We start from the raw sequence: 112,072 nt of genomic DNA on the forward strand, positions 1-112,072 counted from the left end.
AGTTTATAATACTTTTGCCGCGTCCGCGTTTGATACCACAACTTTTGTGAATACACTATCGAGTTTTTTTTCAGAACGCAGATGTCGATGCGCCTCTTCCAAGGAATTCTTGCGATTTCCTCCGTCCTTCTTATCGGGGAACCAATATTTAGCTTGCAGCCACGTATTTGTTTGCCCCGATCTAATTAACTTATGTTCTCAGGCCGTTCATGCGTCGAAACCGTTTGGTGATTTCTCGATAGGAACGACGACGAACGTCGTGGCTTTCCAATGTGGTCATTTCTTTAAGCATAGTACTAAGTTCGCTTTTTCGCGTGAAATCTCATATAAAAACTGTCAAAAATTTCGCATTTGTGAAATAATTTCGCACCGTGGTACTAAGTTTTTCGCACGAAAAAATTTCGACCAAATTAGCTAAGACACAATTATCCACAGAAATCTACACACAGTTGTCAAATTTCCGTGCGAAAACAATGCACCTACACATTATTTTCGCGCGAAAATATGACAGATAGGATCCGCTGAAAAGTTATCACGTCCATGTGAAAATTTTCACAGAATCTTATTGGATCTTTAATTAAATCCTGAAACTATATTAGACAAATTAAAAAATACTAATTGAACGAATTTGCAGAATACAACTCACATCTCTTGCAAACCTGCCACTTTTTTGTCGCTTCTTCAAATAAATGCTTTTATTTTGCCTTTTCTTTTTTTTTTTGATAGATTCGGCAAGCACTGCACTATATAACAAAATAGCATCTTCCAAATCAGAATCAGAGTCTGAATCGATAAACATTTTTTGTATTTTGTGGAACACTGCTATTTTCTTTAAAATTGAAAATCTCCACTGTCACTGTCACAAATCTCCACTGTCAATTTTCCACAGCGAAAAAATTTCGTTCGAAAATATTTTTTCGTGCGAAAAACTTAGTACTACGCTTTAATGACATTGGATACATTTTTTTCATCAGCCTATAGTGGAAATAGCCATCAAAAGGGATCAGGTAGGATCTAGAATAGAGAAACAACTCCTACTTACTTTATTCATCTTTTTCCGTGATCACAGCATTTTATTTTTTTTACCGAAGATGGTACAAACTACGCTTGCTCCAAACCCTTCCCTTTTGTCTAGATTTGGGACCAGCGTGCTAGATATTTATGTGAATAGCATGGCGTGTTAATGAGGTCAGTGTAGAAGAATGCAGAGTAGATACCAACCTGCTATTTCGAGAAATTTCTTGATGCATTCCAGAATGCTTTTAATTGCCACAATCAAGACGGGTTCTCTTCCTCGGAATATTAATAATCATCCTTTTCTTTTACTCTTATTGTCATGGGGAGATTTCAAATATGATTAAAATTCGTCGTCGTTTGCGCAACGCATCAAACACGCCCCTAAATTGGCAAATTATTGCGCAACAGCCTGCGTTGTGCGATTTGTTTGATAGTGCATGGGCCCTATAACATGCTTGCCACCGCGGAAAGCCCTGTGAGTCCCTCTTGGGTTCAAAGGTTTAGGATTCACCTGTAATAGATCTTTGTCTTTTAGATATGAGGGCAATTACCCTTCAACTTTCCGAAGAAGAAATAAATTTTGTAGTTTTCTAGATAAGAAATTTTAGTTGCGCAATTGTTCATGGGCTATACTGGCGACCTTTGCCTCGATATGAGGGCTCAGGCCTTAGATTAATGTGAACATATGTTGCTCTCAATAGGCCGATGTCTGCTTATGCATCCTAGTATGGTGACTTAAAGTGAAACAAAAGGGGTTTCCTTGCAAGCTGGTCTCACTGAAAACAACTGAATACCTGGGTAATACCTGTGCCGTGAGCATGATATCCCGCGCATAAATGCATCACTGAATTTGCACCACTTGGATATATATGTTTATTCAATGTACTGAAATAAGAGCAGCTTGTAGACTAATTCGTTTAGATGTACATATTTGGAAACAACTGACGTGAGAGCCACAGGGCATTAGAAGATTTATCAGGAGAACTGAATACAGCTGTTGTAATGCTTTCGGCTTTTCGTATTTCCAGACATCTATTTGGTAGAAAATACGAAAATATTTTTTGAGAACAAACCGTAAAACCGTCATCGTCTAATATTCAGAAAATACGAAGTTATCTTTAAACGTGAAGAAAGTTGAGGCGATCCAGAAAAATGCCCAGTAGAATATACTGAAGTCATTTATACAGATGGCTTAGAAACATAAAAGGGTTCTGAAGCTATCAGATAAAAACGAGAAATGGCCGTTTTCCATTGGACAATATACAATGATCATTCAGGCTATCCTAAGAACTGCAACCTGGATAATTAACGACGATTTGAAGGATAGGTGTATCGTAATCTGCAGCGTTAGTTAGGCTACACTGACGGCATTGGGTAGTTCATTGATCATCTCAAAAATCTTTTAAAAGAGTGTGAAATCGTTTCAACTCTATTTCTAGATCCGATACGGTGCTGGATATTTTGCCATGGTAGTGTAGAGGGAAATCTGGAATGCCTTAGCAAAAGAGGGTTCAATTTTCCCTTTCCGGGACCGGAGCTAACAATTGAAATGTCAGCACTATGATTCAATTCTTTTCACTGAATATAGACATGTGGAGTATCAAATAAAAGGTTTCGGTTAGCACTTTCTGAAACCGCAGTTCTGACATTTAATGTAAAACGAGGCAATGTGGGCTGGCACTATATTGTGTTCAATCTCCGAAATACCCTCCATACCGAAATCTGCTCTAATAAGGTTGATAATAGTATATTACTATATTTTTTTAGAAAATGAATGAAGTTTTTCAGTCGCTCTAATATGCAGCAAGATATCTGTTGTTGTTGAAATCAAATCAAGTTTTGTTGAAATCAGATTATTACTAACAAAGTTGGAATAGGTCAAAGTTGTGACTTTTGTGCAAATTTACTGCAATCCCACGAGAATAGTCTGACATAATATATGCATGTACATTATGAGCTAGGAGGAGATGGGACATATATGCTTATTCAGAAAATATACAAAACCTTTCATACCTGAAGCGTCTGGATTCTGGTTGCCCGACTTGTATCAATTTTGTTACACTTTACGATCAAAAAGTACCGCGTATTTTAAATTTAATCAAAGCGCGCATTGCAGAACTGATTATTTTTTGTTTTTTTAAGGTTTTGTGTAATTTTTAATTTAATAACACCTTATCGCCAATGCATCATCAGCTTGGCGTCTGTTTACATCAGACAATTTTTCACCTTTTATCGCATTTTCATATTGATAGTTTTGTTAGGCGTTAGAGTTTCTTTCAAATTTTGTGTTGCTAATGAAATTTCAGGTCCTCGTCTATGAAAATGTTGTAAAAGGCCTTTGGGAAGTCTACTCTGTCGAAAGCTTGGGCATATAAGTAGTATAAACATTTTAAAAATGGCCGCACAGTGGTAGAGAATTTAACTCGTTCCAGACACCCAGCCACGTTGAACACCGATTAAAAGATAAAACGGAATACTTATGTGAGAAACTTTCTATGCATATTTTTCCATTCGCATCTGGCTAAAAACCCAAAATATTCCCTCATTTTTTTTTCAAGCTACTAGAAATAAATAATATAAATATGACAGACGTAGATGTTATGCTCACGATAAATACACAAACATTGTCTACTACCGAATACTGTATTCGGCATGTACATAAACTGTACACCTATTTTCGACTTACTTCGTGCATAAAAGTATAGATATGTCCATATGAGGTACGTACACTTGTTCAATGTACAAATATATCTATCTGAATTAGGCACTACCCCAAAGCTTCATTAACATATACATACATATAAATGCACACATATGTCTGCCTGGAGTAATTGATTTTGATAAGTAAATGATTAAAAAACTAAAACGTAATGTTTCCCTGCGACCTCCCGGTCATGTGAGTTCACTTTCTTGTGATATTGACGAATTGATATGTTATGATGACGTCATACACGTTTTAGAATGCACGAAATTCACACAAATCGTAATAGTTTCACCTTCTATAACTTTGTTAATAATAGTTGGATTTCCTCCAAACTATTATGCCTTATGGTATCCTTTATCCAAGTGCCAGTGTAATTCTAGCATGTGTTTCCAGCTAAATTTCTAAAATCTGCTAATATGCTATTATTAACTTTATTTCTGCAGATATCGGAACGGGATGTATTTTGAGGCCTAGATTTCATTTGGATACACCACTGTGCTTTTTTCAGATTTTTCGGTTGGATAAGTTCTGAGAACGAGACCCGTTACATTTCTTGAGGGTCTATTTTGAACCCTCCCTCCCCTACGTTTCAAATATGGGACTAGTTTCGGAAAATATCGAATAATTGAGCCCCACATGGCCACATTCTGTGAAAAAAAAATGTACAACAATCATCCCCCCCCATGCTAAAACTTGACACAAAATGGCGCCACTTGCTCTATATAAAGGGAGCAACAGACCATAATTTTCATGACAATCGATCCAGCCGTTTCCGAATAAATCGGATTTGACAGACAAACGGACAGGCTCGGTTCTACTAAGGTTTTGTTTCACACAAAACCTTAAAAAGGTGAAACTAGGGTATTCACATGCTTCCAGCTGTTCAGCTGAGCCCACTTTACATGAGGATGGCGTCACATACTTTTAGAGTGCAATCAATTCATATAGAATACAAAACCTTCGCACTCTGTAGCTTTATTAATAGTAGTTAAATTTAAACGTCCAACAATCAAGGAACTAAAAAGGGCAAACATCAACGTTTAACCATTGTGATCTAACGAAATCCACCCACAATCCATTATCCACCAAAATAACCCTCAATCTCTTGAGCATTTGCTAATCCTTGGTAGTGTGTAATTGATAATTATCATCATCTTCCCCTCCTTTAGGCGTTGTCCGGTTCAGAAACAGGATTAGTTCCTAATTGGTAATTAATACATTTAGTAAATGGTTTTCAGATGGCAGCGTTTTAAAGAAATTTTCCAATAGTTTACAAATAGAAATAACAGGTTCGGTTTATGTACGTTTAGGGTCCTGGTATAGTGTACTTCAGACTATTGACTACAATGTGGCGCCGATATTTCCTGATGTTTTTAGAATGCAATAAATTCAAACGAAAAAGAAAAATACGGAATATCAATATGTATGTACGCTTTCTTAGGAAATAAAGTAAAAAGCAAAAAAAAACAAATAAAAATGTCATATGGCTCCCAAAAAAATCCCACATGGCCCCCATCAAAATACTACAAATCGCCGACTGCCCGTCTTATATACGAAGCCAATTCGCATATGGAACCGATTTCAGCAGTTGCTAATAATTTGTGGTGAAGGTTTTTAGTATGTGTACCTAAAAATGGGAATGAGTGTATAGTGATTGGTAATTCTCTTATGAAAAGTACTTGGTTGATTCCAATATGATTATCGTGAAACCTGCTTGCATCATGCAATATATAATCAGCTATGTTACTGCAAAATTGTGTGCATCTGCAAAAATCTTCAGGTTGCAGGTAAATTTCTAATAATATAGTAATATACTACTGTTAACTTTATTTAACCAGATATTCCAACGGGATTTTGTATAGGTGCATCACTGTGTTTTTTTCCAGATATTTCGGTTGGATATCGAGACGTGTTTCAGTTTTTGGGGTACACATTTTGTGCCCTCACTCCCCAGTGCTTTGCCTCATGTCGGAAATAAGATCATTTCCGAAAAGTACTAATAAAGCCCTTTCATTTGATAACCCACATGACCATATTTTGTGAAAAAAGTTTTGCTCCACTCTTTCGCATGTATGGCCAGACTCCATTGAAGCCAACAGGAAATGATGCGACTCTTTGCACGTGTAACGGTTCATAGACCACATATTTCCACCAAATTTCCTGGCGTTAGCTCCAGCCTTTTTGCATAAATCCTGCGCGACAGGCAAACTGGCAGACAGACAGACATTGAATCGATTTTAGTAAGGTTTTGTTTTACGCAAAAGGGCGGGGAAAAATAAATTCTTTATAAATGGAATTTTAATATTTCACTTGAATGTCAATTATTCTCCTTAATTATGACGTCACCACCTTATTTGCATGGCTTAAGAAGCAGTTAATTTTCGGAAAATTTATAAGTTTGAAATGGTATAACTTTGATAGTAATTGCCGGATTTCCACGAAACGTGATAGTGTGTTCTAATATGTGGCCAAGTTTAGTATTCCTATGATGAACTTTAAAAAAGACTGCTATACTATTAATAAGTTTATATGGCCAGAAATGGGAATGAAACATATCTTGAGGCCTAAATTTCATTCAAGGCCAGGTGGGACTACTATATTACAAGTTTTGAGCCTAAATGAAAACTTAATTCTTTTATGAAATAAGTCAAACCCTTCAACCTTCTCCACCTAGTTCTCAATAATCTTACAACTTGCATCTAAACGTATCTTTTATTATGTGTAAAACTTCTAGTCGTGTCTTATGAAAATGTGTATAGGCTGAGGTTAATATAAAAGATATGCGGCATTAGATACCACTTCGAGCAAATCCGAATGTAGCAATCATAAATGTGTATCAATTCAATGTTTATATATAATTATATATAAATCATAGGCCGTTACGCTCAGAATTGAACTATTATAAATGAAAACTGTAAATATCCATGAAAGTCTCCCAACCTGCTATCATTAAAATAACAAAACCGTCATCACCTACGCACCAGCACAGTATCTTTCATGAGGTCATCTGATCAAAACACCCAAAAATACTAAACGAGGTGAACTCTGTCGACCCGTATACCGTTCGACCTAGTAATGGCTCGCTAACAAAGTAGACAAAACAATACCGAATGAACGCTAGGAGAAATGCTGTCTCTTACACTAAACAAACTCAGCTGAATCTATTGTTCAGAGCGAAGATACTATCAGTCTCAATGGTTCTTGGGAGACAGCCGAGTATTGGTTAGTGTGGAAGCAGACGGAAAGCAGGCACTCCGTTGCAGCCTATAAGTTGAGCATTGTTTTTAAAGTATGTTCATAAGACACCTCCACACTAGCACTACTTTTTCAGCTTCACAGACAAGCGGGTTTAGTGAAGCGAATGATGGCTAGTCGTTGGTGCCTAGCACACCAAATGTGTGTCTCAGCTACTGATACTTCTGCTACCTCTCCCCAAGAAGAAGCTAGTCAAAGATGCTTGAGCCTAGCGAATCTAGTTAGTCAGTCGGACTGAACACTGAACGACCATTGAGACGAGACATATGTGCGGTCAGACCATACACTTACTATAAGAAATTCTCCGCGGCTTTTGGCTTACTACCGTACGTTGTCTGACTGACACACTTTTAGATCTTGAATCCGTGAATCTATGGAAGTAGGTCTCCCGCCGCCGCCGTCGATCTTTTTCTTTTATGTACGAGTATACTCATAACTTCTTGCTTATTCATTCGATCTCAAGATATTTTTCTTATTTCTTTTCTTTTTCCTCAACTCGATTTGGTAGATTTTTTACTTTAGTTTCATATAAAGTCAATTTCTACCTCTTCTTCTTTTAGAGAGGTTTTTCAATTGATATTATTTTCTTCTCACTTCTCACGGCTCCGTTCCGATCTGGGCTCATTGCGTCCACTGCCATTTGCTTATTTTCTCTATAGAAAATAGTTCGGAATCGATTTGACACTACTTGCTTGCACTGTATTAAGTGCTCAGATGCATTACGTAGTATTAGGCAGTTTTAACAATTTTCGGATCGGGACGAATCGAATCGGATCGTTGACATTGTTAATGTTTATCTGTAAAAGTTTGGCGAGCTTTATAAATATTTTGGAAACAAGTGAATGACCCTACCCTCGTTTCGATGCAACGCTTCCTCATCTCATCTCGGTGTGACTATTTTCTCCCCATTTTCGATGCTATTTATTTTTTTTCTGCCTTCCCAGTACTTTTTATACACCTAGGAGAACTTTTGGCGGAATTATAAAGTGATTTCCAACATTCCCTAATGTTTATTGAATTGTGAGCATGTTTTCCGGGTAGAGTCGGAGTAATTCAACGAGCCAGTGCAGTCGATAGGTCTACCTGCTCGGTCAACCCAGTGCACGTAACTCATTACGAAAGCTGACCAACAACTATTAACATTTCTTTCAATTTTTCCTGATTTGTGGTTTATTGTTAGAAGATCGCTTTTTAAATACAGTTCCGAAACCCCCACCGAAAGTATCTACTATCTAACGCGTGTCGTTGGAGATATCCACGACTCTCACTGGTTTGTTAATCCGGTCAGTGTGCCAATATTGGATTTACCCTAATACCGGGACTGGTCGTAACTCAAAAGAAAAAAACCTGCATCTCAGGTGTCTAATTTCTCCAAACCTTGTGTTTACGCGAATCTTGAAGATGTCGAATCAGTGCAGAAGCTGCGGTCGCGACCTTAACAACAATTACACCCCGTACACAAGTGGCTTTCCGGGTTCAAATGCAAGTAGGAGTAGTGGCGGTTCAGATCGACAACAAATTTCAACTACGTCCGCGACATCGTCAAGTGCATATCAGACAAGGTCGTCGACTTCTTCGACGGCTTCAAACGTGACGTCAGCATCCACTACGTCACCAACGGGTCACCCTGCTAATACGCATATTACGGCAAAGGTGATGTTCGGTTCAGTTGGCGCCATCAAGGAATTGCGGGAAAGCGAAAAGGCCAAAAACGCTGTGACTAGAGCCGGCAGGCGAAACTAATGAAGAAACTATTCTAACAAGATCAAATAACTATCGAATCGAGCTATTAGATAAGTTTTAATCATAAGGTAAGTAAAGTTGAAGCTCTTTCATCAGCACTAAGCTTACTTGTCAAATATAACACAATTGAGTATCAGAATGTTCCCGTCCAACGTTGTGAATTTCGTTTTCAATTTTACTTATTCTTCTGCTCAAGGTAGACATTCGCTATTAAAAGTCCATCAACCTCCATTTCCAAATAGTAACGATCAATGGCCATATGCACCACTGCCATCTTCTTATTGTGGTTGCGATTTTGAAACCATAGTCTACTTTTTGCTGGTCATATGGTTGAAACCTAAAATGAAGCACATTTCCATGCTCACTTGCCATTAATTTACCATCCACGAATATAAACTTGCGCGTAGCTAGGAATGCATGACTGGATTTACATTCTTTTACCTGATTTTCGAAATAGAGGAAAACCTTAACCCCCTAATATTAATATTACCTACCAAGACCCCGATTTCCCCCCTATATTGGTGAAATCGAGATGAATGAAATTAACAACTGAAGTCCCTACTGACAACCATGAGGCTAGAAGTACCTAACAAACTGAACAAGTTGTCGCTTTTTGACCGTTCTCCTGCGCCAGCGTCTAGGTTTCTATAATTATAACAAGGCACTTGCCGCATGCTTTTCTATCTTTTGACACACGCTAGTTCAGAAAGGTTTTTTGTTCGCCCTTCCTTACACGTTGTTGCTCAATTTCATGTGTCTGGATTATTTGAGTTTTGCACCAAAGTAGACCCTGAAAGGCAAATATGTATTCATATTGTGAAATAATATGATGTAGATGGGTATACACAAAATAATGAAAAGGAAACACCGCGATGGAAACAGCATCATTTGATATTTTTTTCAGCCTCTAATGTGATTGAAGCTAATAGCAAACCAACATTTTCACCAGAAATGTCACGCTCCTTTACCAAGTCTCCTTCAAGAAGACTATGCACAGGAGATTAACTCCCAGCACATTTTTCGAAATTTTGTTGAGACGGGAAAATCTTGCACACTTTCGACCGCGACGGGAGTTAATAATAATAATAATAATCGTTGACGCAACAATCCATATTGGATCAGGGCCTTAAAGTGTGTTAGAGCACTTCATTCAAGACCGTAACGGTACACTACAGTACACTGTAGGAGGCAATGTGGTCAGCATTGCGTTTTCCGGAGATTCTTACCCTGATTTGACTTAGGTACTCATTCACAGCTGAGTCGATTGGTATCCGACGTCAAATCACGATACAAATCCCTCTGCCACCAGTGAGATTTGAACCGTGACCTTCCGTACGATAGCCTTGTGCTCTAACCACTCAGCTATCCGGGAGTTGCGTACCCAAAATTCCGCCCATAAGGGCTGCTGCTTGTGCCGTTGTTATGATGCAATGCATTGATATGTGCTCACACGGTTGCGAGCAAATGGCTGCGAGTGGCAACATCCGTCATAACAACAGAAATTGCACAGCTGTTTATGGCTTTCTAGATCCTAGCGGGAACAAAGGCAGAGCTTCCTTGAAGATTTATTTCGGATTAATGGTAATGGATCTTAATAGAATCAGTTAGCGAATGATGCTTCAAAAGTTCTCTATAGGAAGATTAGTGGAAGAATAGGCGACATCGATACCCCGATACACCAACAACATTTACCTATCTAGTCCTTACCCGAAAGGTGCACAATGAGATTCCATATCCCTTTGCCGATGAAGTTGCTCCTCCTGTGTGTAGTTTTCTTGGTTTTCTCTCTTTGTCTGATTCTTAACCATTTTTACCACCTCTTCCGTGCTGCAGATAGACCACCTCGAATGAAATCGACCTTAGAAGACAGCGCAGTTGTCCTCTAGCTTCACATCACAGGTGTTGCCCGGTGTGTATCTGAAAATGGGGTAGGGGCTCAAATATCACCTCGGCTTAAGTCCTCTTTATGGTTATCAAATAGCCAACTTTGTATTGGGCAAATAACCGACATTGCATAGAATACATCCACGTTTCTCGCCCATCTAAAAATTTCAAAAGTGTTCCTAAATAATGAAATTTTTATACTGCTTTTGAAGTAATTAGACAGTTTTTGCTTTTTCGCTGGTATATGTATTTTTATTCGACTCCCTTATCTCAGTACAGCACTCGTCGAATCTGGGCAACTAGTCCTCCTTCTGCGACGTGAAGGATATAAAAGTAACGGCTGAGAGCGTCTGCGTTTGCGATTTTCGTTACAACGCTGGGCAATTATTTATAGTTCTCAACAGGAATACTGGAAAGTGCTTGATAGCGGGTATAATGAAGAGTACTTTGAGTTCATAGTGTCCGGATGGTTCAAGTGGTTAGAGCGCGGGGTATCGTAGCGGAAGGTGGCGGTACGAATCATTTGTGGCGGAGGGATTTCTTATCGTGACTAGATGTTGGATAACAGTAGACTCAACTCTGAATGAGTACCTGAGTCAAATCAGTATAATAATCGCGGGCGAGCGCAATGCTCACCACATTGCCTCCTACAGTGTGCTATAGTGTACCGTTACGGTCTTGAATGAAGTGCTCTAACACACTTCAAGGCCCTGATCCAATATTGATTGTTGCGCCAACGATTATTATTATTATTACTACTTAGAGTTCGCAGCTACTCAATTTTTCTTCCAGTAGAAAAGTTGTCTATTGGCTGCCGTTGTTATCTTTGCTGACATACAATTGGAGGGTTTTTGGGGATCAACCCAGGTGAAAAATAAACTGGTAGAAGAATGCAGATTTGTTCACATGAGCCTGGCACGATACCGCGTTCATTCCTGTTGGCATCGGTGTGTATTTCTATATTGAAAGTTTGGTTGTACTCATTCAATTTTTATTTAGAAGAACTACAAGCATCGGAACGATAACTATTTTAAAGCCTTTTACTCTTGAACAGTCTAAACTTCTCGGAAACGAACTTGATGTCAGTCCATTCCATCTGGCCTCATCAATTCCTTCGTTAAAGGATAGCGCTCTGTATTCTTGAAGATTCTTGTAAAGTTCGTCGATTCCCCATTTGTGCATGCAGGACATAAAAGTGCTCAATTAGTACTTTTCGAAACTAGCATTGCTCTTCATATCAACTGGACGATAAGAGAGTTCAGATCCAAAATGTAGGGACTTATCTATCTATTTAACCAAAAAACACGAAAAAATGCACAGATCTAAAATCTAGATCTAGGTATCAGTTCTTTCCGATAGTTACTCCAATAAAGTTGATAAGGGCATATTACTATATTTTAGAAATACCTAAAAAGTTATCCTAGGAAGGATAGAAACGTTAATATAAGGAGGCATAACACTGGAGAGCCTACTATTATTAGCAAAGTTGCAGTAGATCAGAGTTTTATATTTTCCATGAATTTACTGCATCCAAGCATCATACATAGAACATGATCAATATGTATGTATAGTGCTATAACTATATCTGTGCGACAATAAAGTAAACCGTCTAAGAATATAAGAGATCATAACTCTAACGGCCTTATCAGTTTCGTCCATTCCATTCCCTCTAGGCGTTGCTTCTCCCCTTGAGAGTCGGTGATCTTCGTCGTAACATGATTTGCATGATTCTCGTCGTGATGAGTTCCGTTATAATTATAGTAATCCTCAACGCGACAATCCAATTGAACCAGAGTCTTGAAGTGTGTTAGGGCACTTCATTCAAGATGAAGATGAAGAGTCACCTCATTGAAGATCGCAACAGGATTGCAGTGCACCAATGTTGCCAAAATTGTGAGTTTCGTTACAGGGAATCTTAATATATCTTATTATGACAAATGTTTATAACTTTCTTTACGATGAAACTCAAGAATTCTGACGCTTTTTTTCTACACCGCCAATTAACTAGACCCTCTCCTTTTATGTGGAAACCAGCTAATAATATAAAAGTGTGCCAATCTATGTTATCTACGTCTTAAAATACCCTTCATACCGATATCTGTTTAAACAGTAAATAATGGTAGATGACTGTATTTATTATTACCACATTTTTTAGAAATTGACTGAAAACCCCTTAAGTTGATCCTAGAATCATCCAGAAGTATGATACTACCAAGTTTGGTGGAAATCGCGCTATCACTAACAAAGTTATAATAGGTTATAAAATTGTCTCGTTTGTGTCAATTTACTGAAATTAAAGACTGAATCACACTAAAATTAATTGTTTGACCAAACAAATACATAAGTATTACGATCGAGGCGCAAATGGGAAAAATGTATGTACATTCAAATATTCTCACATAGGAAACACACAAGTCCTCTCATAATTAACCCATCAAGATTCTGGCTTTCGACTTTCCTTTTTGTTTCTATCTCATTTTCAGTTTAACCAGCAATATCTGTTTCCAACCAAAATCCGTTAAATATCAGTTGTTTGTAAAGCCAGCTGGACAATTTACTAACCAGTTACTAACGGATAGTAAATCGACAGTTTTTCAAAATCAATTTCAAAATTAAATGTTGAAAAGGAAATCAATTTTGAAAAATATGGATTCGGGTACGAGGTACAGCAAACGAACATTTTTGACAAAAGAAACCATCGTCGTGTCGGAAATAAGTTTTCAAGATAAAGTCGGCATAAGCCAAAGGAGATGCGGGAATCCTGCTGAGCCGTCAGGTCAGCGGACGGTAAAGTGCAATTAAACCAACACATATCAGGCTCCGTTTTCAAGAAATCAAGCAAGAAGAGAAATGGGGCACCCTCGGTCGCTGACCTAATTAAAACTTGGTATTCAATATCTATTTTTTTTCCACCCCATTATAGTAGTCTGACTAGTAAACATTAATTGAAAAGTAATAGAACAATATACAATAGAATAATAATAATCGTTGGCGCACCAATCCATATTGGATCAGAGACTTTTATTATTTATTTATTAGAACACTTCATTCCAGACTGCTACACTAGAGTACACTCACTATAGAAGGCAATGTGATCAGCATTGCGCTCGCCTGAGATTATATTACTCTGATTTGACTCAAGTACTCATTCACAGCTGAGTCGACTGGTATGCTACATCCAGTCACGATAACAAATCAATCCGCTACCAGTGAGATTTGAACCGCAACCTTCTGCTACGACAGCCCAGCGCTCTAACTACTTGAGCCACCCGGACACAGAACTAAGACATGGTATCTAAAAATGTGACTTTGTGGCTAATCAATATTCTACCAAAAGGAGAAGAGAAGTCACTTATCAGCATAAAGTTTCCTCGATTTTATCCTAGATTAAAAACGGGATCTATCATTTCTTAATATTTAACGTCATCTATAATTGCATGAATTAGAATCAAGATAATCCCATGATTCGAATTAATTAATTTGTAGAGCATGTCATGCTCGCACTGCTATGGGTCCATCAACTGCTGTCGGTCGGTGACCTTGAGCCATACCAATTATGTGTACGAATAGTTAGACCGGATCTGATGGAGGAAAAGGCAACAGACATATTCCTTATTGCCAACGACCAGGAAGAATTACTGTCAATATCATAGTTTGATTGCCATGAACCGAAGGATAGGGACTGATGCCAGGCTTGATTTGAAGAACCACTCGAACCCGAACAGAGGAAGGGTTATATCATCTCAGCCAAGAATACCGCGTAACATTGGGAGTACAAAGTGCAACTACTAAGTACGTGGATGAAGTGATGCGATCCATACTGCTATGAGCAGCCCCTTTCTGGACAGATGTGTTGTGAACCAGAAAACATCAGTCTGATATGCTGTCGTAGCAGGGCGGGGGATTTTCATTACTTTGAAATTTGGCAAAATAATGCACCATTGTGTAAAAAAGTTGGAATTTTTTTAACCCTTTAGAAGCTGCAAACGAACAAATTATAATTTTCATAAACCGGTTCAGGAAGTCCTAGCGAGATATTTACCGAACAACTGAATAAAAGTTGGTTGAATTTGAAGTATTTTTGGTACAAGTGCTGCCAAAATGTTTAATAAAGTCAATTTTGCCGAAAACGCGTTTAAAGATAAAATATGGTATAAAACATGACTGCACAACTTGCAATTCCACGGCCGTAAAATTCTTCTTCCTGATTAACAAAATGTTCTCGATTAGCCGAATTTTTCCCGGCCTTTTTCGCAGTGTTCCCGACACTATGCTCGGAGCAGTCAATACGTTTCTCGTCTACCAAAGTAACCCCCAACACGTCCATGACTTGCAAAATGGACAAAAATTCTTCGTTCAAGATCATTACTACTAAGTGGTTAGCAATTTCAACCAGCTGTTTGCCCGAGTGCAACAAAGTTTTGAAGCCAAAATCCAAATACAGCTTTTGAAGGATTCGTTGCTGTTTTGAGTGCGCACACAAGCATTCTAACAAATTAGCAGAAGATAGATCTTCATATGTCAATTTCATCAACTGTATAATCTGTCATACTGAAAACTTGTGAAAGTCCTTTCAGCATGACGTCATTGTTCCTACTCCCCTATCGAAACAATTATGAAAGAACGTGCTTATCACGAAGTCCTTTTTATGACGTATTCTCAACATTATCTACTTTCAAAATATACGAAAAAATCGATTTTTTGAAACCCCGATGGCAGAAGGATGATTACATTCAACGAAACAAATTTATCCACAACTTGAAATCACGTTGATTTCCCTAATCAAAACCAGACATACTGAAATTCCTTTTTATAAGGGAATCATACCATCCCAAGCTGTAAAACAGTAAAGAATGTAAAATACCACATTACTCTTACATTCTCCCTGGTACCTCATCTGAACGTAAAATTAAAGGTTACACCTGTTGCTCTTGCCAGATTACACGTCCACCCCAATTGAATGCTTCATTCTAACGTCACTACACTATATTTCATAGAGTTTCCTCCCAAACGCAATTCAGTTGCCCATTCATAATAATAGTGTAACTTATCCGCCTACACTCGTCGAGTATATACGATACATTTGCATAGATGTAAATGCATATTTATATATAAAACACCTGGTGGACGTGGTGGAGTCCGTTATTATTCACATGATACAGGTAGCGCATATTCATCAGCACATACAGCTTTTGCGCATGGTGTGTGAGGGCCTCTAATTCCACTGGAGTGAACGTCACAACCAAATTGTGGCAAAAGTTGTCTGCTAGCATCGTGTATGTAATAACAATAATTCATTTTTTGTGTTCCGGAAATATCTATACATGCTCGTATATATCTAAGTATAAATGAATTATTCACATGTTTTTCTCTGAACGAACTTTAAAATGCTTGAAACTAAATTGTTCCGAATTTTCAGCAAGCTGATCCCGTCTGCGACTACAGGCAGTTAACATCCATCTATTTTGAGGAAAAGCGCCAGACGATGCTTTTATCTTTTGTTTTCATCCAGTCTAGTCACATGCACATATAATTGCTTAAAAAATGGACGAACTATATGTAATAAATTTATAGGTGAAATATTGGGAGGATATCAGTAGATCATTAACATAAAACAAGTCGGAATGTCAGAAGCTGGACGCTTCGGGTAAAAAGGTTTTGTCTTCATCTTGTGTGAGAAATTTCCTATGCAAGTTTTTTCATTCATACAGTTAAAAATTCAAAACATTTCTTCTTATATCCAACTCCATCGTTCTTAAGAGTTCACTTTATATAATGATGACGTCATACACTGGATTGCTATAAATCCAGATCAAATATAAAATTTCTATCTTCTATAACTTTGTCAGTAATAGTTCAATTCCTTTCAAACTTTCCAAAGGTATGCTCTATGTTATTACTTATAACCGTACTTCTAGGATGAACTCAAGGGCGCTTCCGGGTAAATTTCTAAAATATGGTAATATACCATTGATCATTTTATTTGGGCAGGCATCCTGAATTCTTTGTGCTTTTTCGGTTGGATAAGTTTTGAGAACGAAACCTGCTACACTTCTCAGGACATACATTTCGAGTCATTACCCCCCTGTGCTTCGCCCTATATAAGGAATAAGAACAATCATCATCCTCAACGGCGCAACAACCGGTATCCGGTCTAGGCCTGCCTTAATAGGGAACTCCAGACATCCCGGTTTTGCGCCGAGGTCCACCAATTCGATATCCCTAAAAGCTGTCTAACGTCCTGACCTACGCCATCGCTCCATGTTAGGAAGGGTCTGCCTCGTCTTTCTAACATAGATTCGTTTCTCTAACATAGATATTGTCCTTATACACTTTTCGCCCAATGTAACCTATTGAACCGGATTTTATCCACAACCTGACAGTCATGGTATCGCTCATAGATTTCGTCGTTATATAGACTACGGAATCGTCGATTCTCATGTAGGGGGCCAAAAATTCTTCAGAGTATTCTTCTCTCAAACGCGGCCAAGAGTTCGCAATTTTTCTTGCTAAGAACCCAAGTCTCCGAGGAATACATGAGGACTGGCAAGATCATTGTCTTGTGCAGTAAGAGCTTCGACCCTATGGTGAGACGTTTCGAGCGGAACAATTTTTGTAAGCTGAAATAGGGCCTGTCTGGTTTTGGTGCTGACATTGCCACCCGCTTGCCTTCATTGATGTGCAGCCCAAGACCTCGCGCCGATTGCCGCCTGCTCGATCTACATGAAGGCAGTTTATACGTCTCGGGTGGTTCTTCCCATGATGTCGATATCGTTCGCGTAGGCCAGTAGTTGGGTAGACTTAAAGAGAATCGTACCTCTTGTATTTACCTCAACATCAAGAATCACTTTCACGAGGGCCAGGTTAAAGAGTACGCATAATAGGGCACCCCTTTGTCGTAGACCGTTGTTGATGTCGAATGGTCTTGAGAGTGATCCTCCTGCTTCTATCCGGCCCAGGAAGATAACGGCGAATATCTTATAGATGGTACTCAGCAACATGCTACCTCTATAATTGCTGCACTGTGTGACATCTCCCTTTTTATGTATGAATCAGATGATGCCTCTTTGCCAGTCGTCAGGCATTGATTCGGTGTCCCACACCTTGAGCCCAAGTTAATGAATCGCTTGATGTAATTGGTCGCCTCCATATTTAACCAATTCGGCTGTAATTCCATCGGCTCCTGACGACTTATGATTTTTAAGCCGATGAATTGCATGGACTGTTTCTTCTATACTGGGTGGTGGCAGTTTACTTCAGTATGTGTCCGTCGTCTTCAGTTGGCGGAACCTCCAACTCACCGATATTTTGGCTGTTGAGCAGTTCATCAAAATACTCAACCCATGGCCCCAATATGCCCATTCTGTCGGAAATCAGATTTCCCTCTTTATCTCAGGAGGATGAATATCGAGATGTGTAAGGCTCCATCCTACTGACTTGTTGGTAAAACTTACGCGCCTGGTGCGGTTGCTCCCTGTACTTTCCGAGTTCACAGACCTGTTGGTTCTCCCAGGCTTGCTTTTTCCATATGTGAAGTCGCTTCTCCGCTCGCCGGTGTTTGTGATTAGTGTCTGCGCGTGCCCGCGTCCTCTGAGAATGCAGCATTACTAGGTATGCAGCATTCTTCCGTTCAGTGGCTAATTTACATTCATCGTCAAACCAGCCGTTCCGACTCTTTTTGCGGCTGGTGCCAAGTATGTTTGGGGCCGTATTTATGATAACGTTCTTTAGGCGATTATGAAGATCACTTGTTGATGCTTCATCTCCAGGATCTCTGTTAACTGCGGTAATTTCCATTTCCATTTCCCTCTTATAGGTTTTGAGAATGAAGGGGGTCCTAAAGTCCGCATCAACTTAATGCAGGACCGGACCAAATGGGGAGCAACTTACTCCCTCTTTCCTGGTCCACGACCCCTCGCTTAGGGCTTGCACCCAAACTTTTAAAAAAAAGTCAAGCGACGACGGCTTTACGGTTTCTTACCAGGACAGAGGCAAATCGTCAGATGCTGCCTCACCTCTGCCCTGGGAGCAGCGTGACCGTAGCGGCTCGCAGATGTTGAATGCTCCTTTATATAATTCGTAGAACACGACATGCCTACGAATTATATTGAGCGCAAATCCGCCTTATTGACCAGAGCTTGGCCAGAGCTGAAATATTCGTTTTGAGAATGAAGGGGGTCCTAAGTCCGCATCAACTTAATGCAGGACCGGACCAAATGGGGAGCAACTTACTCCCCCTTTCCTGGTCCACGGACCCCTCGCTTAGGGCTTGCACACAAACTTTTAAAAAAAAGTCAAGCGACGACGGCTTTACGGTTTCTTACCAGGACAGAGGCAAATCGTCAGACGCTGCCTCACCTCTGCCCTGGGAGCAGCGTGACCATTCCCAAAACGAATATTTCAGCTCTGGCCAAGCTCTGGTCAATAAGGCGGATTTGCGCTTAATATAATTCGTAGGCATGTCGTGTTCTACGAATTATATAAAGGAGCATTCAACATCTGCGAGCCGCTACGGTCACGCTGCTCCCAGGGCAGAGGTGAGGCAGCGTCTGACGATTTGCCTCTGTCCTGGTAAGAAACCGTAAAGCCGTCGTCGCTTGACTTTCTCTTATAGGTATTACGGCTGTGTTGTGAGTGGCGTCAGTCTTAACTGTCACCTGATTGTCAGAGGGGATTCTGGATGGAGTTGTTATTGGAGTTCGGAGCACTATGCCGATGCACTATGAGATAGTGATCCGAGTCTATATTGGCCCCCTATATGTCCTAACATTCATCGAGGCTGAGAGGTGGCGCCGTTCGATCAACACGTGGCCAATTTGGGGGAAAGTACTCCCGGCTGGAGAGGCATATGTTTGTGGGCCGCTTTCCGCGCAAACCAAGTACTTCCAACAACCATTTCGTGTGACACTGCTAATTGAAGAATGCGTAGTCCGATATCATTTATATTTTAATGTAAGCTATGGGAGCCAACGTATCGTCTGAATACGGGCTCCATCCCTACGCGGCTGTTAAAATCCCCAAGTATGATGAATAAGATCAATTTCGAAAAGCAATAATGAAGCCGTCCGGATGGCTCAAGTGGTTAGAAAGCTGTCGTACCGGAAGGTCGCGGTTTAAATATCACTCGTAGCAGCGAGATTTGCTATCGTGACTGGATGTCGAATACCAGTCGGCTCAGCTGCGAATAAGTATCTGAGTCAAACCCGGGTAATATTCTCGGGCGAGCGCAATGTTGATCACATTGCCTCCTACAGTGTACTGTAGTCTACCGTTATGGTCTGGAATGAAATGCTCTAACATACTTCAAGGGTCTGATCCAATAATGGATGGTTGCGCCAATGATTATTATTATTACTAATGAAGCCCTTTCATTTGATATCCCACATAACCATATTCTGTGAAAAAAAAGAAACACCCCCCCTTTCGCATGTATTGGGGGTCCCCCCTCCCTTTAAACTCTTCACTGACGTCACTTGCTATATATAAAGGAATTCACAGACCACATTTCGTTACTAAATTTCATGACAAAAGGCCTAGCCGCTTCCAAATAAATTCGGTGTGACAGACAGGCAGACTGACAGGCAGACAGGCAATGAATCCATTCTAAGAAGGTTTTGTTACGCACAAGATCCCAAAAACAAGGATTTATTTCAATAAGTTGATTCTCATTCTGAGATTTGGCAGCAACTAAATTTTTTTTTCTACAAAGAACAAATTAAGAAAGGCACCCGAGTATGTCACTGTCCTTCTCTGTACAACAGACTCTGTCAGTTTGATACCTGAGCAGTTATATTTAGCTTACTTTGGATTAACTATCTTAACTTTATTGCAGTGCTATTTGGCCTAGGTTTATACATCTGACTTCGATATGAGTTGTTTTCTCACATTTAACACATAATATTCCTAAATTTTCCAAAAAGCCCATCATTTCTACATGTCGTTTGAAATCTAACATAATGAAGCAACATTTGTCAACTTTGCAGGTTTGTAAATTTAATGCACCATTGCAATATTACATTGTGAAATTTAGATGAAAATTAATTTTAAAATTTCTTTAAAGTTTGATCAGTTATATCTTCGAAGTAATGATGCGATTTATTATTAAATAATATCCACTTATAAAAATTTTATGTAGTTTCCGAAAATGATTTTGTTGGGAAAGTCCATCTTTCTAACACTATTCAGGAAAAACTCCAGCGATAGAAGATAGAGTGCCCATTCCATGAACCACCTATGTAGGCCTACCAAGCAGAGAGTATCAGAAAGGGAAAGAATAGAAGGGTTCTATGCTGGTGCTGAGAATTTGGCAGGGCCTTAAAAATGCAGCCAGTGGGGTTATGTGGGCCTGTTGATATATATACCTCTTTTTCAAAAGGATTTGTCTTTGCTCGCCAGTACACTTCAGCATTGGTTTGTACTTTATTGTGCTCCAATTGTAACAAAAGCCGGCACAATACCGTAAGATTCGGCATTCGAATGCATTACATTTCCTTTGGCTTTCATGGAGCATGATCCTACTTGGGACCCCGTAACAAACTATGAGCGTTATAATAAGTTTGTAGAGAGTATGAGGCAACTTAGTTCTGTTGCATAGATCCGCTCTCATCCGAAGACTAGAGTAGATAGTAGCAAGTCAACCGAGTTTTTGATATTAGGGAGTTAAATGGGTTAAATCTCAAGAATTGCATATCGAAATACTTCATTGATTGTGGACTGTTCACTGTTCCCCCACTGTTATGCTTCAGGTGTTTATAAGGATAAGGAATTCATGGACGATGAAACCGGGAAAAGAAAACCATCTCTTTTACCGGTGCGGTGTATTACAGAGGTCTATACAATAAACTGGGCACTCTGGATGGTTTACTATCAAGGAAGCACCTTTTTAACATTTGACTTGCCAAAAAGGAAATTGCGAGATTTGTAACCACCCAGTTTTATATATTTAGTCCGGTTTGACATGTACTAACTTGTGAATAGACTTTTCCCAATTTTACAATTGTTTTCTGGATTCATGAGCTTCATATTCATACCTCCTACAGTGTACTGTAGTGTATCATTACGGTCTTGAATGAAGTGCTCTAACACACTTTAAGGACCTGATCCAATATGGATTGTTGCGCCATTATTATTATTTTGCGAGTTGTCACAATCATGGCAGATGCCGGATTTTATCTAATACTAGCACCAGTGCCAAGCATTTTGGCTCGGACGATCCTACCTCCTTAAATGGTAATGCGGCGTTGATGGTGGTGGCCGGTGGTAAATCAATGGGAGAATCCCCGCAACATCGAGCACGTATACAGAATGGTATATTTCTGCATAGTTTGAACCAGACTGTGGGAGAGTCCCAGGACATCAAGGGAAGCCATGAGAGATTTAGGTACAATACCTGTAGCTGACAATATTATAGGAACTACAACCACCCGCTCGAGATATCGAATTTCTTTGATTTCCTGAGCCAGTGCCTCATAGTTCACCTTCTTCTCCATGTATTACTATTAAAGGGGATAGCAACATCAATAATATACGCGGAGCGACCGGTCTTGTCAACTAATAGTACGCCAGGCTTGTTGTATAGAATATGGCGATCAGTTAGAACAGCTCCCCAGCACATAGCCATCTGCTCGATGAATGCAAATCGACAAATGGCTACCGAAGACAATTCACGTGTTTCCCGTGCATTGCATTCCCATTCCATGACCGTCGCCAAAACTTTATTAATTTCGAATCAATGCAATACAGATCGATCAGCCTGGTATGCAAGACGCTATCAAAAGCCTTGGCATAATCAATATAGTAACTTAAGAGATTTCTTTTGTATCTAGTTCATTGTTCTACAACTACCAAGTCGATAATGAGTCGCTCTTTGCAACCCCTTGACCCAACTCGGCAGCCCTTCTGCTCCGCGGACAGAGAGTTGTTGCCTCGAGGTACGCATGACCCCTTCACTAACGAATGAAGTTTATAATTTTCGATTTGAAACTGAAAACGAAAAACATATATTGGAAGGACGTAAAATAATCATTGCCTATGAAAAGATCCGTCCGGTTTTGATACAAAACTACATCAAAATGGATTCAACGTCTGTCTGTCCCTCTATCCAGTTTGAAAGGGGCTCCCTATACATGCGAAAGAGAATGTAAATTTGTTTTTCACAGAATATGATTATGGGGAGTATCAAATAAAAGGGCTAGAATAGTACTCTTGATCTTATTTGTCATATTGGGTAAAACATTGCGGAGATAGGGCTCAGGAGATAGGGTGAAACGGGTTTCGTTCTAAAAACCTATAAGATAATCTGAAAAAATTCATCGATATTAAATCTAGGCCCCAAAATATATCCCATTCGGATATCTGCACAAATAAATATATTACCATGTTTTAGAAATCTACCGGAAAACCTCCTTATTCTGTTAAGGGACCCCCTTAAGTCCACCCTAGAAGTACAAAATTTGGCATCAACATAAGCGATAATATTGGACATAATTTTGAAAAATTTTAAAGTTATAGAAAAACTAACTATCGCAGGCAAATTTACTGCACCTGTATATGACGTCAGTTTCAGTTTCAGCTTACAAAAACTGTTCCGCTCGAAACGTCTCACCATAGGGTCAAAACTCTTACTGTACAAGACAATGATCTTGTCAGTCCTCATGTATTCCTCGGAGACTTGGGTTCTTAGCAAGAATAATTGCGAACTCTTAGCCGCGTTCGAGAGAAGAATCCTCCGAAGTATTTTTGGTCCCCTACATGGGCGGGTCACTTAATCCGTATGGATGAGGATGACCCAGCCCGGAAAATCTATAAGGGCAATATCTATGGTAGAAAAAGAAGACGAGGCAGACCCTGCCTAAGATGGAGCGATGGCGTAGGTCAGGATGCCAGACAGTTTTTAGGGATATCGAATTGGTGGACCTCGGCGCAAAACCGGGATGTCCGGAGTTCCTTATTAAGGCAGGCCTAGACCGGATACCGGTTGTTGCGTCGTTAATGATGATGATGTATATGACGTCATCGTCATATAAGGTAAACTTATATAAACAGCAGAGTCCATGGAGACTCTTTGGTTTTCCTTGTTTTGCTTTTTTTTAGTTATTTGCATACGACGGAGACATGTGCAATAAAGCTTGCGGGTAGTAGTAGGTATAGTATAATCGACATGTGTGTACCCGGTTACCAGCGGCTTTTAATTTACGTACGTGTTTGTTTATTTATGATAAACACAGTGTTTATGTCGTTGATGTGTATGTACATATGGGTATCTCGGAGTTTGGCAAAACATGCCGGAATGTGTTGTATTTTTAGCTATGTACGAATGGAAAATCGTGCATAGAGTGTTTCTCACATGTTTATATCCGAAGCGCCCAGCTTCCGGTATCCCGACATGTTTATAAAACTGATCCGCTAAAAATCCGGAAATGCAGTTATCGCAACACCAAGATCAAATTGAAACTGTTTTGTACTTATGTTCTTTCTGTGCTGCTATAAAGAGGTAATACATCCAAAAAAACCACAGTTGTTTCTCAAAACCTCCAAACCTTCTGCAACGTGCAATTAGGGTACGCTGACCTGATACCAATCGTATTTCGAATAAAGAACGTTTAAGAATCTTCGGATTCCTAAACTAACGGTTGCAACCTGAAATCTCCTCAGGCAGTGGAGTATAAACAAATAATTATTTTTTCTTTTGAGCCTATTAAACCAAGAGTAGTTCGTTCGATTTTTGAAATAAAAGCCCTTTTAGGCATTTTTTCCAAAACAGTCCCATTTCGTTCGCATGGAGAATCTGATCTGGGAGATATTCCTTCTTCAATAAATGTTTACGACTCTCCTAAGAGTCTACCCGTAGCTTCATGGTCTGCAGACGCTGCTTTGCAAACAAGTTTTTAAAATAGCTGAACCAAACTTTGCTCACAGAAAGTCCTTGAAAGACTGGGCTCTATTAAAATTTAATTCTCGCCAAAAGTGGTTAGAAACGGCTTTTGACCTTATCAACGGTTCAGAAAACCAACCTTTTTTGAGCAAAGCCAAGATCCACAATCGCATAACTTTATAAGTTTTTTTACGTTACAGGCTAGGAACAACTTTCAATGGCGTTACCAGACTTACACTTCAGGGACTTGTCCTCATCCTACCTTAATTTGATTTAATTATCTTTAGAGTAAATTTGTTTATTGAGCCCGTGCACGATCACGATCAACCCATGAAGTACTTTCTGCACACTTCAACTGTCTAGAAGTTTTATCTTTTTTTCTGATAAAAACAGCCTTTCTAACTTTTTGTGTCAAATAAAGCCTGGTTAAAATCGTTTGTCGCACGCACTTTTCTCCGAAACGGCTATACCGATAAAAAAGAAATTTGGTACACATATGGGATTTTAGTTTAGACATAGATTATAAAAGGAGAGGGGGGTGATGGTCAACATATGTACACTTAAAGTGAGACTCATTTTTAGAAATTGCTAGCCCAAAAATCTCAAAAAATTCAGGCTTATCTAAAATCTTAATGTTAATTTCATTCTACGAGCACCATATTTTACAGCAATATAGACGATAATATCGCCCATAATGCTGCAAGTTTCGTGATATAGTTTGACTGTTAGTATAATATCAAAATTTTAGTAGTTCAAATATATCAATTTCGCGCGAATTTACCGCATCTTAGGCCATGCAAATAAGATGCTGACGAGAATAATTGACACACAATTGAAATTCTAAAGTCCTACATAAGAAGAAGCTACCTTTCCAAAGTCCTTTTGATATTTGTTTTAAGGGAGCTTCTTGGCATTTGCTAATAATTTTGGACTCCTAGTATGGAGCGTATGAAGTTAACTATTACCGATACGCTACTTTGCAGATCAAATTATTCGTTGAAAAGTAGTGTACAATTTAATTTTTGACTATATGGATTGTCATGCATCCAAAGTTCACCATATAAGGAAACGCAAAACCTTTCACACGTGAACCATTCAGCTCCCGATTTCCCGTTGTTTTCTTTGAAGAAGAAGACGACAAATGATGAATACCACAACAAATGATAAATACCACAGTTTTTTTGTGGAAATTTTTTTTTGCGATGATAGCCCTTCAAATATTCCTGTGAAGCATACATCCCCCTCCCCTGCTTTATGCCATTATTAACTTTACTTGTGCACATATCATCATCATCATTTTCATGTTTTTCATTTTTTCTGAGAATTTTGGAGCATTCATTGTATTAATTTTGAAAAATTATAAATAGACCCTTTCGTTTGATACCCCACATGATGATATTCTGAGAAAAAACCCTCCGTATATGTGGGTGGAAAGGGGATATTTTCACATAAAATATTGCCATTCGAAGCATGTAAAGCATTTCGCAGACCAAATATCCTCACTAAATTAGGGAATAAATTGGGTGTGACCGACAGACAGAGGCGCAGACATTGAATCGATTTAAATAAGGTCACGGCTAAAGTTTTTTATTATGAAACTCTTCAACACTTATTGTGTTATATCGAGACGAAACTCGTGTTATCCATTCCTTATTATTTGCGGAATTTCGAACCAATGATTCACTAGAATGCAGAAAGGTGAAAAAGAAGATAATACTTGGCTTATTGTGACGCAGTATCTCTTACAGACCGGAGCTATTACTTCTCTTTAAGGTGTAACTCAAGCCTCTCTAAATCTCACTAAATCTCAGATTACTTCACGTCTAAGAAACTACTCCATAAATGGAGATATATTATGTATGCAAATACGGCCTACGTATGAAAAGGTTCTTTTAACGGCATCTTCTCGTAAAATGAGCTCCATTAAATTCTTGCAATTAGAAGATTACAACTTATCGCATGTATTTTCGTAACAAGTATAGGACGCTTGGTGGAAATGCCTCCGCGAGTGCTGTAATAACCAGCTATCATACGCAACTAGTTAAGGTATTTTTAAGACGACTTCATATGTCCATATAATTTCCTGTCATTGCTTTCTTTTTACTTTATGTGAGATTCTGTATAATTTCTTTTCTTATTAAGGGTAACATTTCATTTCCATTAGCAACTTGTAGCAGGAAAAATTTCGACTTTTGTAATAAATCAAATTAAGAATAGCGTTTACGCAAAATTGAAAGGTTCTGGTGCTTCTACAATAACCGGGGTATAGTTTCAATTACAAGTTGAACTAGAAGGAGGTTCTAAAAACGTCTTAAAGATAAAGCTCTACTATTTTTTATCACCCAGTTTCTATTTTTTAGGTTCCCTAATATGGAATCCCCCTAATGGCGCCATATGCTATGCTTTTCAACTCAGGCATCGTCATTTTCTTGGACATCGCTATCATGTAGTCTTTTAATTATTCGCGACTATTCATATGCAGATATCATTTGAGGTGTAAATTTAAGAGAAAAAATATCCCAGATCCAAGATCAAGAAGCCAGATGAAAGTTGCGCCCAGAAGTAGAAGTATCTCCTTCCAAACGAGCATAAGAAAGTTGGGTCAGTTGCGTCCACTTTTATTAAATCAAGTTCGTCCGCGTACTAGTTCGGATCGTAATTGCTATTCTACAACTTTTTATAACTGACTTTGTATCTAATCGTAATAGCGATTTTTTGCAACAAATTTATCTTTCACCCGAGTAGTTATATTGCATCAATTTTTTTATATGGAGTGTTCATAGCAGTGTAAAACTAGACTAAATCGCTCACTTTTCCAGTAATTGCTTTTGAAGAAAAGAAACTGCGGTAAGTTTTAAATTGCAATTGATTGGCTTTGCACGCTTATTCTCTTTGTGCGAGTGATCCGGTCCTCATTCGAAAGTCATGGAAGTGCATCATTATTTCAAGAAAAAAGTCCAATGAAAAAGAACAATAACTATTTTTTTGAGGCATGGTTCTGCGAAACTGTGTTAAGAGCAGGGCATGCATTCACAACGAAATTAGAAGGCCAATACTTGGTTTTGCTCTAGCAGAAATTGGGGTCAGTAAAGTGTTTACGACCATTCGTGACACTAATTTTTTGTCCCGCATTATAATAGTCATCGGCTTACAAAGATTATTTAAAACATTTACAAAGTAAATATTTATAGACTTTTCGTGGATTCTATTCAGCCAAAACATTTTTCTTCAGAATTTTTAATCAGTAAATTCTTATATAAAGCAGCTCAAATTTATTTTCTCTTCTAACGGCAATTGACCAGGTGACAATTTTTTGCATGATCAGAGCTAACAATGTTACTGGATTATCTGCATTAGAAACTAATAAATTTTAATTTAGACTTAATATCATTCTTTCACAGATACATCTTCTAAATTCTTTCATCTCTTCTTAGTGGGCTAAATATTTATTGCATCGTCTAAGCGTTAATGTTCGTACGGCAAATTGGATGTGCAAGCCGAGTTATGTATATAACTAGCGCAGTTGTTGGACTGGCTTTATGTTTCCTATTAAGAGAAATTTTGTGGTAGTAAATACCAAATTCTTCGTTAGCAATTTTCGGGGAAATCAGTATTACGTCGTATTATAAGTCAGTAATAATCCGTAAGGTCGTTTATAAGGAAGTGCCTCAACTTCCTTTTATTTCCAAATAGACTTTCTTCATTTACAGATTGGGTACGTGTGCCCATTCTTTTCTACCCATGCACACATATTCGCACTTTCTTCGAAGCTTGGATATCCCTGTTGCTAATATACTACTGTAATGAACTACATATTTTTTGCTGAGGTACTATACTTCTCTTTTCATTTTTTTCCCGGCTCAATTTCCGTCTTACCAAGTGAATCCTAGTACAATGTGCCACATGCTCTTCATACCATATTTTCCAAAATGTTTGTTTTTACCTTCTACACAAGCAATTGTATGGTACATCAATTCATCCTTCCTGTCGATCGAGGTCTCTAAGATAAGTCTGTTTGCTTTTCTCATGCTGACACATCATTCCCCCTAAGATGATTTCCCAACGAGACACTGCTATCGAAGGCCCGATGTTTGACAGCTGCTTGTCACGATATGCTGAAGATCGATCAGAAAGGTTGCATTACTTTGAAGAGACTTTCGTACGGAGGTAAAGAAGCTCCATTCACTCGAAGTGCACAAGTGTTTGCAGGTGTGGTGAGCGTCTGCAGTGACTTACCAATAGATTTAGGCGTAGATTGCGCCCAAAAATGTCGGTGTTTTAGAACCGTGTTGGTAGACAAATAGCTGTTAATTTCTGTATTACACCCATCGATTAAAAAATTCGAGAAGGTTAAACTAGCTGTTTCGTACTTAATGAATCCTTCTAGGGGTTGATCGCATGCCTGTTGTTCCCAGCTCCTCAGCTGAATTTCGTGTAAGCGATTGCATTGCGATCACCCGCGAATGCAAATCCGGTGCTGGACTTTTGTTACGTGGATCAAATCGATTGTGAACTGGTTTATAAATGTTTGAGAGCGTTGTAGACGTCAAGGAGTTTGAGGTCGTAGACGCTGTACCCACAATTGGCAGGTGAGAGTCTTGCTTAAATGAAAGGTTCCATCGCCAATGTTCGAGGCATCCTTGTCCGAAGCGTCAGTATGTAACACAAGTTTATCTCCTCCTTAAAAGTATCCCAACAGCGCTGCTTCTTAGAAAAATGGCCTGCAAAAATGGGATCTGCAAAAATGGCAACCACCGGTATTTATTTGTGTTTGTAAGGGTGTGTCAATCATTTTTGCGATAACCGGAAATATTTCCGGATCGACGTGTGCCACACATATTTTAATCTTCGCGCCTCTTTGAGGCGAACTAGAGACCGGGCTCGTTAGGATTAAACAGTGGTAGTTATTCTAGCCGTTTTCATCTATCATTTTAATAACTAAAAGTATTTCCTTTTTCCTGTAGTAGTTTGATCATTACTGCTAGGCAAAGACTTGCAGGGAAGACAGGAATATAGAACCCTTATTAATTTCACGCAAATGAACATCATCATTATTATCATCCCCTTTTTACTTTTACTGTCAACCAAATCTCTATGGTAGTAAATTTCTTTGCTTTTCTCATGCTACCACACATTCTCTAGGCACAATTCTTAACAAAATTCCATCCAAGAATTTAAACATTTCGTCCGCACTAATAACTAACAGAATAATGACTTTCACAGTATAATAGCGAACTCCATATCGGAGATGTTGCTCTTGGACTTTGGTGCACTATCCGTACGTTAACAATTTCGATAACAGTCGCCAATAACAATACAGTTTCCCTCTATGTTCCTCTATGATGATAAGCTCAGATTTCGCACATAAGCTGATGCCTTCCGCGATCATAATTTGAAGCTTTTATTTAAGTCGTTGGATAGGCTTTATCGATTTTGGATCCGATGTCGATACTCACATGTTCTGACGAATCGATGTTGGATAGAGTTCAATTAGGGATTCGTGGATAACAAGGATGCGAGCTTCGTATCGCTTACTCTTCGCATTATCGAAAGTACAACCGTACTTAAACATGTTTTCCGTTTACACACAGTAAGTGGCCCATTTTGTGTTAAGTTTTAGGGGGCTCCCCTTATATGTGAATGGAGGGTGCAAATTTTATTTTTCACAGAATGTGATCATCAAATCGTATCAAATGAAAGAGCTCAATTAGTACTTTTCGAAACTGCTCCCATATTTAATTTCAAGTGAAATGTAGGGGAGGGAGCTCTCAAAATATGACCCTAAAAAGTGTAACAACCGAAAAATCTGGAAAAAGTCGCAGTGATGTATCTAAACGAAATCTAGTTCTCAAAATACATCTCGTTCCGATATAGTATATTAGCATATTTTAGAAATTTAACCGGAAACCCTCCTTAAGTTCATGCTAAAACTACAAAACTTAGTACTTTCATAAGGCATCACTATGGGAAGTTTGAAGGAAACCAATTATTATTAACAAAGTTATAGAAGGTGAAACTTTTACTTTTTATGTGAATTTCGTGCATTCTAAAACGTGTATGACGTCATCATTACATTCCAATTCGTCAATACCACTACAAAGTGAGCTCATGTGAATGTGAGGTCACAGGGAAACATTTCGTTGTAGTTTTTCAATCATTTATATATCAAAATCAATTACTCCAGCCAGCCATATGTATGTATTTATATGTATATGTAAATTAAGCTTTGGAGTAGTGCCTAATTAAGATAGATAGATCTGTACATTGAACAAGCGGTATTCAATATACGTATTTTATATGTTCATATGTATATATTTATGCACGAATCGACAATAGGTGTACGATCAATTTATATACATTGATATAGAATACTCGGTAATAGACAATGTTTGTTTGTTTAGCGTGTGCATAACATCTACGTCTGTAATATGTGCGTATTCCTTGTAGTTTGAAAAAAATAATAAGGAATATTTTAGGGTTTTTAGCCATATACGAATGGAAAATGTTCGTAGAAAGTTCCTCACATAAGATGAACACAAAACCTTTATATATCCCAACACTTGTTTGTTTTTTAAGTTCCGATATGGATCCACGCATCGGTATAAGGACCCATGGAGTTTTGTGCAATGATACATGGGAAACCTTCCTCGCTAGCACAGAGGCGTGCAAGCGCAATTCGGTGGAACAGACAGCATGGGGTTTCGATATTTGCGGCCCGATCTTCGCGGTCAGCTTCGCCAACTTTTTAGGTTCTTGGAATAGCTATCCATTCTTAGTCAACTTCAACCACTCTGAATGGTTTTTTCTGATCCGAAATCCGAATCCATTAAAATAGACTTAGTCATTACAACTTGTCTGAAATAAAAAATTGAGTTCTATTATTTATTGTATTGCGCTGGAAAGGAGAATTCCTGAAGCCGAACATTTGACTTCAGGAAACCACTGAAGAAACAATAATTGGTTTATCAAGAACAAGCGACAGATGCATATCTTTATGACTTATCAATTACTGCATTTGTTGCGTTTATAACTATGAAAAGGAGTTATACACTCCTTTATCAATTGCATAACTAAAAGAAAGTTTGAAAATTAGCCACATTTATTTGCCAGTTCATGATAATAACTCCGCTCTGGATATATGTCGTGTTGTAAATTCGGCGGAGGATTGAATACACTTATTCATTGCTAATTTAATGATTATAATGGTGATGTTATATCCCCTTACTTTTAGCTATGAAAGTATTCGGCTTTATTCGAACATTGGCTACCATTTGGTGATGCTCAACTGATCGATGTAACTATGTATTAGGAAAAGGCAGAGCTATAAAATTCATCAATGTTCAGATAGCTCAGTGGTCAGAGCACAAGGCTATCGTACGGAAGGTCGCGGTTCAAACCCCACTGGTGGCAGTGGGATTTGTATCGTGAGTTGACGTGGGATACCAGTCGACTCAGCTGTGAATGAGCACCTGAGTCAAATCAGTGTAATAATCTCGGGCGAGCGCAATGCTGACCACATTGCCTCCTACAGTGTACCACTGTAATGTACCGTTACGGTCTTAAATGAAGTGCTCTAACACACTTCAAGGCCCCTATCCAAGGATTGTTGCGCTAACGATTATTATTATTATTATAAAATTCATCAATTTGTTGGTTTATTCATAGTTTTTTTTTTGAACCAGGATTACTCCTTAAATATTCTAAGACATAAGCTGGCAATATAAAGTCATGCTAGAATCTGAAATTCATATATTCTTACAAAAGTGTATGGGCATATATGGTCGACATTTACCCCTTGGTGGGATATAGGACGTCAAACACACCTACCCGCCGTCGCTCGCGTTTACCAAAAATTCGTTTCAACTACCCGGCCCCGAGACATCTGCAATCCTTCTCCACTGTTTTGCCTGAAATGCCCTTGGCGACCCCCTTCGTCGGCCAGTACACATGCCTGTTTTCTAAGAAATATATGCCTAACCATTTCAAACAACTCACTAGGCCCTATTATTTTCCAAGTTACGTAGTTGGGAGTCTCGCTCATAATAACTTTTTCATTACGTCTCCAGTTTTTCCGAAAAAACAGGCGACCATTTGGTTCGCGGTGCTCCTTGCTCGAGTAACGTTTGTTGAATTGTTTTTCGTTTTGGAAGTTCTATAAATTCGATTGTTGGTTTGTTTCGGACTCATATGGATAGATCCATGATTCATTAACCTGTGTAAATAATATATACGGCATTTGACGCACCCTGATTTTATTTTTTGAGCATTTCTTTGCACCAAGTGACACGAGTCTTTTTTTTTTGGACGATTATCAAAATTTTTTTTACGTTCAAGAGATCATTCAAAAGGGTATGTATGCTTCTCATACTAGCACCCAAGGATGCCTCAATCTCACGGTATGTCACATGACGATCTTCCATTACAGCATCAATGTTTTCTGGTACAACAACTGGGTTTGGATGACCTTCCTCGAACTTTTTGAGTGAAATACGGCCACGACTAAATTTATAATAACGTACAGTTTTTTACAGTAGCTAAAGATGGAGCCTCATCGAGGGTTCATTGAAATAATCTTGTCTTGACAATTTTTTGTACATCAAATATAGTCATGTGGGGTATCAAATTAAAGCTCTTGGTTAGCCTTTTTCGAAGCCTATCTTAGTTTTGACATTTGTTAGAACGGTGCGGAGTGCCGGGGGTTGAAAGCGATCATTTCTTTAACGAACTCATTCTCAGAAACTACCCCACCGAAAAATCTGAAAAAAAATCAGAAGGTTGCCACTATATAGTGCCTAGACTCTGAAATACCCTCCATATCGATACCTGTTCAAATAAAGTTAATAATAGTACGTTACTATAATGTTTAGTAAATTGCAGGAAAACCCCCCTAAGTTCATTCTAGAATCACAAAATTTCAGTAATATCGGCTATAAGGCATAGAGCATAATCCTGCGTAAATCGCACTATTGATAACAAAGTTATACTAGGTCAAAGCTGCCGCTTCTGTGCAAATTCAATGCTATGAATGTCAATATCACTTGAAAATGGATATTTTCACATAATATATGCATATATTAAGTGCTACATACTAATGGGACAAATGCACACTCAAATCTCTTTATAAAAAAAATACACAAAACCTTTCATACCTGAAGCGTCTAGGTTCCGATTTCCCGACTTGTTTGATGATTGCTAGTGCATCGTCCACATGAATTTTCGAATATGGCAGCCTCCTAAAGTTCGTTTTCCAGATTCTTCATAGATACATCGTCTAGTAGCAGTGAAATGAATGAAATTAAACACTAATGCATGTAAAAGCCAGTTTTATATAAAGTTTGGCTTTCTTCCTCCATTCGATTGATTTCTACAATTAGAATAATTGATGGCACCGGAACCGGCAACGGGCCCTAACTACGTTGAAACTGCAACTCTATTGGAAACATGGAAACTGAAAATTCTTTAAACCACGCGTTATCATAAAGCTTCTACCAACAAGAAAATCCAACGTCATTTATCTCCTGAGGGTCTGATTTCCAGGTATGTTCCAAGGAGAGATATGCAGAACTTTACGGAAATTAATTTTTTTACTGAATATTATTATACTTAAACAAAATTCCCTCAAAAATTTCAAAGTGAAATCCCAAGCATTGTAAAAGTTACAGTCTCGTGAACGCTTCGATCCAACCTTTTGATTGATCGAGGAACCCTTTTGACACGGTGATTAAGACTCAAAAAACATCCAGCCGTAATAAGTTGTTCACTATATGATTAAAGCTGTGTTTCGATTTTTGCTCCATTTGTATATTGGGTCAGTCAAAACCTTTACCGCGTTTACCTCAAAACAGCATTATTCAACTGATCGACTAAAACGTACGCATCTGAACAACATAATAAACAATTCTATATAACATTAATTGTTTTTAAATAACTTCGGCCAGAAAAAAAAATAAGCCTTGAGAAAAAATTATGAAAATTTGGGTAAAGGTGCAACTTTTTCCATCACAATTTTTAAATTTTCGACATGAATCATATGCCCCTAAAATAAAATTCCATGGTTTATTTTTTACAAATTGGAAAATACGTAGCAAGAGAATGTACCCCGATTTAAAACTGTTGCCACAACTATGTTCATTTAATTGTATGTTTTCCCTGAAGGCAGTAAAACCGAGTTACAAAAATGAGTTGCTGACAAGTTAATTGGGCGGATTTAAGTTTTAATGCTATGGTGTGATCAATGGTTTCTAAATTTATTTCCAGTGGCAAAATTGTTTACCATATTGGCGCGGACTATGCAGTAAATTATTTAATGATGATTATAATGCAAGTTATAGACTAACTTGGTAAAATATTTGCACTTTATCTTTGTAAATTTTGTTCATATTGTATAGCGCAGTCTGAGCATTCCGTCGTAGAAAAACCTAGAAAAGCCCGTAGAGCATGTATTGTGATAAGAAGCATCGTAGGTTAAGGGCGAACCATGAATTTCCTGAAAACTCTAACTTTAAATGCGTTTTTGTCGAAGTTACGTTTTTGTCGAAGTAACGTTTTTCCATTTCGGTGAACAACTAAATTGTATGCAACACGATGAATTTCCTTTCTCTGACACAATCATTACAAATGCATATATCACTTTAGCATGTCATCTATCCTTGCATCCCTCCTATTTATGGTGGAAAAACCATTTTCCGTGAAAGTCCTCCCAAAATGCGTGGATTTTTACCAGAACCTTAAAAAACGTCTGGATATTCCGTGTAACTAACGCAAGCGCAAGCTAAGACTGGAAAATACAACAACCAAAAAATAACAGCTCGACCGCTCGTATGAAGCCGTAAAACTCCGGGCCCAAATAACGCGATCAAAAGGGATTAGCCACGACGGATTACATCCTTATTCTCCCCAGGGCGAAACACCGAATTTCAATACTAAATTAAAAAAAAATCGCCATGCAAAACACTTGGCCACTGCATTCGACGAACTCAAAACAGCTCCTGCAATTTTTTTGGGTTGGTACACATACAGATCGTTCGTCACGACGAAGACGAAGCACCCCGCACGAAACCTTTCAATTTTGACTATGTTTTTGTTCGAAGTCCCCACTTGCGGGGCTTTACAAACCCTTAGAAATTATTCCACAGCCGCAGTAACCGCTTCGTCGTCGTAAGGAATTACAGAATAGCAAGTCGGGAAACCGGAAACTAGACGCCTCAGATATAAAAGGTTTTGAATTTCCCTATATGAGTAAATGACAGTAAAATTGTTAAAATTGCAATTACACTCTATTCACCAAAGAGCAATTTACATTATTTGATCTGGAAAGCAGTATAATGATAATAGCAAATTCATTCAAAACATTCAGGTACAAACAAGTCGGGAAGTTGAACGCTTCAGGTATGAAAGGGTTTGTGTATTGCTTATATAAACATGTTTGAATGAGCATTTGCCCCATTTGTACAGCTCGTAATGTTTATGCATTTAATTTGTCAGACCATTCCCTTTAGTACGACATAGACATTCATAGCCTATATTAATGCAAAGCTTGATGAATCTAGGATCTAGGACGGACATACAATAAAGCGATTTTAATAAGATTTTATTTTACAAAAAATCTTAAATAGGGCTAGGGAAAAGTAGATTCTTTATAAATGCAACTTTAATATTTCATTCTAGTGTCACTTATTCTCGTTAATTATGACATGTCTTATTTTATATTTTCTAAAAAAGCTTCGGTTCGGTCTGGATAGTTAATGCGCCGAAAGCTCGCGTTCATCCACATGTGATCCTTACTATAATATATCATTTGATCACCTCCGTTCCTCTTTCCCTTATGTATATTTAATTTGCTTCGACTTACGTAATCTTCATCATAGAACGCGATTTCATAAAACCAATGAGTTTCCTATATAAGTCAAGGCACTCCCGCACTCTATCCTATGAACCCTTTTAATTGTTATTAACACTGCTGTTATGATTAATATGAACTTGATATCACCTCGAAACCCATTATGAGAACGGCTTTTTGATAATAAACCAACAGCTTGCGTTTTTTGCTCCAGCAGCTGTCTCTCATAAAATTAATTTTTTGAAAGCAAAGAATTTCCGTTTCTTCTAATACATATGACTTTGTGCGTGATTGAATTTCTCTTTTCTGAAAATAGCGGGAAGTATGTATACTCGAATTCCAGAAACACAATACCCACATTTACAGTTGTCCAACCCTTGTCTTCTTTTAGCAATTTGTTATGCGACGAATACATACCTAACTTGTTATGAACATGAAAATTTTACTTTTTGATGATTTGATGGAAACTGGACTCTGTATTAAATACCTGAGCGATTTTGCTAAAAGTGCCAAACATGTACATATATATGAATAGAAAGAAACTGATTCCTATACTAAGTATTTATACAAAGTTATGAAAACTAGACTTTCTCTCCCTTTTACAATAATTGTGTCGGCCCTTTTAACACCAAAGCATGGGTTGTTATTTTTATAAACTAAATTGTGTTTTTTTCGGTTCTTTATAATAATAATTTCATTTTATCTTAGTGTAACTAATCTTGCAAGTTATTTTGAGCAGAACACACATATAGTATTACATATATGCATCCCGTACATTACAGTTGTTGAGTAAAGTAACTCAAGTGTTCGTCTTCAATAAATGATCTTACATTGAGTCATTAATTTGTTATTCACAAGACCCGAACAATGTACTCGTACATATGTATGTAACAATAGCAAATTGAACCTGTTAAGTCGTAAATAATCAATCAGTCATTTCGAAAAACCTACGCAATGGAAGTGAACTAATTTGCATATTTCTAATCGAAATCCGAAGACCTCATGACCTTACCCGGTGAGCACGAACATGATTATGTTTTTATTATTAAGAAAACATACGTAACTTTCGATTTTATTATTCAATTGCGTATTCTTATGGTGTTTCGTAGATGAAATAAGTATATATTTACTTTGTGCGTGAATTAGGTTTACTGACAAAGCCTATATTGTATGAACTTGAATGAATGACTTCATTATTGACCACTACATACAAATTACACGCTTTTTCTAGAAGGACTAATCACTTCTTGATAACTACACTCATTATAAATAACTCCTAGCAGTCAAGACTAAAGGATATAAGATAAATAGCCATGACTCAATCCAAGAAAAAATAATTAACTTTGCTTAGGAAAAAGTCATCAAAAATTCTACAAATAATTTTCTATTGTTTTCAGGACACATGGATGCTATCATAATTTCCAAGTTTATTTTTCTATTAACTCTATTGGCAAGTGTACAAGCCGAGGACAGTGCAAGGACACTGCTCCGCAATTCATCAATATCCGATTCTGAAAATCAACAGAAACAATTTGCTAACGCACATTCGCAGTTAAAGCCAGTATCGGAAACATTTTCCAAACAACATAAAACTACTCAAGAAATTGTTGATTTGCCAAAACCTCTAAAATTACTAAATAATTATGACTACGATGACAGCAATAATGCAACCAGCACGGCTACAGACGAACCCAGACGTCTTAAGCATAAACCGAGTGGATCACTTAATTCGCGTCTGACCACAGCTTTGAATATCGCGGCTAAGCAGGGATTAGATGCTATGGTTAAACTCTACGAGAAAACTGAGCCGGAAATGCTACGAAGAGGTAGGTGAAAGTGTATCTTTTAAAGAAATTTTGCTTTAAATATTGGTTCGCATATTTGTTTATTTGCAGGCGGGTTCCTTGACCCTAATCATCCAGGGGCTCAACTATCAAAATTCAGTGAAGCACGCGATGGAACCGAAAATAACGCTAAAGCTGCATATGCCGCCCTCGTTGCCACTAAATATTTTCGGAAAACGTAAGTAAATGCGGAAATTGCATGCTACGGGTTTTTAGGATACATTGACAGAAATGCATTAGCAATCATCTTTAAATAAGCGACTTTTTTCTCAAATTTCTGCATATTGAAAATTAGGATTTTGCTATTTTGCCACAAGAATCTAAGACCTTTGGTCAAGTAAAGCTTAAGGGGTTAAACCACGCCGCTTAAATAAAGTTTTATAGTCTTGATAGGACCGAAAACAATTTTCTAAACTTTCATTTTGGCCGCATTTCAATTTAATTTCCTCCAAACGCCTGATCATCAAGAAACGATAGTAATTATTAAAAGGACATGTTGATAAATTAGGATAGGTTGACAAATTCTAATAGTTCCATACACTAAAGCACTTTATTAGACTTATTGTACTATCCCCTAACTAGACTTTTACGAAATTGAGAACGACTTCTATAGGCGGAATGTTTGCTGTTCCCCGAAGAAAATCTTTCCAAGGCATCAAAATTGGGCAGAGGCTTTGCTTTTGAGGAATAGTAAAAATGTCCCGAGGGCCGGGTTTGCACAAAATTTTCCGCCTGCCAGCAGGATGTCTAATCCCAAAAGACTTTTGGTCATTTGTTGAACCCTCTTTTCTTTTGTTGATTACGAGGGAGTACCTTGTTCAGCAGGTGATGGAGTCACCTGCTGCTTGCCTAGAAATTTCCAAATGAAACTTGCGTCGTACTTTGCCCGGATGACGAAATTTTCATTTCTCGAATAATGCTAGGGCAAGATGTCATATAAACCAACAGATTTATATCTATGCCCATTTGACACGCGCAAGTGATGTTGCTGTATACAGCTATCGACTCTAAGCTGCGATTCTGGATGTTGCCTGGGAAGGGCACAGTTTTAGTTCTCTCATCGCTCTCTGTACACTTACCGCCTTTTTATTTGATTTTGTTTTTTAATAATGGCTTACATTTAAACAGCACATAACCTTATATTAGCTTATATTTAGCTATTGTATATCTAACTTAATTTTATTTCAGTAGGTGGCAATTACCTTCTCTATATTTTACTTTATGTTTGTGTAATTATTTATATCGATCGTAACACAACAATAACTCCCAAGCGCGAGAAGTATCGAACTCACTTACTCTACAAGAAGTATCGAAAACAGAGATTTCAGGTCAGTGCTCATTATTTGACAGTGCCTAAGAAATGTCGCCAACGGGGAACTTGCTGGTAAAGTCCTCTAATACTGAGGTTTTGATGATTTTTCGTTCTTTCGAAAAACCTTTCAGTAAGGCTGAGAGCGTGTTCCTGAAGAGGTCTAGCATTAGCTCGCCAATATACCTCGGCACTTCGCTCGCATTTGTTTTTGTCTTCTTGTAAGACATCCAAGTGCAATATCGTAAGGCACGAAGTTCGAATGTCACACACCTTTCTATGACTTTCATTAAGCATGTGATCCACATAGGGGCTCCCTAACATATAATTGGTGGTATGAATCAGTTTAGTTTTAGTGCTAAAACATACGTTCTTTGGAAAAAGATAGTAGATTGTCTTCCTGATATCGATCTCAAGGCGGGAATTGAATTTTAGGAATTCGTTTATCTTAACTCCGAAGTATTTAATTGATTTTGATCTGCTCACTACGCTGTGCCTGACTTTCAACTTCAAGCTATTAACTTCCATCCTAGATCTACAGTCAAAGTATCTAGATTTTCTCCGAAAAGTGTAAACTTGCGCTTTTGTCTCGTTAATTTTCTTTCGGTCCTGTAAACTTACGTCACCAAGCAAGGATCCGGTTCAACTTCGAAATCGAGTTCATCTCTTCGCAAAACTATCCTTGCACTTGTTTTCAGAGCTTTCTCTGCTTCTTTGTGCCAACTCCAACCACTAGTTGAATCAAACTTCAGAGCTCAGTTCAAGATTACTCTTACAACTTTCCTAAACACAATAAGTAGCATTCAAACGAACGTTTGATAAGCCCGAATAGAAGCTGTTCGAAACTAAAGCAGTCTGAATATCCTTGCGATGTTGGACTTGACAAAGATTTTATTATTGTTGACTAAACTAGTTTTACGGCCATTTTGAAAATCGTTTTTTTAAATGAGGCTATTAAAAGTGGAATTCACGGGACCCCAAATTCGAAAAGAATTCAGTATTATCTCGATTTGTTGATTCCAAAACACCACAATCTAAGTCGAAAATGACGTAGTCGCATAAGAATCAAATCAAATCTGTCAATGTAAGTGAATACACACTTGTCAATGTTATTTATGAAATATCTAAACTTAACTTGCGCATATGTACATATTAAATGTTAAGAATAATTTGAATTTTTAATATGAAAAAATATAAAAGAATTAATTATTATTTGATAACAAATGGGGGTGACTCTTTGTTAAAGTTACGAATAGAAAGTTGTCCGACAAATTAAAAGTTTAAAAAATTATAACCCTTGGAACACGTTTACATTTCCTTATTTATACGTAAAATTCCCGATAAAATTCGACACTGAAAAGCATATAACCAGTCTTCCTTGAATATGCGAATCAGCCTCAAAAGTAAATGTAGGGGCTGACATACGTTTACAATTAAGTCCTACCTCATTGACGTCTAATATTTACTTTCGACTGTAACTTCGACTTATAACAAATTTTACAGAATTTATTTTCTTTTTTAATATTGTGGTTATCATTAGTCCCTAAATAGGGCATAATTCCATACCTACATGCTATCGTTGACGGTTTGCTGAAATGTGTTTCAACTTCCTCTAGGACTTCCCGAGAAGTTTGCCTGCTTTCCTACTATTCTGCAACATGTTTTTCTGGCCCGTGCGCCGACAAAGTTCTTCGTTCGAAATTTTGTCAGGCCAAAGTACCACAGTAATACCACTCATACAAGTTTTGACCAAAACTTGGAGCTTTCGAATAACAATTAAGGTGAGATTCCATATGCTACGACCATACAACCTCAACTTGAAGTTTTGTTGAGCTAACTGTATTTTCAAATTTAGAGAAAACAGCAAAGGTGGATCTACCGCTGCTGATTTCTGTTCAAATGAAATTAATAATAATATATTACCACATTTTGGAATTTTCCTGGAAAGCCCCATTACACACATCCTAGAATTGTACACACAAGAACACAAAGTATAATATTGGCGATGATTTTGGAAAGATTGAATAGAATCAAAGTATTATTAAAAAAGTTAGACCTACTAATTGGGTTTCGTGTGAATTTACTATACACCAAGATAGCATAAAATGTCAGTATTACGTTTATATCATCTTTCTCTTCATGTTGTGTTAACTTCCCGTAATTTTTATCGTTTTTAAGATTTGGAGTACAACCAAACCTTATTAAAATCAGTTCACTGTATGTCTGTCTGTCTGTCCACTACGATTTTCTTTTCTTTTTTTTTTGTAGATGGAGGTAGAAACATGAAAAAGACACTGCCACGGCATGTTGCAGCAGTCTGTAAGATTCTCACCCACTAAAACCCTTCTTGCTTCCCCACGATCAATCCTTCCATACCTCGCGCCGTCCTTGGGCGCTCCACTGTTCCAACTTCTGCCTGAATCCTTTTGATTGCGGAGTTCAGTGCACGCCAGTTGACCTCCGACTTCAGCATTTCCCCGATGATGTTTTGAGTGCTTATGCTGATTTCCATTCTCCTATTCTCGTACCGACAGCGTGCCTCACTTGCCAGAATGGCTGTCCCGCAATAAGATGCGCTGCCTCAACTGAAATTATTTTGAAGGCGCAGCCCACCCTTAAGGTCACGCTTAGGTGGCCGATACATGCAAAAGGAGGTGCAAAATTACTTCACCGAATATAGTCATGTGGGGTGAAATAAAAATATTATTCAATTATTCATAATAGCACTGAAATGACTTAGCCATCGAAAGAATTTAACTTTCCCAAACCGAAAGCCGAAATACTGCACTTTTTGACCGCAGCATTATAATAATGAATTTATGTTTGTTCAACTTTAACCAACATATTAACTGTAAAGTTGAAGTTGATAATTGTAAAGTTGAAGATTTCATTGCATGAAAATTAAGGATTAACAATTTCAGTTCAGTTCAGAGCTAGTTTTTTTCCACTTTAAGGGTGGACATTAAGTTCATTAATGCGGTCTATTAGTATTTCAGCCGAATTAAAAAACTTGAATGCCTTCACATGTTAACTTTTTCCAACGAATCCAACGAACTTATACTGACATAATAATATAATATAAGCTTACTCACTGACAAATTAACTAATAAACTTTTACCCTCTAAACTTCTGATCTAAATGATAGTTAAAGTAGGAACGGAATAATTGGTTCCCTAAATATCTCTATTTGAAAGGATAATAAATATTACTAGCGAAAAGAAAAGCCAAGTCTTAATTATTTCAAATAATTTAATCGTTAGAAACACCGCTAGATTAGACTCAGATAATGCACATAAGTTTAGCTAGTGATGTACGTGTGCTATTATAATTATAAGATATTATTTCCGAGAATTATCTAAAATTAAAAATTATCTTGATTAGTTGTTAAAATCGTGTCTTCTTCTCTAAATAATCAAATAAAGAAATTACAGTTAAATTTTTAAGTCCATTGAATCAATCATGTGTTCAAATTTCACACTTCAAACACTATAACTTTTCGTAATTATAATTATACTATTCATAAAAAAAATTTTACTTCACTCAACTATTCCAGCACCATAAAATTGCCGTTCAGAGCCATATTTTGCTCTTCCAGTTCCTTATTGTTTACTGTAATTCTGCGTCGACTCTTCTCGCCATATTGGAAAGTGAGTTTTAAGAGTTGACGAGGAGTTACTAAAAACCAATTTTAAAAATATTTCTAAATAGTTTTTACACAGGAACCCTATTGATTATGAATTTAGAGATGTTTTAGCTTATCTTAACCCAATTAAAGAAAAACGAAGAAAAAGAACTTTTCAAACAGATTGAACCTCTTGAGACGCAAAAGATATACAATTAGCGCTTTCCAGAAATTGGTTTTTTTAATTGGTAATATTATACTTGAGGAATATTTCCCCAAAATTTCAAAGTGGATTTCCAACAATTGTAAAATTTGCAGACCCTTTCGAAATGATCAATAGGCCGCCAAAAAAATCAAGCCTTAAAAAATATTTCTTCAATATTAACAGTTGTACACTACAAAGAATTATGTTAAGTTGCATTCGACCGTTTATATGTGTATATCCGCTGTAGTCCCAGTACAGGATGACGTTTCTATCCCCATAGGTGGTGAACACTTTAAATGCGTTTATCTCAAAATAACATTTTGGCAATTGGCGTGCACGATAGCGTAGAAACTATTCAACAAATTAACTTGAAACTTTATGCATATTCTTTTTTGATTCTTTTTTGATACGTTGGAAAAAAAAAACAAAAATTGTTAAGAAGAAATGATGAAAAGTTAACATGCAACTGCCACTTTTTGTTATATTTTCCGCCATTTTCCTTTTCTTTGAACTTCTTAAATTTCGACCACATCATATAGAATCAATATGTCTCTATAATAAAATTTCATAGTGTTTTTTTGTCCAGAGGAAAGGTTACGAGCCGGGAGAGTGTACACCGATTTAACATTCCAGCCGAAATTATGGTCCATAATTAGACCATTCGTTTTTTAACGTTCTGTGGAAAACAAAACCTTATTAAAATCGGTTTACTGCCTGTCTGTCTGTCTATCTATCTGTCTGTTTGTCTTTCTGTTACACGCATTTTCCTCGGAAATGGTTATAGCGTTACACAAGTTTGAGTTACATAATTTTTGGTGAAATTTAAGGGGGGTGTACATTTTTCTTCCCAAATATAGCCATTTTGGAGAGCAAATGAAACGTCTCGGTTAACACTTTCCGAAGCCGAAGCTTAGTTTTAACATTTTTTGGAAAGGTGGGGATTGCGGGGGGTCGAAAGTGATCATTTCTTTCACAGACCTATTCTCAGAAACTGCCAAACCGAAATATCTGAAAAAAACAAAAGGCTGCCACTATATGGTACCTAGGCTCAATAGCTATATCTGTTCAAATAAAGTTAATAATAGTATATTACTATAATGTTTAGAAATTGACTGCAAAACTCCCCTTAAGTTCATCCTAAAATCATGAAATTTTGCAGATATACGCTATATGATAGAGCATGATCTCACCAAATTTGGTAAAAATCACACTATTCCTAACAAAGTTGTAATAGGTCAAAATTGTCGCTGCAAAGACGCTAAATGTCAGTATCACGCAAAGTGGATATTCTCACCTAATATATCCATATACATTATGTGCTAGGTACTGATGGGTCAAATGTCCACTCAAGTGTTTTTATATAAGAAATATACAAAACGTTTTATACCTGAAGCGTCTAGCTTCCAGTTTCCCGACTTGCTTTATATTACAAAAAAAGTTTTTCCACAATCAATATATTATTTCCCTAAAGTTTTATAATTGTGGAATGTCAATTCAATTCAAGGCAATGATCTATTTGGACTGCCACACGAACGATTATTAAAACCCGATTCCAGCACCATATGGTTTTAGGCTCATAAAATCGGAAAGAATTCAAAACTTCATTTGGACAATTTATGTGTTTGCCTTCAGACCCAACCGCTTTGATGTTAGTGAAGATGGAGTGATATTAGCGCGAAACTAGTTTATTTTGCCGATCAAGCTTTAGAGATGTCCCTTGATGGGTTCCAAGATTATTTTAGTTATAATCTTTGCAGCAGCAGTCAACCCCCAGTTGCCCATCCTCCCTTCCAGATTTTTCCAGGAAGGAAGACCTGCAGGAGACAATGCCGCAAAAAAACGCCAAAATACGCGGTTTTTTCTTTTCGTTTGAGCGCGTTAATGGCAAAGATAACTTCACTTCAGCTTGGAAGAACAACCTGTTACGCTTGTTACGGTGAATTGTCATATTATTCACTATATGTAAAATTTAACTGAATGTTATACGATTGGATATCGAGAAGCTGCGCTTATTGCAGAAACCAATCATAAACATTTTTTGATAACCCAAAACCATAGCCGTGAAGTCAATTAATACTTAAAACATTGCTGACGATTAGGTAGTAGAAATGCGAAATTTTCGAGTCACCTTTTGGGAAAACCAGAAAAATTTGGTTATTTATAATAATTGCATAATTGATAATAATAATGCAAGGGGAACGTGTTCGACTTCAGATCCTCGCGGAAACTGGTGACTTAGAGGCGCGAAATCAACAACACCACGCCTAACTGCGGGCAACAGTTTCAGTACTCGCCGAAGCATACTTCTTCACCGTCCAGGTGAAGTCTCCGCTGAGGTTCGGAACGAATTCCAAAGAGTGTGTATAGAATTTTCGGAAATGGATCCTTTGCATAGTCCAGGTGTTTCCCGGTTTTGAAGAGGGGTCATGAGTGGTGCAGAGGGTATACCGAAGCTATGTCATCCCCAGTGAGACACTCGTAGTTGAAATTCGGGAGATTCTAAAGCAGAAACTTTCTGCCGTACGTAGTCATGTGTGGGGATTACCTAGCTTATCCTTTAAAAGGACACAGTGGAGGGGTCCGCAGACATAAGGTCGATTACATGCTAACAAACCCTCTACAAATGCATAACGTCCATTATTAGTGGAAGGGTCAATGCGCGCCTCGAGACCAATAAAATTCTGCCCGAAGAGCAGGAGGGTTGCATTCATCTGAGAGTAGCAACACCTCTTAGTCGATCCGTATACAGAGAGGCATCTTCCAAGGGGATTCGTTGAGTCTACTGAATGATGCTAGGGGGGACGGTTTCGCAATCAAATATGGCCTACGTGCTTAGTGCAAACTGACAGATTGAATGCCACCTACCTGTCTTTTGCGAATAGTAGTTTAAACTAGACAAGTGTCGAATCCAAGCCATGAGAGACGGTGGAGCATGATCAGTGCCGAATGTGTGATTTGGTGTTAGAGATGTCGTGTCATCTCATTTCTGTTCTGTTTCTGTTATGGCGCCGGTATAATACACGAACAAGCATAATGCTGTATGTAAGGTGATTCATCAAAACCTTGCATACAAGCATGGACTGATCGGGGGAATATGTCCGGTATTGAAACGTACAACAAGTCTGACGTGCTGTTAGATGACAAGATGGGTCAATCCGCGTATATTACTGATGTTGCTCTCCTCCATAATAGTAGCATCAAACAAAAATACGTGGGCTTGGGAAATCTACCGAATTTCACGTCTGGGGATAGTGGTTGTACGCCAACATTACGGAGCTCGCGTTTATCCCAATTTCGTCAACATACTTAACCTAGGAGAGGGATCACATTTAGCCGGTTTTTAACCTCTATATCGAAAAAAAACTTAGAGCAATATGTCCATGCGTTTCGTAATCGTCATCATATCCCATTATATTCTTCGGAATTCGGATAGTTGTGCTTTTACTGGAGTGTTGTTTTAATTATTGTAAATGTCACAGACTAGAAAATATTCTCGAAATTAATATTCATATAACAGCATAATTATGCTTTGAGTGTGAGCATAGCAACGTTAGCCATCCGAACTTAAACTGGCGCTCAGTGCAAATCAAATATTTGTGCATACATATTTCATAACGCCGCAAGTTATTCATTATTCCACAAGTGAATTCAGTCATCATCATTCGAACAATAACCTTCTCCATATACGAGTATGTACTTATGTGCCTCAAAAAAAGCAATCAATAAAGTGCTGCAAGACCATTAGTCAGTTTATGGTCACACATTACACATTTATTGAGAAGCAACTATAACCTCCTTTCTTTGATTAGTTCAACTATAACACTTGGGGGTATATAGTGTACAAATAATAACTTTTTAAATATGTATGTATAGAGCGACCCAATCCAAATACACAATGCGAGCACTGCTCATTCAACTCAATTTTATTAACTGCTCAACTTTGCATATACGAGACTACTTAATATCTAGACCAGCATTTGATGCTTTTCTACCTATCTACGTCTGCAGGTGCAAAGTAATAAACTTAAATAAAAAACTCAAGGCGAACACATTAAAATGTTTGCAGATAAACTCTTGAGAAACGAAGAAAAATATGCATAAGAAGATAAAAGCTACATATCCGCTCTTCACATGAATTTACCCGTTTTCCTATATTAATGTTGAAAAAGAAAGTGATTCAAGAGGAAGTTGTCACTTTCACTTAAAGAGAATTGGCCGGGTAGATATCAATTATGTATACAAACAGCATCTACTTTTTTAGCTGATGACATTTCATATTCAAATGCATAAAAAATAAAATTAGTGAAAATTATATCCGCCATTAGGGAAATAGTTCCGAACTACAAATTATGTATAGTCGCGAATTTATATTTGACCATTTCGGTATGTCGATTGGTTTTAACCAAAATAGTTTAGGAAAGTTGATGGGAAAGTTGTTGATTGAGGAAATCTTCACATGTGTCGGGCTTTTGCGTACAGAATTAACCGGTTACATATGTAAAATAAGATGATGATATAATAAAATTAAGGTTTTTTCAATTCATTTTTTACTTATATTGACTTATTATAATCCCGGCTGATTTTACTTCTTACCGGCATTAGGATCGTAGGAGGAGAAAAGAGGCTCTAGCAATCACACCCAACATTGCCAGTGTATCCTTAAATACCTATAAAATTCTGACGTCGTTTGTACAAACCGCGAATGTTATTACATACTTGCCAGGAAGGTGACAGGCGAGTCTTCCTCCGGTTTTTTCCAACTTCATGATAAATGCATAAAGCGTGAACACCTGTGTATTCTTTTCCAACAATTCACAACCCATTTTCAAATATGAATCAAATCGTTTTGGAAAACCGTTCTTTAGTATATCGATGACACAACGTCTATACTCTTCGAGGCGTGAAACTTCCCAAGGGCAGGTAGGATTTAATCATTGGGACTTCTGTTGATCTCCACACCAATTTATACAACCTCGTCTGGATATTTCAAACACAGCTGCGATCTTGAGTAAAGGGATTTCACAAACACGTTTGCAAATGATTGCAAAAACATTTGTTTTTTCGCCTTTTCTCTTATGCACACAAAGAATAACTCATATTCCTTCTTGTATAGTAATTATTGCTGCGTTTTGTGCAATGAAATTTGCTTCCAATCTCAATCGCACAATTGGCTGCAATGCTGAACTCGCCTTTCTCAGATTCGTCGCGTACCATCCAGACAGGAACTACGTGGAACAGGATGGATTTCATCACACCTGCGATAAGCACCTGACAACACCTGACAATATTGGGCACCATTCTCCTCCTTTTCTCTGCGTGCGCCATCCGTCTTAAACTAAAAAGTCTCTCTATGAAGTAAACCTTGATTATCCGACCTAAGTAACCAGAGACACCCTGTTTAACAAAGGGGCCCTTAATCCAACCCAAGTCGGATGAATTAAATGCGTTCCTGGCATCTAGTGTCATTATATTGCTGCTCCAAAAGACCACTAGCTAGCTCGATGGATGGAGCGTCCCTGTATTGACTAAAAGGGAGATAGGGTGAGAAGGTGAACAAGTATGTGCCAGACGTTTTTTGGGGCTTCGATAACAGAACCAACCTCTGTCTCTTCCACTGGGAAAAGACATACTTCTACAAATTTACATATATAAATGCTATGCTGATTGTTTGCCCATCGTCAGCTGCTGCAATATATTTCCAAACCACTAGTTTATCTTCCCCGCGAGTGGAAGGCTAAAAGATATTTCCAACTCTGATATTGCTCATCCCGCACTTACGATTGCTTAAACTTAATACATACATGTACCATGTATGCATAATTGCATATAACTCCTTATTGAGACATAGTCTATCAATCATACCTGCGTACTATCGTTGTCGGTTTCAAGAAATGTAATGTAGTTCCCTTCAGCGCTTTCTCTACTAACCCACCATTTGAATATCCTAGAGTATGGAATTCCTCTGTACGTCATGGCCAACAGCAATAAACTTACTCTCTCTTTCTTGCATTATCACTGATCGTCCGCAGGAAAAAGCACCCTAATAAAACACAGAGGCACATGTCGATGTTGCCTCTTGCTATTCATGCAAATAGACAGAGTACAGATTTTACTCAAATTCGGCTGGAATCATCCTCCAAATCCAAAGCCATTTGGGCAATGTCCATAACTCTGTGGAAGAACAGCAGATGTTATAATCGCAACTGAGACGTTCCTTCTTCAAATCTACATGAAGATCGCCAGCAAACAACAAATAGAAACGGTATAGTAACAATAGATCAACTCTGTCTTCAATGGTCCACTGGAGCACTAAAAAGAACCCCTGCTGATGTTTTAAAAAGCATTGAAAAATGAATAAAAGGAGAGATCTAAACTCCGAAAATTATTCCACAATAATCTCTAAAATGTTAATGTGGTCAGCGGACAGTGCGGAAACTATCCTACTCTCTGTCGATGAAGCGTTTAAAGCAGAAGGGAGCACGCACTGACCCTCTATTGCAACCCGGAAAAGTGCTCATCTTTGACATCATAATGAAAATGTCTTCACTTGACTCTCTGAGAATGATTTTCCCGAATAAGTGGAAGTAGCAGCTCTGCAGAAACTAGAAGATCTATGAGACACCGTTCCATGTGGGAACCGCTTGCGTGCATTAATGGACGAGATTAGTCCATTTTCGTTTGAAAACACTCCGTTCCTGCGTGTTTTGTTCTTTCATCATTGATCTTTGGTCATTATACCTTCTACTTCCCTGACAAGGTGAATGACACTCAAAAGCATCAAATTCGTTCCCACTCGAAACAATCATTAAAGCTTTTAGTTCCCTACGTCCGTGAATTCGATAACATTTTTACAATCAGCCAAACTTTACGATGCTCTTTCGTTTCGTGCTGCCAACATGAAGAATGCCAGAGAAAAGAGCTCTCCTGATGGCGGTACAGTGTTTATCATTATTGTCTGGCAAGCAAAAGTTCCGCCCCTGTTAGCATGCACAGACGAAACACGAATGTAAAGGCAAGTCGCTATTAAGCGGTTACCTCCATTAAAGAGGATGTCGGCATTCTTTTTATTGCGTATATCTAAGAGAGAACTCCGAAATCGACTTTGTGCGGAATTTTCCCATCTAATCCTCTAAACGCCTATATGACCTTGGCCTTTCAGACCATAGTGATCACACTCTCCTTCTTTCCAATAGAACTTGGGATTGTGTTCGAAGGGTTTAACTTTGAAGCTTTAGCAAAATATCATTGACCTTTAGCACGACTTCCTTCTCCTAGGCAAATTGGATATGCTCGGAAATTTCAAGATTATTCATTTAGAATTCTCCTTTGACTGTTGTTTCAATTTCAATAATTTGGACATGATACAAACGAATAAAAATTCTACTTAAATTCGCGAACCCTATTTCAAAACCAGGACTGGTCCTACATGAAAGAATATATAATTAAAGTCCGAAATTTATTTCTTTAGCCCTTACTATGTATGCGTTCATCATAGCGTTTAGATGTCCTAGAAGGAAATTTATGACACAGCCGCCGACACGAACAATGTTCGTCTTAACATAAAAATTATTTTGCTTTTATTTTAAAACCCAGAATTTGAACCCTACGTACATATAGTATAAAATATCAAGAGGTATAATTTCGTTTGCAACTTTGACATTGACAATTCAAGCAGCCGAAACCACAGAAAAGCACTCATTTAAAAAAGCGAAAAATAATGCAAGTGTTTGAAACTGCGTGGGGACCGGAAAGAAGAAAATAAAAATTAATTCATATAAAATAATAATAATAAAATATTTTATATGAATTAATTTTCGTATCAATATGTGTAGAATTCCACACCATTTAAATGGCCAACTCGGCTTCATTGGCACTGGTTCAAGTGGTCGAGTTTTGACGACTCGACTCAATATGTTTGGCGTTATTCCGGTCTGGAATTTTGACCTCAAGCTCCATTAACTGAAGCAGGAAATTATGAGGTCAGACTATCTAAAATTACAATTACTTTTACGATTTCGTCTCTTCCAATAGTACATAGCGCTGTTAGTAGCGTAGTGAGCGCCGCGAGGGCGAAAGCCGTATTCAAAGGCTAATATACATCATTCATTGGTAGACACGTTCGTTAAAAGAAAGGGTTTTAGGAAGCCACATAACACTGTACCACATTTTTCTAGTAATAGAAATAATATAAATTTAATTTGAAGCCTAGATCAGGCTTTTTTCATTCGGTCAGGAAGATGAATTTCTCAATCTCATTCAAAACCTGTCTTGTTTGACATGGTCACATGGATAACTGAGTACTCCATCGAAAAATCGATTATTTACCTCGTTACCCCAGCGTTAAAATCCTGACCGTCAAAGGTGTTTGTATTTGTCGTTGTGCTGTCCCGCTGCTACAGGTTTATCACTTGTATAGCATTAAATTGTGATGATAATCACTCGGAAATTCAGTCTGATTGAAAACGAAGATATATTCCATATAATCCACAAAAAGAGTGAACAGAAGATGAACAACAATAATCATTGCTGTCATTGTTTAAAGTCGTCTTCCGTTTGCCGGAGTCTCCTTGATAATGTTTGCGATGTCTAAGCACATATTGCCTTGAAGAAGGATGCTTTAACCGCACCGATTGGGTTTTTTTCTGAATACATAGCGTTACGTGACCATGCTGGGAAAGATAACATTCATCGATGACAGCCTTGTTATTTTCTAAAATTTTTCTGTAAATTTCCATCGTCTCACCAAAGGCAGATTATTATCATCTAGGGTGAAGCTCTTGCTTTACTCGCGTTGGTGTCTCTACCGCGACAAAAGGCACGTAAATCGTTACTCGTGACCGTGCGTTGCAACTTGTCGCGCAAAATTTTAAGCTGCCCTTTCACGATGGATGAATAAGATATTCATGTCATTTAAAATATGTGGTATCCGAACTCCAACCTTTTGAGTAAACCGCATCGGGTCAAGATTGTTAGCGACGATCTTGGAAGTAAAGTTCTCCGCCAATTTTCCTGTTGCTGCGCGACCATCTTCCAGAAGTACTTTGAGTTGACCTTCATCGAAGTCGATCGAAGTGAGGGATATCCTGCTGGTCAAAAGCGCCATTTTGGAACTTTTTTGCTAGTCCTCAGCTGACTTAGCATCAGAAACAAAATTGTCTAACAGACAGCGACTTTATCTGATTTTTTACTGGAATCAGCTCTGCTGAGCTTACGGCAAAGTGCCATGAAGGGACGGCAGATATGTCTACTTGAATTGACAGGACCTAAAAAAGAAAAGGACTTCGACTTCGACTCAGCTTACATTTTTAATAAGTGAAACACTTGTTGCTTGAGATATTGAATTCGATGTGATTTTAACAGAAAATATTTTACTTAAAATAAAAAAAAATAATGTACAAATTAATTAATAGGATAAAATAAAGTGTTTTTCACAGGTAGGTACACCCAAACAATTACCCACACTTCCGCTTCATTTCGTTGTCAGTTTCACTTAAAACATCACATTAGATATTACTACCATAATATTCAGTACTCTACAGTATTTTGATAACAGAAATATGCGAGATTTACACTTTTCAATCTTATGACAAGATATGTTAATTGAAATCATCTTTTAGTTGGAATTTCAATTATATATCTCTCCGGTCGCTACTTTGTGGGACATAGGGCTCAAACTATGAGTCCTTTCAAGGCTGCAGTATTATATTATAGTTGACCCCTGATAGAAACTTTAAGAAAATAAAGTGATAAAATAGGAGTTTTTGTAATTTTCAATATATGGATATGAAGTTTCAATATTCGGTAAAATAAGTGTATTTTTTGTATTAAGCGATTCCCGACGCTTCAATAACATTAATTTGGTATGATTTGAATATCCCAATGTAAAATTTCAAACTCAATTCAATGTTACTCAACTTCAAGTTTATTAGAAACCAAAACTTTAGAAGTATGATTTTCTTTAGGTCATCATTTAAAGATACAGAAACTGTGACTCTCATTTGTTTAACTATTCTTGCACTTCCACCATTTATTAAACAACAGAGAAACTAGGTCTCTCGTTCATCTTCTATTGACGTATTGTTTGGCAGATTCAATTTTAATCCATACGTACGAGTATAGACACAAGAAAGATAAATTGCCAAACCGAACAGTATCTTTTTATTCCAATCCAAAAATGAATATATGTCTGGTGCCGGACAAAAGCATATTAACTGAAGTCGATTTGTAAACGTCATCATCTAATGACTTAAGAAACCGGACTCACAATCGCTGATTCTGTCGAATTCAATGCCAAAGTGAAAGTTTTGTTTCTATGCAGTTTGATCTATCAAAAATAGAAGACATAAAACTATTTGATTGTGGTATTTCAGAAAGAAAGCCCTATTTTTTGTAGAATTATGGTTAGAGATGACGAGCTGGAATGAATGAGATAAACAAGTGAAACTTTTGTAAACATCAGACAAAGGTTCGATGTCAATGTGTAATTCAATTTTGAGCAGGAACTATGATAAATATAAAAACCAGTTTACGGGGTTATAAATGAAAGTGATTCAAAACATTATTTGGAATTTTACTAAATCTTTAGAAATGTACTTTTCCGCATGACGCCTATGAGTCAGGATTGCAACAAAATAAGTGGAGCAATCTTCACAATTGCTGAAATTCTATGTATCCATTGTTCTCGTAGGTAAATTTTATGTCTGTTAAGAAACCTATAACTATAATTGGGCGTTTCACTTAAAGAAGATTTGCATTTATTTGAAGGTCTGTATATATATATATGTGTATATTAAAGGTGTACACATGAAAACACTGAGTTTAGTTGATTTATAATTAGCTGCATTATTACCACTTTCGACGCATGTATGGTGAGCTTAAATTTGATGAATTCTTCAGATCTGATCGTTAATTTCTAGTTGCGGATTTTTTTGTTCATGCATTTCTCTTCTTTTTCTTTCGCTTTTGTCCTGATTTTAATCGGGATCGGTTCATCTGGAACATTTTTCTTGACCAAAGGCTTTGACCGAGCGGAATCAAAAAGCTTTCAATCCAATCTTAGCTAGTGAGTTCTCGTCATGTCGAATTACATAACCATTACATCGAAGACGCCTTTCTCGCAACTTTTCAACGATGGGTACAATCCCACATCGATTGCGGATATCCTCATTTCGGATGTGATCATAGTGTCTCACACTACTAATCCCACGTAAGATATTGGTCTCGATTCCATCGAGACGCCAATCAGCGTCCTTGATTGGCAGCCAGCAGGGGTGACAAGTGGGACACACTGTGGTACATTTTACATTTGCGACTTTAGTTGATAAGTTGGTCACAAAAACCGCCAGTTAAGGAACGCCATTTCATCAAAGTTGCACTGATGCTTGAAATAATTTTATAGAGCTAATTCAATAGTTCAATTCTCCACGGATCCTGTCACTGATAGTGATTATATCTGTTCCGTTCGGGTTAATCGCCAAAAACTCTGTTTTGATGAACACCGACACTCCGAACTTTACCCTTCAGATCGCGGCGAAGCGATTTAATCCAGTGTACGAATTCCTCTAGTGGTACCATAAGCTTACCAAATGAGTGTGGCACAGGATAGAACGTTTTCTCTAGATCCGAAATTCAATCGTGGTAGCTGCACCTCCATGAGTTCTTCAAAAGCCCAGTTTGATTGACGGAAATTGGAACAATGTCATGAATGCGGCTGTCAAGAATGCGACCAAAAATTATCATGGTATAGAATAACATCCGAATCAGATTGCAATTTGAACATTCTGCTGGATTACTGTTCTTTGTCCATATTGGTATAGTCGTACTTTCTTGGCAGTGAAACGACATTCCCCTCTCCTCAATAAAACGATTAAAGCAGAGTTTGGTACTGTTACTTTCCCCGAATTCATTCATTTTATTGTCATTTCAACTTCTATGGCCCTGTTAAATCGAATTAATTCAAATGTTGGCATTGCTTGCATCAGTGGTGGAGTGGTTGAAATCTACTTGAAGTATATACAGTAACAAGTAACAACGATCGCTTTCTTCGCATTCGCAAAATTTTCCAAATAGTTGGTATTTTACCGACAAGTAACTTATGATGGAGACAAAATCAAAGATATGCGCATCAACCTAATTGCGTGCAACAAAGCCCTTAACCTTATGGCACCAACCGTACGGATCACATTTGGCTAATTCCCAAGACTAACCACGCCTAACTAAAGTGATTTTGGAAATTACCTTAGCTATTTCGCTAAATGTAGGGTATAAAAGAGTCTTCAAAAAGACATGAATACTTTGCGGCCAATTTGAACCTCCATTTTAACGTACTTTCTTTTAGATTTTAATCGCTCGGCAAACTTTATATCCTCGCTCGCAAAAATGAGAAAGTCGCCACATTTCTTTACAGATCCTTATTGTGGTTCATTCCGAAACAAAATTTTCCGCTTTCTTAAAGACGAGGCCCCTATTCCATTGGAATGCAATGAAGGAACTATTCAACGAGTTGTTGAACAAAATGGAATAATTGTATTGGGATACCATCCTTTTCGACTGCGCTCCTATTGTTTACGGGTAGAAGCATTTTCGACATAAGTAATTAATCAACTTATCATTTGGCAAGAGGCCAGCCTTCTCGGGGCCACGGAAATCTGAACACTTTCCCAAGAATTGAACAAGTCGCAATACCGGAAGCTCGGCGTGTCAGATATGAAGATTTTGTGCTCATTTTATGTAAGCAACTCTCTAAGCATGTTTATCCATTCGTACTTAGCTAAGAATTCAAAATATCCCATCATATATTACCAAAAAAAATATACATATATACATAATAGACATAAATATTGCGCTCATCTTAAACAAACAAACTGAATACTCATACGTATATACAAATATAAGTACACATTTAATTGATCTGACGCATCTTGACGCATTTCGTACACACATGGTTATCTTATTGGACTAACTGCAAACTACATTAGCACACATATATATAAAAGGGACTGTCTCCAATAACAACGAAAATGTCCCCGCCATTCAAATATGATGACGTTATACACGTCTATTTAATGTGTAAGGGCACTTCATCAATACCGTAACGGTACACTACAGGATTACAGTACCCTGTAGGAGACAATGTGGTCAACATTGCGTTCGCCCAAGATTATTACCCTGATTCGACTCAAATCACAATACAAAATCCATTGCCACCAGTGAGATTTGAACCGCGACCTTCCGTATGACAGCCTCGTGCTCTAAGCACTCAGCTATCCGGACAGCCCCCTTAAACCCAATCTAAAATCATGCCACTCGCTGCCTGTAAACGGAGACACAGACCAAATATTGTCACCAAATTTCGTGACAATCGGTTCAGCCATTTCAGAGTAACTTGAGTGTAACGGATATACAAACAGACGAACAGACAGACATTAAATCGTTTTGAATAAGGGTTTGTGTTAAACCAAATGTAGATAATCATGAAGATTCTGCGAAAAGTGGAATTTGAAGTATAACAGCATATTTGCATTCCTCATGTCGCAAACATAATAGCTAAAGAAATCTTGAAATGCTTCGAGCGAAACCTTGGAAGCCTGATCGACAAAATGCAGGATGCTTTCAACTGAACAAAGAATATATCTGGAGCGTCTTGAGTAGGTCAGTCGTTACCAGATTTTCGTCGACTTGTTAAATAGAAGGTGGAAGTAACAGTGAATGGTTCACATTTTCAGGAAAAGCAGCAGCGGGCCGCTATTCTAAAATTGACGACGAGTGAACCATAGCACAGAACAATTGTGAGAAGTACAAACTTATCTGGGATTCTTAATGCAATGGATAGTCAGGAGCCGCCAGCGATAACTAGGGATGGCTAAGGGGCTTCTTTCCTTACAGGTGTCTGTGCCAACATTATATCAAGGATTGAACTATCGTTTTCCTGCGCCTGAGTCAATAAATTTCTTTACATACAATTTAACTTTGATTTTCCATACAAATGTTGATAGAAAAATATAACCGTTCATACAAGAGATTCAAAAAAAAACAAAAATCTTGATGAGATTTCTAAATTTCGTGGACGAGTAAAAGGACAGAAAAATTCTTTGCAGAAATTATTTTTCATTTTATTATTCAAGATGAAAAATCAAATATAAGAAACGAAAGTTTTCGTACCGTCTTAGAGCTCTATATTTTGCCTGACAATGCACTAACGACTGTATCTTTAGTATTCCTAATTCTGTTTTCACGGAGACGATTATAGCGATTGACAGCAAATTCGGTGGAAACGTGGAAACTGTGGAAATTTTTTTTTAACGAAATATAGTCATCTGGGGTATTGAATGAAAGGTCTCGGGTAGTACTTTCCGAAGCTGATCTTAGTTTTGACTTTTGTTGAAAAGGTGAGGAGTGCGGGCGGTTGAAATTTATCATTTATTTAACGGGCTCATTCTCAGAAACTGCCAAACCGAAAAACCTGAAAAAAATCAGGAGGTTGTTACCATATGGTGCCTAGGCTTCGGAATACCTTTCATACCAGCATCCTTTCAAAGAAAGTTAATAATAGTATGTTACTATAATTTTTAGTAATTGGCTGCAAAACCCCCTTGAAGTTCATCCCAGTACCACGAAAATGGAGGCTACAACATAGACATAATCGTACCAAGTTTGGTGGAAATCGCACTATTACCAACAAGTTATAATAGGTCAAAGTTGTCGTTTCTTTAGAAATTCAAGACTATGAATGTCTCATGGGGCGAATGCACACTCACTGCTTTTATATAAGAAATACACAAAACCTTTTACACCTGAAGCGTCCAGCTTCCGGTTCCCCGACTTGTTCTATTTTCCCTATAACCAATTCTAAGCTGGTTATGGTTGAATATTTTATGTCAATCTTTGGCTCCTATATGATAATTTCTTTAAAAGAGAATGTAATGAAAGATTTCATGTAGCGGCATTCACGGTGTCTGAGATCACCTTTTTTTTTCTGCTTTAATCACGAAATTTTCTATATTTTTTATTTAACAATAACGAGCATGAAACGAACGATATTAATTAACTTTAAGTAAAAAGCAAATTGGAATAATATTGAGATATACGTATCCATATAAAAAATATTTATATCAAACGTATGTTTATATATATACAAAATAGTACTCTTAATATGGACGTATACATATTTATATGTATAATATATTATGACGTGCTAAGTTAACGTGGGATGTACTTTTGAACAAATTTGGATTTTTTTTCACTGAATGCATAATTTCTACAGTTTAAGTCTTACTTTGACTTAAAAAATTTACAAGATACAATATTCATGGATACACTCGTTAAAGGGAAAGTGCTTGATAATTGTACTTTGGATCTGACTACGCATGTTTTCCGTTCATCAAATTTAATTATATAATTCTACTTTGTTTACCAAACCAATGAGAATTATTTTTTCAAAAGTAACTCTCAACAAAAATCTATTCGAAAACATATCAATTCACCGGGCTTGGTTGCATAAGATATACACATCTCATATACATATGCATATGCCTACACGAACTATACTTTAGATATATGTAAATTAAATCATTACATTACATTTTTACAATATTGTACCCATGTAAGTGAAAAAGTTATAAAATGAAAATGAAAAAGAGAAATACCGATCCAAAATGCTTATTTTCATAGAATCGAAAACCAATCAAGTTAATGACCAATTTGACTATCCCCAAAAGGCATTTTCAAAAGAATATCAAAAAATATCGGACTCTGCCAACACAGAATGAAATTGAACAATTTATGCTTAGTAATCCTATGCAACCTCCTTGAAAGTATGGATTTGTATGCACATACAATAAATATATACAACCACGCCTATGCGTCATCGTCGTTCATTTCCGGAAATGTGCTTCAGTTCTCTCCAGACCTTCTCGAGATCCCTACCTCCACATCTTTTGTTTCACGCGCCGTATTTCTAGGGTAACACGCTCGTCAACCGCTTTGGTATACTGGGCTCACCGACTTGGTAAAGCAAGAGATTTGAGGACCCTCCTTAAAGTATGGCTTATTCACTGTTACTTCCGCCTTCTAATCAACACTTCTACCATTTTTTCTAACGGGCTCGTACGTCGACGCAGCTCGAACAAACGTTCAAGGTTTCGTCGGCTGTTCGCCCTCATCCAGGGCCTGCCCGCCCAATGTCGTTGACGGAGCTGATGGCGACCACGATAGTGGGAAAATCGAACTTCGCCACTCCGAGTCAGCTTCTTTAACTAGCACCTTAAAGTGGCCGCTTTTACTTTTTATTATAGCCACATGCGATTTATTCCGCGATTCTTTGTGTTGCTCGAATAGCTGCTCGTATCTAGAATGGACTCGGTTCCGCTGAATGCAGTTCCACCGACGTGGATGTTTCACATGCTCACCGTAATTTCATTCCTTTTCATCGAGCTGGGAGACCTTACCGTTTCTGCACAGAACCTCTTTATCAAACTTGTTGACTGCCCATCTTACATCCATCTTCCTGAAACAATTTATGTTTCTACATTATGTGTACAGTCTTCACTGACGTGTCACGGGAGATCATAAGTTAAAGTGTCGCTAACAAATGCGGCATCTATCGCGTACCCAATTTCCTTCCTTCGGAAAGCGTTGTGACCATTCAGTGTATGCAAGAACAAGATTCAGATGAGAAGGAACTTCAAGTAGTACACATCCTCTTGCATTCGTTTCATGGCTGCCCCATTCTTCACGCCAACCGTCAAAATCGGAAATTATCTTAGAGCTCCATCTGTCTGCCATACACAGAAATAGTTGCACCTATTAACACAAAATTTATTGAGAAGAGTGCATATATTTAAATATATATACTACGAACCACTTACAAATGTAACCGCTATATACCGAAAAATTCTTACATACGAAATCCATTTTCATACCTGGAGCTCCGACCTTCCAGTTTTCGACTTGTTTTTTATTATTTTAGCTTAATACCCTGTGATAATTGTTAGCGGAGACTCTGATTATTGGTCTATTCATCCTCTTAATGGTTATTAACTATATAATGAGTAGTTGGTGAGCTCAGGACACTTTAAGCAACACCAATTTGAAAGACCTCGTGTTTTCTGAATTTATCGCCCGATTCGGAAATGTGTACAATCGGCATTCTCTTCGGGAGTGTATTTTCTGCGTAGAGGGTTCAGAATGCGTATGTTCACCAAAAACTTGTCGCCATTTCCCTTTTTGAGGTTTTGTTGAAAATAGAACCTTGTGAAAATCGGTTCACCGTCTATCCGCTCTCATCATCATCTTTGAAAGGTGGAAACTTTCAAAATCTACTGCTGGCTCCTCCATGAAGTTATCAGACACTGTTATGCACTAAAACCACCTCCCCCACATCATGGATCTCTCCCTTTCTTGTTTTGTTCGCAATTTTTCCTGCCCAAGCTGTTGGAAAATAGTTTTTAGCTCCTTTACAACTTGGTTCCAAGCTCCGGTTAACTGCAAGATGAACTCCACAATGTTTTCGGGTGTAAAGTGTATGTCTGCGATGCATCCAGTTCGGTGCCCAGTAAACCGGGGACAAATACAACATGGTCCCCATTCTCGTCCACTTTACAACCTCTTGAGCAGCATGGCGACACGTCGTGACTAAAATCGGTGTAGATAAGCACGAGAGCCTCCATGTACATTTAAGAGCTATGCTAGCTCACACTTTACTCCCCGTAGGTTCTTTCACTCCATCTTTGAATGTCCCGAATGATGCGGTGTTTCCAATGACCAGTTTCTAACTCGTTCCATATCTTTTGCAATTCTGCGATAGATTCCCACCGTACTAACTGCCGTCGAAATAAACTAGACTCCCCGATTACATACGTTTTATCGTTAAGACGCCGACTTCCACCCGCCAAGATGTCCATGGAAAACATTGTTGCTAGTACACACCTATGTTGCTGCGTCCGATTAGCAATGCATACCCGGAGTGCCCTTAGCCGATACGTAATTCCTAACTTTCTGCAGTTTAATTTTTTTCCAGAACAGACGCCCAAACTAGAGCTACATAGAGTAACATGGAACTAACTACCCTTGAAATAAGAAGCCATCGACTTCGTCTTGGCCCAATATTCGGTAGTATTCTCTAGATCGTTAGAGTATTTTTCAAGTTGAGCTTTTTTGTCAATTATTTAAGCGCTGGTTGGGAGTAAATTACTTGGACGCCAACTTTTCCTTAATGTGTCCTTTATTCTTTTGCTGATTAGAACTACTTCCGTTTTATGTTCAGCAAGTCATAAATCGGAATTTTCCAACCAGAAATTGATCCCCCATATCACTTCATTGTCTAGGAGTTTTGTAACTTTGCAATTCCGATATCATTCCCAAAGCCAATAGTTATCACACCGTTTGATACGCCGTCGTACATAATTAATGACAGTAAGGGACATAGGAGAGAACTCTGCGGCACCTCGCAATTTTTTTGGCAATAATTTTAGTGCTTCGTCCAAGTCGCAATATAGTCTTCCCCCAAGAAGAAATTCATCAATGCGTAATGTAGTCTATTTCGGGTTTTGTGGTTTCGATAAGACTACCATTTCTACCATTTTGCAGTGTTGAGCGCATTTTTTGCATCGCAACTTACCACTGCGCAGCATTGGCCACCTTGTATTGCATCCCGAGCCAGGCCAGTTACCACGTTGTACATTACTCGTTTGCCAATGGTATCATATCGGTCTATATAAAAAATCACCCGATGGTTCACCTGGCTTCGAAATGAGTATCAGCTTTTGTAGTTTCCATTGCTCGGCGTATCCCCCTTCTCTAAAGCATGACGTAAAATTTTGAGCAAGCGTGCGTTGTGCTGTCCCGGCCGTCACTTTCAGGGCGATATTCGGGATTCCATCAGGCCCTGAGGTCTTATTTTCACCGAATTTCCTTGCTGCAGCTGTCTTTCAGTGAGTTGTTAGTTTGAGTTCAAGTCCGCTTGAAATCTACGAATTTGATCTTTGCTATAGCCATTTGAAACTTTTTCCTCGGGTTTTTGTATTGCGCATGTAGCTCCAGAATTCAGGTCGGTTTCTTCTGCGCTGGAAGCGTCTTCTAATTTTGAGGCAGTTTTTCAGACATTGCGCGATTTCTAAATTCCGCTAGAAATTGAGATTGCGTCTTCGAAAAGTGCTACGCCGAGACATAGAGGCATCGCATGCTCGCTGCAATTTTTTCACAACCTGTAAATATTTTTCTTGTGCGATTCCTGTTAATAGTGTGCCTTTCAGAAACACCTCCTTGAACATTTCGGCGTCAAATTTGTTGATTATTCAGCTCATCGCTATTCTGTTTGATGGGCACATACAATTCCTATACGAGTTTTGAAAAATGATAACCTGATTATCGCTGTGTTTGAAATCCACATTGGCAAGCACTGCATATCCTTGATTGATCATTTGACCAGTGCGATTCGATGTTGTTCTTTCCTTGGTTTTTTGGCGCTGACGTTGTCACCATGTACTTCGTCTTGTCTTCATTAATATGCAGCCCAAGGTATCGCGCCGCCTGGTCGATCTGGATGAAGGTAGACTGTACAACTCAAGTTGTTCTTCCCATAAGGTCAATATCGACAGCATAGGCTAGTAGTGTGGAATGGACTTGAAGAGGATGGTATCTCTCGCATTAACATCTCTATCGCAGATAATTTTTCCGGAGCAGGTTAAAGAGGACGCATTCCCCTGTCTTAGACCGTTGTTCATGTGGAATGGTCTCGACAGTGATCCTGCTGCTTTTATCTGGCCTCGAACACACGCAGCCTGGATCAGCCTAGTCAATCTCATTAATTTCGGCAGAATACCGAATTTTCCCATGGCCGTGTACGGTTTTGCCCTGGCTATGCTATTGTAGGCGGCCTTGAGGTCGATGAAAAGATAATACAACTGATGTCCACCTTCCAAAAGTTTTCCATCGCTAGCCTCACAAAGAAAGTCTGATCTGTCGCTGATTTAAATGAAGCCTCTTTGGTATGGGCCGATGATGTTCTGGGCATATGGGTCTATCCGGCAGCAGTAAGATAGCGTAGAATATCTTATAGATGGTACTCAGCAATGTGATACCTATATAATTGATGCACTGCGTGTTATTTCCCTTTTAATGTATGGGGCAGATAATGCCTCGTTCCCAGTTGTCTTGCATTCATTCGCTGTCCCGCCTACTATCACATTGTCAAAATTCCGTCTTCCGCATCGAATTGAATATTGAATATATTCGACGTATATACACTACAAGCTACATATATGTAAATGGATTCGTCGGGTATACAAATATTCTTACATACGAAGTCATTAAAATCTCCCTTCACAATAAATTTAGTATCTACGGTTTTAAACAGTGAGTTACTCAGCCCCGGTATGAGCTTATAATTTAGTGGACAATATATTATATATACCTGTTATGTATGAAGTGCTGATGATTTTTCATGAAACTCTCCCTCTCCCTTCCTTCCCAAAAGTTCATTAGAATTATTGCCCGGAATAAATTTTGAGAATTTTTTGCAATACTAATATTATATGACTGTGACCTGCGACGCTTTCTAAAAATGACCATATAGCGATACTTGACAAGGGAGTAGATTCAAGATGACCCTAATTGCTATTATACTTATTCAGTGTATTATCGGCCTGTTTTGAAGTTAAGCTGAAATGCTAGTTACTATGCAATCACTGTTTGTTAGTCAAATTTACGTCTTTTTAATCGTTGACACTTTAACTTTCCAATATATTAATTTTAAAGGAAACAATTCAGTTAACGATGCTCAATAGTTCCTTTTCCCACGATATCAAACGTGCGAAGATCTATAACTTTTGGCAAATGTTCTTGAATTCTTTCAAAAGTACTAATATGTACGTCGTGAATAGATATTAATGAAAATTATATTTCCGTCGAATAATAGGAGAACAACTACGTTCAAAGACTAAATCACACAAAGCAGGGTATGACTGCATATTCTCATTTAGGTTTATTTGGCGCGGTAAAGACAACTTTCAGATATAATATTGAAAAATAATCTACGTTAATACCCCTACACACGGTACCGTAAACATTCGCAACCTTTGTTTTTCTACCTTTTAAATATCAAATTAACTAAGAAAATTTAGTTCACCACATCTTCCCCCTTTCAAATTTTTCTAACAACAATTTTATTTCATTGCTTTGCGCGTCTGAGTATCTTCTACGATGGAAATAAATGGAATTTGTCGACTTACAGTCCCCAGAAACCTGATGCTATGAAAATGTGTACAAAAGGACATAATAGTTAGTTCCGCTCAAACATGAAAGAAAATTCCCGTTTTACTATTGTATACATACATATGTACACTTGTCGAGACCTACAGTGAAAAAAGATATTTTCTGTTAGCTTTCTCTCGGATTCAACTTCCACACTTTGATTTGTATTGTGCCCTAAGCGCTCACCGTTTAGATATAAATGCAGTATCTAGCGATACAACGTGGGTATGCAATGACTTCTATAATTTTAATATACAGGTTTCTGCACTTACATTGCTTACACCCAGGGAATAAGATATATTATTGATATATCGCTTTGCTTGTGCATTTCTCTCCGTTTTTAGAAAATATTTTTCAACTATTCACAGCAGGAAAACTCTATGCATGTAAAGAAAGATTGCACCGAAAGTTGATATCGAACATCTCACGCTAAACGCTACCATTAGTAGACTTTTCAAATGATTCGGAATCATGATTGCTTGTTATAATCAGTGATTTCGAGAATAGTGCCTTAACAATTCAATTAAGGTAAAAATCATTGTAATTTCGAAATCAGAAAAGCACGGAAGACGCAAAATAATTTAATTATTGATTCCGAAGAAAAAAACACCAAAGATTTTGAAAATTTTTTTTAGTTGACACAATTTTTTTTTTTTTTTTTAATTCATGGAAAGTAAATGCCACGATTTTTCTCAAAGTGCTGCACAAACATAATATACTAAAATAGGTTTACCTAATTAATTGAAGACGGTCTTTAAGAAGTCGTAAACATGAAAAACATGGGAAAGGCATACTTAGACAAATTTTCGAGATGGACCATTTATTTAGAATTTGACTTTTTTAACGAATAAGTAAATTTCAAAATTAAAAGAGGAACGAAGACGGCTACGTTTTCTTACCAGGGCCCTCTTCATACGCTACCTCACCCCTGCACTGGGAGCAGCGTGACCAAAGCGGCTCGCAGATGTTATACGCTTCCTTTCATAATTCGCAAAATACGTCGAGCGTGTGAATTATAATCAACATAAATCCACCTACAACTCAGACCAAAGCTTGGCCGATGCTAGATAACTTTTTTAGGGATTGAGGGGTCCTAAGTCTGCATCCGCTTGATGTCCATTTGGTCCGGGTCGGCATCAAATGGATGCGGACTTAGGACTCCCCAATCCCTAAAAAAGTAAATTTCACCTCCAAGGATGAAACTGCTTTTGTGCCTACTGGGAAAGCTTTTAATGAAACTACTAAAAGTCATATAGTAGTTTCATATCTGCAGTTAAGCAGGGACACTGACAAACAAGAAAAGCAAATGTAACTTTATAGGTATAATCCCCAAAAGTAGAAACTGAATCTGTAAAACAGAATAGGTGTATGCAAACTTAATGACGCGTCAACCACATTTTCAAATTATTAATTTCCGTTCGTAATTAAGTACTCTGTACATAGTCAAGACTTCGCATGCATATACATATTTGTAGAATGGCCTCACTTGGTACTCTTTCTTAATATTTGCTCTAATTACTGTCACTATAACTATCTGATCAAACTGACGGCTAGAAAGTAGGTTAAATTCTTACAATTCAATGAAAGCGACATTAATTTTTCATACGAGATTCGCAATAACAAAAACGGCAGTGTGGTGTGGAACAGTCTCAACAACGTCAATTAGGAAAAGTGTCACAAACCTAATATTAGGACGCTTCCACACTTATGTTCATATGTACATGCAAAACGAGTTTGCTCTCCGTAGAAATGTCAGCAGAGGTAAGTCTACTCAAGTTGATAAATAATTCAGGATTTTCAATATAATAATGTGTGGACTTATGGCTGTAGAATGAGTGATAATTAAACATTATTAAAATTGGTTTGCTGTCTATCTGAATGATTAAAAAGTAGTCTCGAGCAGTTCTTCTCTGGTAACTGACTTAATTGTAGTTAAATTCGAAGAGCGCTAGAAACCGCCAGTATCCCCCTCGGTATCTAACCACTAGACGATTTTCCACAGCAAGGGGGTAGGGCAAGTGATCTGCGAAGAAATCCTGGTTCTATTAGTATTCCTCCATGGGTTCTCATCCAGCTACTCTTCTTCCGCTTAGAACCAACTTGGGGAATTTGCGGGCCTCCTTACAGGCACGCTCTCTTTGCCTTTGATTGATCCTATCTATCACCCTATGAGTCGTTCGTCTAGCTCGCAAGTCGATAGAAAGCTGCCCACTCCAATATTCCACCAGTAGTTGAGTCATCTATAGGGACATGTGCATCTCCTAGGCATGGACGCGTTGTGTTATATGGAGTGCTTGATAACTAAAAATCTGAAAATATTCAGAGTGATGTATTCCAATATATGTTCAAATAAACTTAATGACAATATATTACTAAATATTTAGAAATCGGCCATAAAGCCTCCCTTAGATCGTTCTAGGATCCGATGTAGCACCTTTGAAAATAGTATTAATTCTGGCACTAGTGAAAAAGTTATCAATTTCCAGTGAATTTATTGCATTTTAAGCAATAAAATTGTGATGGTAGACATGGAGCTAGGAAATAGGTAGGGGCATAGATGAAGTAGCTTTTTTCCGATTCCTTTCCAAATACAAAATTTTAATTGTCCAAGAATGTTCAACTCTCACTGCGAAGCCAAATACTAACATAAGTGGACTAGCGATAGATAGGGTAGTGTCCGAAAAAAATTAGTTATGAAAATGGTTCTTAATAATAGGGCACACCAAATTGAATGTAAATAACGTACAAGTGGAAATGTGATGCAATTGAGCCAAACGACATTCAAACAGTCTATTCTTTCTTATTGTTATTTTTTTCCTATTTCACCACACTCATGGCCTAACTTAAGATGATAGAATCAAAAGCCTGACATTCAACCATCTCGGTTATCGAACCATTGTTGTTACTTATGGATACAAACGGAGAAAGAATATGCATTCTCTCCCTATTGCAACAACCCATTGCACACAACTACTAACTAAAACGCAACTTGCAAATAATTCGTAAAAACAGTGAAAAACCATATATTGATCATTCAAGTAGAAATAAAACCCCCATAGGAAAAACACAAGTTTAACCTGTTATACTTTGTTAATTATAACAGAATTTACATCAAACTTTCTAGTATTGTGTCCTATATTGTGATTTATGAATTTTCAAAATTCACCAGTAAGCTTTCTAGATTTGATAAAGTGTTAGTTGATTTTAGACTCAGATGCATTTCACGTCTAGATTTTGAATAAGAGTATCATTGTCATTGTTTCAGATGGTTACAATTTACGACCTAAATAACCACCTCCAGTCAATATTAATTAAAGCTAGTTTCGTTGAACGTTAATTCACGGCTTTATTACTTAATATAGTCATATTCTGAAAATAAAATGCACCTATCTTCTATTCCCTCTTAAACTCATGTTACTCGCCGCATTGAAAAAGTCCTGCAGAATATATTTTTTTTTAGCCACTTCCACTATAATAGGTTTAGCCGCTTTCAAGCTAAGTAAATAGACAAACAAACATAGACCCTTTTTACTCCGATTCGATAATGGCTAAAAAAATTAAAATCTTGTCTTCAAAGTTACCCTAGGACCTAGTTAAATTGATCAACTACATTAAAACCAGCAGAAATTACCAAAAAAAGAAAACATTTTTTTAATATAAAACATTTTTGTATGAAGAAAGATAAATAGATATATATAGAATTAAAATTTGCCATTTTCGTCAAAAAAGATGGGTTTGTCACAGATTTTATTGTAATGCAATGGCTCTATGCTAGAAATACTCGCTGATCCACAGAGGTTGAGGCACCTTTATAAATTAATATTTTATATTCTAATTGCAGCATAGGACCACGGTGCTTCGAACCACAACCACAAGCTAAAAATGCTTAACTTAAGATTGAGCTAAAGCTTCTTCTTCTTCTGTGTTTCTCAACAATTGTTGTATTGCCAAAAATGTCGAGGTTGCTAGACTACTGTCTGAAGGAAATTTTGAAATGAAAATAAGGTACAGCACGGAGCTCATCTTTTCATTGGGACATTCCTGCTCGTATATTGTCAATATGAAATTTAAATAATAATAATCGTTGGCGCAACAATTCAACTCATTAGGACGCATTAGGGCGTTGTTAATGCACTTAATTCAAGACCGCAAGGGTTCACTACAGGGCTGCAGCACACTTTAGTAGGCATGTGGCCAGGTTTGCGCTCAGCTGATTCGGCAGGTATCCGACATCCAGTCACGATACAAACCCTTCTCCCATTGATCTAGGGCTCTAACCACCGGGCCAGTCAGGCACACGACGAAATAAAAAAGTTTTGTATTTTACACCGAACAAATGATGGGCTGGGAAAGATTCAAAAATGCAATACATTCTTTCGATAAGCAGTTTTTCTTTTTAAATACTAATAATACTGTGTTGGTTTGTGTGCCTTCTTCCATGGCGTTTTGTGAGTAACTCTTGACTATGGTCGGGTGTTTTAGACATTAATTCTGCCTTGTTGTTTCGCTACAAAGTAGAGTGTTTTGCTACAAGAGTCAATATTTCATTAAAAGCTTCAATCACTCCATATTACTTTCAGTTTTCAACACTACTTTAGCAGTTAAATAAGTATAAACGAATATATTTCCGAAACTTAAGCAAATTTGAGTATTCAATTATTAACAAGGTAAAGTTATCATTGTGCTTAAAAACTCCACCATGTTGTTCACGTATGCAGCATATTGGTCTCAAGCCCAAGTAAAGGAGATAACGTACTTTGTACTATCCTCAGTAAAACAAAAATAAAGTGCTGAGATTAAGGGATGAGGTATTATATATAAAGTATAGTTAGAGTTATTCCACAATGTTAAATCCTACCTGACCACTCTTGGTGAAAAGTCCAATATCTTTCAAAAAACAGAATGATTGTGTTGTGTCCGGAGCTTCAGAGAAACGCTACGCCGTTTACCTCTGCCGACACGGCAGGACGAGCCCCTGCAGAGAAAGGACAAGGGTTCTTGACACATGGACGGCGCCAGGAAGTAAGTAAATTAGTCCGAGCAAAACAAATGCATTTCTGCTTGCTAAATATTGGCACCCTCGATGGTTTGGTGCCAAAAGCTGCGATATAGAACACTGTCAAATAGCTATAAACTTCTGTAGTTTAGTAGCCCACATACTCAATACTCTCGTGACGCCATTAAAGATGCGGAACGATTTTATAACCTGTTGATAACGATCACCATGCCATCACCTAACGCACTTCACTGCGTACGCACCAAAAACAGATCGACCTGATGCCGAGAAAGATGCCTTCTGACAACTTCTCGAAGCAAACACCTGTAACGAGCCTGCTGATAATTATATCATCATTGCAGTCGACCTTAACGGTCATATGGGTGAAGAGACAGATGGCAACAGGTGCCATGGGGAAAAGGTACATTCGATTTTACGGACACTCATGACCTTGTACTTATGAAAACACCGTTCATCAAACGATTGTCTCATCTTCCTATATTTTATAGAGGGGACGATAAAACGCAAATCGACTATATTCTCATAAGACGATAATATTTTACCACCGTTACCGACTGCAAAGCCCTTTCCTATGAGACCATCGCAACTCAATATCAGCCGTTGATTACTGTCCTGCGAATTAAGCCACCGATAAAACAGCGTGAGGAATGCACTGGCTCGCGACGCATCAAATGGTGGCGATTTGGTGAGAAGAAAGAAGAAACGATCTCACTCATACGATTGTCGACCATTACGAATGGAAGAATCGTGGAACCAAATGAAATACATGATCCACAAAGGGGTCTCTGCAACCCTCGGGGTCACCAAGCCGGGTAAGCGGTAGATCAACCGAGATACTTGGCTTTGGAATGATGATGTTTATATGAAGGTCCGTGAAAAGAAACGCCTCTACCACAAATTTCTCGACGATAGAACGCCTGCTAATTGGCAAATTTATAAGAATGCCAAACTCGAAGCAAAGAAAGAGATCGCTTTCACTTGAGCGGACCATTACAAAACTTTGTCTGATAAGCTGGATATTCGGGATGGCGAAAGAGATCTGTATCGACTTGCCAAAAAAACGAAACAAACGCATACAGGATATCGAACACTTCTGTTGCGTTAATGACAAGAGCGGTACTTTGCTTACCAACTGTTCAACAGCAACGGATAGATGGCGAGAATACTTCGAGCAGATTTCAACTGAAGAATTTGCTCATCCTCCACTTCCGCTATCAATGCTGGCATTTGGAGCAGTTTCACTTGACAAGTGAAACTCAGGTCGAGGAGACAATGAAACGAATGAAATCGGGGAAAGCCACAGGACCTGATAATATCGCATCTAAGCTCTGGAAAGCGAAGAGCTGGGACCCAGCACTGTGACTCAGTGAATTCTTTAATCGGGTTATTCAGGAAGGTAGCACTGAACTGGCAAGAAAGTGCCACAGTTCCAATATGGGAAAAAGAAGGGTAGTCCAGCAGAATGCTCAAACTGCCGTTCGATTATGTTACTTTCCCTTGCCATGAAGAGTTTTGAACCCATTCTTGACAAACGTATTAGCGAAATCGTTTAAATAACCGTCAGTTAAGGCGGATTTGTCAAGAACTGCGGAAATACTGATGCAGTACACGCTGCGTGGAGAACACCGAGAGAAGCATCGCGCGCTTTACATTGTATTTCTTTATCTAGAGAAAACGAATGACCGTGTGCCGCACGAACTAATCTGGTATGCTCTACGACAACACTTAGTGCTACACGAACTCGTGCGCTGTGTTCAATTGCTCTACCACGATCCGAAAAGTAAAGTTCGGAGTGTGGTGGGTGTATCAAGACCGCTTCGTGCTGTTGGTCAACGAAGCGCCCGCGCACCACTCCTTTTTATTCTTGTTATGGACACCGTCACACGGGATATACAACATCCAGCGTCCTATACATTGCTTTATTCAGATGATGTTTTCCTAGCATCTAATAGCAAAAATAATCTCGAGCAACTTTTCCAAAAATGGAATGATCCCCTCATGCAACACGGTGTCAGATTGAATCTGAATAAAACTGAATTTTTGACGAACGATCCCCATGAACCAGGCACAATCACTGCATGAAGTGGCGTTCTTTGTAATCAACGTATTAACGAACGTCCCAAATCGAAAATTCACCTCAATATTGCCCGTCCTGATGCTCTCTATGGTTTTGAGTGTTGGCCAACTATAAAAGGCAACGAAAGGCGTCTTGCGGTAATGGAGACGAAGATGTTGCGTTGGGCTAATGGCGTGACACCTTTTGATCACGGTGGTTACATGGGGACTTAAAAGCCTCGCGGTTACATCCAGATCAGGCATTTGATAAAGCAAAATGCGAAACCCATCACAACGAGCCGACACCGCTAGTGAGCGGGAAAAAGTCTGAGGAAAAAGAAGAAGAAATATTTTGCATGTTTAGCTATGTGCGAATGGAAAACCGTGCATAGAGAGTTACTCATATAAGACGAACTTGTGTTCATCTTATATGAGGAGCCACCATACTATACCCGAATCTTCCGGTATCCCGTCTTGTTAATATCTGGAATTGCCTAAGAGTTTAATCGTTGCAATTGTCTGCCTTTTAAGCTGACCTTTGCCCATATAAGAACTAATTGAACGGGGTTTAGATATAAAATGCAACCTGATTTTTCGATAACTTGAAATCATCATATGGTATATCTTCACTGAAATATTCGTTTTATTTCCAGTGTATGTAGATTCCCAGTCATTATCAAATTCTATTTTTAGTAACCAAATTTTCGATCGAAATGAATACAATATAATCATCGAATCCACTACAATGCTTTTCTTTAAATAAAGGAAACAAAATTAGCAGAGCGCTAACACATTCACAATTAAAATTTCGATATACAGCCTACGATAATTATGAAGATCTTAGCTGGGCCATGATAACCATAATAATCTATGACATGTGAGACGCAACAGAAGACATTTCATTGATTTCATCGAAAATTTCAAATTAAGTAGAGAAAACATACACCAAATGGCGATATACTGTGCCTTATCGCAATTTCATTGTTCGTCTTAAAGAGGATTACCTGGGATAAAAAATAAAGTCACACACATATTTTACATAATATTTTCTCCAAAATGAGCGCCTTCAAACGTTTGGCATTCCAGGAAACTAATGCAAAATTGGAGGTCACATGTTTTTTGCGCATTGGAAATAATTTGAAAATAAGCGGCTTTTCGATATCTATTTCCTCGTCCACATCAGATAAATTGTCGGCTGTACCTTTTAGATTTCGTAAGATACGGAGTCTTCAGCTTCCTTTTTGTGAAAAGAAATCTAAAGATAAAAACATCTTGATTAGAATCCTACGAGGAAACTAAGATTTTTATAGTTCGTGTTAAAGTGTCTGCCATGAATATGGATCGTTGCGTATAACCATAATGAGAAACGAGATTAATCACGAATCATAAGAGTGCGTTTTAGTAACGATGCATCGCTCTATTGATACATTTTCACACCTTCATGTTACATTACTTAATAGAAAAGAGTGTAATCTTCAGAATAATGAAGCTTCCCGAACACAATAACTATGCGGTGATGAATCGCATGCATTTCTTCGCACCATACAATACTAACCACATAAACAGATAAAACCATTGTCGCAACACCTTGCCTGATTTCATCTGGTGCGGATGAAATTGAAAATAATCATAATTATCTTAAGCTTTACAGTACAAAGCATGCGCAATCTTCTTTGAATCAAGAAGAACTAACCATAATTTCACAGGGAAGTGTTTGCAATATCTTTCCTATGCTCAAGATACATATCAATTGTAATAATAAATGTAAAAATATGCATTCGATATAAGGAAAATACATAGTTATGACAATGTAGTCTAATGGAGTATCATCGTTGTGGTAATAGCACCCAATATGGCAGCATGTTTGCATTGAAGGATGCAATGCACTTCCTCAATTTCTTCGACGTTGTTTAATCAGCATGAAATGGTTATTTATGGTGAAATGAACAAATACATTATGGGCAATTCTGTCGAATAGGAAGAACGGGTTTGAGGATGGAGCATATCATTTGATTACGCGTATAATTTGTGCGTAGAAATTATTATGAAAAATTGATTGGTGCTGTTTTCGCTGGACTCGGTTAAAAAAAAGAAAATGGAACTGGACTCACTTCCAATACCAAAACGAGAAGCAGCACAGGCAATCAATAACCCTACTTTCGGGGCGCTATTGTTTTTATTGAACGGCGTTGTTTTCCATCTGGAAACGTACATAAACGTGTAATTTCGTTTTGGTTATGGTTAAGTGGATATTCATTTTAGCCCGTACCATTTCCCGAAGACATGTTAGTTTAGTTTGCTATACTTCAAGAGTTAATGAATTAAACTTAATAGACTGGATAAAAAACCATAAGTTGAGAGATATGGTAAACTGTTTGCAGTTTACTCACAATATTTGAATATCGAAGTATTTTGGAAGTGGCCTCCATCCATCGTGATCAAACTAATGGAATTATCGCTTATTGTTATAATATTATACCAAAAATATCGCTTGGCGCAGGTCGCTGGTGGGCATAGATTAAGCGAATAGAGTCATAATTATCAGCTCAGTTCACAATCCATGAAATTTTTGCTCGAAGTGGCCTATATCAAGCAAAATGTTAGTTTTCTTGGTCAAACTAAAGAGGCCTCTAATGCATCTTTTACTCATACGATCAAACCATTTATTGTTTACTACTCTGGTCTCCTCCTCCATTGAATTGGAATCTCAAAGAAGGGCTTTCGAATTTAGTTCTTCCTTCTTTAACACATCTCGGATTTCATTTTTAATCTTTTGGTATCAAATGAAAGACTTCGATTTATATTTTCCGAAGCAATCTCAGAAACTACCCAACGGAAAAATTGGCAAAAAATCATGAAGATCTCCCAGTAGATTACTATACTTTGGAAATCTACTTGAAACTCCCATAAGTTCATTCAAGTCAAGTTGTAGTAGTTGCATTGGTTTTAGTCTTCAGCTGTCTTTCCCTGAGCAAATCGCGGAAACCCAGCTACCCTGTGGTAGCGATGGCTCGAACATCAAGGCAACACAAATGGCGATTCCAGCCCGAGTGTTCGATTTGTGGCTTTCTTAATCGCGTATCTTTACCACCAACCCCGAAACGACATAATCGCACGCCATAGATGCTACATAGACGGGGGTTGTTATTAGGTGAGAACTTATCCTGTTTGGATAGAAATTATTTCTCGATGAGGAAAACATGTCAATGAGATACCAGATTTCTATTGCCTAACAATTCTTCGAATCTGCTGCCGTTATCATTAGTTTTGTGAGTCGAAGGCTATGGCACAGTAATGAGTATTGATGTGAAGGTATAGCCAAAAAGGCTGTGCGGGTTGGCTATGGCAGAACTATTCAAAACAAGTTGTTTTCGTCTGTGCTCATCTTATATGAGGAACTCTCTACGCGTGTTTTTACATTCGTACGTAGCCAAGAGTGGAAAATATTCCTTCAGATATTGCCAAACTCAAAAATACACATATGTACGTACGCATTAAAGATATAAATATTGTACTCATCCTAAACGAACAAGTATTACCTAAAACCGTATACTGATGCATACATGTATATGGACGCATCGAAATTGATCTAACACGTCTTCCTGCTACACCACTTTACTCCGTGCAGAAAAGCTTACATATAGCATATACAGGGTGTTCAAAAAGGCAAAGATAACACTTAGAAGGTTGTTAGGGCAACTCACAAGAGCCGAAAAAAACATTAAAGGGTCTTAGCAAAAAGTTTATGGTTTCCAAGATATTGACAATTCAATGGAATTTGTTAAAATCGTTCTCTTGGATTAGATTTTCGAGTGTCACACCAATAAAAGTCACATTCTTAGATTTAGATTTGAGATTTTCTGCACTAATTAGCCGTTTCATTAATCAACTAGCAACATTTGATTAACAATTCAAAACTTTTAATATGTTATAAATATTATTTTATTTTTCATTCCCAAAGTTTGACACCTCATACTGTAAAACAACAGTGACTTGAAAAGTTTGCTCATTTAATGTAGTTTTCAAAACTATGCAACACTTCCCAGGTATTCATTAATGAAAAGACAGCACCACCGTTTTATTCAAGAAAGAAGCCATTGGATTTCAGTCAATTTCTAAAAATTGGTAATATACTATTAGTAAGTTTATTTGAGCAGATATGGGAATGCGATATATTTGGAGACCTAGGCTTTATCTAAGCACACCTTTCTGATATTTTTCGGATTTTTGGGTTGAGTAGTTTCCGAAAATTAGTCCTGTCTCACTTTAAATGTGTACATTTTGACTCTGTATTCGCGCACTTTGCAATTTACGCCAAAATTAACGCCATGTTTGAAAAGTACTAATTGAGACCTTTCATTCGATACCCCACATGTTTATATTCGATGAAAAAAATTTATAAATCCCCCGTTTACATGCATGGGGGAGGGGGGGGGGGGGGGGGTTTCCTTTAAACACCACGTAAAGTTATGCCAATTACTGTATGCGTGGGATTTCAGTTCCCATATGTCCACCAAATTTCGTTCAGATCGGTTTAGCCGTTTTGGAGAAAAGTGGCTGTGACAAACAGACAGACAGACAATGAATCGATTTTAATAAAATTTTGTTTTACACAAAACCTTAAAAATAAAATAATTTGGGTCAAGTTCAAGTGTGGAGACCCGGAAGGCCAAAAAATTGGACCAAGTCGACCAATCTATCTCTGGGGTACTTTTGGTCTAAATAATGGGGGACTTCATGAGCACAATGGGCCGGGAAGCCATAATGTTGGAACCACATGGATCGAGAAGAAATTTTCTGAAAGATCTGGAAGATCATTTGGTAAAAAAATGTAGTAAGCTTGTTAGTTCAGATTTTCTCGTAATTCGAACGGACAAATTACATGTTCGTTCAAGATAGCGGTCCACATGTTTGAATCGGTATTGGAACTTTGAATCGGTATTGGAATCTTTCTTCTCGGATAGAGTGAGGATTTTTCAATATATACCTATGCAAATTGTTTATGTTCATAAAGCCATCCTTGTTAAATGCACTTTCATCCGACCATAGTATTTTGTCCGAAAAGGTCGGGTCCTCCCTATTTTTCGTAACATTCTGCAAAAAAAGTGTACTCGTAATTCCGAGGCTGTAAGGCTGGAAAACGTTGCACATGAGGTGGATCATACTGATGTCGCCTAGTGATCATATTTACCGTTCGGTATCCCTTTTCATCTTGCGATTGCTCGTGCTAAAGTAGACGATAGTAGATTGTATTTCACTTAAAATTTGGTCATCATAATCCATACAGGGTCTTCCTTCGCCAGCGGGAGCGTGACTATTTTTCTCAATTTAACTAATCCCAATATCCCTGTCATGAAAATAATCTTACTAAAGCAGAAAAGTAGATTATTCGATAAACGTTTACTAAAAAGTATTCGCGCTACGGTCACAATGATTTGATTTATTACTTTAACAAGTTGGACGCTTCAAGTATAAAGGGCGTTGTGTTCACTTTTTGTGAGAATTAACCTATTCACATTTTCCCATTCTCGTATACCTCCAATTCAAAATATTCTTTTATATACATATGTATTTCCAAACTCCAACTCCGCTGTTCACCTTGTATGATGATGATATCATACGTCTTAGAGTGCGATACATTCATGTGAAATACACAATTTTGACCTTCTATAACTTTGTTGATAATAGTTGAATTTTATTACTTATAACCATATCAAATTTTATATTCCTAGCATGAGCTTAAGAGGAGTAAATTTGTAAAATATGTAAATATACTGTTAGTAACTTTATTTAAGCAGATATTGGAGTGGGATGTATTTTCAGGCCTAGATTTCGTATGAATGCACCATTGTGTTTTTTTTTAGATTTTTCGATTGGATAGGTTCTGAGAACGAGTCCTGTTACACTTTTTAGGCTACACATTTTGAGCCCCACTTCCCTATGTTTTAACCGGTGTCATAAAAGTCATCAGTTTCGAAAAGTACTAATTGAGCCCTTTCATTTGATACTTCACACGAGCATATTCTGTGAAAAAAATGTACACCCCCTTAAACTCAACCGAAAATGGCCCCACTTGCTGTATGTAAAGGGATTCACAGATCACACATTCCCACCAAATTTCGTGACAATCGATCCCGCCGTTTCCGAATAAACCGGGTGTGGCAGACAGACATCTTAGTATTTTTTTTTACAGTATTAGGGTTCAAACTTTGAGGATGTAAAATAAAAAAATGTCATACGTTTAAAACAGATTTGTTATTAAAAGTTTTAGATTGTTAATCAAACCTCACTATTTGATTAATGAAACGCCCCAACTAATATAAAAAATCTGAAATCTGAATCTAAAAATATGAATTTTTTAAGGAGAGACACTCAAAAATCTGATCCAAGAGAACGATTTTAACGAATTCAATTAAATTGCCAGTATTTCGAAAACCATCAACTTTTTTCATGTTTGTCTGGATCCTTGAGTTGCTCTATCAGCCCTTTAAGTATTATCGTTGACTTTTTGGACACCCTGCATATGCATAAACTAAATACGGCTGGTACTAAAGTACACACATGTTCATCTTATTGGCCACTACCCACAAACTTCATTTGGCGTTTATATAAATTCATTTTATACGTCATATACGTCGTAAAGTACAATAAATTTGCGTGAAATTCAAAACTTGACCTGATCTTCTATATCCTTTGTTAAAAATAGTTGGATTGAGCGCAAACTTTTCAGAATTTTCTCCTATATCATCATACTGAAATTTTGTACTTCTAGGATGAACTTAGAGTGGGTTTCCCGGAAATTTATAAAAAACGCTAATGGTATATTAACTTTATTTATACAGATGTATTTTGAAACCTAGATTTGATGTAGACTCAAATTTGGTTGTATAGGTTCTGAAACCGAGATCTGTTTCACTTTTAGGGGTTCACATTTCGAGCCTCGCTCCTCTATGTTTCACCCAATATCAGAAATAAGAGCAGTTTAGAAAGGTACCCCTCATTTGATACCCCACATGACCACATTGTGAAAAAAATGTACACCCCTTTTCACCAAATTTTGTGACCATAGGCTCGGCCGTTTCCGAGAAAATCGGGTGTAACCGACAGGCAGGCTCCCGGCCGGCGATATCCTTCGACCACAATGCCTCGGTTGTGGATAACTTGGCCACCGTGGCATCTAATGGTAAAAGTGATCAAGTGATTTAGAGTTGAAGAACGAGGTATTCATGCGAAGCAAACTAAAGACACCAATAACGTAGGCAAAAAATAATGAATTGAAAGGAGATCACTGCCCGACTAAAGTGGCTTTGACACCCACCACCTATGTCCAAGAAGAACAAACACAGGAGGTACTCAAAGACAACGAAATTAACCCATGCAGGTAACGCTCTTTAATTTGTTGATCTAACCACCCATGCCAAGGACTGCCGAAAATAAAACGCAAGAAAGCACAATAAGTGCTACAGGCGAAGGTGCATTTAGAGCGAGTAATCAGGCCAAGGTTCATAGAGAACAAAGCCCTGACCGAGACCATTTACCCGCAACCACGTAGGCGCACAACGATGCACTGCATCATACATACGGCAGCCCTTATGCGCGAAATTTGCCTCACGCAACTCCCGGCGCGATCGAACGAGTGCAAAAATTTCCGTCGCCATAAAATTTCTAAGAATGTGCTGAGAGTTGAATCTCCTGTGTATAGTCTTCTTGGGTCGGAAACTCAGTAAGGTGTAATAGGGATGGACCAATGGAAAATTTGCTTCCCACGAATAATGCGTGTTACCATAAAGTTAAAGAAAGAAATCAAATGTGTGCGAAGCATAACCGACAATAAAGTTAAATTGAGATTAACATCATTTCTACCCTTCATTATCCAAAGTTTCACTACTCTGAACCTTAGCAATTTACGGCCCTGCATTGCGCGCATTGGATTGCAATGCAGTTAACCACTTTCAACCGTAAAGGCAAAGCTATCAAACCGACGTATCGCGAATTCTGACTGTTCAGTCCCTCCAGCGCCAAAGTAAATGTCGACAGGCGCTTATTTCCCGCTTTTCGGAAAGATGGGTTATTTTTTCGTTCGGTTTTGAATCTATCACGTTTCGGACTTGCTCCATTCAACCCATCTTAAAATTCGCATTTCGGAAAATTCGAAAATTCACGATATATGGCATTATTACTTGATATTTTCTGTTGATCTTTACGGTTCTCGTCCGATTTTTGGCATTAGTTTCGTGAGGCCTAAAGTGACTGTATTTAAGTGCAAAGCTGCAAATGAGCGTCCGTCGACCGGTGCTTGCACAGCCCCCTTATTAGCCAGTTTCAAGGGATTAACAAAATATCACAGTTAGACTTGATCCTTTTAGAACTTGCCCCAGAATTTGTCTTCGATGTCCTTTCGATATCCCTCGAATGGAATGTAGCGAAGGAAAAGGTAAAGAATAAAGGTCCCAACCGTGCATGGGGCCCCGGATCACTACCACACAATAGTTTCTGTGGATTTTTGCTACGAAAAGAAACTTTAAGGATACGTTTCTTTCTGAGATTTCATGAGGAAGACAATGCAATCATGAAAGAGTAGATTCGTAGCAATAACACAGTAGTGCTGAATTAAGAGGACCCCGAAACTTAACAGCTACTGAAAAAACGTTTTTTGTGATGGGGATAATGAATGCCCTTCTAAAAACAAGGTGGTTGTAATCGACTGTATTTATGGTAAAACAAATCCCTTTGCAAATCTAAAAATGCTGTTCTACATACTCGTATTCTGCTGTCGCCCATTTTGGTTTCCACTAAGAGCAGCAAATATCCAATAGGTCCAAGGAATTCAATTTTCTCAACAGAATAAATGGCATGCAAAGCCGACTAGTTCGAGGCAAAAATCATCTACTCGTTGAGGAGAACCGGTGACCACAAATATGTATGTATATTACTATTAAGTCAATGAATTTGGTCGAGTTCAAAGCCAACATCAACTATTTACACCATTATTAAAAAAATGTAACTAGCTTGCAAATTGAAGCGAAAATACCTCGAATATTCATAGCTGGACATTGAAAATATTGTAAATGGTCAAGTAATACTTTCGAGTCACATAATTACAACGTTATCTTCATTACCCTTAACCCCAAAGTCGTGTGGTTTGCACTCTCCTACATATAATTCACTTAATATTTGATATTGGGGCTAACAATAGCTATAGCAAATATGCATTCGTCAAAGCTCAAAATACGATAAAAAATACGATTTCGCACTATCTGACCACATCATTAACGCGCGATTCTGCTACTTCACCCAAAATTGATAATTTTACGGTCTAATAACTGGTTTACCATTCAACTTTGGAGAAATTTTGGAAAGTTTCCTAATGAGAGTGGATAAAAGAATACGAAACTGCACAGCAGGTCGTTTTTATAACGTACAATAAGAAGAAAAACGGAACCACACGAATAGAAAATAGATTTTCTTGCAATTCATTGGCCCTAAATCTTTTTTCGGGCTTCGATTCAATTTGGACATGCTTCGAAAAATATAGAAGTTCCAAAAGTTGATAGATTCAACCCACAATATTGTATCAAGTTTTCAGCCCAGTGGAAATGTCGACCTTAAATCGAAACCCCTCTTGCGACGCCGTTAGAATACAAATTAACTAAATTAAGCAAGTTAAGATCCGCTACATACTAAGTCATTATTTTCCGTCCAAAGATCATTACCTCCGTTTTTTCGATATAGCCAGCAACTGGAACTGACCGAGACCTTCATTGCGAGTTTCTTGTTTTGAAATCTGTTTTTACCAGATTTCATAGTAGTTGTTATTGCAGCCATTGCCATTGCGGCCGCTCATTATCGTTGGCCGCTACAGAAATTTACTTGCAGCGCAAGCTTTCACCGCCTGTACACGATCTCTGAGTTATGACCAAAATATCGTGGTCTCTGGAAACTTGATCCCAAAAACCTTTCCTTACTTTCCAGATGAAGTCAAGAGATCAATCGGAAGAAAGAAAGAAAGAAGGAAAGATCGGTTTCTATAACTCCACGAGCACACTTCACAGTGCGTATCTTAGCTTAGCCATCAAGATACGACCGTACAGCAAAAAAGTATGCAGTTGTTGCTCGTCGGTTATGTTCCCACTTTCTCTTTAAGTTGTCTGCAATTGAATGAAGCTTCGAGCCGTTTTCTGCGACCGCTACTGCCTTTTATAAATACTTGTGAACGTTGGAGCTGTCTTCACTTTTCGCTCATCAGTAGTTTAGTGTACATCCTTAAATCTATCCTCAAAAATCCAAAAAAGGAAAAATGTAATCAATAAATTGTTGCACGTTATAAACGTGAAGAGAAAATAGTGAAATGAGTGATGACAAATAGTGCGGTGAAAGGCGACATGTAGTTAGTTGAAAGTGAGTTTTTTGTGTTTATGGTCCCCATTAATCATACTTTTACGTTTTGATTATACTCACTCAATGTTTAACCATGGAATTTGTGTCATTCTTAAAATTCAATGATTTTATTAAATAGGTTGTGATAATTTTTATAATTTGATTTCGCAAGGCCGAAACATTGATTTTGTACTCCTTATTTTCAGTTATAAACTACAATCAGATGACCTAGGTCGTCAGGCGCCACCACCGAAGATATCATTTCGTCGGACACCACTCGAAGGACTTTGTCCACCTCGTGAGCCACCGCGATGTCTTCCCGCGGCGCAACGATATCGCACCCACGATGGAACGTGTAATAATATGAGACACTTACGATGGGGATCCGCCCTGATGCCATTTAATCGTTTCCTTCCCCCTGAATATGGTGATGGAATTGACACAGTTCGAGTTTCAGTGGACGGCAGTACCCTCTCGTCTGCCCGTTTTGTTAGCCTGCTAGTACATGGATCACAGGAAAGTGAAGCTCCTGTAACACTTATGATTGCTCAATGGGGACAATTGATTGATCATGACCTGACGTCAACAGCTCAACCCAGGTAGGATGTTCCACCTTATTTTACGCTCTCATTACTTAAAATCGCTTTTATTGCAGATCAGTGAATGGTTCCGTTCCAAGGTGTTGCGGTACAGATGATTTTCATCCATCATGCTTGCCAATAAAAGTTCCTCTGGATGATCCATGGTTGGCTCCTCTCAAAGTTCGATGCCTAGAATTCCTGCGATCAGCGCCCGCTCAGAGACGGGATTGTGTGCTTTCATGGCGTGAACAAACGAATCAAGCTACATCCTATCTAGACGCCTCGCCTGTCTACTCCAGCAATGCTCGTAACTCAGATAATGCTAGAGTGTTCCGGAATGGATTGCTGCAATTCGGTCGTGGAAATCCAGAGCAAGATATGTGCCTACGTGGAACTATGAGCAGTAGTTGTATCCGTCCAGGCGATGGGCGAAGCGGAGAGCAGCCAGGTTTAATGGCAATGCATCATGTCTGGGTCGGAGAACACAATCGAATTGCACTAGAATTGAGTGATCTAAATCCCCACTGGAGCGATGAAAAAGTATATCAGGAAACCAGGCGAATTGTCGGAGCCCTATTCCAGCATATCACCTATCGTGAATTCCTACCTCTAGTTGTAGGTAGGGAAGTTTGCCGCCTTTTCGAGCTTGACCTGCTCAATTCAGGCTACTTCGAAGACTATGATCCCGAAATCAACCCTACAGTTGCCAATTCCTTCGGTGCAGCAGCATTCCGCTTTGGACATTCCCTGATTCAAAATACTTACATGCGATGTGACAAGAACCACAACTTTTTGGACAACAGTAATTCACAATTTTAAACAGAAATATAAATTGTTACTTAACTATTGTTTCTATTTAGACGTCCCTTTGCACAATGAAAACGTGAACGGTGATATCGGAAACCCCGGATCATTACATCGGCTGCTGAGAGGCTTAGCTGCCCAAAAAGCGCAAATGCGTGATGAGTTCATAACAGCCGAACTCACGAATCATCTATTCCAAAGTGGAAGTAAGTTAAGAAGTAGAACTACAATAGCACATTAGAAAACCTTAATAATGGATCAGTATGTTAGTAGTATTGAAAAGAATATCATTAATAGTGAAATTTCTCAATTTCTCCAGGTTTTCCTTTCGGACTCGATTTGGCCGCTATTAATATTCAACGTGGTCGCGATCATGGCATACCACCATATACAAGTTGGCGCGAACCGTGCGGATTGACGCCAATTCAAAATTGGCACGATTTTGAAAAGGTGGTCGGAATTGCCTCAGCAAAACGTATAAGTCACGCCTATCGTAGTGTCCATGACATAGATCTTTTTGTTGGCGGAATTGCTGAAAGGCCAGTAATTGGGGGTCTTGTTGGACCAACATTCGCATGTATCATAGCTCAACAATTTAGTAATTTACGTAAAGGCGATCGATTTTGGTACGAGAATCCAAGATTCGAAAACTCATTCACGCCTGCCCAGCTTCATTCTATTCGGAGGGTCTCTTTGGCGCAAATAATCTGTAGAACTCTTGGTGGTGGAACTTTGCAGCCGCATATTTTTATACCGCATGACATCCCTGGAAATGAGCGTCTTCCTTGTGGAGTCGGCCTCCTAGCTCCGATTGATTTGCTTCCCTGGCTAGAAGAAGATCCTTTCCAGCAGCATAGAGCCCCACCTTCAGCTCCTATACAACCCAGTTTCCAAGATCATCTACCACCACAAAGTTCCCCTGCTGCTCCGCTTTTCGACACCATTGACTTTATACCGAACGGATCTACTGGACTACAAAAACAACCCGTATCCGACGTACATTCTAATACTAGTACTACAGTTAGTGACAAACTGGACTTGAAATTCCCGCCAAGGTTCACCTCAACCCAACCACCAAAACGAAATACAGCTAACAAACCCACGACAAAAAAACGAAAGACGTCGATAACAAAAACTAGACCGACTAGTTCACCCAATAAAAAAATACAAGACTTTACAACTAGACGAACGGTAATCATAAACAACATTCCAGTTATTCTAAGGCGGAGCGCAGATCCTTTCTCGACAGAAATACTTGACGCCGAAACGAGAAGTCAGGACTTGGATTTACTAGGAGCGAACAGTACAGACAGAAAGAAAGGACATGATACGATTCACGTTCACATTAACCGCATAAACAGAACAAGTACATTTACAACGAAAAATGATACATTCAAAGACCGACCCGAAGAAAGACACTACGCGAACCAAGAGACAATTTACGGGACAAACACCGGACAGAAAGTACGTGTACCGAGACCAAGCTCTGAAGAGTATGAAATAGAAATAAACATTCGACAAACAAACAACAGACGACCAGGTTCATCATACTATTACGGGGACTTTAACTCGAAATACGACAACTATGATACGGTTTCGACTCCATTTAGTTATAGACCGAGTACATTTAGACCGACGCACGAACAGTTTTCTGACTATCGTCCTTACACAAAACCACCTAAGATTATCTACCTAGACAACCAAGACGACTATACTACGACTACGACTCCTGCTCCTAACTTACTTCAGACTTTCTTGATGGCTGGACAGAATGCAATAACCGATCATTTTCAGAAACCTGGTTCTATCTTTCATAGTAACATATTTGGTGGAGGCGGAAACAGCGGCACCAGTAGTGCTCTAAGTAGTAGCAGCAGCGCTGCAAATAGCCTTCCTATTAGTAGCGCCGGCTTTGGCAATGGACCTGGGGGTAGCACGAGCCACAGTAATACCAATACTCATAACATCTTCAATATTAACATTCGTCCTGCTGGGCAAAACATTGACTTGTCTGATTCTCCTATTTCACTACCTGCATCTTCTGCTTCCTATGGCTTACATTCTACTTCAAAACTCCCACCGCCGCTAAATTATAACCAGGCTAAACCGAATAATCCTTTCTCTACAAACTATCCGCCTTATCAATCTTCGCCTTCATACGATGCTTTTCCTTATCGTGACTATGATCGCAATCGCTTGACTACATCAACGCCTAGACGACCTTACTATCGACCAACGAATTCTTACTATCCACGGACTAAAGACGCTTCGCTTCTCGCTACACCTAACAAAAATCTATCATCTGCTGTTCCCTCTAAAGATGCTTCAGACTTTTCCGACTATGACTTACTTTCCTTCTCTTCCAAAATTTCTGATAACGCTTCCAAGTCTGACGACTACTATGACGACTCAGAAACTGACCTTGCTGCCAAATTTGACAAAGACGGTTACTTACGACCTGAACATATGATACTCGAAATTCTCAATCACACGGACATTGATTATAACGCAACCTTAACAAAAGACACAAACAAAAATGATACAAACGCAACGAGTAAGGACGACTTTGTACTGCCTGCACTAATGGAAACGGAAGCTGTGACAAAACAGACTAAACAGAACAAAACTTCTTACTATGACGCTATACCAAGACGACCAGCCACTGAAATACTCGCGGAAGACTATGACGAAATACCGCTACCGAAACCTCGACATAAAGTACAGAAAAATCCTCCAAACCTTGTCCCTTTTGCTCCTTTGAATGTCCTGACAAAGCCTGAAAGGTAAGTTCCTACAATTTAGTTATGCTGCTTCTAACAATCATCACGTTGCAGGCCTGATAATTGGGTGATTTTCGATGAACCAAAGGAACAAGATCTTCTACCAGAAATACCAGTCCTGAATACAGGGAATCCGTCCTTTATGGAGCTTCCGAAACCTATAACGGTTCGCGTACGGAATGGATATAGTCGGAAGGCAGGATGAGCTTTGAAAAAGGCGCTGTTCTACGAAATGTTATAGTATTGAATACTTAGATGCACGTCAGACCAACCCAACTAGTTAATTTTATTTATTCTATCATCTTATTTATATTATTTAATTTTTTACGCAAATTATATTATTATTATTATGAACATATTAGAGAATGAAATGCAGACAATACTATTTATTATCTAGCTAAATAACCGAAAATACATTGATGCAATCAAACCTGTGCATGCAACAAAAAAAATATTAATAAACTCCTCAAATAATTATTTAGCCAATAAAAAAATACAACGCAAAAGTTTGGGTTAGCAGAAACGTTTGCTTTCTGAGACACACACCTATGACCAGACCCTGGTTTTCGATATTTTCCTCTGTACAGAGAAAATACCACAGAAGACAGACGGTGGCAATCCTCGTGAAGTCATCTTGATATAATCGCATACTCCTTAGAATCTTATCTGTACCGCATCAAAGTGTCGCCTCGGAATGTTAGCTTTCAACAAGTTTAACAAATACCAGGCATTAATCCAGCCGTCAGGGATTTAGGTACAATACCTATAGTTAACGCTATTATGGAGACTACAACCACCCTCTCTAGACGTCAAATTTTCTTGATTGGCTCATAATTCACCTGCTTCTCTGCGTATTTCCGTCCAATATTGAGATTATGACGGTTAGTAACATCAAAGGAAGCGACACGTCTTATCAACAGCACGTCACGTGAAATGTGATGATCAGCTAAAACTTGTTGATGTCGAATGGTCTTGAGAGTGATCCTGTTGCTTTTATCTGGCCTCGCACATTGGTCAGGGTCAGCCTAGTCAGTCTTATGAATTTCGTCGGGATACCGAATTCTCTCATCGCCGTGTACAGTTTTACCCTGGCTATACTATCAGGCGGCTTTAAAGTCGATGAATAGATGGTGCAACTGTTGTTCATATTCCAACAGTTTTTCCATCGCTTGCCGCAGAGAGAAAATCTGATCTGTTGCTGATTTGCCTGGAGTGAAGCCTCTTTGGTATGGGCCAATGATGTTCTGGGCGTATGGGGCTATCCGGCCTAGCAAGATAGTGGAGAATATCTTATAGATGGTACTCAGCAACGTGATACCTCTATAATTGCTACACTGTGTGATATACCCTTTTTTATGTATGAGGCAGATAATGCATCTTCAGCACAAGTTGATGAACCACTTGGTGTAACTGGTGGCCTCCATATTTAACCAATTCGGCTGTAATTCAATCGGCTCCTGGCGACTTATGACTTTTAAGCCGATGAATTGCACGGACTGTTTCTTCTATACTTGGTGGTGGCAGTATTTCTTCAGTTGGTGGCACCTCCAACTCGCCGATGTTCTGGTTGTTCAGTAGTTCATCAAAGTACTCAATCCATCGCTCCAATATACCCGTTCTGTCGAAAATCAGATTTTCCTCTTTGTCTCGGCAGGATGGACATTGAGGTGTGTAAGGCTTCATCCTACTGACTTGTTGGTGAAACTTCCCTGTACTTTTCGAGTTCATAGACCTGTTGTTTCTCCCAGGCTTCCTTTTTCCGCTCGGCGGAGTTCATGATAAGTCTCCGCGCGTGCCCGCGTTCTTTGAAAATGCAGCATCACTCGGTATGCAGCATTCTTCCGTTCCATTGCTAGTTTACATTCATCGTCAAACTAGCTGTTCCGACTCTTTTTGCGGCTTGGGCCAAGTATATTTGGGGCCGTATTTATGATGACGTTCTTCAAGTGATTGTGAAGATCATTTGTTGATGTTTCATCTTCAGGATCTCTGTTGACTGCGGTTATTGCGGCATCCATTTCCCTCGTATAGGTGTTGCGGAGAGCTGTGTTGTGGATGGCTTCAGTGTTAACTCTCACCTGATTTTCAGAGAAGATTCTGGGTGGTGTTGTTATTAGGACCCGGAGCACCATACCAACGAGATAGTGATCCGAGTTTATATTCTACATGTTCTGATATTCATCAAGGCTGAGAGGTGGCGACGTTCAATCAACACGTGGTCGATTTGATTGAAAGTGGTCCCATGTGGAGAAGCACACGTTTGTTTGTGGATCGCTTTCCGCGCAATCCAAGTACTTCCAATAACCATTTCGTGTGACACTGCTAATTGAATAATCCGCAGCCGCTTATCATTTATATTTTAATGTAAGCTATGGGAGCCAACGTATCGCCTGAATATGGGCTCCGCTCCTACTTGGCTGTTAAAATCCTCAAGTATGATTTTGATATCATATCTCGGACAGACTTCGAGAATTCGTCCTACTGCCTCGTAGAAGGTATCGTCCTCCGACTCTGCAGTCTCCTCTGTTGGGGCGTGAAGGTTAATGAGGCTTATACTTCTAAATTTGCCTCGGAAGCGCAGCCGTTCGGTTATGTTTTCAAAGCCGATAAGAGCCGATAATTAAGTGGATCAACCGGCAACCTGCCTTACAAATGATAGCCAGTTATTCACCTGCTCATTACTATAAAAATAAGCACGTGGCGAGTCAACTTGACAGTGATGTTGTACCGCGACGTCAACCACAGTCCCGCCCCCGATATCACGAGCTTCAGGGTAGAATTTAGATGGTGTATTCGACATTTGAAGATAGTAATCATTATCTGCCGCTGCATGTTTTCTAGATCTGCCTTCGTCCACGGCAATATTCCGAATGCATGTACCAGTGTCCGAATGTCTTAGTGGTTTAAGCGCTAAGCTGTTCAAAGTCACCAATACTATGTACGGCTACGGCTCCTAATAACCTTTGCGGATATTCTGCATCCGATCCCAACCAGAGTCCCTCCGGTTCTTTGAGCTGTTTATGGTTTGTTAAACCTCCAACAGGTAATATCCACACTGCCCGGGATTGTGTCGTAGCATAATAATGCTTCTGTGGGTGCTGAAACGCTGGCGAGTAATAAAGGGATACTGGGCTGCAACAGTCTGTACAGTCACGTGCGCGTATTGTGGAAATATACATATAAATGGTTGCCATTTACCCCTTGGCGGGGTATAGTACATCAACCATACCTACGCGCCATCATCCGCGGTTACATGAATGGCGCCTCAGCTCCCGCCATGACTTCCCAAGACGCTTGCACTCCTCCCCTGCTGTTCTGCCAAGTGCCCTTCAGGCAACCCACTCATCGGCCATATTGGGAGAGTGGATTCTACTGCTTGGTGTAGCCTCCAACGCAATTGTTGCCCTTCCTAAATGTGTGACCTATCCATTCCACCTCCGCCTTCCGATCGCATAGCGTACGGGTGACTAGCCTCTGCGCCCGACAAGTTTTCGCTTATAATAATAATCGTAATAGTATAAGCCAGCATACTCCGAGAATATGACGCAAACAGGTGTTGATGAAGGCATGGAGCCTTCAAGTGACAGTAGGCTTCACATTCCATGTGTTGCTCCCATATAACAGCAAAGAACATTCTCAACTTGATCTCCAGATTTTAGAGAAAACAGCGGAAGTAGATTTAAAGCTGTTAATAGGTCCAACGACATCCAACTCGGTGCCAACGTCGGCAAAAACCACGCTTTCTAGATATACAAATAGATCGACACCTTCGATTCTCCGCCCGTTAATGCAGATAGGGAAGGTGCCACGTTCCGTCAGACTGAGAACTTTTGATTTTGTTGGTGTTTATTTCAACTCTACTTGCCTCTCTTTCCAAATGCAGAGCCATTTGGCCAAAGTCCATGATTCGGTGAGAAAGGAAATACATGTGATCAGCGTAGTGGAGGTGTTGATGTCATGGCCCATTAAACTCCTTCACGTTCTCTGGACAAGGCGGTATGAAGAGCGTCACCGACAATAGAAAGAAATAATATCGGTGAAAAGATGCAATCCTGGCTCCAAATGATCCGTAGGGTGTTGATGTCGTAAATACAGGAGGATCCGGAGCTCTCTGTCGATCAAGCCATCGAGATGTTCTGTAATTCGTTCCAGGATTATTTTAACTATTATAGTATCTTTGCAACGGAAGAGAGTACGGAGACACTCCTCCAATTATCACACTCAAAACGGGTGTCATTCTTTCCTGCTTGGAGGAACAGTGCGTATTAGCATACGGTGACTAGCCACTTCATCCACAAAGAGGAGGAACCTCACCGGATGTGATACGATTAAGAGCCTGTTCTCTCCATTTCTTCAGTTGCTTGTCATCATGAATGAAAAGTCAACCGTTAACGTTCTTCACAGAAACATCGACAGATTCACGATTTCGTGATCCGGTATACACTTCTGAAATCATTGCTTTCAGTGGCATCTTCTATTATATTTCCCTGATCAGCGCAATAGCAAAATCCCTTTTGTCATGGCGAGCGCGTCACGCCCGCCATCTCTGCAGTCAATACAGCCTTCAACCCCTTCCGTTCATCGATCCGCTTCCACGGTGCAGTGATGTTACGCACATCCACGACAACTTCTAAATGTATTGCTGATCGTGAAGTAGTTGATCTGATTGCTTGTACGGAATTGCTCAGATGAAACCCAATTAACCTTATGGTGTGCTTGAACAATGTGCTACCAATGATGAGGCGGCGAAAGTAGCAGAAAATCACGAACCACACCTGCTTCCCCATCACCCCATCCGAGCAAGTTGTTGTCAGATCCCACCTTGGCACTCAGATCGTCCATGACGATCACAATGTCATCTTTAGAAAGGCTCTCCTGAACTACATGTAACTATTTATGAAAAGCATCCTCCTCCATTATATCAAGAGTCTCCATTTGTGCATAGCACTGTAGAATTGTGATGCTCCATAACTTGGACCGGAATCTTGCAGCCAGAAATCTGTCAGAAACCGGCTTGCAGATCAAAAAAACGAGCCTTTTGGTAGCCATCAGAAACAACCCGACATCGAATTTGAGTCTGCAACCATTTGGTTTTTCAGCAGCATATTGCCGTTTGTGTGCAAGTGTGAAAGGAAAGCTCTTTACTTAAGTCTAGAATGTCCACCTTATATCGTAGGAATTCCCGTTCAAGTTGGGGAAAGCAGGTCCCTCGCTACCTTTATATTTATAATCCGTTTTCGTCGTAACCGTGGGGCCAGTCCCCATCCGAGGCATTGTTGTCTGGCCCTCTTCGGAACATCGATGACAGCCTACGAAACACTCGAAACAAAAGCAATTTTGTTAGCGGTCGATGTTAAACGTGTCCGTAGTCGTGGGGTCAGTTCCTAATGATGTTGTTGTTAATGTTTCGGTAGCAACAAAGTTTCAAAATTTGCAGGTTGCTAGCCTACAAATTTGTATCACTTTTAGTCTCTTCTTATGACAAGCAAGGAAGGTTTGTATTCTTAAGCCCAACCTAAAGGGTCATACCTGAATCGCTGAGCTGCCAGTTTCCGATTTATTTTGCTCTTAGAGGCTGTTAAGATGATTGCTTTCAATCCATGGATTTGCCATAAGAGAAGGAACCAAACTGGAGGTAAGTAAGTGGATTTTCTTGAGAAGGGGTGGAAGGAGAAAGTGGCCGCCCCTCATCAGTAAACTCATTAATGATTAGAAAGTGAAAAAGGGGCACTTCAAAATAATATACAAAGTCATATCACAAGCATCATAGAATGAATCAGCCTTTCATACAAGATAAGAAAAAATCAAGGGTCCAATATAATATTAGATAGTTTATACAATATTTTGTTTCTTTTTTCTTGCCAACAAGCATTACTTCACAAAATTGAAATTATCTTTTTTACACCAAAGCCAGCAAAGATAACAGGTTCGCAACCAATAGTCGGCATCAGCACACATAACATTACAAAACAATTATGTTACTTAAGACCAAAGATTGGGTCCCTATGGCAGCCAAAGCCAGCTCGAAGCCAGCCAAAATAACAGGTAATCATAACAACAGCGATACTTGGTGGTGCGCGGTACTGGTTCAATATTCGGTAATTGCCGTCGCACCTATATTGCGAAGAGAGTCAATATTAGGTGATGTTTGGAAATATGATAATTGTTAGGTGATATTGTAATGTTTGGATGGCGCTCGGTGATGGAAATGTGATATTGCACTTTAAGGTGATATCGCTTTTGTCATATTGAACACATGACTCGGCCGTCCATAATAATGATATAAGAATAGCCGGCGTGGAAGTACTGTAACTTTACGGTGTTCCCCGTAAGTTTTCAGTGGAGTTAAAGCATGATGATGTCAAAATTGTGATTAAGGGAGCTTAAGCTTGAAGACTAGTAAAGTAAATTCCTAGGAGAACTATAAAAAATAGACCATGGGTAACTTGAGCATAATTTCCTTTTATCAGGCTATGATAGGATTATGTGACTGCAACATCCGATGCTAGAAAGATTGCTGTATTTAATAATGGAATCTGGAAAGGGTTAAATGGGATAATTCTTCAACAAGGGCATCGCTTTTTGACTACAACCATCATTGCAGTTAATCCAACAGATTGCCATTTCGGTAGCCTGTACAGATGGAAACCAACATTCCAAGAAACGATTACAACAGTTGATGCACCTCAAGCCTTTCTCTAAGTCCCAGCATGACTACCTCAAAAGAAAATCCACAGAAACCGCCTTCCCCGAGGTAATTAGCACGGTTGAGCGCTCGCTGCAGTACAAACACTATCCCCTAGTTGCCTTCTTGGATATAGAGGGAGCTTTCAACAACGTTAGTACCAATGCCATCAAGGAAGCCTTGACCAGTATTGGATTGGAGGAGTATCTTACGCATTGGATTATATCCATGCCACCAGGATAATCCAGTCGGATCTGGGAGGCAACCAACTTGATCAAAGCTGTGGACAGAGACACACTCCAAGGTAGCGCCATCTCTCCGGTGCTCTGGTTAATAGTAATGGAGCAAATTTTACGAACATTAGACAGCAGCGGAGTGAAGGTGGTGGCGTATGCCGACGACTTAGTGATATTAGTATCAGGGATGTTTCTGTCCATTATGAGCGACATCATGGAAGGAGTGTTGCGAAAGGTGCGCCTGTGGCCCGTAAGATGCGGACTCAGCATAAACCCAACCAAAACGAAACAGATGCTATTCACCACCAAGACAAAGTTTGGTTTTTTCCTCTAATGTAAAGTATCTGGGTGTAATCCTGGATCCAAAGCTTAATTGGAGATTGAACATAGAACTGAGGGTTATGAAGGCCTGTATAGCCTTCTATGCCTGCAAAAGAACCTTTGCAAAGAAATGGGGTCTCCGGCCGAGGATGGTTCTCTGGATGTACACCGCTGTAGTGCGTCCGATTCTAACGTACTGCTCCATTGTAAGTCTCGGTTCTTTCCGTATCCCGGCATAACAATTTAATACCACAATCATTGAAATTCACGCAGTAAATTTTTCGCTGATTTGTACATATGATTACAGGCAATTATACTTGGGCTTTCAACTATACTACATACTAATGTTAAGCGCGGATTTCCTGTGTTACTATGATTTACTATCGGATATTCATAATAGGTCCCTCATTGACCCCATAACTTGCCTTAGGTCATCAGGAAAAATCTCATCCTGCACACCCAGTACTTTTTCCATTGTTTTTGAAGATGTTGCCGATGCAGATATTCGCACACTTCTTCAGTAATACCGCAACATCACTACCGAGCGTAGTCTCTCTGAGCCCGTTAGGTATGATGTTCAGCACCACATAAACACTACTTTCTCCCCATTTTTCTCCAAGGTCCATTACCACTGCAAAAGCTCCCAATTGCGCGGAAAGAGTTTGAAGAACTTCTTAAGCAAGCTATTTGCAGACCTTTAGACAGTTTTTGAACTTCGCCACTTCACATGGTTCCTAAATCCAATGGCAAATAGAGACCATGTGGCGATTACAGACATCTAAATGCGCAGACCATCCCAGACCGCTATCCTATACCACTCATTCACGATTATACGCACTCTATCGCAAACTGCGGTATTTTCTGGACCTTGGAATTAGTCTAGGCATACCACCAAATCCCTGTAACTCCCGAAGACATTCCGAAAACGGCATTATGCACACCTTTCGGACTCTTCGAGTTCACTAAGATGATTTTTGGACTTTGCAACGCGGCGCAAACTTTTCAAAGAATCTTCCACTCTGTGCTGCGAAACGGCAACTTCGGTTTTGTTTATTTGGATGATGTTCTGCCCGCTTCTTTCTCTGAATCCGAGCATTTAGAACACCTCGAGTGCACTTTTGAACGTTTCCTTGATGCCGGTCTAGTACTCAACGTTGAAAAGTGAATTTCTACAATCGCAGGTGAGATTCCTCGACCACCTGATTACCCCTGAAGCCATCCAGCCAGTCAAACTTCTATCGTCGTTTCTTGCCCAAGGCCACCCATCATTAATCGATCCTTAACGCCTTCTGGACTCCCGTCTGATTGTGTGGTTTCCAGAGGTTTTAGGTGTTTGAGGCCACCAACCAATAGCTGGGGGATGCTACACTCCTGGCATTCCCTCAGCAAGATGGACTCCTAGCCGTATTCGTCGATGCCTCAGACATTGCCATATGTGCTGCTCTTCACCAAAAAGTGAATCAAACCTGGCAGCCGTTGAGCTTCCTATCTTCGGCTCAACCTCCAGGTCGTACTGCGAGACCTCAGATAAAGGACCAAGGCCATATATTCCGGCAAATTTCCGGAAGGAAGTATTTCCCGCCATTAAAGATCTAGCGGACCTAGGCAATCGGGCAACGTATCGCTTAGTCACCGCAAAGTATTTCTGGCCATCCATGAACAAGGACATTCATTCTTGGGCTAGACAATGCATAGAATTCCAGAAGTGCAAAATAACAAAGCATGTGTGGAAATAGGTAGAGCGTTTCCATACAATCCACCTCGACATTATTGGTCCTTTGCGAGACTCGTTTGGTTTCAGGTATTGCCTCAAAATCATCATAGGTTCACCCGGTGGCCTGAAGCAACACTTCTGAAAGACATTACTGCACAACCGGCAATTATAATCACCGTCCAGGGAATGCAGTTTGAGTCCTCTCTTTTCTCAGAGTTGGACAAACTCCTCGGTTTCAAACGCCACTAGACAACCGCTTACCACCCGCAGTTCGATGGGATGCTCGAAAGGTAACACAGGGCGCTATAATTGCTCAAGGCAACCCCTTTTGGTCGCCAATCGCGAAGAGTTCACTGTAAGTCCCGCGAGGTTGGTTTACGGGGGGAATCTGAGACCGCTGCAGCCACCTTATGAGAGCCCCTTCGAAGTCCTCGAGCGACGCCGACATTATTATAGCCTCAACTTCGGGGGTGCGACCAAACAGTTCTGCTTGGCTCGGCTGAAGCCTTTCGTCCTGCAAAAAAACGCGAGGAGGACGAGAGGCGCGCGACGCGTCCGAGTTGGTCACGACATTGAAATGTAAGTTCGAGACAAAACGAGTCCGAGGAGAGGGTGAACTCTTCACGGACAATTAACTCATAATTAATAATTATCAATTTAATTTGAATTTTTGGTTTCAGACTACTACAAATAGAGATTTGTTTCCCACCCGTTGAAATATCGAGCGCCACATAGGAATTTAACCGTTGTTTTAATATGTCCAACGAATCGATAGAATTCCGACCGTGTTATTTATGCCGCGAACATGGGCATATTACAAAAGTCGCTTGTTTTTGAATCGACAAGTCACAAATTATTGTAATTATTGTAGCTTTTAAGAAATCAAACGTTTGAAGGTGTGTTCACCGCCGCGGTTGGAGACAGAAGAGACCGGCTTATTTCCATGCGGTCCTTACTGTCCCAACCAACGGCATTTTCTCACCGCTAATTCTCCACTCCCTTGGTGAGTTCTAAAATGAGTAAGTGGAGAGTTCCGCGCCATCTACCCGTCCGCATCCGCAACATTCGAAATAAATTTCGAATGCTGCAGATCCTGCCGCGCCACAGGAATACCCCTTAAGGTCATATGGCCGCCACTAGTTTTCTTCGGGGTTGCAGGGGAGGGTTTTTCACCACAAAATCTCCATTCCTTCCGGGGGTGTGATTGAAAATTCAACTTCTACCAAAATGTCAAAAGCCAATTCATTTTGGTTTCTTATGTCTTTTCAATTACCTTAAGGGTTTTTTGTTATTTTTTCTACTTTTGCGTGCGCCGCCTCAAATTCTAATCGAAACGTTTCTAAAAGAAATTTGCGCCAATAATCGATATTTCGTCGGTATCCCTACTATTTTGATCTAAAGATTTCTATATGTGCTGATAATTATTATTTTTACGCTTTATAGTACCAATTTAACGATTGGGGAATTCCCTCGACGTAATTCCACTCTTCACAGAGATGCTCAACCTGCCATGAAGTGTGATAATAACACTAGATGCCACTGCAATCTGCTACAAGGTCGCTTTGCAACAATTTTGACAGAACGTTTCTCTCCGCTTGTCGTTTTCGCCGTCAAGTTGTTTACAAGAATTCTTCTGTCGCGTTCGGGATTCTTGCAGCTTACAATCCGCTCGAAATGCCGATAAAACGCCTAAAAACGACATAAATCGCTGTCGGGACGGTGGCCGAGCACACAAAGCAACGGAACCCTCTCATAATTGTGATAAACCTTCTCACGAATAACCTCAAATCAGCGTCGGGATTTTTTGCCTTGGGATAAGCTCCCTCGCGGCCGTGTTCTTCGCTGAATGGCCTTTTCCTTGTTCTCGTTCTTGACTCGTATCTCAAGGCCACTCTCTGACGTCTCGTTTTCAGGCCGAAGTTGCGTGTGCTTTTGTGGAAATGACGAGCACAATAGGCGCCTCCAGTTTCTACAATGAGACTTCCTCCGATGAATTCTCGTCGGACAGCAGCAGCAACAATGGCAGCGGCAGCAGCAGCGAGGACGACGGCGACAACCCAGTGCGGCAGAAGTCGCCGCACAAGAGTCCTCGGAAAGTGGACGGTCGTCGGCAATCCGGATCTCAGGGCGGAGCTCACGACTCTCTCGAGGGTAGAAATCAGAATATTTTGATGAAGTTGTTCAACAGGGAGGTTCGTATCCATTGCTGTTCCCCGCAAAACCCTCACTCACAGCTACATTCTCCCCCACCGCAGAACTCGGGATATTTTAACAATAGGCTAAGTGGAAAGACGCATCAGCAAGCATTTAGGAAAGTGCCAAGTAGGCTAAGTTTCTGTCTTAAGGATATCGTCCCGTACTGCTATCTTCAGGGGTAAGTACGAACCCGTCTCCCTCTCTACCAATTAGATTGCGGCTTCACCCCTTTCCCTAAATATTTTCACGTTGGACCTTCCCTTCCAGTCATATGTTCATGGGGCTCACGACATGCGGCCAATTCTTAATAAGCTACAAAGTATGTTACGATGAGAACTCATTAGTTAGTGAATATAATTTTAGCACCCATTACAAGTACACGTGAGTATCCTCCCGTCGAAACTCGGCGCATTGTTGCTAACTCCACCTCCACCCGTATTGTAGCCTGTACTTCTGGATCTACCGCCCCCATCAGCCGCTCGGCAAGTACTACAAGATCTGCTTGTTCGACGACCACGGCGTAGACAACCTCAAGTCAGTTACGATGACGCAGTGGCTGACGAACCCGCGTGTCCTGGTCGTTCACGGTGCAGCCGAATACGAAAACGAAGATTCCTATCTAACAATCGTACGAGTTCCTAAGCTGGGTTGTCTGGACTGCAAGGAATTGCGGGAATTTGATGCAGACGGATGTGAGTACGATTTTAAAAGGCCCCTGGCCAGTTGCTAATTCTGACTGCTTGCAGACATTCGCTGTGATGCCTTATGCATAAAATGCAATCTAACTATTCATACAAAATACTCTACAACTGAATCCGATCCACGATTTACTCCTCATTTGAATCTGATTTGTCCGGAGCGCATTGTGCTGATTGCCAACGGTTTCGTGCACATGCTTCACGTCGAATTGGAAGTGCAGCGGCAGCAGCCCCAATCACCGCAGCACCAGCTCCACGGTCCCAATAGTCATCACCACCAGGCACTGTACATGGCAACAAAGGCCCACCCGCATGCGCACACGTCGGCCGAGACCGTGGTCGCAGGCTCCAACTCCACTCAAACTCATCACCAGAATACTGAAAATAAGACTGCAGCTGTAAGCGAACCCGCTCAGGCGGAGGCGGCGACCAAGACGGCCACGCTGCCAACCCCCACGAGCACAGACACCGGTTGTGATAATAAGAATAATATAGTGGCTCGAATAATAGCCGACTTCTCGGACATAGAGAACGATGTTCAAACCCTGAGCGATAGGACGCATCGTTGGACTGATAGCAAAACTCTTAATTATAACGAATTGATATTTACATGTGGTTCAAGTAATGTAGCTAACTCAAATACCAGCGGCAGCGGCTTGCCCAGTGGAAAGGGATCGAATAGCTTCCGCAGCCAGTCGAAGGTGACGTTGCTCAATCACCAAGGACGCCGCAACCATAAGATCATCACGAAATCATATCGCAATTGCGTCACGACGGTTGATTTGCAGTTCGGCGGCAGCGGTTCCAGCACGGACAAAGCGAGTGCATATGAATTTTCCGAAGACAACGAAAACTGTGAGAAGATAGGAACATTTCGAAAAAGACGATTAGCAGACAAGAAATACGCCTTCTCTGAAGACAACTCAGAAAACATAGTTCCATTTACGAAGGCCCGACTAACGACACAATCTCCACGAATCCCACGGTCGTTTGCATCTAGTCACCATCACGCTGCCCATCCCGGAACCGTTTATCTGTCGGCTTCATCATCGCAATCGTATGAAACCACAAACCATTTGCATCGAGCATCTCCTAGCCAAGGTTTTCGCTCACCGTGTGGATCGCCGGTGGGAAGTAATCGTCTATTGCGTTCGCCGCCAGGACGGGCAAGTCAACGGTCTCCTCCGCAACAGCAACAGTTGCCAATTAAACCACTGAACTCGCTTTCACCACGTCAAATTGTCTTCCCAAAGCGATCAGGAAGTGAACGGGATAACTTTTCGCCATCATCGCCGATCTTGTCACCTCGGCGAGAGGACAACTCACTTCCACTGGATGGAGTTGACAAACCGTCCTGCACGAAGAAGTTCAGGCGGCGATATGTGGAGGAAGACGATGCGGCATCGGTTATAACTAGCGAGGAAGGTAAGTTGGGATGAATCTGAGCAAAATTGTGTTTAAAATGATAAATTCGGATTATTCGGTTACGTAAATGCCGAGATTCCCGTTGCAGGAATGGTTATTGTTTTTTAAAATATTAAGTTATCCACTTCCGTTATCAGAATTCTTGTACGCGTATCCGCACCATTAACTTACATAGCATACTAATGGAATTTTCGTCCTGGACTGACTCTGAGAGGGTACCTCAGGCCTTTTTATATTTCGTTGAATATTCCAGAAAGGTGTACGAATACTTGATCACCTATCACCGCTCACGGTCACGCTGCTCCCAGGGCGAGGTGAGGCAGCGTCTGATGTGCTGCCTCTGTCCTAGACAAAACCGTCAGTCAACTTTTTCTCAAGGATGTATTTCACTTTTGCCAATAAATCTACAAACAGGGACATATATATTCTCACACAAATTAGAAGATTGACAGGCCAACTGCTAAATGGTCCATCCTCTTTGAACGATCCGTTTACGGAATTGTAAGCTAAGTCAGTTCTACTTTAATAATAATAATCGTTGGCGCAACAATCCATGTTGGCTCAGGGCCTTGAAGTATGTTAGAGCACTTCATTTAAAGCCGTAACGGTACACTAGGAGGCAATGTGGTCAACATTGCGCTCGCCCGAGATTATTACCCTGATTTGACTCAGGTACTCATTCACAGCTGAGTCGACTGGTATCCGACGTTAAATCACGATACAAATTCCACTGCCACCAGTGAGATTTGAACCGCGACCTTCCGTATGACAGCCTTGCGCTCTAACCACTCAGCCATCCGGACAAGTTCTACTTTGGCCGCCATTTATTATTAAAAAAAAGCCGTTGAATTAATTTCTGTTTATTGGAGCAGTAAATGGCCTGCCTTAATAGGGAACTCCAGACAGACACCCCGGTTTTGCGCGTTAAAAGCTGTCTTCTTTTTCTACCATAGATAGACTTTCCGGGCTGGATCATCCTGATCCATACGTATTAAGTGACCCGCCCACCGTAACCTATTGAGCCGGATTTTATCCACAACCTCACAGTCATGGTATCGTTCATAAATTTCGAATCGTCCATCCTCATGTAGGGCGCCAAAAATTTTTCGGAGGATTCTTCTCTCGAACGCGGTCAAGAGCTCGCAATTCTCTCTCCCAAGTATCCGAGGAATACATGAGGACTGGCAAGATCATTGTCTTGTACAGTAAGAGCTTTGACCCTATGGTGAGACGTTTAAGCTGAAATAGGCTCTGTTGGCTGACAACAACCGTGCGCAAATTTCATTCATCATAGCTGCTATCGGTTGTGATTTTCGACCCTAGATAGGAGAAATCAACGGTCTCAAAGTTGTATTCTCCTATCCTTATTCTTCTCGTTTGACCAGTGCGGTTTGATGCTGTTGGTTGTTTCGTTTTCGGTGCTGACGTTGCCACCATATATTTTGTCTTGCCTTCATTGATGTGCAGCCCAAGATCTCGCGCCGCCTGCTCGATCTGGATGAAGGCAGTTTGTACGTCTCGGGTCGTTCCTCCCATGATGTCGATATAGTCAGCATAGGCCAGTAGTTAGGTGGACTTAAAGAGGATCGTACCTCTTGCATTTACCTCAGCATCACGAATCCTTCTCTCAAGGGCCAGATTAAAGAGGACGCATGATAGGGCATCCCCTTGTCGTAGACCGTTGTTAATGTCGAATGGTCTTGAGAGTGATCCTGTTGCTTTTATCTAGCCTCGCACATTGGTCAGGGTCAGCCTAGTCAGTCTTATGAATTTCGTCGGGATACCGAATTCTCTCATGGCCGTGTACAGTTTTACCCTGGCTATACTATCAGGCGGCTTTAAAGTCGATGAATAGATGGTGCAACTGTTGTCCATATTCCAACAGTTTTTCCATCGCTTGCCGCAGAGAGAAAATCTGATCTGTTGCTGATTTGCCTGGAGTGGAGCCTCTTTGGTACGGGCCAATGATGTTCTGGGCATATGGGGCTATCCGACCTAGCAAGATAGTGGAGAACATCTTATAGATGATACTCAGCAACGTGATACCTCTATAATTGCTGCACTGTATGATATCTCTCTTTTTATGTATGAGACAGATAAAGTCTCGTTGCCAATCGTCAGATATTGATTTGCTGTTCCATACCTTGAGCACAAGTTGATGAACCACTTGGTGTAACTGGTCGCCTCCATATTTTACTAATTCAGCTGTAATTCCATCGGCTCCTGGCGGCTTATGATTTTTTAGCCGATGAATTGCACGGACTGTTTCTCCTATACTTGGTGGTGGCAGTATTTGTCCTTCGTCTTCAGTTGGCGGGACTTCTAACTCGCCGATGTTTTGATTGTTCAGTAGTTTATCAAAGTACTCAATCCATCGCTCCAATATGCCCATTCTGTCGGAAATCAGATTTCCCTCTTTGTCTGGGCAGGATGAACATCGGGGTGTATAAGGCGTCATCCTGCTGAATTGTTGGTAAAACTTCCGCGCCTGATGCGGTTGCTTCCTATAATTTTCTAGTTTACAGACTTGTTGGTTCCCCCAGGCTTCCTTTTTCCGTCTGTGAAGTCGCTTCTCCACTCGACGGGGTTCGTGATAAGTCTACGCGTGCCCGCGTTCTTTGAGAATGCAACATTACTGCATTTGCACATTGCGGCATTTTTCCGTTCCGTAGCTAGCTTAAATTCATCGTCAAACCAGCCGTTCTACCTCGTTTTGCGGCTGGGACCAAGTATGTTTGTGACCGTATCAATGATAACGTTCTTCAGGTGATTGTGAAGATCATTTGTTGATGCTTCGTCTCCAGGTCCTCCTCCTCCTGTTGACTGCGGTTATTGCGGCATCCATTTCCCTCTTATAGGTGGCGCGGAGGGCTGTGTTGTGGATTACTTCAGTGTTAAATCTCACCTGATTGTCAGAGGGGATTCTGGGTGGTGTTGTTATTAGAGCTCGGAGCACCATGCCAACGAGATAGCGGGTCTATATTGGCCCTCCTATATATTCTGACATTCATCAAGGCTGAGAGGTGGCGGCGTTCGATCAACATTTGGTCAATTTGATTGAAAGTGGTCCCGTCTGGAGAGCCCCATGTATGTTTGTGGAGCGCTTTCCGCGCAAATCAGGTACTTCCAAAAACCATTTCGTGTGAGGCTGCTAACTGAATAATCCGCAGTCTGTTATCATTTGTATTTTGGTGTAAGCTATGGGAGCCAACGTATCGCCTCCTTCTCTACTTGGCTGTTAAAATCATCAAAGAATGATTTTGATATCATATCTGGGACAGGCTTCGCGCGTTCGTTCTACTGCCTCGTAGAAGGTATCCTTCTCCGACTCTGCAGTCTCCTCTGAAGGGGCGTGAACGTTAATGGGGCTTATATTTCTAAAATTGCCTCGCAAGCACAGAGTGCACAGCCGTTCGGTTATATTTTCAAAGCCGATAACAGCAACTTTCATTTTTTGGCTGACTAAGACACCTACTCCGAGCACATGGTTTACTGGATGGCCATTATAATATATGGTGTAGCGACTCTTCTCCAGGAAACCGGTCCCTTTCCAACGCATCACCGGTAACGCTGTTACATCAGCCCTATATTGGAACAGGGTATCGGCTAGCTGCTCAGCAGCTTCATCTCTGTACAGGGAGTTCACGTTCCATAGGAAAATGCGCAAATCGTTATTTCTTTGTCATTGCCGGGTTTGTCGTTGTGTAATCCGTCAAGTCCGAGACTCCTGTTGTGGCTTCGTAAGTTGTTTTCCGTGTAGGGTTGTCAGCCTTACCCAACCTCCAACCTGGAGGACCAGTTGATACAATTTGTCACGTTTTTAGGTGCGGGAGACTCGCCTTCACCCTTCTCCGTCTGCAGCTTTTCGTTAAGAAAGAGCTCCCAGCGGTCACCACGTGGAGGTGGAGATAGGGTTAGGTAGTAGAGCTGTTGGTGTTGGTTCGAGTTTCATGCTCCATAGTGGGTACAAATCCACTTTTCGCCCTGGGGCCTATACTACCCTTTGATTAACGCTCTATTCATACGGCACACCAGCTAGCGTGTCCAGAATCTAATGTGTCAAGATTTATTCCATACATTCACTATGAGAGTATTCATACCATCCAGCAGCAAGCGTTCCGTGTTCAGCACTGAGCGTGTCAGACACGGCATCGTAGAAGTTAATGACGCTCGTATTCCGGCTTGAGTTTGTATGGGGTGAGAATATTGTAATGTACCCCGTTTCACAGTGGGAGTGTCTTTGATCTCCTAATTTTGATATCCATTTTTGTGTATTTCCAAGATCTTAGCCCTTTTCGTGTGATTACAGTTAATTTTCGAAAGTTTTATATTGTTCCAAATGTGCTGTGGTTTTAAGGTTGATCAATTGCAACAGTTTTTCCTTCATTTATTTGAACTGTACAGTTTCTATCTCGAACCTCTTGTCTGAGCGTATGCTATTTTCGGAAAACACCTTACATACTTGCGTTGAATATTTTTAAGTGTATTCACATTTCATTGTGGTATTTGTGTATTTTGATTCGATCGAATTTAGTGTATTATTGAGCAGACTTACTGAACAATGTTGTTAACGACTAGTCACGATATACGGTGCACTCAGAGTAATGAACCCGAGTCTTCGTATTTGAAATTATTCGACTTCCATGGATACTGTGTCAAAGCATACCGCCTGAAGTGCTTGAGTATTTATCCATAATTTTTGAATATTCGCGCGAAATTCCCTCGTTATGTTACATATAGCTGCAAAATCTGCCGCGATGCCACGATCACTGATAGCATGCAACTGTTGTTTGCTATTCAACAGGTCGTTGATTCGATACAGTACCAAGTGGAAATCTTCCACCTGTCGTTTCTCTCGTTCAGCCAGGCTACGATGAATCAACTGTCAGTTCTGGCTCTTTCAACATACGCTGATCAAAATGATCCCCATGGAACTGGTGTCATAGTCAAAGTGCGACGCTCACCCTCGTATAACATCCCAAACCGTTTTGCGTCAAAGCATTATTTCTGAGGGTTTTGGTTGTCGGTAAATATACACCTTCTGCTGCGTTAAGCAATACCGTTGTCGTTTCTTCTGGAACATCGGATCATCGAGCTTCCGCTAAAGGGCCACCTACTGACGCAACTATTAATATCCACAGACCTGATTTGCCAGTGACATTCAACAGCGATGCCTTAACAGTATTTAAATCACGTTTCAGCTTGCTTTACACCATCGGTGTAGCAGTATTCAAGGGAAAAGTTAGCATCAGATTATCCCTGCCCTTACGTTCACGCCTGATTCATCTTTACGCATCGTTATAGCTTCCAAAAAATTGTTTGTCTCGAAGTTTGCCTTCGATAATCTGTTGTGTGTTGATGTTTTAATTGCCGTTAGGCAACGTCTTTCTATCACCCCCATCATAACCTTTAGTGTCCGTCATGAGTCGCTCATTGCCTTAATTTTTCCTCTAAAAAGTTCCCCGTTTATAATATCAGGTATCTTCCTTCATTGTTCGTATCCCGCCTATCATATCGAGGAATTATTCGATGTACTTTCGGATCTTCTCTTAGTCAAATATCCCGGTTCACCTTTCATCCTCTGCTGGGATTTTAATTTTCCTTCCATTGAATGGCCAGATACCCTCGGTGTTCCCATCCACACTAATAAATTGACCCCTTCGCACTTAGCGCTGATCACATTATTCAATTCTTGTTCCGGTTTCCTGGCGATTCGCCTTACCTTAAAATTGATACGCACCCTCCGTCTGGAAGTTAATCGATCCAAGGCGCCCAAATTCAACTTTCACAAGGCTCATTTCCGAACTCTGGATGCTTTCTCAAAATCTATCTAGAAAATCTATCATCCAACGAGGCTGTTTTAGTATTTCATGACTCCCCCTTCCCTCCCTTCTTCTCTGTTTCGTTCCCGTTTCTCATTTAGTTTGCGCAAATACCTTGCGCGGTTCACTGTAGAGTTTTATAATACTCTGCGTGAGAAACACAAGGTTCGTCTGAGGTTCCAACGTTCCGGTAATGCCGAAGACAATATTTAAATAGCATCGAAGATTCATTCGAGCGACGGGAATTCACACTGGTCACACGCCCGCAGTTTGCGCACTTCTCCCTCTGTTAATATAAAATTGAATGATCATACTCCTTATTCTTCTAAATCAGCTTTCAATTCCATTGACCACTCCTTGCTTCTCACCCAACTCCGATCGTATGGATTTCCGACAAGTATTCAATGGTTGTATCTCGTCTTCATTTTCCCCTCTTCGAGAGCACCCCAAGGTTCATCCTCGGTCAATTTCTTTTTTCTTTTTTGTGAATGATTTTCCTTCCTTGTTTAAGATGACCTTTCATATGCAGACGATTAAAAATTGTTTTCTGTTGTCGGTCTGCCTACTGATCAGTGCAGCCTTCAATCAAACCTTGACCCATTATCTCAGTGGTGCGTTCGTAACAAGTTGCCACTTAATGTGAAGAAATGCTACTCTTTATCTTATTCACTAAAAGCTTCTTTCCGACACCAGTTTATTATTTTGATGGCCAACCCTTAGCAGTGATTGCCTTTTAATAAGGAATTCCAGACATCCCGATTTTGCGCCGAGGTCCACCAATTCGATATCCCTAAAAACTGTCTGGTGTCCTGGCTTACGCCATGGGTCTATCCGAGGTAGGGTCTGCTACGTCTTTTTTTCTATCATAGATATTGCCCTTATAGACTCTCCTGGCTAGATCATCTTCACCCATACGGATTAGGTGACCCGCCCACCGCAAACTGTTGAGCCAAATTTGATCCACAATCAGGCGGTTCATAAATTTCGTCGATAGCTGTATCCTCATGTAGAGTGCCAAAAATTCTCTCGAACGCAGCTAAGAGTCCGCAGTTTTTCTTGTTAACAACCCTGGTCTCCGAGGAATACATAAGAACTGGCAAGTTCATTGTCTTGTACAGTAAGAGCTTTGACACGTTTGGAGCGGAATAGTTTTTGTAATCTGTAATAGGCTTTGTTGGATGCCAAAAATCGTGCACGGATTTCATCGTCGTGGTTGTTCTGTTGCGATTTCCGCACATAGGTAGGAAAAATTACAACGGCCTCAAAGTTTTAGTCTCCTTATCCTCTTCTTGTTTAACCAGTGCGATTTGATGTTGTCATTCTTTGTTCTTTCGTGCTGACGTTGGCATCATGAACTTCGTATTGCATTCATTGATGTACAGCCCAAAATCTCGTGCCGTCTAGTTGATCTGGATGAAGGCAGTTTGTATATCTCGGGTCGTTCTTCCCATGTCAATATCGTCTACATAGGCCAGTAGTTGAATGGATTCGAAGAGGATGGTGCCACTCGCATTTACCTCAGCGGATTGCTTTTTCCAGAACCAGATTGAAAAGGATGCATTATTGGACATCTTGTTATCTTAGATCGAATGGTCTCGAGAGTAATCCTGCTGCTTTTATCTGGCCTCGCACATCGGTCAGGGTCAGTCCTATCAGTTTCGTTGAGGCACCGAATTCTCTTATGGCCGTGTATAGCTATGAGATCATAGGCCACCTCGAAGTGGATGAAAAGATGATGCAACTGATGACCATATTCCTAGAGTTTTTCCATCGCTTGTCGCAGATTCAAACCAGATCTGTTGCTGATTTTGCTGGAGTAACGCTTCTTTGGCCCCTTCAAAATTGCGGTTTTTTACTGCTAAATACTGCCGACCATTTGCGTAAACAGCTCTTGCAAAACAAAGCCTTATTTAAACTAGTCCAGTATCTATTTGTTTGTCACGCACTTTTCTCAGAAACGGCTATGTCGATTGACACGATATCTGATGAAAAGATGGAAAGTGTGAACGCCCAGACAGGCACTGAGTTATATCTTTCTACGTTGAGATTAACGCAATCAAAAGGAGGGTGCAAATTTTTTTTTCAACGAATATAGTCATGTTGGGTATCAAATGAAAGGTCTCGATTAGTATTTTTCAATGCCAGTCTTAGTGTTGACATTCCTTGGAAAGGCGTGGACTGCGGGGTATGATGTAGTGAAGAAGGATGCTTTCTGTGAGCAATTAAACGCGGTGCAGGGGAAGCTTTCTAAAGGTGAAATTGTGATCGTAATGGGTGATCTGAATTCCAAGGTGGGATCTGGCAACACCTTGCTGGGGCATGTGATGGGGAAATAGGGTCTTGGTCACCGTAGCGGTAATGATGGGAGCTTCGTGGATTTCTGCAACTTCCACGGCCTCGACATTTATGGCACATTGTTCAAGCACAGAGCCTACGACGCCGTACGAGCAATTAGATCGACCACTTCGCGATAGGCATAGATTTAGGATTTGCCTTATGGATGTGCGTAACAAAGAGATTTAGGATTAGCCTTATGGATGTGAGACGCGCTGACATCGAAAAGGATCACCATCTGACGGTCGCTTACGTTCGCTTGCGTGTTGCGTCCGCCACTTCTCGCAAGGTTGGGGAGCTGCAATTCCCTAAGTTTAACATCGACCGCTTGTATGACCCATCTGTCGCTCGACAGTGGGAGGGCTATCGCAAAGATGATAACTAAAATAATCCTGAAACACATCAAAGAATATCTCAAAATCTTGATCGACAGAGAGCAGGCTGGTTTCCGCTTCGGTTCCTCCAGCATCGACCACATCAACACCGTACGCATCATTTTGGAACAGTGCGCGGAATTTAGATCTTGGCTGCACCTGCTCTTCATCGATTTCGAGAAAGCTTTCGATAGCGTGAACAAGTAGTGTATCTGGAGTGTTCTACGTATGAGGGGCATTCCGGAGAAACTAGAAGCTATTATCAGAGCGACATATGGTGGCGCAAAATGTCACGTGCTGCACCGAGGTAAAATCTCGGAAGATTTTAAGGTTCAAAATGGAGTGTTCTTTCTGTGCAGCTATATGGGAATTGCACATGGTTATATGGGAGTAGCATATGGAAAATGAACTCCACTGTTACTCAAAAACCCTAAGCTGTCGTCAATATCTGGCTGCGTCGTATCATCGGAGTACGCTATTCTGACACTATCTCAAACGAATCGCTTGGTCGGAGCTACAGGCTTGGCACTCGTATGCGATGTGATAGGAAGACGGAAGTGGTAGTGGATAGGTCACATATTAAGGAGGCGCGACAATTGCATTGCAGGCTATGCCATGCAGTGGAATCCACTCTCCCAAGATGGTCAACGAGTGGGTCGCCCCAAGAGCACTTGGCGCAGAACAGTAGAGGAGGAGTGGGAGCGTCTCAAGAAGTGATGGCTGCAGCATTTCAGGTAACCACAAGCGGTGGATCGTAGGTGTGGTTTGATGCGCTATGCCCCACCAATGGGTGAAGGGCAGCCATATATTTATTTTATTTGTTATAAAACACAATTACAGTTTTCCGTAATAAGAATATGTCCCCCATATCATGATCGACGCATCTCCGAAGACTCGATCCAGTCTTGAAGAGTCATTTGAAAAAAAAATCCTGCCAATAGAAGCAACGTCCGTCGGGTCCGTCTAGATTATATTTTTTTTCATTTGAAATATCACTTTTCTGTCCAAGCCATATAGTTTTTTACATAATCCAATCTGACGGCTTTGTGAGAAGATGGAGGCTAGCGTTTTTTCGATTTGATGTTCTTGTCCGCGGTTGGTATCTATTGCACTCAGTATTTTCTAGTTCAAAGTTGCAATTTTGACACAATTTGTAATGAACTGAATCCATTTTTAGTAGCTTTTTCCATGCAAATGCTGATTTGTCGGCGGCGTATCTTCATGTTTCCTGCAAATTCAAAGTGCAAATACCGTATTTGTCTCGAAATTTAAATGAATTTTGTATTATTTTCTCGGATATATTAATTTGGCGACAAATTTCACAATTTGAAAGTATAGTCCCTTTTAAAACCAGGATTTCGCTTTTTCCCACTTCTTCCTGGAGGTTTGCCATTGCCATTTCAATATTCCGCTTCTTCCAATCGAAATTATTAGTCTGGAATAATGTTGAGAAATAAGTTGTTCCGAAATTTACACAAAACACTGAGAATTGAAGAGAACTCACCGAAACAACGCGTAAAATGGCACCGCGGCTAAGCAAATTTCGCACTAAAAAAGTGGCATCGAATGCACATATGAACAAAGTTATATTCTTATAATGTAGACTTTAGAACATAATATTACATAAATAGTTTTTTAATCTATTTAATTTATCACTTTAATGAAGTTGTTACCTTGTATGATGTTGTTTCATTGTCACAAGGTGCATGCGCTTCTTTCACCTGCGAAGATTTTTACCTTTTTCTAAATATTCGGAAGAACATTTCAAAGTTGTCTGTAGTAAAGTGGAAACGCGTCCAATCACAATTCAATGTAGATTTCCAGAAAATTTGATGATTTTTTATCTGACCAATCCAAATTCCATAAGATATTTTTAAACTAATTTTATTTTATAAGAGAAGTGGAGAATACCCCGATAGAATGTATTACTTTGTACCAATGCACGGGAACAAACTTGATTCTATTTTAAGACAATTTAGTTCATTACCTGCCTAGTTGGTAATTAAAATTCCAGTACTGGTCAGTAGCATCTGAGAACATGGAAATTACACACCGAACCTGCACCAAACTGTACTAGAAGATTCGCAACCTGGAAATCCCTGAAAGTTTGACAAAAACATAAAAGGCAGTTTAGGAATTAAAGTCGAACTTCTGGAATCCCCAATTTATGCCTTTTGTCTTTTTTGAGATCATGGATTAATTTTCCATTCATCTGATATTTTAGATTTTGTAAACAACATAATTTATAAAATTAAATGACTTATTCTAAAGACAAGAACATTTTCAAGTTGAAATTAATGAAATTATCGTTTAATTGGATGTGCAGATGATTGCATCTCGCCAGGATATCATACGTCGTTGCCGATGGAAGTACATGGATCTTGTTACTCGGACATGCAAATGATTTCGGAAATATCGTATCAGAAGCTGAAGTGCCCTACGGTCATCATCACCCAGCATTCGTTCGATCTCGACACGTTCACTTATCATGTCATAAGTAATTTATGCCAGAGCAACAATAAGACCTACGACGTATTCTACGATTGGGCCTGTGAATTAGTCAATGTGAGTATCAGAGGAAACCTGTGTTTCTCTATTGTTTTTTGCACCTGAGTTCAGGGTTCTTTCCACGAAAACAATAAAATTCCCTAAGAATAAGTGATGCATATTCAGAAAAAACTTTTGAATAAAAATATATTTTGCTGTTTATTCTCGTCACAGGTATGTCCGCACAGTAACTCTATTCTGTGCATCCTAATGGCACACTTCACCGCTCGTGATCAGCTTCCTAACAGTAGTAAGAAATGCATCAATTGTTCGCGAAACATCGATTGTGTGTTCCACCGCAAGCAATTCGAGTGTCGAATATTCTTCACTTGGAACATGGAGACAGGTGTCTGGGACGTGCTCGATTATGGCCAGCTAATGGAAGTCCCGTCGGTAAATTTGAATGTTAAAAGCAACGGAGGCAGCTTAACGAAAATCGCTAAGGGTCTGGCCAATGAATTGATGGCCGATCTGCAAACGACTCATAACTTTATTAGCAACTTGAACGTATTGGATTCTAATGTCGATAAGTCTAAGGATAGTCTAGTGGATATTAATAATTCGATTGAATTCTACCGGAAACGTACGAAATTAGTTCGAGATGGTATGGGATTGAACGATTAATTTGGTTGATGGTACATGGACTGTGTAAGAAGAACAATTGCTTGCAATCTCAGCCATGATTGAACAAAACGAATAAACATAATTCTCTCTAACGAACATTATCTAAAAAGACTTCAACTCACTAAGAAAGAAAAAATTGTGATTTAGTTTTCGTTTTAAGTTTAGAATTTATCAATATTTTTTTTAATTTTTTTTCAATACGCTTTTGAAATGAGTAGATCGGTTCTAAGCTCGGCATTGTATTGCAATGCATTTTGAAGGAGTGAGACATTTTCTGAAAAGAATGGAATAAAATAGTTTTAACTTGAATTCTAATCGTGTTTTTCATTTCTAGCTAAAATATGTACACGTATATATAAACGACCACGGCACATTCTTATCCTCTTGAATTTCTCGCCCCTCATTATCAAATCCTTCATATATTTAAATACCAAATCAACTCTTTTTTTTACTTTTGTAAACCGGAAATATACAAGTATTTTCGTATCGACTTGACTTCTAAATAACAACTTTGAATGCCAAAATATATCCATTCTATTTATGTAATAAACGTGAAATAAACTTCGAATCGAACCTCTTTGTAGATTCGGCCTCAATGTTATAAAAAAGGAAATAACCTCGGACAACACGTTTGCTATTTTAGATGAGTATGCAAACTACTCCATTAGCGAAAGATGGCATTATGATTGTAAAAAAGTTGGGAACTTTTAGATGGAATCAGTTTAGTTTGATTTATTTTCGTAAACGAATTCTTAAGGGGGTCATCCCGTGTGTCCGATCCGCGGAATCGATTGTATCTAGATATAGTGTAGAATATATGGGCAAAGGGATTTTTTGATATTCGGAGTCGTTTGGAAATTATTGTGTTAAACACGTGATAAGCCACATGCCAGATTTATGTCGATCGCCGTAATAAAGCTCGTTCGAATGACTTCGCT

At 39.4% G+C, this 112,072-nt stretch overlaps 2 protein-coding genes across 3 annotated transcripts; both read left to right on the forward strand.

Annotated features, from left to right (window-relative positions):
- Positions 1-8,656: 8,656 nt before the first annotated feature.
- On the forward strand, positions 8,657-86,664 carry LOC119651583. Of its 2 annotated transcripts, XM_038055222.1 has the most exons (8): positions 8,657-8,787; positions 37,713-38,141; positions 38,211-38,337; positions 82,200-82,592; positions 82,649-83,376; positions 83,435-83,584; positions 83,698-86,161; positions 86,213-86,664. In XM_038055222.1, exons 2-8 carry the CDS (start codon positions 37,718-37,720, stop codon positions 86,361-86,363), a joined length of 4,437 nt encoding a protein of 1,478 aa, XP_037911150.1. In that variant the 5' UTR covers positions 8,657-8,787; positions 37,713-37,717; the 3' UTR covers positions 86,364-86,664. The 2 variants fall into 2 exon arrangements, with proteins under 2 accessions (XP_037911150.1, XP_037911151.1); XM_038055223.1 differs by lacking the exons at positions 8,657-8,787; positions 37,713-38,141; positions 38,211-38,337 and adding an exon at positions 81,840-82,014 and having other exon boundaries at positions 86,213-86,514.
- A 10,055-nt stretch (positions 86,665-96,719) lies between these two features.
- LOC119652490 lies at positions 96,720-111,449 on the forward strand. Its single transcript, XM_038056672.1, has 7 exons — positions 96,720-97,306; positions 97,370-97,488; positions 97,578-97,691; positions 97,755-98,002; positions 98,057-99,433; positions 110,290-110,528; positions 110,685-111,449. Exons 1-7 carry the CDS (start codon positions 97,055-97,057, stop codon positions 111,132-111,134), a joined length of 2,799 nt encoding a protein of 932 aa, XP_037912600.1. The 5' UTR covers positions 96,720-97,054; the 3' UTR covers positions 111,135-111,449.
- The last annotated feature ends 623 nt before the right edge of the window (positions 111,450-112,072 follow it).

Source organism: Hermetia illucens, chromosome 3, assembly GCF_905115235.1.
Source record: "Hermetia illucens chromosome 3, iHerIll2.2.curated.20191125, whole genome shotgun sequence".
NCBI lineage: Eukaryota > Metazoa > Arthropoda > Insecta > Diptera > Stratiomyidae > Hermetia > Hermetia illucens.

Bases quoted from the DNA above. Each gene is read 5' to 3' on its own strand.
- LOC119652490 (XM_038056672.1), top strand. From the start codon at position 97,055: ATGACGAGCACAATAGGCGCCTCCAGTTTCTACAATGAGACTTCCTCC. The intron at 97,489-97,577 runs GTAAGTACGAAC...CTTCCCTTCCAG, and splicing joins CCGTACTGCTATCTTCAGGG to TCATATGTTCATGGGGCTCA. The intron at 110,529-110,684 runs GTGAGTATCAGA...TTCTCGTCACAG, and splicing joins GGGCCTGTGAATTAGTCAAT to GTATGTCCGCACAGTAACTC.
- LOC119651583 (XM_038055222.1), top strand. From the start codon at position 37,718: ATGGATGCTATCATAATTTCCAAGTTTATTTTTCTATTAACTCTATTG. The intron at 38,142-38,210 runs GTAGGTGAAAGT...GTTTATTTGCAG, and splicing joins GCCGGAAATGCTACGAAGAG to GCGGGTTCCTTGACCCTAAT. The intron at 38,338-82,199 runs GTAAGTAAATGC...CCTTATTTTCAG, and splicing joins ACTAAATATTTTCGGAAAAC to TTATAAACTACAATCAGATG.